Source organism: Coturnix japonica, chromosome Z (genome assembly GCF_001577835.2).
Source record: "Coturnix japonica isolate 7356 chromosome Z, Coturnix japonica 2.1, whole genome shotgun sequence".
Taxonomy (NCBI): domain Eukaryota; kingdom Metazoa; phylum Chordata; class Aves; order Galliformes; family Phasianidae; genus Coturnix; species Coturnix japonica.
Window position 1 is genome coordinate 44,906,171 of NC_029547.1, and position 144,179 is coordinate 45,050,349.

A 144,179-nucleotide genomic window follows, 5' to 3' on the forward strand; every position below is an offset into this window, starting at 1 on the left:
TTTAGCATCTTGAACTGATATGTGCACTGCAATGCTTGTTTGCTGGAAATAAGCGCAAATTAAAGAGCTGAAGAAATCAGACACTATCCATATAAGTCCAGGTGTGTGTGGATTAATTACTGCAGACAAATGATTTTAGAAAATCTGATTAAACAAATATTTTATTTTCATCTTCATTGGAAAAATGCAATTTAATAACATGCTATTTTCTGAACACATTTTATTAATAGGTCAGTTCCATCCTATTGCACCATTATGCAGCTCTTGATTAATTAAATTTTGTCTCAGAATTTTAAAAAGGGTTAAGATAATGCATTAAATATACTGTAGTCTTGAAATAAATCTATTTTATATCTAAATGTGAAGACAAACCAGGGGGTTCACAAAAATGTAAAAGCTGTATACATCTTAATGGATGTAGTCTCCTGCTTTTTGGTGTGTTGTTTTTTGTTTGTTTCTTTTTGTTTTGTTTGTTTGCTTGCTTGCTTTTTGCATTTGGGAGAGTTTCCTTGAAGTGCCTCAGCATCCACCGCTACACCATGAGCAGATGGCAGGTCCGACACAGCTGCACTTGACTGCAGTCCTAATAAATGCAAACTTAGAGGTGGTCTTAGAGTACTGCTGTACCACAATGGACTTTTACTACTTCTTGGCAATTCTATATCTCAGTGAAGATACTAAAGTTTTTTTTAAATTAAATCATATTAGTTAGGATTTAGTGAGCAGGAGTGTTTCAGTCAGTGCTGCTGGCCAGATTGTACATCATTCAGGGGCAGTTTACTCCACTTAAATTTTCACTTCCTACAGAATTATCTGAGTGTTCCATGGCTCATATTGTCTTGGGGGAAATTCAGGAAAGGCTGCCAGAAACCACACTGTTCAGTGATGTAAAACAGTATCTGTTGAGTAAGTGGAATGGACACAGTGGATAGATAGCAATCTCTATTTGAAAGCATCTGTTCTACCAGAAACATACAAGTCAAGGTCCCCAGCCCTAATACACTCACAGCAGAACAGATAAAGCCCAGACCTTTCACATATATCTTCCCTGTAATTGCCTCTGCTTCTTTTGGGTTTCCAGAAGGTACCAGATTTAGGTGATGAGAAGAGCAAAGAGACATAATTGAAATCTCCCTTCTAAGCAATACATTTTAGTAGACTTTACCGTGGGACAAAAATGTAAAAGCTTGGTTATATCTGCAGCTTTCCTCTTAATACCCACATCTGTTATTTCTTTTCATGTTCATTGACTCTTCATTTCTTTCAGGTAAGCTTCTATATTCTTATCTAAAGCAGATAAAATATTTTTCTCCAAAATTGCTTTATCAAGAAAGCAATGCCTTATGATCAATAGTAGGAGGTGAGGAAAGAGATAAAAGTCAGCTGGGAAAAAGCATTGTAAAGGTCTTGAGACTTTAAATCTGAAGACAATTCCCTTTCTTATTCTGAATTCTCAACTTCTACTGCTTTCAAAAGGAGGGCTGTCTTTGTTATCAGAGACATGAGAATCACATTTCAAGCAGGAGTCAAAAGGGAATGTTAAGGGTTTACCTGAGTTCATGTCGACCTATTGTTGCTACTGTGGTTAAGTACCTCAGTTAACACAGCCCATGGAGCACAGAAAAGCCATACAGCTAGACCTGGATCACTATCATTGTTGACTCCTTAAGTCTGGTAATGGTTATCTGTCAATAGATAATACAGATGGGGAGATTCTTTGGCTGATGCTGTCAATGCAGCCCAGGTTGGCAAGGCAGGAGCCACCTCAAGGTGTCTCAGTTTCACCAGCAACATAGTTCTCTACATCAGTAATTCCAGAACAATAAAATAATAAAGATCCTTCAGTAATTTCAACTGTCAGTGTACAGGTGAGGCAATGAGAGTAAGTTCTTAGTTTCATCCAGGTGTGTTATACTTCATCTTGACTAGAAATAAAAGCAGGTCAGCAGAATCTTTAGAGCTATAAAAGCTGCCCTAAATGTTCTGATGGTCTTTGAAGGCTCCTTTGTGGAAAAACAAGGTCACAGTTGCTGTGTCTGTAGTGAGGAATGGTTCTAACAGGATAAATCAAAGAGTTTGGACAAGTCTTTCTCTTCTCATTTGTCTCTACAGTGATCCTGTGGGACACTTCTACTTCTCAGTTCTGTCTTTCATAGGAAAATATATCTTTGTTTTTCAGCTAAGAATTATTCAGTGACAGTGGTAAGAGATTCAGACAAGCTTTTGTAGTAGAGACAATATTCACTGAGAATTCCAGCAAAACAGTGGAAAAGAGCATAAACTTGGTAAATAAAAGTAATTAATAGTAATCATGTGGCACTGGTGATTTACATTAAAAAAAAACATTTTTTTATTCCTAGTGGTGATAGTACGCTGGGAGTTTGGACCTAGTGGAAAAGATTTTTTTCTGCATTGGTAGCTATGATATATTCCAGGAATTTGTTATTGCTTAAGACAGGAAGGAAAGGAAAATTAAGTAAAGATATAAGAGAATAATCCTGAGATACAGTCTGACTGAAGGACAAATGAAGTAATTTTACCATTTCAATACTCTTTTTTTAAATTTATTTATTTATTTATTTATTTGGCTGTTGAAACAAACAAACAAACAAGCAAAAAAGGTGGCAGAAGTCAAAATTTGTGTTGGAATATTTTCAACATATTGTCAGATTATGTCCTTGTCTCCCTCCAATTTGTGTGTGTGTGTATTAATATAATCTGTGTTTTATTTAAACTGGGAAAATAACTTTTTATAGCAATATACGACTTTTCCCCATTTCCAATCTTAAGATTAAGATTTGTGTACCTTGGGCTGGGCACTCTCATTGTTTTGCTCACAAATATCAGCGTACCTCCTTTCTCTTTGTCCTTATCTAACTTTTGTCTTTGCTGTGTTTACTTTTGATGATTTTATGCTAAAAGTTGTGTGCCACATCTTACTTATATTTTAGACACCTAGTTTGGCTACATTTTCTTGTTATTTGTTATTATAAGCAATTATTGCAATTATTTCATAAAGCATATTTCCAGTATTAACTCAGATCTTCTCTAGAGGAGAACTGCTGATAGATTCAGTACTAACAGAAACATTTCTCTCTGGATAGTGTTTTATACGAGATTTATTATAAGGCACATCAGTGAAGTTTGACATCAAGATGGTGCTCAGATAGTGCACCAAATATAGTCAGTATTCAAAGCCAATCACGGTAAATGTAAAAATGCAATTACAAAAGGCAATTCTGATGGATAGTTCTATGACAGGAAAGTAAAAGTCATCTATGGGAACTTCCAACAAAGTGCAACTGTAATTAAGATGAATAATTTGTTGTTTCCAAAACAACAAAGAGCTGTAGAAATATTACCCGTAGAGACAGTGTCAGCTGCACGCAGAGTATAAAGCTAATGCAACCTGACTGTTACCATAGGACCAAACAGTGGATCTGTAAGGAATGTTACATGTTGTGATAGTCAAACAGGAAGCAAAATATCTTGATTCATACTGACACCTAGCCTGACAGAGATTAAAATAATATTGCCATTATCCAGTGCTCCAAAGAAGCAGGCCACAAGTTCAGTTTTCTCTTTCAGCTTCTGGAAGCTCTGAAATGCACAGTAAAGAAAGATTTGAAGGATCAGAAAGAGACAAATCCAACACACACTGATTCTGCCTTGGGACAATGACAGTGATTTTCTTCCTGGTTTCTCAAGGTTTTTTTACTTCTAGTGCAGAAGCAATACATGTGTATAACATGCAGGTTCTAGAGAAGCCCTGTTCTGTATCCCTCTCAGATATCTGGTATCAACACTATAGCTAAGCAAAGCCTTCTGCCTCCATTTTCAAAATCCTAAAGCTTTGCCTTCCACAGATAGATAAAGAGGAAGGGGTTGTGTTCAGACAGAATTTCTCCAGCCAGGTGTGGGTAGGTGTAAGCCCAGGCTTGGGCAATTCCCTATAGTGTGAGAGTTATTAGTCTGGTCTCCTTGAATGAGGCTCAGCCCTGAGATATTCAAAAGAAAGCATTCTGTGCGTGGCATGCTGTATTCCTCATAATATTGCTTGTATTTATTTCATTTGGCATGAAATAGTGTTAGCAGGCTGATATGGTTAAAACTGACAAGTCACTGATTCTCATCCAAGAAGACAATTAACACAATGGTTTTTCTTCCAGTCTGCTGTGGTGATAAATTAATTAACATCTTTCATGTCACAGGCCAGTAAAATTCTGACTACGATGTATCTGGCATTTAAAGTGATTTGTTCATCCAAATTACACTGCTTTTTATTTCTGGATTTCTAACATCATTTTAATAACACATAGCCACATCTTTTTAATGAACTTCTTTGTGCTGCAAGTATAAGTATTCTTGATAACGAAAGCCAGATTGGACTGAAAAGTAAACCTTGCAATTTTAATTCATATTATCTAATACCACTCCCCTCCTTCCTTTCTTTTTTGTATCTGTTTCTGCATAAAACTACGATCAATATTAAAGTTACAATAAAGAAACAAAATAAAAATCAAAGATTACTCAAAGAAGAGAAAATAAGCAGAAGATGCATTTAGTAGGTTAAAAAAAACAACACAGAAACAACAACAACAACAACAAAATCAAAGAAAACTAAACAAAAAGGAAAAAAGGACGGTGACCCTGTGTCATTGTGTCTGCCAGGCATTATGGACCTCATATTTAAGATATTTGTACCTTATATTCAGTAGGCATAATATGACTCCATAGAGGTGTGATAATTAAAGGCCAGTGGGATAAGTAAGTTAACTAGTGTCAGTATGTCAACACTGACATATATCCTGCCATTCCAAAGGATGTGTTATTTGATGAAGAAGAATTAATTTTTCCTCAGGTTTTTAGTTGTGTTCCATAAGCATTCTCTGCTCTACATTAAAAATTAAATTAAATTAAATTAAATTAAATTAAATTTAAATAAAATAAAATAAAATAAAAATAAAACTTTGGATATCTTCAGGTTATTTAAATGAAAGTTGATCAAAAGTAGCTACTAGGGGAAAATGTCCCTGAGGCTCTTTCTCCTAAAGTCATGATCATGTTTGGTTAAAGCATGACTGGAAGGAAAATTTAGAAATTAAGCTGATGGTTAAGTATTGTATATACATTTGGGATATATTCAGTGGGAGCAACGAGTACATATTAAAAGCATAGCATATACAAATTCATTGCATTCTATGGAAACAAGCTGAAATTCAGAGGAATCATTAACATACTGTCCCACCCTCCTGACCATACATTCTGAATGGTGGGGGTCCATCGTGGTCATGGGATGACTTATGGGTGGTCAACTAGTAATCACCCTCTCTGTGAATTTCCAGCCTTTTCCAACCTTTTAAGGGAAGAACAGCCCAAACCATCTCTCACTGACATTGCCTTGAACTGAGGTGTCTGTTTTGTTGTCTTATCTTCAACAACAGGACATCTATTCTAATTTCTTACCTTAATTTGCCAACAAGCTCCACAGTTTCCTCCTCAGTCTATTCTTGAGCTTACAATTATGCAAGACTCCTGTCCTTCAGGGTGTATCCACTCAAATTATGCAAAATATTTGCATAAATAAAATAAATAAGTAAATAAAATATGCAGTATAGAAAAGTTGTTCTCATGATTCAGGGTGCTCCTATAATAAGTAAGCTTGGTGCTGTTGGATGGCCGCTTCTGCTTTATAGTATGCTTCTAGCAGCAGATGCAGTGGTTTTAATATTTAAACAGACATATCCTTAAGGCTAGAAATGGTCAGCTGCTTAACCTAAGGACTAATATATGATCCGCTTCCCAAATACAAACAGCTTTCCTCTGCAGTAACCAAGGAAAGTCAAGAAGAGGTACTAGTACTGCATCATAAGGAAAATATGTAATAAGTTAGCCAGTGTAATAATGCATAACTTGTCCGAATTTTAGTTTTCTCCTTTCAAGAGCTGTGAGTTTGCTGAGGCTTGGGTATGTTTTGCATAACTATAAGCAATCTATGTTTCTTACTGAGGATGCATAACATAATATTGCAATGTTTTTTGTTTTTTTCTTTTTATTTATTTATTTATTTTGAGATCTGCAATTTCAATGGATCTGAAGGCAGAAAACTGTAACCTTATGTGAGTGTCATCTGGACAAGTGATACAGACACTTCCCAGTATGAGCTATAGATGTAGTTCAGTGATGTGCTGGCTTTTCACAGTAGGTGTTGCTATACAGACCAAAAAGCATCCAAAATAAATGAATAAATGAAAAAAATAACATAACATAACATAACATAACATAACATAACATAACATAACATAACATAACATAACATAACATAACATAACATAACATAAAAAGCACAGAAATAACTGGGCTACTCTATCCAAAAGCAAGTAAGGACCCTAAATATGTAAAAACTGAGAAATCTACAATCTCAGTCCTATACCATGGGAATAAGCAATTTATTTTCTGAAAGTACCTCAGAAAATACCCTGCCCCTATTATCTGATGACAGATATACTCTGATCTTTGAATTTAAACATTACAAGGAGATATACTGAACTAATTCTCAGTTATAATGTTTATCTGTGTTTCTTGGTTCCTTCGATTGACCTGCAATAGGAAGGTTAACTGAATATTGAATATTTTAATGCTAAATGGTGAGCTAAATGCTAGATATTTTATCACTGAAATACATGTTTTTCTTCTAACCAAATGAATATCTGAATAAACATCCCCTGCCTTGATGGAAAGAAAAGCTAAAGAGTTGAACAAAACTCTGTAAGATAACTGCTTGCTATGAAGCTAACATCCAGAGCATCCTGGGTGCTCTAAGTGATTGTAGTTATTGATAACAGAGCCATCTCAATGCCTGAAGATAAAAAGTATTTTTTCTTTATCAGAACAAACCTCAAGTTTTAGCATAGTCGTGAATTAGATTTTGAGAGGATATAAATCAAAGGGATCTTTATGATTCTATGCTTCTTTACAATGCTAAACTAGTACATCATAGGACTAAGCTATACAAAATGAACTTTGGAATCTGATTTTTTTCCCCCCTACCTAGGTTTCTTGCAGTGGCAAGAGCTGCACACTATTCAAACTGAGTTTTTCATCATGACTTAAACTGGAAGTTTTGTATTGACAAAGGGTGAAGGACTGAACAAGTCACTTCAGTATTGCTGGGCTTCTTGCTTCATGTTTGTTTTGTATTTCTTTCCCACCTTTTGTCCAGCCCTCAGTGCATTACAGAAATGAATGATTCTAATGATTATCTTTCATTTGATAAAGTAAAACCACAGATGTATAATTTGACAGTTTTTATCAGGAGTGGCAAGAGATTTATCAGGATTCCTTGGAATTTAGTGAAACATGAAAGATTGTGGCAACAGTATTTGAGGCTGATAATTAGAATAAAAGAAAGCTGGACTTTAGAAATGCAATCTGGACAAAACACATTGATGGAAGCTGGAAGAGTACTCTTGTGACTGTGCCATAGCTCTGTAATATAAAAGTAGTACAATACCATTCAGATGACTTTGAATTATTTATTTTTTGTTTATAAGTTGCAAATGTTTTTCATTTTTTTTCTATCATTTTTTGGCAGATGTGCATAAAATATTAATAGTACTTTACCTAGACTTGGAAATCTATAGTTACCTATTTGTTAGATGGTGATGTAGACTCCCTTTCAATGTAATTGGGCTCAGCTTACACAGAAAAATATTTTAAAAGATAAAACTTAAGGTGCTACAGGAAAAGAAGGAAATTTGACAACATAAAACATGGGTTTTTGTTGTTGTTGTTGTTGTTGTTTTGTGGGTTTTTTTTTGGTCTTTCTGTTTAGGTAATTACATCTTTTTGAGTGGTATCTATTTGTGGAGTGTATCTTAGAAACATAGTGGTAGGTATTCATGTTAGTGTTAATTATGACTTGGACACTTAAATGTCTATAAGAAATATCAATTCTTTATCACAAAACACAGAGTGTGTACAATGAAAGGCAGAAGTGAGCTAGACACAGGAGAATATAGGGCCATGAATCCCAGAGGCAAGTTATTTCCCTCATATTTACTTCTCTTCCTTTAATTTTTTTTTTTTTTCCCCCCCTTTTTTTACTATTGGCTTGGATTGGCTTCAAGGATTTTCAAGTTCCAACCTCCTACTACAAAGAGGGTTGTCAGGCCCTAGATCAAGTACTAGAGTACTAGATTGGATTGCTCATGGCCCCATCCAACCCAGCCTCAAACACCTCTAGGGAAGGGGCAGCCTGTTTCAGCACCTCACCACTCTTAGTAAAAAGCTTCCCCCAACATCTAATCTAAATCTCCCTTCTGTCAGTTTAAAACTATTCCTCCTTGTCTTATCACTATCTACCCGAGTAAAAAAAAAACAGTTTCCCTCAGGTTTATAAACTCCCTTGAAATACTGAAAGGCTGCAGTGAGGTCTCCTCTTAGCCTTCTCTTTTCCAGGCTGAACAAGGCCAGTTCCTTTATCCTATCTTCATAGAAGATGTGCTCCACATCTTAGATTATCTCTGCTGCCCTCCTCTGGATCCTCTCCAAAAGCTCCATATATATTTGGTTTGGGGGCCCCAGACCTGGACTCCAGATGGGCTCTCACAAGGGCATAATGGAGGGGAACAATTACCTGTCTTGCCCTGAAGGTCACTCCTCTTCTGACGGAACCCAGGACACCACTGACCTTCCAGGCTGCAAGTGCACATTGCTGGCTCATGTTAATTATTTTTTTTTAATCAACCAAAAACCCTAAGTCCTTCTCAGAAGGGTTATTCTCAAGGAGTTCTTCCCCCAGTCTGTATACATATCTAAGATTACCTTCCCCCAAGCACAAAACCTCGTTCTTTGCTTCGTTGAACCTCATTAGGTTCACAAGGGCACACCTGTGAGTTAATCAAGGTCCCTCTGGATGACATCCCTTCCTTCTTCTATATCGACTGCATCTCTAAACTTACTGTCATCAAAAAGCTTGCTGAGGGTGCATTCAATCCCATCATCTCTATCAATGATCAAGTTGTTGAAGAGTACCAGATACTGGCATTCACCTGGACATAGAGTCATTAACCACAACTTTCTGGTTGTGACTTTCCAGCCAATTCTTTATTCACTGAAGAGTTCACCCTTCAAATCCATATTTTTCCAATTTATAGGTATGGATGTGATGTGGGACCATGTTAAAGATCTTGCAGAAATCCAGGTAGATGATATCAACTGCCTTCCTTTTGTCCACTGATGTAATTACTTCATCGTAGTAGGCCAGCAGATTGATCAGAAATGACCTTCCCTTAGAGAAGCCACACTGACTGACTTGGATCATCTGCTCATCCTTCATGTGCCTTAATGTGTCTTCCAGAAGGATCTGTTTTGTGATCTTCCCAGGCCCAGAGGTAAGATTCACTGGCCTGTGGTTCTCCACCTTCCTCCCTTTCTTGTAAATGGGAGTAATGTTTCCCTTTTTCCAGTCCCCAGGGACTTCACCTGACAGCCACAACTTTTCAAATATGATGGAGAGTGGCTCAGTAATCACCTCAGACAGTTCTCTAAGGACGTTGGGAAAAAACTGGGAGGGTGGTTGGAACATTTATTCAGGTATTTCCTTTGTTTAATTAACTTAATGTTCTCCAACTATATTTTGTTTGTGATGTCAAGTAACCCACGTTGCTTTTGAACTTAATTTCTTATCTCATCCTGTTAAGAAGGGGAAGTGGGAGACTGGCTGGACAGACCTATTGCAGCTAGCCAGTACTAACCTGCCACATCCGATAATATCAAATTTCACTTGGTTTATTTCTAGATCTTTGCATGTATTCCCTGACTGAGGAAAAAGTTTGCATAACTTAGCATTAAAATGATAGGTTTTCAAAAGAATGTGTGCCAATCACTGTACATTTAAGGATGTACAATATTATGCAGTATTTGTACAGTCTGTGTATATACTGAGACTTGACAGTATTTAAGGCATGGATGGGGACATAAGAAGATAAGACAGTTACTAACCCACAAAATATTCAAATGAGTATTTGTTCGTAATGTTGATACAGCAGAAGAGAGTTTTTCCTCATTTTACAAAAGTATTGTTTCAATGTTTAATGCTATGCTGTCACATCTTTTGTTATGTAAAGAAACCTGTGCTTTCTTCTGGAGCAGAATTACCAAAAATAAAGGGTTTTGAATCATACTTGAATCGTCTCTTGCACCAATGGAAGCCAATTACATCAAATGATTTCACTGAGTCTGCAGAAAAGTCACTGATTAGTCTTTGTTGTGCAAATAATATTGTTACACAGGAAATTTGGCATGCTTTTTTTCTAAGTGTCTTACACTGACTGTGGTAGGTCCCAGGTGTAAAAGCAAGGACAAACTAAACTAATTCTAAGGAGTTGAAATCACTTCAATATATAGAAGTAAAAACTACACAAGCACTCTGTTTTTACAAGGTAATTCTCAGCACTATGTTGGAACTCCTGTGTTATCAGAGACGATGGCTACAACTTGTAGGTCCTCATGGAAAGTTAACCCTACCATTGTCCGTGAGCAATTATTTTATGATCATTACTAATAATTCTCTGCTGTGACGGACATTCCCTTTCTCTTTATTCACATGCTGCAACAGTGACTGAGTGGGAGGACACTTTGCAGAGAAGTGGAATGGGTCCTGCTTGTAGGTGGACATATTTCTTCTAATTTTAATCTTTTCAGCCGTGTATGTGTATGAGCAAATCGGTATGCATGAAAACAAGTAGGGTAAGCAGATGCCAGAACTGAGAAATACATCTATTAACATTCAAATGGAGAGGATGGGAGGAAGATCTAATTGCAAATTCATATGAATTTTAAATATAACAAGTGCATATTCCCTGTTTATGAAAGAAAAAGCAAAAGGTATTTGAACTTGAACTCAAGACACCAGTTTTTACCAGAGAAAATAGTATCGTTCAATATGAGGAGACATTCACTCCCCAAGCTCCCAATTCCCCAGTTGTGGCCTGCTGAGTTTTAAAATATCATGGTAAAAAATACTGTCAAACTTTCAGACATTCTTCTTTATTTCTCCCTCCATATTTTATGTCAGTCTTTGTGCCTTGTCTTGTTGTGTGCTCAAGGAACTTAGATTCTGATATAATTGTCAGTTTTGAAAGTAGTGTTGAGTCTTCAAAGCCTCTTACAGACATGTCTTCAAATATCTTTAGACACTTGAGGGGCTAAGCAAGTAATTAGTTGTTGTGACTTAATTGGGGTGGGAACCAGAGAAGATTGGTGCCTCCAGGTACAAATGCTGACACTGTGGTGGATGGGAAGCAGCTTGTCACTCGGAGGCAGTGATGGCAGCCCATACCACTCTCTCTGTCATTGTGAAGGACTGTAAAGTGATCTATTAGAACATACCATGCTACAGGTTATTTTGTAGAAAAATTATAGAAATTAATCCAAGCATCTCACGGACTTGAAAAAGTCCACTAAAACATTTAGTGATCAATTTATATGGTGATTTTTACTTTTTAAAAAAGGGAATTTACTTTTTTCATTTCTGTTCAAAATTCATTTCTAGGGTATGCTGGCTGTGCTAAAGTATGACAGCACTAAAAATGCTTTACTTTTGAGATACAACACCAGAAAAATATAATGGCAATGCAGGTGAGCTAAGAATCTACAGATTTTCTTTTTTCATCCATAACTGCCTGATTTTGTGGCCTTACTCAGGAATAATCATGAGTTAATGTATCCTTTTTCTTATTATTCTGTCCTGTTATTATTGTCAGTTTCAATAAGATAAATGTATATATGTGGATATTGACCTTTATGTATACATGAGTCTGAAATAAACTGTATAAGTGAACAGACCTAAAACAATGAGAAAGACAGAGAGTATTATCCAGCATTTTTCCACCTTCCATGGAATGCAAGAACATCTGATGGAACACAAAGGGAAAGTGTAGGAATTATGTAAATAAATGCTGCTTTTTCTAATGAATAGTTTCATTTTATTTATTCATTTTCTGTGGAGTAGATGGAGTCAAAGAAGAGGTAAATATTTATAATATTTATAAGGTAATTAGGATATCAAAAATTTTATTGGGTAGGCAAAATAACAGGGATTCTGGTAGAGAAGGGGAAGAAAACATCAGATGACTGGAGAAAACTGTCATAGAAATGCACATTATGCTGTAATTTCAAAGGTCGCTCTACAGGAACCTTGTAGTTTGCTCAGTAAAGCTGACAGCAGCAGAACCAAGTCTAAACAGATCCCATGTTGAGACTGTGACCGTGTTTTTATCTTTTGTGTCTGTTTCTTTTTTTTTTATTTTTTTATTTATTTTTTTTTTTTTTTAGCAGATTCATCACATCATAATCAAACTCCTGAATCTTAAAATGATTGGATTTGTTACAGCTGTCTGTGTTGCCCACAATATTTGGGTTATACTTGTAAGAAGCACTTCGATAGAGAGAACATGCAGCCTATTTGTAGGAGCCTTGTATTGTGATTTCCCTTTGCTGTGAGAAAATAAAGTTATTTCTCTGAGTCTGAACAACGTCTTTGCCAGTTTTTGTGTTGTTTTTTCTTTTTAAAGAAACTATGTAATAAAGACAATAAAAAGTGTCAGGTGATTTTCAGATTGTCTGATATTTTTTCTTAATGAAATATAGCACTTCCTTTTTATCCAGGAGAAATAGAAATTAAAACTACTTCTATTACTACTACTTCTACTACTAGTAATAATAATCAAACCGTGGAGTTTGAATATTTAGTAACAACTCACTAAATAATCCACTAAATACTTCTTTTTTTAAAGAAAAGAAACCAGAGCAGTATTGATGTCAGCATCTCAGAACTATATCACTGACTGTGAAGTTTGCAGCCACATAGGAACTGTCTTATTTTCCTTTATCTAGCAGAGGTATTCAACTGAGTTTTCTTCTCTTTTTCCCCTACCTGCTCCCAAAAAGCACAAAACAGTGTAAAACCAACACAATTCTGCATTTTCAAGATGCCTGGAGTAATGTGGCAAATTGATACGTAGTTCATTTAACTACACTTGCATTTTATCCCGTCCGTGCATGAACAATCTAAGTCAAAATGCCAAAGATTCAGACTAATGCTTTTTTTTTTTTTTTTTTTTTTTTTCCTGTGAGATGATGTAAAGCTCTGGTCTTGGTGAGCCCTGCGTATTCCCTTTGCATTGCAACTTGAATTACCAGCTTCAGAATAGATTTCAGCAGCAAGTTATGCTTTTCTGTTTGTTGTATGTTATCCTGTAATGTTATATGGATGTGAAATGCCACCCAAAGTAAGGCCTTGTAGTTAACTTTTGGCAGCAAAGCTGCAGAGGCCATGCATCAAGCTGCAAACCAACAGATCTGTGGTGATTAAAATTCTACACGCCCTCGTCTCAAAAACAGATGAGCTCTCTAAATGCAATATCTGGTTCACAGTTCTTTAAATCAAAGAGAATGTAGAGCATATTCTTTCATTAGAATGAAGCAAAATGAAAAAAAAAAATAAAGTATTTTTAGTCATTGATTTATATTATGACACAAAATTATTTTTCTATCAAAGCGAATATCAAAATTAAGCTTTAGCATTTCATACTGTGATTTTGCTAAGCACTTCTGCCCTCTGCTGATTAAATAGTCATACCCGATAAAAGACAGCTATTTAGCCAGGGAAAAATGATCCATCACAGGTTATAGTACCACTCAGTTATGCTGCCTGGACTAGGACATGTGTTCATCAGAGGACTGCACAGGTAGAGCTGGTTAGAAAACGCTCAGCTCTGTAGGTTGGCCGGTTCTGGCAGTTTAAGTAGAGAAGCTCCTACAGAATTCTGAAGAGGGGGGTGAAATGAGAATTATTACGGAAGCCCCCTACGGGCTGATGAGGAGGAGAGCTTTACCCTGCGCTGCGCTGCAGTCTCCTGCACTCCCTATGGCACGTCAGCAGAGGGCAGAGCTGGTATGTGGGGTGTCAATACACTCCTATAAAAATCTGTTCCTTGTGCTTTATCTCTTAAGCATACTTGATTTAGAATCCTTTTTGTTAAGATTCTATCTTTTTGTTTGTTTGTTTTTCTTGCTTGCTTTGCTTTTTTTCACTGTTTTACCCCCTTTACTTGTCAGCTATGTTCCTGGCAATTTACAACTGCTGGTCATTGTGGAGTAATAATATGATGACTTTTCCTGTTGTCATGAGGGCCAGAGATTCCATTTAAAGTGCCAGTGATAAGTAATTCAGTTCAATCAAACTCTGATCACATGAAATTCAGCATTTAGACATCAGCATGGTGTTGGTAGAATCCAGGAAGTGGAGTTTAATTAGGTCCACAGTATAACCAAGGCCAAACTGCAACTGATTGAGTGCAGAGACTAAAGTACAAATCAAATATTTCAAAATTTCCCTCCCTAACTGGAAAAAAAAAAAAAAAAAAAAAAAAAAAAAAAAAAAAAAGGTGTATTCTGAGAAATTTGGGCATTTATGAATATTGTCCTGTGTAGCTCAGTTCCACAGTTGTTCTGTGTACCGAATATCTGCCTTAATCAGATACAAAACATTTATTGTCTGATATTTGCTCTAAAAGGTTCGGGGAATGTGCAGATGATTCATTTTACTGTTTTTATTAACTGACAGCAGAAACATCAAGCAGCCTTTCTGTTCAGGTTTAGAGCTACAGCTTAGTTACATAAATTTATTGCACAGTACAGCACGGATTTGGTAGCTTGCTTTCTCACCTGTGACTTTTACAGTTTTTAAATATCAAGAAACATCCAGTATATGTTACAGTTCTCATTGATATTATACTTCTCACATCTTGCAATGATACCTGTATCAAATCTACATCTTAACATGGTTGGCTTAGTTTGTATTCAGTGACAGGTTATGATTACTTTTATGTTCCATCTCTCTTCTTTGACAGGTATTGAAAATCAGTTATTGTAATCTTTGGATAGGGTTGGCCTGCTCCATACTGCATTTGTGACAGACGGTGGTTATTGCTGCTGAATGAGAGTCCAGAATAAAATATATCTTGCTTCAGTTCTTTCAGTAGGACTGTTAAAACTGTTTATTATTGGAGTTTAGAGACACGCTCTTGAATGAAGTCAAGAAGAGGAATAGTGAAGCAAAACTAAGATTTTCCTGTCATTCTAGTTCGGTATTTGTTGGCTGTGTTTCTGAGAGGTTACTGGTCTGTTTTCTTTTTTGGATAGACAACTGTGTAACATCTCACAGAAAATAATGAACAGGGTTTTTGAACTAATTATCTTCCCTTCTGGTTCTTCACTTTTGACTACAAACACTGTCCTGTTCGATAGCAGTTAGGATTGTTTTCATTTTCAAGATTTCCTTTCTTCTTTCCTTCATTAGCAATTGCTTTTACTCTATATGAACCCTGATACAGCCCATAGACTACTAGATCTGTTCCCACAGATCAATTTGTATCCCCTCTGGGGCTGAAATGAAGATTTTTCATAGGGCAGAGCTTCTAAATGGAGGTGGTTTGCTTTGGTGGTGTTTGTTTGTTTGTTTGTTTTTGAGTTGTATAGGAAATATCCACATATCCACAGTGTTTTACAATAATGAGATTGTGTAAACTAGGGGAAAAAAACAGTTTCCTTCCAACTCTTTCTGCTATTCAATGGCTGTAGTTATCACTGATTGTAGCTGACAGTATTCTACAGGGGTGATCACTATAGGTAACATATGTTCACTTTAACTTTCCACTGAAACAAAGATCAGTATTTTCACCCATTTTTTTTCTCTTCTCTGTTGTCTCCCAAGAAGTACTGATACAATTCATGTCTATAGGAGTCACAATGCACTCCTGGACAGCACTCTTTTAAATCACAGGTGTAACACTGATGCGCTAGCTCTCCAGGTAGTGATGGGCTTCTGGGTGATAGGAAACAGTTGCTAAAACTGAAGAAAGCATTTGTCTTAGTGTATGCAGGCAATTAGTTGAGGTAAAATCCTGAATGCCACATGCATGTAGTACACAAAGACTCAGCCTTGGTTCAGTTTAATGCAGAGATATCCCAAGTAGATCAAACAGATTAGCGCATTTTCCAGCAGCCTTCCAGCTGCTCAGTGTCATCCTATCTCCAGATTATCCCCATCTTAAGTTTGCTTTTCTTCTGGAACCTAAGGAGTGCTTTTGAATTCAGTTCAAATATTCCTTGCAATTAGACAGCATGCAATGTAGGCATCCTCATTTAAATTATATTCAAGTGCTGCTTTTGCTTATAAGGCTACCAGCAGCAGCATTAAATTCTCTTCTTCTTTTTCCCTTCTACTATCTTTGTTTTGTTTTCTTTTGTTTTTCCAGCCTTTGGAGACTTCTCACAGGTATTTCTACAAATCTTTCAAAGGATCTGCAAGCTTCCTGTTGGAACTGGTAGCTTTTTTCCACTACCAGTAGTGCTACAGCTCCAGCTATTTCTGTTCAAGTCCCACCTCCAGAGATTGAGAAATTCTGGATGACAAAAATGACCTCTATTTCAAAATTTGTTTAAGAAACAGACTTTGAACTGCTTACTGAGACAGAAACGTTGGTGACAGCTACCAGACTTTATCCTAGAAGATTGCTGCAAAAGCATTTCTTAGAGGTTTTGTAATCTCCTTTGCCTCTGCAAAGCATAAAAGAATTAATAAGTCTTTCAGAACTTAAAGGATAGCATAAAGGTATTTAAAGCATTACTTCTGGTCCAGGAATAAATCTGGCTTAGATGCTGCCAAGTGGGCATTTAAGGGCCTGACTGATATAAAAAAAAAAAAACTGGTAATGTATTACAATTTCTACAGTATAGAATTTGTCACTGTATCCTCACAAAGGCAGGTAGACCTGCTTGGGAGGACAGAATAGAGACGAAGGTACTCGAGAAATTAAGGCTACATTTATGTACTTGAATTAGTACAACTCCATTTACAGACAATGGAATTGAAGTTCATCTACTTTCAAACTGCTATTATTATTATTACTATTATTATTATCCTTGTATTATTTATACTTTTTTTTTTCTTCTGAGCCTGTGTCAATTATGGCATTGCTCTCGTCTTCCTAAGAGAGCCTTGGAAGTTAGTGTGGGATAGGAGGCCATTCCTACTAGGCAACCTTATTAAAAAAAGTTTAGTGACACAGACACAGGTTGTTCAATGCAAAACTTTGTCACAACCACAAGGAATTGTTCACAGTAGAATTAGACTAATCTTTCTACACTGACAACAGGGTTGTAGACAGGGCAAAGAATGAGACATATTTTATTTGATTACACTTGAACGTTCAAATGTGGCCAAGCCCTTTGAGAGAGATGAGGTCAGGAATGGAAGCTTGAAGATTCCTGTGAGGAACTGGACTATCTCACTGTAAATTGCCAAGCAAAGTGGTAGACTGTTAGTGGATGGTGCTGGAAATTTAAGCTCAAAATTTGAACTTGGTAGAAGGGAATGCGCATATCTAGGTTTGATAAAGGTTATCTTTGTTAATAAGAGAAAGCTACACCTTAACCATCTGAGGAATGCTGCTAGTGCTGATGAAATAGCAGTAAGGAGGCCACTGAAAGTACATCCTAGAAAAAAAACTGTACCTATATTTTTTGTAATTTGATAGAGGACTTAATTAACTGAAGGAAAACTTGTTCTCATCTTTTCATTGGAAAGCCACACTCCTTCCAGAATTTTGGTTTGAGAACCTGGCAATCTTTATATTGAATTTATGTTATCATGTGGGGAAACTGAGTATGGGTGGATCATCACAGTTCCCAGGGTCCCTGCAATAGCTACAGGTGAGTCCTTCAAACTGCCGTTGGGTTTTGTTACCACCCTCTAACTCCAGCATCACTATCCATTTCTGTATCCAGTTCTTGCCCGTGTACTTGAAAATGTATGCTAAAATTTGTGCACGTCCTTTTTAGATTAGAAATTAAGTTTTCTTTAGATGATTGAAGTTTGTTCACAGGAACTGAAGTTGCATTTTTGCATATGTATTTCTCAGTGTGTTTTCCAGTAATGGAAAGCATGCCCTGCTGTACTGCAGGGAATGCAATTATTTTCTCCTGTTTCTGATCTTGTAATTGAGTTCAGCAGTGTAGAGCTATATTACTCCTTACGTGCACTAGTTAAACTGTGGTATAAAAACAAAACAAAACAAAACAAAACAAAACAAAACAAAACAAAATCTCTGAGACATTTGTACGTGCTTAAAAGATACTATATTGGCCTTCAGTTATGCACCTTCTGATTTGCAGTGAGTTTAACATTACTATCCACTAACACTCTGGTGTTTCTTTCTATTTGTTGCTATTTTTTGTAAAGATGAGATTCTCAGTTTGTGATTGGCGACAGGCAAGTAGGCTGTAGCCTCTGTAGGGTCTGGGCATAATTAACGCTCCTGAAGCCATGCAAAACTTTGTGACACAGCAAAGAAATGAGCATTCCCAGAGTCTTATCTATCTTGAAATACACTTAGATACCACAGCTTAGCTTTTTATAAGGCTCTGAGGTAAAAGGCTTTCTAATTCTTACTTTGTATTCTCAGAGTTTCTTTCACTTGTATCATTCTAGCTTAATTCTTGCTTACCCATTTTTTTACTGAAATTAACAGAACACTGTCAATACCTATTAGCAAGAAAATTGGCTTTCTGAAAAGCTAGGAGAATGCAATTGCTTCACTATTCTTTTTCTTAATGGTTCTGCAATGCTATCAGCATTTACAGTACCGTTTTGGGTCAATAGATGGGGAGACGTGAGTTGTGCTGAATACGAAGTTAACATTTGTTTACATAAACACTTTTCTTATAATTACTGTTCCTACAGATGCTTCTCAGAAAAGATGGAACACACAAAATTGAGGATGCCAAGTGGAAAAATGGTTCTGCTTCCTACAGTTAAAGGTTTCAGCTAGTAAATTAAAAAAAAAAAAAAAAAAAAAAAAAAAGATGCCTTTCATAGAATCACATAATTCCTCAGGTTGGAAAAGTCCTCAAGGATCATCAAGCATCAAGTCCAACTGCATCCTAACCATAGTACCCTAACGCTAACAACCCTCTGCTAAATCATATGTCTGAGCATATAATCCAAACGGCTCTTAAACACAACCAGAGATGGTGACTCAGCCAACTCAAGAGATTAATAGCACAGGTTTTCCCTAAACTAGGTAGAAAATACTAACCAAAGCAACTATTGTTTTATTTAGAGAGTCTGTTTATTTAACTTGAACATATTTTCACTTTTGTGAAATTGTCTCAATTTTAACCAAAAATTTCCCGAATGAACAGATCTAAAAGTACCTGGTGTTACTTGTAGATTACATTTGGCATTGGTATCTTTTCAAATTTTGTATTAATGGGTGGATTTGGATTTAATTGCATTTTAAGCTATTTTGCTTTTAACCTTACACTAGTTCATTAAGTCACATTAAATCACTCAGTTATCACAAAGAATTCTGAAATGAAACAAATTGCCACATGAAAATTGAAGTTTGTCAAATTAACATTTATGAGATATTCTTAACTACTTACAAGCTCCATAATGAAAAAGCTGAAATGCTGTCTGGTACAAGATGGAAATTCTGCATTTTGAACAATTTTTTTTAAATTTTTTTTTTAATTTAAAAAAAAATCTATTTTTGAAATAGCTTTTGTCAGTTGTGAAGCAAAAACTTTAAGACAGCATGAAAAGTGCTGTGAAAACATCTTGAAGTATTTGTAATGACTAAGACTTTTACATGTAAAAAGAACAGGGAAGATAATTGTGTTATTATTATGCTTTTTTTTCTTACAAGTTATGATTTTCTGCTATATATTTGATCCTTTCTGTGACACAATAACCTTTCCCTATCAAGGTCTCTTTGGCTGTGATTCAGCACTGAATTTTAATGAATCTTTACTAAAATTACTTTTGAAATAGAAAGTAGGCAATGACCTCACATTTTAAAGGGAACTCCAGCAGAGCATAGTTTGATATGCAGTGAGTTGACATGGCCAAACACTTTTCTTGTTGAGGCTTTCAGGTATGAAACCAATGGCAGAGAATTTATTTATTGTTGTTTAAATATTGTGCCTTGAAATAGTTTTATGAAAGGCATCGTGAGAGAATTTCTAAATCTGCATTGTTTCTTGTTTACCAGATATTTTTTTCTATTTTAATCTAAGGCAAATTATTAACTTTCTCTTCTTTCTGCCACTGTTAAATATTTTTAACTATGTTTCTAAGTAAAAAATCTTTCATATAAATAACAATAGATTTTATTTGTGAACAAGAAGGCTTAACTTCCACAGCTTTCTTTGACTGAGTCAGTATAGATTTAAATATAAAAGCATGAGTTCTATTACCAGTGCAGTCTAATATTATGAAAAAATCAAAAGAAAAGCATTTTTATTGGAACTAAGTATTCAGTAAAATAGGTAATTTGAATCCCAATTATCAAGTGCGAATATGTTTGATCAAATGCTTCTCTTCAAGCTGGCATGTCTTCACTGAAATTAGTGTTTTAGTTGTGTTAAGCTAACTTACTAAGGAAACAGAATTATTAAAAGAAAATTAATGGCATTTCTAAATAAACCACTTCTGAGTTAGGAAATAGCAGAATGAATATTGACTATGGGAACGAAGGTTTCCTGATTGAGTGCACATATTATATTTTCCTCAGGACTTCGCATTTCCTTCAGTGTTTAACATAGGATAATGTTCACTTTACGATCTCCAGTTCAAACTGTGCTATGTGGACAGTGTGAATAGCCTTCTTTTGAAATTGTTGTGGCTTTTTTCTTTATGATTTAAAGCTAATTAAATACTTTTATAGCATAAATTTGAGGTGAGAGATTGATATTAATCCTATTTTGCAGAGATATCAGAACTTGGACACTAAATCTAACTACTCAGGTTCAGGGGCTTGTTTATTACATATAATGGTGTTCATATATTTGGAGTAAAACTCCTGGTGACGTTAGCTCTGTTCATAAGAGGCTGCACTCTATAGTTAACAATCTGTTTGTATTAGGTTTAAAATTCTGTATTAGCAGACATCAGCCACCTTCCAGTTTTTCTCACCTTCTAAGAAAACAAAACAAAAAAACACAAATTACAGAAGCCATGAGCGTGCCTCCTCCCCTGACCTGTGCTTTGTTTTTGGCACTGAGCCTATTCCAAAATCCTCAAGAGTGATGATGATATCATGCATGATATCATGTATGTATATCATGTGATGTAACACAGGACAGTTCATGACATGAACCTGGAAATTTGCCCATATTTTACACTGAAAGATTCACAGGATCTTCACAGAAGCTGCCAGGAAATAACTATGGTTGCATGAAGGAATCTAAGGACAAAGAGAAAGGTAGGATCTGAATTTCCAGAGTTGTTATTTTAACCAGATCTTAGGCTTTTTCTTACATTCTTACATAATATTCTGGTCTACATTTATTTCATTGTTCTGTGAGACCACGACACAAATAAGGAAATAAACAGCAATATTAATGGCCTGTCTTAATAAATGGGAATTAAGTAAAGCTGTAAGTTGAATCTTAGAATCATAGAATCACCAGGGTTGGAAAAGACCTGCAAGATCATCCAGTCCAGTCACCCACCTTTCACTAATATCTCCCACTAAACCATGTCCCTCAGCACAACATCTAAATGTTTCTTGAACACAGTGACTTGCTATTGATATTTCCTAGTATTAGAGAGCTTATCTCTACAAAAACAAAACATACCTCAAAATAATGATAATTTTATTTCAACATGTCCTTTTGTGATGAGGGAAAATGTCTCCTATGACCATGGTGCATTGGTAAGAGCAGCTGTGCTGGATGCGAGCAACTCTGCCATTTTTCTGATGGGGTTTGGAATTACTTCAGTGGTAGTTAATATAACACTTGAGCATCATAAGCTCTAGTGCCTTTGCCATTCAATTAATTTTCTTTCAGAACATAGCTATATTCTAGTGGATATAATAATATTCTAGTGGATATAAAAGATAACTTACCTTGCACTGTCCAAGAAGCAGCTAAAGCAAGCAAACAAACAAAAAAAACTCGGGCAACTGTCAAAAAATGGTTCAGATGACATTTTACAATATATTTTGAGATGTGAAACTTAGATTTACATTCATAAAATGAAAAGTGAAAGGAACGATATTCAATTTTTTTAAAATGTCATACAAAATGTCAGAAAATGTCATAAATCATTAATATTTTCAGGTTTCTTGCTAGTAAACTGGAATTATTGAAGGAGCTTGTGTTAAAAAAAAAATATCTTTGCTATGTAGTCAACATTGCAGGCTTTGATTTCTTTATCAAAAGAGAGATTTGGGTTGAATGGAAATTAAATTTAACAAATTTTTAAAAATATTTTTTTCTCATCTCAAATACATTGTACATCAGCACTGTAGGGGATAATTCTCATAGCTGATGCCTCTGTTTCTTTGTCTTTTTCTCAAAGGAAAATTCATTACAAGCTCTTTGCATCCCATAAGCAATGAACTCTGCAGCTCAATTTTTAACTTGAAAATATGTGAGAACCAGAAAGAAAATAATGACATAAAGAGAAAGTGAGACACCCTGCTACTCTCTGCGTAGGAATGGAATCCAGCCTGAGTACAGACTGTGAGACTGGAGTCTGTTTTAAAACAAAACAAAACAAAACAACAAAAACACTGAATTAAACTATAAATGGGTATCAGCATAAAAATTGTGTTAATATCTAACTAGAGGGGAAATGTATGTTCCTGATATTGTACTTATATTAAAAAATTCCCTCATACATTATGAAACTGCAAATAATTCCAGCCTTATCTGCCCTGTTTTGGAAACTGCAAGCTTCACTACATCCTCATTATGGAGTTTTGCTGTATCACAGAATTACAGAATCATGGGCTCACTAAATAGTTGAGTTTGGAAGTAAACTCTGGATGTCATCTGGTGCAACTCCCTGCTCCATCAGGAGTACAGACTATGTTGCTTGAGACCATGGCCAAGCAGCTTTTGAGTATCTCTCCAAGAAGGGAGTCTCCACGGCCCCCGTGGGCAGCCTGTGATAGTGCTGAGGCACCAGCACAGTACAGACATGTTTCCTGATCTTCAGAGAAAAGCCCCCATCTTTCAGCATGTGCCCACTGTGTCTTCTCTTATCACTGCACAACTCTGAGGAGTCTTGATCCATCCTCCTAGTATCTTCTCTTCAGGCTTTTGTAAATATTTATGAGGTCCTCCGGAGACTTCTGCTTGCTGAACAGGTGCAGCTCTCACGTCTTTCCTCATAGAAGAGATGCTTCATTCCCTTTGTCATATTTGTGACCTTTCACTGGACTATATCCAGTGAGTCCATGTCTCTTTTGTACTATTTTCCTGCTACACCAGTCTGCATTACAGCTGGGCAGACCCCAGATCCCTGGAGTTACTCAAGTTTAAGATAATCACATAAATTTTCAATGAAAGTAGTAGTACTTTTTTGCATAGAAAAGAATATATTTACATGCTGTATTTCATATGCTTAGACTCAAACAGAAAGAGGGAAGCATTCTCTTGAAATCTCTGTAGCTCAACAAATGTTTGTACCTGTTTGGCTTTTTTTATTCACCATAGGTCATCAAAAGGTATGTGTGTGTATATAACTACATCTGCTTGAATTTTTAGCATTGAACAAAATGCCAGATGCAAAATAGGAAATAGATATAGTTATACACACATATAAGAGTCCATGTATGTATTTACATACGAAATATTATACATGCAAGTGTACATATATATAGCATTCAAATTTCAGGATTTGTCTGGAAATAGGAACAAATCCTGCATTATAGTGAGCTGAAAATGCAAAACAACAAGTATTTCATGAAAAATGATGATACTCCAATGTCCTGCTTTGGAACATAGAACCAGGCCTAGATGTAACTGCAAATGGGGAAAAGAGATGTATTTATGATGTTTGAAAGTTTGTTTTGAAGTATCAACCTTGTAATTTTTATAAAGCAAACTATAGATGTTTTTCCCTTGTGTAGACTTATCCCTAGTGAGGATAATTCTTCATTTGAGAACATAAGCTTATTTATCTTCTTATATTTTGCATTGTCATAGCTTTCTGTAGTGTCCACAGCAGGGCTGGTAATTTATTTTATTGCTTCATGCTGAACTGTACATTAACATTATCAGTTTATTTTTAGAATAATTCTTGCACATAGTTTCTTGTGCAGGTAGTCAAATGAATGGTTGGAGTAGTTTTGCTGCAAATAAAATCATCATACTAAAACTTGTACAAAGTATATTAAACAAATGTATGTATATAATCCACAGGGAGGATCAGGTGCTCCCTGTCCTTTCTTTGGGAATACAGGAACTCCTAGTGAGGAATCCACATTTGAAGTAGTAGTAATTGCTAAATTACTATTGATGTTACTCAATAAAGCTGCCCTATAAATTGAATATAAAGCTCCATGGGAGGCTTACTCATGCCTCTCATGCCCCTCTCTTTGCATTTCTTGTTTTGAGCTGTTCTGTAAACTGTGTATGTTTAGAGATATCTAAACTAAGTGAGACATTGTTCCAGTGTTCTTTGATAAAAAAGTCCTTCTGGAAATGGTCCTTAATGAGGCTCTTGTTAGGCCTATCTGACTTCTTTCAGCCTGAAGTAAAGAACGAGAGAACAAGTTTAGGTTCATTTTAAAATAGCAAGTATACTCCAATACTGACTCTGTAAAGCTTGAGCTCAGCCTGGAGCACCATTTTATTTTAAGCTTCTCTGTTATCAATGGGGTTACAATGTTGGCTGCTGTTGACTCCACTAAGCTCTGTGCTTATCAGCTTTTGAAGACTTACAGTATCTTCAGTATTTCATTGCTCTCTTGTGGAGCCACAAGGACCAGGATTTTTATTTCTGTCTTGCACATGATGCTAGGCTACATTTCTTCCCTCACAGGATGTTTTAAACCTTAAAGACACAGAGGAATGAGGGGAATCTAACATGTTCTCTCTGCTTTACAGCAAACAAAAGAATCGACTAACCTAACAACCCAGGCTGAGCTGTGTTTTGCAGAAGTATACTGGAAAAAGTCTTCATATTTGTGGATATTCCAGGCTGCAATGTCTAACAAAGTGTTTCTCTACAGCCATAGTGCATTAAAGAGAGGGCTGATGAAAAAAGGAGCAGTGAAGACATCAGAGTGAGGGGATGAGGTATTTAAAATCTCTTAAGCACCAGAACAGAAACAAAGCTGTATTCACCAACCTTAAAAGGGGTTGTAGAAGGATCAAGGGATCTATTCATCATTGAGTCTAGTTTCAATACCTGAAAATTTACTGAAATAAAGGAAAAAAAAAAAAATAGAGACACAAATTGACATAAAAATACAATTGGTTAGCTCTTTTGTAAGTTAAAATTATGCTCTATAAATCTATGACCAGGCTTTTGAAGGAGACAGTGATTATGCAATTAAGGATGATCCGGACAACTTACTGCTCCTATATTAAAGCAAATTTTATTATATTTAGCACTAAAGACACTTATGAAAATCCTTACCTGTCATAGGATGAAAAGATGATCATATATATTAGCAAGAGATTAAGAGTCATTATAAATGACATGTCTGCACATTATAAGATATGCACAGCATTTACAAAAGAAGCTTCCCTGTGGTCTGTATCATTCATTGTCTATGACATTTCAACCCACTCTTTGATGCATGTAAGATCTTCAGAGGAAAAGTAGAGCCAGGTGTGGTTGGTTGACCTCGCCTGGCTGCAAAACACCCACAGAGCCACCAGTCCACTATGCATTCCTGCTCCAAAACACAGAGACATGACTGAAAAACTTGTCTGTCAAAATATAGACAAGGAGATTACTTACTAATTTCTGTAGATAGAAGAAAAAAAAATAAATAAAGCTAGATTTTAAGGAAGTTTATTTCCAATTCACATATGTAATTACTGATTTTGGTACTGGGACACAAAAAGGCAATCCTTAAAACACAAAGGGAGAAAAACACCACCCAGGTTCCAAGGCTCATTACAGGAAAGCTAGGCAGCCTCCAACCAGTGCTGGGGCACCAGCAACAAGGAGGTGGATTAAACTTTCTGCTGCTTTAAAATTATTCAGAGCAGTCAAAAAACAAAGATTAACTAAAAATAGTTGCTGATACCATCTAACTACATGATAGCATGGCAGATGAAATAGAGAGTTCATACCTGCACAATAATGAACACAAGGAAAAGTGGTTTGCGCAACTGTTTGACAATGAAGATCTCTAGATATAAGGACATTCTTTGTCAGCCACAAAGACACTATGGGAAGTTTGTGGGCAGCCTGAATCTAAGTCCCGAAACCCATGGAAGAGATAAATCAGAAAACTCCACTATTTCACATCTTGAATTGCATATAAAGGCAGGCTTTGTAACCTTATTTCTAAATACTGAAGTACAAAAATAGAGGGGATAGTAAAAAGGATGACTGAAGATAGGGGATGATTTTTACAGGAAAAGAAACTAATTAGGCTAGGACTCTTCAACCTGGAACAGCAAAGACAAAAGCAGGGGATGACAGGTCCCTGAAAAAAAAAAAAAAAAAAAAAAGACACGATGAGGAGAAGGTAAATACAGACTATTCATCACTCCTTTTAGCACAGAAACTGGCAGGCATCCATTGAAATTAACAGGCAGAATTTTTTTTTCTCTGAGCTTTTTTGAAGAGAAATGCTTCTTTGCAGTCTGCTTAATACAAAGCTCTGTAGAACTAATTTCCACAGAAGCCTGTAAAGACTAAAAGGGTAAATGAATAAATAATAATAATAATAATAATAATAACAATAATAATAATAATAATAATAATAATAATAATAATAATAATAATAATAATAATAATAATAATAAAAAAAAATAAATTAATGTAAGGTCTATTGGAGATGGTTATTTGACTCAGTATATCATGAAACCACTGACTCCCTAGAAAGCATGCTGCAGGGCATATCACCCTACATCTACCTTAGACAATGCATATCGTTGGCCACTGAGAAAGGCAAGGTGTTGCCAGTAGTCTGAACAAATATGACAGTCCTGAACCTGATAGGTAGGGAGTGACCTGACCTGGCCTAATTCCACCGAAATATACATGTTCTAAAATGATTGTTCAATTTTAACTCTTTTTCTTTGATCCTTCTCCTAGTGGGAAGTTATAGGCCTTAGTCATACATTTTATTTGCACTATATTTTCACCCAGAGAATGCAAGAGAAGGAAGAATGAAAATAAAATTCCATGACTACCTCTACAATTACTCTAGATCACACGGCCCTTGAAATCACCCAGCTGATGAAACTTGCCAAGGAGCCAGTTATACTTAAGGAATATTTCAAAGCATTTATGCTTCTCTGCAAATAATCTGACTCAGCACGTTAGTTCCAGTTCGGATGCATTTGCAGAAGCAGTATTAACTGCAACAGTATGCTTCCATTTATTTTCCATTATACAGTCTGATGTTTGATGAACATATATTGTATGAACATAATAATAAAAGAGAATCTGAATCCTTTTTGCACATCAGTTTTGTCATTTATTACAAAAACAAAGCTCAGGTCACTCTATCTACTTTGGCCTTTTCTTATTTCACAATTGTTTACTCATTACCAGTATAACAACCTTTTCAAGCCTGTTCATTCAGAGTTGTATTGCAGGCACTCAAATTTTATTCTTAAATGCCAATTGTATCCACAGTTTCATTTTCTAGGTAATTTTAGAGCTGATGAACTGCTGAGCCCTCTAATAATCTTAGTATATTTTGAAAACATGTTCCTTGTAAGATGTAGTACTTCTCTTCGACAGTTGATGTCTTCTGAATTCAGAAATTTCATTTCCACAAGATAATCTCAAATCTGTAACTAAATTGAGAATGCATGCCTTTACTTTCATCTTTAACATTCATTCCTTTTCTCAACTAAACATGTTATGGAATAAGTAAGCTGAAAATAGTTGCCATTTTGGTACATTATTTAATTATGCATTGCCCATCTAGTGTTCAGATACAGTTGAGAATATGAATTGATTGAGCTGTTTTATTTATTTGATATGCAAGCATACAATTTCCATTGGAAGACACTAAAATTATTATTAATAAATATACAGTTTCAAGGTGACGACCAACATGCTTGAATTTTACTAGCACTACCATACAGAGTTATGACAGCAGTGAAATTTAAATTTTGATTTATAATTCAAGGTTGCATTCTTTCAGCTCTAAAGGTTGACAGAGATATTAACTTCAGTGCTGTGAGAAAGTGTGGGCATGTATAATGTGTATGTAATGGAACAAAACCTCTAGTCTTAAAGAATAAGAAGGACATGCATTCTTTTCAGCCACTTCATGTTTGTTTCATAACCGTCAGTTTTCTCCTTCAGTAAATGGGAAGCAAAAAGCATAAAAGTGTCATGCTGCAGTTATCACCAATATTCTTTTGAATCTGCTTACTTTCCTCTACCCATACTTCAGTTATATAAGCTGTATAGTTAAGATACATAAATATATACCTGTACATATGTACATTTTTTTTCTTAATATTACAGAGCTGTTCCACCCTGCTCCAGAGTGAATGGGATGTTTTTCTCAATGCTGATAAAATTCTATGATTGTAGAACATTATATTTGAAAAATCATGATTGTCGGGTGAAATGCCTGGTGACTGGAAAAGGGGAAATATTACTCACATTTTTCAAGAAAGGGAGAAAGAATGGCCTGAAGAACTACATGCCAGTGAGCCTCACCTCTCTGCCTGGGAACATCATACAGCAGATCTTCTTAGAAGCTATGTTAAGGCACACAGGAGATGAAGAGGTGATCTGAAACAGCCAGAATGGCTTCAACAAGGGCAGATCTTGCCTGATCAAACTGAGGGCCTTCTGTGTTGGTGACAGCATCAGAGGATGGGGGAAAGGCAATCATGTCATCTACTTGGATTTCTGCAGATCATTTGAAATGGTCCCTCACCATATCCTTCTCTCTAAACTAGAGAGGTAGGAATTTGAAAGATGGACTGTTTGGTGGATTAAGAACTGGTTGGATGGTCACAGCCAAAGGGTTGTGATCAATGGTTCTATGTCTGGGTGGAGGCTGGTCACAAGTGGTGTTCCCCAAGGGTCAGTCTTGAGATTGGTGCTCTTCAACCATTATTTATTAATGACACAGAAGATGGAATTGAGGCACCCTCAGCAAATTAACAGATGACACCAAGTTGAGTGGTGCAATCGATACACTGGAGGAAAGAGAAAGCCATCCAGAGGGACCTGGACAGGCTGGAGTGGGCCCATGAGAAACTAATGAGGTTCAACAACGCCAAGTTCAGGGTGCTGCACTTGGGCTGGGGCAATTCCCGGTACTTATACAAACTGGGGGAAGATCTCCTTGAGAACAGCCCTGCAGAGAAAGACTTGGAGGTCTTGGTGAATAAGAAGCTGGACATGAGCCAGCAGTGTGCACTTGCAGCCGAGAAGGCCCAGCTCAACCCGTGATTCTACAATACTATGAACATCCACATACATGTTTTCCCCCGAACTTACATGAGGTTTAGTAGTGAGATGAACAGTGAACATCCATTCATCCTTACAAGGGCAGCTCTATTCTGGGACAAACCCCATCATCAGATGTATTGTTGCCACATCTCCCTTATCCTTGCTATAGCAGCTTATGGTACACTTTCCCATTTTGATTACCACAGGTCTGTTCCCCAGCATTTCAATTGATGCTTGCCATTTTTATAGATAAAATAGTTGGCTTGAGTTTGGAAGGCTTTTTAAAAGTTTATAATTGATCACATAATTATATGAAGCTGTTCAGTTTATGCTGTCATCGATTTTATGGCTTAGTCTCAGCTTAAAACCATTAAGTTCCTAGACCATGGTAAATTTTGCTGCTTTGGAAATGATAATAAATGTTATCTCTGGGAGAAAACTATCTTATCTAGAACCACATAAAGATTTTTTTTTTTTTTCATTTTTTATTTCCTATCTCTCTGAATTCATTTATTCCAAGAACTTGGCATTATATTCCTTCATTTATTCTCACTGCCTGCATGCCTGCATGTTTTCTGTTTCTGTACTTATTGATTTTGTGTTCCCAAAATCTATTTGTAGAGTTTATTTCTCCTTTAGTAACTAATTTCTTGATAGCCTTTTGTTATTAAGTTTCATCAGCCTAGCAAATAAATTAGTGTTTAAAATAAAGTTAAAATAAAGTGTTTTGTTTTGTTTTGTTTTTTTCTTTAATTTCTCCATAATCAAGCACTTGACCTTTCACTCAATTTTCTATCTGAGAAATCACTAAAATTACATATTTCTCCTTCCCTTCTACCCAATCATTTGTGTTCCTTTACCTATCTTTATATTATGAGATTATATTTTGATATTTAGAAACTTAATTTGTAGGATTTTTAATTAGCCTGCTCTTAATAACAGGTAACACTGTTCTATCTTGACACAATTGAATGGTTTCCATCAAAGCTTTTGTTTATTTGTTTGCTAGCTTGTTTGTTTTAACCCCTGAAATGATTTTCATCTACTGGGACTCCCTCTTGAAAACTGCTTTCTAAAGCAGATGATGCCAGCTCTCTGGCAACAAAATGATCATTTTTGGCCTAGCACTGAAGAAACTTCTTTTTTGTAATTACTGTCACTGAAAATACCTATGCATGATCTTTTTCAAATATTATATATTTTTTTAAATGAGACTATGTCTCTAACAGAATAGTAGGAACAGACTTTAAAACTGCAACACAACGATTTGAAAGACAGAATGTAGTATGATATAGAAGCAGCCATCCACGTCAGCACAGTTTGACCACATAGGACAGTAACAGCAAGAACAAATAAAGATTCCATCAGACCAACAACATTTCCAAAGTGGGATTTTCTCAATTTGTTCTAAAACATTTATTTGGCGGTGCAGTGTCTGGCTGGAGGCCTGTAACTAGCAGCATCCCCCGGGGGTCTGTACTGGGACCAGTCTTGTTCAACACCTTCATCAATGACCTTGATGAGGGGATAGTGACCACCCTCAGCAAGTTTGCTGATGACACGAAGTTGGGAGGATTGGCTGACACGCCTGAAGGCTGTGCTGCCATTCAGTGAGACCTGGACAGGCTGGAGAGCTGGGCAGTAAGAAACTGGATGAGGTTTAACAAAAGCAAGTGTAGAGTCTTGCACCTGGGTAGAAATAATTGCATTCACCAGTACAGGCTGGGGGAAGACCTGCTGGAGAGGAGCTTTGCTGAGAGGGACCTGGGCGTCCTGGTGGATGACAGATTGACCATGAGCCAGCAGTGTGCCCTTGTAGCCATAAAAGCCAATGGCATACTGGGGTGTATTAAAAAGAGCGTGTCCAGCAGGTCGAAGGAGGTGATCCTCCCCCTCTACTCTGCCCTGGTGAGGCCTCATCTGGAATATTGTGTCCAGTTCTGGGCTCCCCAGTACAAAAAAGACAGGGATCTCTTGGAAAGAGTCCAGCGGAGGGCCACAAAGATGGTGAAGGGCCTGGAGCATCTCCCCTTTGAGGAGAGACTTAGGGAACTGGGTCTGTTTAGCCTTGAGAAGAGAAGGCTGAGAGGGGACTTGATTCAGGTTTATAAATACCTGAGGTGTGGGAGCCATAGTGGTGAGTCTGGTCTCTTTTCAGTAGCGTGTGGGGATAGGACTAGGGGTAATGGGATGAAAGTACAGCATAGGAAGTTCCGCACGAATGCATGGAAGAACTTCTTTTTGGTGAGGGTGACAGAGCACTGGAACAGGCTGCCCAGGGAGGTGGTGAAGTCTCCTTCTTTGGAGATATTTAAGATTGCAGGGGGGTTGGACTTGATGATCTCTAGAGGTCCCTTCCAATCCCCAAAATTCTGTGATTCTGCGATTTATTTATTTATTTATTTATTTACTTTTCCTATATACTATTAAACAGAACAAATAAAAAGGGGGGGTGTGGGAGGGGAGAAGGAAAAAAAAAAAAAAGAAAAACAAAAACAAATTGAAAAAAAGGAAAAACAACCAAGAAAGTGAAAACTGCATGGAATATACCTTTTTCCCAACAGCATTTTTCATTCGTTATGGTAGTTATCATTCATATGGCCCTGAGCACCAGTCATGAATATCTTTAATGTTCAAAATGCATGTCAAGCTCCTATTGTAGTAACTTTCAATGAGAGTGTAAAGAGAATATTAACAAGAATGCATTAACTTTATGACATATTGTTACACGAAAGTAAAGCAATTGAATTGTTTCATGACTGTGCATCCTATCCAGCTGCAACTCTCAAGCAGATGTTTTACTGCACTCAATCTGCTTATACTTCATTGTCATGGAAATAAATGAAGTTTTTAAAATGTGACTTGTTGGATAGTTAACTTGGTAAGCGACAACATAATAATGATAGATCTCAATTTTTGTAGAGTGCCCGTCTATTGCAATACTCTACAAATCTCACTATACCTGCCATAAAAACACCAGCAAAACAAAACAAAACAAAATAAAGCAAACAAACAACAAAGGACAGCCTTTCTGAGGCTGATATATATCTGTTTTATCTCAAGGCAAATACTCAAACGAATACTTATTGACCTGTGCTACTGGCAATACAATACTGCACAAGGATTAACATGTTTTTAATACAACCTAGTTCCAAAGATGTGTGAAGACTGTGTTTCCATTCTCAAAATGTGTGCAAGTGGATAGACCAAACTGCACTGGCAACCAAGTGAGAATTCTTCTGAGAATAGGATTCTATTCCTGGAAGAGGAAAAGGAGATCGAAAAGACTATCTGGGGCAAGGTAGATGCATTCAGATTGGTGGAGGCTGACATTTAAAGACTTGACTACATCTTGAATTCAGAGTAGGCCAGAGAAAAGCTTTGTAACAGTAGGGATAGTAATATACCCCTGGCTGGCTCCAGGGGCTGAATCAGTCTGGTTGTAAGCCTTTATTGTTTGCATTATGATGTACCTCCTCTGGTAGCAACACTGTGTCACTCCCTTAATTCTTCAGTAATGTTACAATTCCAAAAATAAATTCAGAAACTTTAAAATTATTTTCACAGAAATGAAAGGCAAACTAGTTCCCAAAATAGATATTATTCTGTCTTTATAAGGTATGTTACTTCAAAGCTTTTTATAATAACAACTAAGAATAATTGAGGCCCTGACAAATTATAAAACAATTGGCCTGCTTCACATATGTTTCAGACAAAGTAATATCTTCAGTTTAGAGCAAGAATAAATCTACTTTTCTTTTTCCCATTCACTGAAAATAGACTTCATGCCACTGCTAATAGTATTTCTGATGCTCATCTAAGGTTTCTAACAGCTCTTTGTTTTGTCATTGTGCGTACATATTGTCATGTTTCCAGATTTACATGGAGGGAAGTAAAAACTTACAGCATTTTTAGCAAATAAAGGAGCGACTTACAGAACATATGGTATTAGAGATCATTTTTATCCAAACAGAGAATGTGTATTTAATTTTAGATTTACATGTAAGTTGAAGTCTGTTAGTGAAGTCAAATACATATGCTTCACTTTTTGTCGTTTCTTCCTCTGTTTCATCTGAAGGTGTCCATAAAATTTTTGTGCATTAGTAAAAAGCTGATATTCATTGACATGCAAATTCATCATTATTAGTCTAAAAATTAATAATATATAGATAGAAATCATTTACAATGGGGAGGGTTAATATTAAATAATATAGCTATTCAGTAAGTAGATTTTTATTTTCTATTTTTCTTTGCAAAAAGCATCAGTGTTCATCATCAATGCAAGTAACCAATTCTAAAATATTGAACAAAATACAATATAAAATATAAAAATAAATCAAAAGGCTTTAGAAATAGTTTGAAAAAAATGATGCACGGAGTAGAAATACAATAGGATTTAGATGCTATTTTGGCAAAATAATAAGAGCATTTAAGTTTTCAAACATTGTTTAAACTCAAAATTGGGGTTATTAAACACACTTCAAAATTCACTCAGATGTACACTTTTTGAGAAGATATGTTATAACTTAAAGCTTAGGTATGCTTAGTGCCCAGGGATGCAGTTCATTCACAAACTAAAAAGTAAGCTGTTTCTCTTGATATTTAGGGTCTGACACATCAGAAATTGTTAGAGCATGCTGTCTTGGAAATTGTCTATATGAAATGAAGTATTGAATCTTGTTAGTAACATTCCACATGCACTTCTGTGTTTGTTTGATTGATTATTTGTTTGTTTGTTTGTCTTTGAAGCTATAGTTATATAATGGGATTAAAAATATATGTATGTGGTCATATAAAAAAAAGTTGTATATCTATATTGCATTCCCTTATTTGCAGAAGTTTTGTTTTCTGAAATTAGAATGCAATACCATAGCTTCAGAGTACTGTTCATCCTTCAGTCTCTAATATAAGCCACAGCATGGACCAACAAAGTGTCCAAAACTGATCTGTAGGTACTTCAGATGAAGTCCAAATAGGAAATGAATTGATTCTGCCCTTTGAAAGCCACATTCTAGGAAGGGGTGCAGACAATTTTCTGTAGTGCTGGCTCTGTGCTGCTCTGCTCTCAAGATTGTCTTTTCAATAGATTAACTGAAGAGCTTGTTAAAACTTCTGTGGTAAACAATATAAGGTATCACGTGTCTGCATCCTGAGACTGAATGTTGTCCTTAAGTGCAGTATATGAAAATATTATTCTATAACTATAGTCTACTGTATACTTCAGAGTATTCATCAGATGCAATTTTCCTTTTTTCAGGCACAAAACTTGATTACGGATTTTCTCAGATTCAAAGAACTTTCAAGATCGGGCACTTTTTCTTAATCTGTACTAATTTCTATAAATATCAGTCAACATACGAACTCTATTAGTAACATTAGATTGTGAATAGAAATACACAATGTTAGAAACATCTCCATCTATTCTTGAATGTATCCCAAAAATAGAATGAATCTGAAGGAAACACAGAAACATAGAAATAATAACCGTAAGAACTAGACAGTAACCTAGACATGGGTAGACAGAAATTCTTCCAAAACATCTGTGATTAAGAAAATCCCCCTATCCAAAACAGAGACAAGTTATTATGAATGTTATTTCTGAAGTAATATAAAAGGTAAATGTAGTCTTGCAGCACATACTGCACTGCAGTGCTTTGTGTAGTCTCCCTGAATGCCTTTGCTAGTTCTACAGATCTAGCCTTAAGTTCTCAGAAATTCTTGAGCAAGATATTCTCTACTGAAGATCATTTTATTCTGTTTTTCTTTTCTTCCTCTACAAAGTAGTGGAGCCCTTTCCAGGGAAGTACTTCATGCATCACTTTGAATTGCAAGAGAAGACATCTGCTACCATACTGATCATAGTCCAACAATAAACATGAGAAAATAATTTATATTGACATCAAATCAATCCAGAAAGCAAGCTTGCATGTACTGGTCAATATAAAAAAAGAAAAAAAATCTAACTATAGTGTTTTATAAATGTTCTTATGTCCATAAATATGCTGTTAATCTAATTCCTAGGGATAGGCAAGTGCTTCCATAAAGTCATCAGGAAATATCTTAAAAAAAAAAAAAAAAAAAAAGGAAGAAAGAAAGAAAGAAAAAAAAAAAAAAGAAAGAAAAGAAAAAAGAATAGGTATTGCGTGTGTGCAGGAGTGCAGTGGATTTTTTGCTCTCCAGTTTAATAAATCCAATTGCCAGAGTCTAAAAACCCTTCTGATTCTTCTCCAAGAATCCCAACAAAAAGGTAATAAAACTGAGTTAATCAGAGTAATATTCCAGGCAGTTTGATTCAGTTACAGCTCAGATTAAAAATAAATTTGAATAAATATTGAGTAAAAGTTAGTCTGTGTTTTACTATATAGAAAAATATTATTTAGTGGGAGAGTAGATTAAATTTGTCAGATGGGACAGATATAATAGTTACATCAATTTAGCACAAGGCATTTTTGTAAACAGAACTCTTCTAATTGTGCATTGTCTTCAGTTCTTTGTGTGGCAAACTGATTTGCTACTGTAAAGTTATTTGACTGGGTTCTGGCCTAGAAAGCAAAGTTTGTTTTGCCCAAAATGTTAAATGACTGTGAAACACAGTATAATAAAACAGCTCAATATACTACCAAAAAGAAAAACACATCCAGGTGAAAGAGAACTTTAAGTCTTGATGCTGTTCAAAATCCTAAGAACCCAGAATGACTTCAGAAGGTCTTAAAATGGACTCATGTACATGCAGAGTATGCACACATTTTAAATTAAGGAGAATAGACTTCTCTCTCTCTCTCATTTTTCTTTCTTTTCCTTTTTTTTCCTCTCTTTTAAATATTTTGCAAAAACAAGATCTCTCATTTTCTCTTTTTGATAGAGTGTCAAAAGATATTTTCAATTAAGGTTTTATTTATTTATTTATTTATTTTCTCTTATTATTTAGTCTGTAAATACAGACTAAAGTCCGTAATACAGAAGTTAGCTGTCAAATGTCCACATATACACATAATGAATCTGACAAACAACAGCCTGTATCACGACCGACTTCAGATTCTTTATTTCATCAACAGGGTTTTTTTTAAGATTACATTATCAATGTCGCTGTTACTGTCTGTGTTATCTAGTACCTCTTGTCCTTCACACCTTGGCATTTTGCTTTAAGAAAACATTTACTGCACTGACAGCTTATTTCAGTCAGTGATTTCCCCTTTTATGTTTCTTTCTGTGTTATCTGCCTTTAATTGAATCGAGCTTCTTTCTTCTGATTGCTAACAAAAACATTTATGAAACACAGTTTCCACTGGCCCTGAAGATTTTCTTTGGACTTTGCAGGGTAAGCCTCCTTTCTCGTAATAACTGTGAATATGGCTTTTTATCTCAGGTGGACTGTGAACACTTATTAGCTCCTGACTGGAATATTCACATACACATGAGCTAGCTTTATTAGAGGTATGTAATAACATGGCCCTGCAGTTTCACACGATATCCTGTAATCTCCTCAAAATCAGCCCTTCAGGTAAGAATTCGTTGCTTAAGTAGTCCAGCAGTTTTTCCTGATCCTGCTGAATGCATCATAGCTTCCTGAAATTTTCAAATGTGGAGAATTTTATAGACCTGATTTCTTTGTCCTCAGGTTTGTTTAAAGAAGAAAACAAAAGCTTTACACAGATACAGAACAACAGACAGGAGAGACAGAAGAGGCTTTTCTTCACTTTTCGTACATTATTAATTTAGTTCTAAATTTCTCAGACTACATAATAGCAATGTGATGTACATAAGTGATGGTAAGAGGAAAAAAAATGTTTTATTTCTCAGATATCTTGTGAATTAAGATGTTAATTAAAACTACTGGTTTTATCATCTACTCCTACAGACCTCCAGAGCTGACAAATCTAAAGTCTTAGTGAGAAGGGCATCATACATTTTGCGTTATTTGGATATACTCAAGTGCATCACTGGGCAGTTGAAGTACACTTTAAATATTAAGGTACTATATTTTCATATTCAGCTTCCATTTCTTTTTAGAATAAATCAGGAGAAGCCCAGACATTTACTTTGGCTTCTGCTGTGAAACCTCTCCTACAATTTAAACCTCATTTTAACAGCTGGGAAGACTAATAGCTAGCAGACAGGTACAGCTTCATCAGAGAACTCTGATTTTAAGTTGTTGCACATATCAGATACAGAACCTCTGAGGAAAGATGTCATCAACATACATGGTGCATTACATAGAGACAGGTACATTTAGGTCATTGCCTGAAAAAAGTCAGACAAGCCTGGACCACAAGTGAGGACTGACTGCCCATGGAAGATCATTTCATAAGTGTACATAGAAATAAAGTGTTAGGAAAGAGGGGTCAGGTATTCATCCCAGTTGAGATAAAATGGAGTGATCGCAGGGAACTTACTGAAGTGGTGGCTTCAGTTGATGTTCACTTAAGACTTGAGACAAAAATCAGTGGTCAGCAGGAGTTAATATGAAAATAGAACATACAAAAGTAATAGAATTCAGCTGTAAAGTCAAGAAGTACAACTAGAAAATAGTAAGTCTTACAGTCTTGATTAAACTGAGTCCTTCCTCAGTGAGATAATAGTAGTTGGATTATAGAGCAAAACATTACAATTGATTAAAACCCTGAAGACTTACTGGACCAAGAACAAACCTGGAGATAAGAATGAAGAGTAGTTTGATATAGCGATTGCAAATTCAAATTGCCTTAGATAATAAAACCTTGATCTAGAAATGTAAATGTCAGAATCAAGAATATGAAGCTACATGCTGTGAAAACTAGAAGAAGCCAAGGCATTACCTGGCATTTGGTGAAAAAATGCAAGAAATGCAGCAGGGCTTGCATGAGCTGATGAGCACCCATAAAGGACGTATAATGTGGGTAGAGAGGATAGCTGAGGAGTAAGATCTAGTGCAAGATTTTAGTTCTATTTTCATCTCCCTTTTACAACGTAAGAGGAAGATGTGCTTAAATAAAGGAATATACTTAACAGTAGGCGGTCAAATTCATTTTACAGGAGTTTTAAGTCATTTCCCAGCACTTGGGAAGCACTCAGTACGAAAAAGTCTGAAGCCAAAAGTAAGTGACACATAACTTAATTGTTAGAAAAACTTCCAGTGCCATAAAGCAGACAAAGCAAAACAAACAGACAATGCTTTGGGTAATTGACTGGACTGTGGTGGCAGGAGAAATGTGAGGGGAGGGAAGAACAGTGGGGAAGTGGCACGAAACCAACACAAAATCAAACAGAAAAATGTTCTCTACACAAAATCAAAAGAATTGTTGACCTGCAGGAAAAGATGTATCTACTGAGTGAATAAATAAATAAACAAATAAATAAGGATCATTGTGTGGCAAAGGGTTTGTCAGCTGAGACAGTCTATGAACATGTAGCAATGAGAAGTTCCAATTCCTCAGATTGCTTTTTGAGTCACCCTATGGAAAGACTTTCACAGGTAAATAAAACAGAATAGCACAGCTGGGATAAAAATTAATCTTACAAGGAAGAAGGAATATTTGCAGTAAGCCTGAGCTCATTCGTCACCAACTTGCTTGCTTCCACAGACTGTCAAAGTACAAAGCTCCCTGCCAATAAGCACACACTTTTCTTGACAATCATCCACCTCAATTCTAAAATTGTCACTCTAGCAATGCTACACTTCCAGTTGCACACCTCAAAACTTGATGATCTGAGATACTGACAAAAATGCTTGGAGGAGTCCTAAAATTTGAACTAGGTCCAGCACTAAGTTATCCAAACTCTGAGAAAGGTGCTACTAAACTCATTTGCAATGGCGTGATCAAAATCTGCTAATGCATCACAGCTGCTTACACAAGCTGAAGGTCAATACTGTCAAATGAAGAAAGACTCTCATATTGTACTATGAAATCCACAAGCCATTTATTTTTGGAAAGATGCTGCCACCTGGAACTCATCAGAAGTGGTATAGTATTATTGCCAAAAGTACTTCCCATGCTCCTCCTCTATCCTGAGAACAGAATATGCCTGCATTCTGTACTGGAAATTGAGTTGCAGAATTGTAGAATGGCTTGGGTTGAAAGGAACCTTAAAGATCACCCAGTTCCAACCCCCTACCACGGCAGGGTGTCCACTCACTAAATCAGGCTGTCCAGGGTCCCATACAACCCAGCTTTGACTGTCTCCAGGGACACCACCAGCTTCTCTTGGCAGTCTGTGCTCAGTGCCTTACTGCCCTCTGAGTAAAGAACTTTGCCCTAACATTCAATCTAAATCCCTTCACCTTCAGTTTAAAGCCATTTCCCCTTGAACTATTACCATCTGCCCATGTAAAAAGTTGGTCCTCATCCTGCTTGTAAGCTCTCCTCAAGTACTGGAAGCACACAATGTGGTCTTTCCAGAGCCTTCTCTAAAGGTTGGTGTGAACCAGCCAGAGAGCAATTTTAGCCCCTGCCAAGGAAGGACTGACATTGTGCACATCACCAGAGATCTTCTGCCTCATCTTCTCTCTTCTTGGCATGCTTTTTGTTTTGGTTTTGGGGGTAAGGAGCTGGAAAAGAGAGAAGATGCACAGATCTTGATATGGTTCATCTGTGCTTTGCACTGTGGGTGTTCTCAGCCAGGAGCACATCAGTTGAGCGCAGCACTTTACAGCAACTCAGCAAAACAATTTAGAACGACCAGTTTATGGTCACAAATCTATATTAATCATGTACTTTTGTCTAGCGTAGGATCAAGAAAGATTTTTGCATTCTTCAGCTGAAATAGATATATTTTGCCTAAATTCTGCTCAGATAGGTGCTGATTCCCTGTTTAAGCACTTCAAACTCACATTTGTCACTACTTCCATAAATAGAGTGTTATCATACCTTCTAATTTATAGCATCTCATGTATGTACTTATGTGAATTTATATACACTTATCTATCATCTTTCACACAATGTTATGTTTCAGAAAGAGTTAAAACTTATTTAAAATTGAATATCTCTTTCACTTTAACATTAATGTTCACAGTTGCTTATAAGCTGGGTAAATCAAATTTGCATTCAAGCAACATATTATCTACATTATAAAAATATTTATAGTGCTATTCCTTTTCATCAAAAATAGCTACGTTTGATTTTGTGATATAATTTGCTTTAAAGAGCACTAAAATTCAAAGCATGCTAAGCAAAAATAAAAAAGTTATCTGCATTTTATTTTATGCAAATCGTATTTTTAAAAGGCAAAAGCAGAAGTCTCTGAAGTTGATACAGAGCTTACATTTCTTCAGATGAAAATGTCTTAGAATTGAGAAGCTTTTAAAAGACTTCTATAACTGTGACCAGTTAAGATTTTGTATGCTCTTCCTGAGTCATCAAAATATGGAAAAAATTATTTTCCTCTATACTGTCTTTGTATTGACCATGAGTAATACTATTAGGTTATTAATGCAATTCCTACTATATATGTTTTTACATTTTGACATTAATAAATAAACAAATCTCCTAAGAGATAATATTTAATGAAATGTACTTTAGATGCTCTGGAAGTAATGTCTCCCATTTATTTCCACTGAAACTATAACAGACACAAAAAGGACAATAACATGGTTAGATAGAAGCATATTCTCAGCTACAAAACACATATATTTCAATGCAGTCACCTCCATTTGCTATGAATTTTCACTAGTGATGAACAAGACCCTGCACACTGTGCTTGTTTCAACCTGCACCAGCAGAGATGGCACTGCTGCTTTTTCCCCTGTTGCAAAGCATTACCCACAGACTCGCTGTGCTCAGATTCACTGTTTGGTCTTCAGAAACATTCAGCATGTGCTGATGAATATTTGTCACTGGTTGCCATTGTTTTTCACAAGGAGGAATTCAATGACACACCTTTGCTTTGTCTGCACTTACATGTCAAATGCCATTCTGTCTGATTGTCCTCTGCTGCCACCTGTAACATAAAATGGTATATTAGTGGGAAGATTCAACTTCTACTGCCGTATCACCAGCATCCACCTCTGACATACATAAAATGACTATACAGTAAATGAACAGGTACTCTTATCAGCAGCAAACAGAAGAGCATTTCAAGGTAGCTCAGCAGTCAAGAAATAGGGGTGACCTGTTCATCTGTACATACGAGACCTATAAGCTGCTCATTAAACAGGTGGAGAATCTTCTCAAACAGGAGATATCTGTCCAAACCCTTTGTATGCCAGGTGAGTGTAAAACAGACTTAATTACTTGTTGGAGTAACCTCTCCCATCAACCAGAAATTCAAGTTTGGGTATAGCAAGCATTTCCTTTTGCTAAAGTACAAAGACATCAAATTTTTTTTTCCAATTAGGAAAAAAAAATGTAAAAATAGTTCACAACAAGCTGTAGTCTTGATCTCAGCACATTCCTCAAAGTATTGCTGTCAAACAGAGATAAGTAAGAAAATACAGCTTAAGGCATATAGGAAACATTTTGTGTTGTTTTAATTTTTTTTTTTCCTATCACAGAGAAAGAAAAGTCAGGGGGTTTGTAGTATCTTTTTATATACAGTTTAGCTACCATTAAATTAAGGAAAATTAAAAATAGCAATAATAAAAATGGGAATTAATTCCCCAAAAGTGAATTCAGACTAAGCTTCCTTTTGTTCCTCCAAATCTATAGTGCCCAGCTGGAAATCCTGCTGGAAACTATTAGAAAAATGATGGTTCTCACTGGGAGGTCATTCACAGTTGTTAAAATATAGTAGAACCTTACAAACCCGCATACCTCATAGCCTCTCATAAACAGAAAATAAAATAAAATAAAATTATTTCCAGTCATCAGACATGGAAAATTCATGCAGTAATCTCTCATATTATGTTTCCTCCATGTTGTGTAGGGGATATACTACAGCTCTGCATGTTGTAATGAGTTAAGAAATGTTATAAATTAATGAAACTGAAGTATAGAATTTCAAATTTATGAAAAAGTCATGTAAGCTTTTGTAATTGTGATTACTTACTTCAGAATAAAGAAAAAAAAATCACCACGCAAACTCTACATTACTGGATGCACTATCATGTCTTTCAGATGCTTCCTTAAACACCATTTCTGCTGTCACAACCAAAAAGTATTCTAATAGCTGGTGTTCTGACTACATGCCTTATTAACAGCTAGGACAACTGAGCTCTTCCTGTCCCACATGGGTCTGAACTGGGATCCATGAGCTAAGGCTACTGCTGCTGAGTTAGAGAGGTTTTGGAACTAGTTTGGACTTAAGCTTTATTTGCATGCATGAGTCCAACGAAGGATCAGGACTACATCAACACTGATATTGGTCTCCTTCCCTTCTGCAATATGAGTAGGTCAATTAGCAGCTTAAGAAGGTGCTCACTGTCTCTTCACCCTGTCAGGAAATTCCTATGACTCATAAGGAAATTCTCTGAAGAGCTGTACCGTAATGAAGGTTTTCTTAACTCCTACAGTCTTCCTCGTGGGATACTTAAACTATAGGCCTGGGTTTAGAGTTAATAGAAAAGATGTTTTGTTCCCTTTACTGTCAAAAGAGTTGGACATTTGTTGTAATTAGAAAGAGGACTTCTAATGTAGTTGTAATTGTTTTAATTGTATATGCAATACACATATTGCTAAACTACAAGGATGGACATACAACCAGACATTTTCTTGTCTTTCATGCATCTGATCAAAAAGGTTTTTTTGTTTTGTTTTGTTTTTTTTTTTTTAAGTAAACAGCAGTATCCTAGCTGAACATAAGCAGAACTGTATCTAAGCAGTTAAGAGAGCCTGGGGCTAGAGCACAGGCTTAAGTGCATTCAAGCAAAGGAGATAACTGTTTTGTTCTCTCCTTTAAAAAACAGCTTTTCCTTTGGCTAGCACAGGAAAGGCAAAACAAGGAAATAGACACAAGTCTATGTATTTCTTACCTCAGTTTCTTCAGTGCACATTAATTGGTTGTGCTCTTGCATTCAAGAGATTTCATGATATTTCTCTAGACTTTCTCCTCCCTTCTCTTTTATTGAACTATATACATGGCTGTTTCTTTCTTTGCCAGTTCCCAAAACACTAATCTCTTCATCCTCAGCCTCCTTCTCTATTTCTTTTTCTCTTTTGTTTTTTCCTATTACATTCCTACTGTTCTCAAATCCTTATTTCTGCTTCCTGATTTTTTTCTTTTCACCCCAATCATAAAAAATATAGGATGATCACTTTCCCTGAAGGCAGTCTGTCCTGAGTCTCACTGAGAACAAAATATGGGAGGTGGTGTTCATCATTATTGAATTTCATGCACACAGCCTCTAGGAATATGATAGCCATTTTGATTTAAAGCAGTGTGGTTTTAGCTTTTCTGAAAGGTACAGTAGCTGATAGGCATTTTGAATTATCAGAAATTTGCATATATATACCAAGGTCTATGGGACATTAGCAATATCACATGTCACAAAGGTAATGAAGTAATGAAAACTGAAAATGTCCTGTTTTAGGTTGGCAGGTTGGCCACTCTCTGAATGATCACTCTACTTGAAATGTTAATCTGATTTACTCTACAACCATAAAAAAACTGTGCCTGGATCAGGGAAGTCTGCACACAATAGTGCGTGCCCCTAAATTAAAGACTCTTCCTTGCTGGTACACTGCAACTTCAGCTGGGGACTTCTGCACTGGAGGAATACCTGACTGCACAAAAAAAATAATAAATGTAAAACAGAGAACATGACCTCATTGGGATTTAGTTCTCACATGTCTAAGGAGCTGCTGTGGCATTTCTTCTAAAAATTAAGTTCTCTCCCTATCACGCACACAAAGAAACTTCACAGAGATTCATGCAAGTTTATTGCAGCTGTCTCCATATTATTGATCCTGAGGTTGTTCTGTAGAACATCTGCAAACAATAAGTCACCATTGCATATTAGTCACAAAAACAAAAGGGGAGGTGAATTTGAATACAGATTTTGACCTGCTTTTTATGTCTCTGAACATTAACAAAAATTTAAGCATCACTAACCCAAACCCTGAATCTTATACAATTGAATAAATGCACTTGACAGTGTAAAAATGTAATTTATTGGATCATCTTCAATCCTGCTGCACATAGAAAAGCAATTGCTTTATAAGGCTGATGCATTTGAAATGATGCTATTTGCAATGCTAGTAATGCTAAAGATGTAATACAGAACTGTTTCCAGTACAATAGTATGTAGATTACATTTCAAAGAGAAAGACATCTTAACAAAAGTATGCACGGATAATGACAAATAGAATCACAGAAGATATTCAGATTTTGACTGTAAGAGTATTTCTTTTGCAAAGTATTAGTGATTTGTGAACATTAAACAAACAGTGGAGATGTCTGGTATCTTTGCTTAAGCCATCAATGAAAATATTAAAAGATACTGATGTCTGGAAGAAACAGATCTAAGTAACAGATCTACAGAAATATGTTTCATAGAGTCACTCACTTTTTTACCTGGGGTTTCTTTACTACAACAAAGCTTGAACAGTTAATACTAATAAACATGTTGCAAAAGGTGGGGTTTAAAACTTAGCAAAAACAACAACAAAAAAACACTTGACAAGCCTATTCCTGAATCAGAAGATGAACAGATGACATTGCCAGCAGAGTATTCAGTATTCTGGTATAAGTTATTCTCTATGAATTCGAAAACTATACTGTAAATTGAGATATTTGCATTATAATCATAGGAAAATATATATATATATATGTATATATAAGGGACAGGAAAAAGATGCCTCACCTATCCTTTCAACATGGGTTAAGAATCCAGAGATTCATTTAGCCTCATCCTAAAGACACCCACTGATGGAAATGCTATCGCTTCTCCAGGCAATCTCTTCTAGTATATCTCTGTTCTCACTGTTAATGAGGACAGAATTAACGCAGAAGATATTTTCTGGGCACCGACACTCAACATGAAAAACCCTTAATGCAAAAAGGGCTTTATATGGTAATATGTTTCAATGAATGTAAATGTTTCAAGTCTTGAGCTGCTTTCTTCAGCATGAAATGAAGCCTTTTCAAGAACTCTTTGCCGTAGGAACTAATTAGCACTCTGAAATTTGAAATGCTTAAATGCATGATTATTTGTATTATTCACATTTTCACTTCTCTAGTAGTCTTCATGAAAGAAATTTTACTGTCATCACCAGCTGCCATGAAATAGGATTTACTGAACATGTTTCTAGGTCCACAAAGCTAAAACCAATTCTTTAATTCATATAAAATAAACCACACTGTTTGATATAAACTCTATTCATTATTTAAATACCATCAGATTGTATGAGAAAGAGGAAAGTATTTCAAGGCATAATTTAGGTAGCTTGTTAAAGTTATGAAGTGCTGTTGATGATACATTAAAGAAAGGTAATTAAAAGAATTGCTGAAGTGCTAGACATGAATGTTTAAATTCTTTATATGGTAAACTCATTTTGTGTTGTAATAAACTTTGTCATTGCAAATGAAATGCACCACCTGGCTCATTTATGTTAAATATATTATATATATGTATACTATATGCCCCAGATGCCTCTGCCTGTTACTTAAGTACCTCAGAGAGCTGCAGGAGAGAGGTGCGTTAGGAGAGAATTGCAGAATCACAGAATATACTGGGTTGGAAAGAACGCACAAGGATCATCTAGTTCCACTCCTGGCTCCACATAGGACCACCCAAAACTCAACCCTATGTTTGTAACCATTGTCCAGATGCTCCATTACCTCTCTCAGCTCAGGGTGTGCTCTTGGGGGCCTATTCCATACCCACTGCTCTCTGGTCTAGAACCTTTCCCTAACCACTACCAACCCCCTGACACAGCTCCATTCTGTGCCTCTAGGCCTTGTTGCTGCCACCAGAGAGAAGAGCTCAGTGCTGCCCTGTGAGGGCTGCAGCCGCCATGAGGTCTCCCCTCATGGTGCTCCTCTTATGTCTTAGAAAATCTGTAATAGCTTTATGTCTTTCTTGTACTGTGGCACCCACCCTGCATGCAGTGGTGGAGGTGAGGCTGCGCAGTGCAGAGTGGAGGTGGCGGTGCTGGGCCTGCTGCACCACAGGCTACAGATGGCCCTTTGGCCTCTAGGGCACACTGCTGCTTCATGTTTAACTCGCTGTCCCCCAGATTCCATTCCACAGCAGTTTTTCATTCTGTTAGTTCCCAGTACAAAAACATATACAGGGCTGCCACATCACAGGTGTAAAATCTGGCATTTGCTCTTCTAAAAATTAATGTGGCTTGTGATTTCCCAGCTCTTTAATTTGTTCAGATCTTTCTGCAAGGTCCGCTAGCCCTCAAGGGAGTAATCTCTCTACCCTCAGTTTAGTGTCATCTACAAACTTACTTAGTATGCATTTGAGTCCTGTGTCCAGATCATTTATAAAAACATTGAAGAGAACTGGCCCTAAAATGGAGCCCTGGGGAACCCCACCAGCAACTGGCTGCCAGTCTGATTCAACTGCATTTACTATAATTTTTAAGCCTGACCTATCAGCCAATTGTTTACCCATCGTATTATGTTTTTGCCAAGCTGTATGCTGGACATTTTATTCAGAAGGAGAAAAATGATACAGAAAGCTTTTCTGAAATACACAAAAAATTACATCAACTGTTTTCCTTTTGTCACCTAGGTGGGTAACCTTCTTATAAAAGGAAATTAAGTTCATTAAACTGGACTTTCTCCTCATTAATCCGTGTTCACTATGACCAACAACCATGTTGCCTCTGAAGCATTTTTCAGCAATTTTCAAGATAATCTTCATAATTTTACCAGACAGTGAGTCTGACAGGCCTATAATTACCAGGGTCTTCTTTCTTACTCTCTTGAAAATCAGAACAGCATTTGCCAGCTTCCATTTCACCTCTTCCAAATCACAAAACTATTGAAAAACAATATAGAGAGGTCTCACAATGACATCAGCCAGCTCTTTGAGTACCCTGGGATGAATCCCATCGGGCCCCATCAGTGTACATGCATTCAGCTGAAACAGCAAATCCCACACAAATTCACTATACTGAGAGTTAGTTTTTGAAATTGTAGTCCTCCAGTTATGGGCTCCGGAGTTTCCAGAGCCCATCATATTACAGACAGAAGTTTAGCTTGCATTAAATATCTTTCCTTTGCATCCCTGTTTGTGAAATGACTACCCTCATCAAATAATGGAACAATGTTATCTTTGGTTCTCCTGATGCTGTTAACAAACTTGGAAAAAAAAAACCAAAAACACAAAAAACCAACATTTTTCCCCCACAGTAACGGGCAGCTTCAACTCTAATTGATTTTTGTCTGCATTAATTTTCTCTCTGCAGTGAAGAACAGCATCTTTGCAGTCCTACCATGTTCCCTGACCTAGATTCCGATGTTCCTAGACATTACTGTTCCACTGGAATGGAAAAGAAAATCACAGCTCAGTCAAATTAGCCTTTTGCCACATATGCTTACTTCTAATATGTTGGAACTGCCTACTTATTTACTTTCAGGTGATACTCCAAAAGTGGCCAGCAGTGACGGACAGCAATACTCTTGAAAGCAGATTCCCATGCAACATTACTAACTAGTTCTTTAAGCCTGAAATTTGCTCTCCCAAAAACCAGGGTAGTAGCTTTGCTGACTGTTTTTCTCATATTATCAAAAATTTCATTCAACCATTTTATGATCACTGTGGCCAAGACAGCTGCCAATCTTCCACTGACCCATGAGATCATCTCTATTTACCTGTGCTGCTTAATGCATCTCAGGTCTGCCAGTGCACACTGTTAACTCAAATGTCTTCATAATCAACTGAAGCCACCAGATCCCTTTTTGTAGGCCTGTGCTACAGCTGCTCATCACAGACTATAAGGAGTTCCAGGATTGGACCATTCCAGGTACACAATCTGGTGTCTGCTTGTGCTAAATATCACACAACCAATGACTGACCAGCACTCTCGTCTATAAAGATTTCTCTTCAGGGCCTATCTACTCTCAAGGGAATTGGCAACTTCTTCCAAATAAATGTTGCTGAGAAACTTATTTAATATAGACCTAACTCAAGCTGCCAGGTCAATGATGAAAACATTGGAAAAAACAACAACAAAACAACAGGCCCTAAGATTAAGTTATAGGTGTCATGGTTTAACTCTAACCTAGACAAAACCAGGACACTAAGGAACCCCACGAGTGGTTGTCTACCACTCAGATGGTATTCTACGTTTTTCAGTTCAACCCTTCAGCTAATCGTGCACATATACCCAGCAGTATGCTGGACATTTTGTCCAGAAAGATGCTGTGACAGACAGTACCAAAGCTTTGTTAAAATCCAAAAACTACATCCACTGCATTCCTTTGGTCAACTAGAGGTGTAACCTTGTCTTAAAAAAATATTAAGTTAGTAAGACATGACTTTCCCTTCATGAAGCCATATCAGCTTTCTCTGACTGCTGCACTGTTTATCAGGTGTTCTTCAATAACTCCAGAAATTATCTTGTCCATATATTTACCAGGCACTGAAGTGAGACTGACAGGCCTGTAATTACCAGGGTCTTCTTTCTTGCCCTTCTTGAAAACTGGAATAACATTTGCCAGCTTCCAGTCGACTGGAACTTTTCCACATTCCCAATACTGTTGATAAATAATGGAGAGAGGTCTTACAGTAACGTCACCCAGTTCTGTCAGTAGCCTAGGATGAATCCCATTGGGCCCCACAGATTTATGTGCATTCAGTTGCAGCAGGAAATCCACATTCAGTATCAGCAAGGAGCTTGTCAGTCCTCCACTCGTGGTCCACCAACCGAGGCCCCACAGGTCCCAGGCCTGTCAACAGTGTTAAAGACAGAGATGGGGAAGGCCCTAAATGCCAGCTTTATCTTTCATCTCTTTTTTTTTGAGTGACCATCATCATTAAATAAAAAAACAATATTTTGTTTAGATCTCCTCTTATTGTTAATATACTTGAAAATAAAAACAAACTGTAATCACAGTTGTAATTGCGCTTGGTTTTAAACTCAACCATTTCATGATCACTGTGTCCAAGACAGCATCCAAACCATTGGTTCACCCATGAGACCATCTCTATTTACAAACAACCACAACCAAGAAGGGCACCTTTTCTGGTTAGCTCCCTGAGTACCTGCATCAAAAATTTCAGTGCATTCCCTGGACACAGAGACTGTCTGAAGCCAAATTCTTGCCCTCTCTAGGTGACAGAAGTAGTTTTTAGACAGACTGGTTGAATGCAGGTCAAGCACAGACAAAAAAAAAGTGCTCTGCTGAGCAGGGATCTCCCTCATTGTATCCATCCCCCTTAGTTCTTCAGTCTCTTTGATGTGAGCAGGTCAGACTTTGTATAGGGTGAAGATCAGCCTGCCCCTAGGAAGCTGCATCTTGAGCTTCACGGAAAGAAAGCATATCTGCAGATGAGGAAGAGGAAGAAGGCAGCAGCACACTACTTTCTGAACGTACACATGGCCTGGTATGAAACCAGGAGCTGCTGCTGTCATAAAGCTGTGCTGCTGCAGTGATCCTGTGAACTACCATCGTTTGTTATGGCTGGAGCCTCACCACCCATAATCACCACTGAGGATACAAGAATTGATTTTGAAATCCTCTGTATGCTTTTCAATATCTGTTGCTGATGAGCCCATATAGCTAGAAAAAATAATACAATAAGGTAATGTATAAAGAAGAGCATTACAGATGCTCAGCAGGGCTAACAGGACTGATGGAACCTTGACTTTCTTTGAACAAATGATATAGTTTGTACACTGGTATTAAAATGGGTGTTTGCTTTGTGTTATTTGTTTGTTTTTTTGTTTGTTTGTTTTTCAAAAAATAACCTGTCTGATACAAATTATATCAAATGAAATTTGCAGTTTTCACACACACACACACACACACAAATAGAATGAGTTTTTCTGCATTTGCTGGTGATGCTGTTTGGAGGTCACTTTCTGAGACAAGCTTTTTGGAGCTGCAGAAGTGCAGAGCGTGGAAAACAGAGCACTATCTGGCTTGTGTGAAAGGAAATTGCTAAGCTTCCATTCTTTCCCACTGAGGCTGAATTAAACCTTTCTCGCTAAATAAAATTGATTTTTAGAGCAACACAACTATTAGACACTCTGGCATCCTCAAGGATTTTTCGAAACCTTACTTTACTTACAGTGCCTGCGAGTGAATATTCTCTTTTGTAAGAAAAAAAACCAAAACCTACTCATCTCCCAGTTTCCTTGCATGTGAAATATCTGATACTGAACAATTCTGGAGACAGCCCATTAAACTAACGAGACACCGGCAAGGTTCTGTCGTCCTGTACTATCTCCCAGAACGTGGTGGAGTCACAAAATCTTCACGGCTTTCCGTGGGAGAAGAGCGGCGCTGATGCTGCAGCTTTGCTCCGTCAATGTGAACCTGTGTGAGCAGATCCCTGTCGCACAGAATGGGGACAGCGCGGGACAGCCCGGCCACACAGCAAAGGGCAAAACAACGCAGAGGGAAGCGAGCACAGCTCGTGATTTCTTCCTCATGTTGCATCATGTATTTGAGTTTCAGGTTTGTTTGTTGGGATTGGTTTGCGAGGAAGGGCCGTCTGGGGCATTTCATGCAAATCGTGCCCGCACAAGTTGACAACACAGAGTCGGTGTCGATGAAACGAGCGCCGGACAGCGGATGAACCCGCTCCTACAGCACCTTCCGAGGCGCTTCCGCCCTGACACCCCCGGGGACGGATCACCACCCCGAGACAGCGGCCACGTCCCCCCCGGTACCCCGTCCCGGCCGCCCATCCACCTCAAGACACGGTCCGTCCGCGGTATCAGCTGCACCCCCCCCTCGCGGCCCGCCGGACGCGCTGGGTGCCCGCCCCCGCACGGAGCCCATTGGCCGCGCTCCGCCCGCCACCGCCCCGCCGCGGGGAGGGAGGCGCCAGCGTCGCCCTCGGGCCGCCGCCGCCGCCGCCGCTAACGGAGCGAGGTCGGCGCGGAGCGGGAGCGGCTCAGAGCGGGGCGGCGGCGGGAGGAGCGGAGCGGAGTTGTGCCCCGGGCCGAGGGGAGCGAGGAGCTGCCTGCGGGCCCAGCAACCGGGCAGGGCAGGGCAGGGGGCAGGAGAGCCAAACTAAACGCCCAACAGCCTCCGGCATCCGCGGCTGCCCGCTTTCTTTCTTTTTCTTTTTCTTTTTTTTTTTTTTTTTTTTATTCTTAATTTTTTTTTCTCCTTAAAATCATTCCGAAAGAGAAACATCACTGTGTTTTTTGGCACACTGCTCCGCGTGCGGAGTTGATTTCCGCGCACCGCTGACAAACAAAGGAAAAGGGGGAGGGGGACCGCGCTTCGCAGAAGACATGCGTTCCGTCAGGAAGAGGTGGACTGTGTGCACCATAAGTCTCCTCCTCATCTTTTACAAGACCAAGGAGATCGCGCGCACTGAGGAGCGCCAGGAGGCTCCGCTCGCCGGGTAAATGCGGCGCCGCGCCGGGAAGGTCCCCGCGGGGACGGCGACGCTGTCCTGGGGGCTCCCCGGTTCGGCATCCCTGAACCCCGCGGTGTGCTCGCGGCCGCGGCTCTACCGAGGGCCGGGAGGGTCCGCCCAGAGCAGAGTGTGGCCCCGGCCCCCGCCCCGAAGTTTGTCCGAGCGCTGTGCGTAACTCGGGGCATTCCGTCTGCTCCGGGCACTGCTCTGCTGGAGAGCCGCCTCTGCCCGCTGCCAGCCTGTGGAAATAACAGGCGAAAAGTCCCTTCCCGCTTTGTGCTGCGCCTCAGCTTTCTCTTTCTTTGTTGGTCACCTTGGCCATGTACTCGCTGCCGACGTTACTCTTCTCCCTCATAGCATGCACCCATCCTGTGCAGGAGTTGGGTGTTCCTCCCGGGCTGCCTCTTTCCCGGCAGGGGTAACCGGCACCGTTCGGTGGAAGGATGCGTGAATCCCGCGGGCACGGTCAGCCCGGTGAGGGTGGGGAGAGGGCTCGTTCCTCGTGTTCCCCCGTGCGCGTCTGCTGCGGTGATATGCGCTCACCATCGGTTCTCTTTGGGTGTAAGCCCTTAGAGGGGAAGGTGTAAAGTTACTGAAAGTGCCCATAGGAGCCCGGAGGGAGCGAGGGCAACTGCAGGCTCCGTGCGTTCCTGCACACCCCTCTGTCACCTCGGGAATCGGGGCAGAAAGCACGTCTTTCCCCAGCTGCTGCTCGGGCGCAGCGCGGCACAGTGATGCAGGACGCATCTGGGGCAGCTCTGCGGTGCAGCGGGGCAGTGGTGTGGTGCCTCGTAGGATCAGCAGGTCGTAGAATGAGAGAATCACGGAATATCCGGAGTTGGAAGGGACCTGCCAAGATCATTGAGTACAACTCCTGTCTCCACACAGCACCACCCAAAAATCAGGCTGTATGAATAGGGCTGGTCATGCCTCTCTGCGCCTCTGGTGTTGTGTTTGGTACTCGAGGCATTAAGGGTTTTCATAACTTGCTGTAACTTTCCCTGTTGTCCAGTTTGGGTGTGATGCTTCTGCTGCAGTGCTGTGGCACCCATGGATTTGGAGATGTATGGAAGTGTAAAGTGTTTAGGTTGTGGGGTGCACCGAGGTTGGTGTGAAAACAGAGCTGTGAGGGACAGTCAGCCTCAAGCAGAGGTAGTGTGTTTCTTAGCAGACAGTTCTTCTTGTCAAAGTAGGGGAAGGTAAATGATTCAGGAATTAGTCACTAGGTAAAGCCCGTATGTGCCAGAAAAGTCCCCTACATGTTATGATGCATTCTATTTGGCATTATTTAAGAGGGACTAAAGAGAACCAGTGCATTAACAAAAGTGTGTTTAGTCATAGGTATGTATGTCTTCAGCAGTGCTTCAAAGCAGAGCCATAAGGCACCAGTCCCAGGTCACTGAGATGCTTGCTTTGGTGGCAGCGGGACCTCCTGTGCAGGGTGGAAGGTGATGGAATGAGGGCCCTTCACACCCACTGTCCTGTGCTTTGCTGGAGGACCACAGCTGGGTGCACTGTGACCATCTCCCACCACTGCTGGCATGAGGCTCCCTTCCTCTCTGGTCTCTCTGGTATTCATGGATTGTTCCTGGCTGCCACACAGGAGATCCAACTTGTTTTTCTGTGGGATGTGTTACTTCCAGAAGCGCCAGGAACAGAACTGTGAAGGTGGGAGGTGGTCTGTTAGGGGTTTTTGGTAGCACCACAGTTAGATCCTAGGTGTTTGAAAACTGGCTGTTTGAGTGATTCCCAGGCATGTGCTGGTGTCATCTGCTGTGTTTTCATAGATAAGTTTTCACAGACAGTCTTTGCAAAAGTGTGCCTGGTGTCCTCTTAAAGGTTATGCTAGTAATGAAATATTCATTACATGGAAGGGCTGTTTCCTACACATCATTGTCTTGGTGTGAAATATACCTCTTAAAGCTGTAAGGCAGTTACTCATATTTGGTGAACCATGAATAGGAGAAGAGACCGTTGTCCTGTGTTGTCTGGGTCAGATTGGTCACCAGAGGAAGCTGGGTTGGGGCTGGGGCTGAAAACATCAAAAGTAAATGAAGGGGAGCATGAAGTGAACGCCTTTGTGTTCGTGCTACAACCTTAGTGCGCAGGACCTTATTTTAGTTCTTGAGAACATAATTCAACATTGTTCTGCTCCACTGTATAAAAATCTGTGCAGTTCAGTGCATGTCTAAATCACGAGTGCAGAAGACAACCACATTTGGAATGCAAGGGCACCGTAGGTGGTGTCAGCATCATTTCTCCCTGAGTTGTGTCACCTGTGCCACTGTTAAGGTGCCTCAGGACTCAGTGGTGCTATCTGTGAGGTGCTTTCAGGCTGGGTGCTTTCCCCAGATGCATTTTGGTATTTATTTTGTTAGATGTATACAGTTGATCTCACCACAATAAAATATATGTGGTTATCCACAGCCATTATGGGAATTTTTAAGGAGTAATATAATAATAATAAAAAAGGATAGCGAAAATATTAATTACATTCTGACTATTGAATTCAGAGTGTTCAGCAACATCCTTCCAAATTAGAGTGGGGAGGATGGTTTGCAAGCACATCGTGTACATACATAATTGCTTACAGTGGTAGGTTTTTCAGTAGGTGGCACTCTTACCTATGAGTCAGTGCAGTCAGTGCTGGTGCTGCAGTGTGCTGGCATAGGAGAGGGAGGGAGAGTGCTGTCGGTGATGCTGGGCTGCTTTTGGCTTTGTTGGTTTGTTGGTTACAGGGACTCTGCAGTCGTAGCAGCTTTTGCAAATGACCACCTGCTACAAGATAAGACAGCTTAATTAATGTCCCACTGAAGGATAGTTCAAATTTAGCCTGGTGTATAATTTACAAAGTCATTGAATCACAGAATCCTTAGAGTTGGAAGGGACCTTTGGAGGTCAACTAGTCCAGCTCCCCTACAATGAACAGGTCAGGTTGCCCAGGGCTTGATCCAGCCTTGGTTCAAACGTTAATGCTGAGCTTAGTGCAGCTGTATACTGTAATAGTTCTCATTAAGGGCCAGGATCCAGGTGCTTTGTGTACTTACAGCCACAGGAGAATAAAAGCCAGCCATCCCCTGGATGACCTTCAGCCACACATCTTTAATCTTACGTCCTGGTGGTAGAAGGGCTGGTGGTCATGAGTTCTGTTGGCAAGCCAAGTGGTTCTTTATTGTTGGTTGTATTTCAGACCATGCTTATTAAACTCATAAAGACACTTCTGTACATTACTGTGATGCATGTTCTTTCTTTGTTACATTCTGCATGGTAAAATGTTAAATCTGATTTTGATATATTTGTATATATGCGCATTTATTTGTACATACATATATGCATATGTGTATGTATATATGATATATTTGTGATTAACAGCTTTGATTGAACTGAGCTTAATGTCGCTTAGGGGGAAACAGTGTAGAAGATAATGAAAGCATACAGTGATAAAACACAATTTAGGCTTTATGCTGTGCTTGCAGTGTTCTATCATTTGTTTTATCTGTGTGACCCTGTTGATGAATATAATTATAACTGATAAGATTTATGATTCTTCATCAGGTACTCTGTGGTTGTCAGCCACAGCTTACTACAGTTCTTTCTTTACTCGCATAGCTACCAGAATTTCAGTATGAGGTAGATGAAGAGGTTTAAAACAACTGAAATTGTTTGGATACATGCATGCAAAAGTTTCGTGGATGGAAATTTTGTGTGGTTAAAGCCATTAATGTCCAAAATTCCTCTCATGAAAGTGCTAGTGGGAGGGAGAGTCTGTGAGGCAGTTACTGTGTGCAGTGCGGCCAATTGCTGGGGGAAAGATTGAAAGTTACCATTTAGTTCTTAGTTTAATGCTGGAAATTTGTAACACAGAATTGCAGAATCTGCTTGTACACCTGGAATTTGGTGTAGATTCACATTTTAGAGTTTATTGTCTTTATTTTTTTAAATATGTTTCATTAAAAACAAAAACATACTAGAGCTCTTAAGTGGAACATTAAAGTATTAGATATAGACGTCTCAAAGGATACTCATAGGGAGAGCTTATTTTCTGTAGAGAGAAGGGAAGATAACGGCTTCTTTTTGTGAAGAAAAGGCAATAGTGCCTGTGAAGTAAGGTGCTTAAAAACAGAGCTAGCCATTCTGTGACTGTCTTTTCTATGTTACATTGCAGAGATGGTGAGCTGAGTTTGAGTCGATCAATGATCAATAGCTCTGATAAAATAATCCGAAAGGGCGGCTCCGCTATCTTCCAGCATTCTGTAGAAGGTTGGAAAATCAATTCTACTTTGGTACTGGAGATAAGGTGAGTGTCTTACACAGTTCATTTCATATTACTACTGCCTACAGTTCTTCTGGTTCGGAACAAAGTCATTTGATTTACTGTTGCAGGTGTATGTTTTATAACTGTACTCTCTAAAGGTGCAGTGTTAAATGCAACTAAATGCCATTAGGCTGCAACGTAAAGTCAACCTTTGTAAGAATGAATAAAATGTTTTCACCTGGCTATGTCAGTCAGACCTTGAGGACAGTATCTGCATTATGCATGTTGTCAAGAGCCCACTTGGAGTCAGTAATGAGAAACTGGTACTTGCAGGATACGGTTTCCTCTCATCCTAGAGGCCTAGAATAGGACAGATGTAGCCTGAAAGTACCTATTTTTCTTCCTAACTACAAAGGTGTCTCAGGCAGGTGACTTAGATGTAGGAGTCAAGAGCTGGGACATGAGGTGCTGACCTCCCTGAGGCTGGTCCGAGTCAGAAGGTCAGACACCAGTGATGCTGACAGTCTCATACAGTTTTCTTTTTTTTTTTTATTTTCAGAAACAGAGTGGCCAGAAAGAGCCTTAGGCTCATATTGAATGTGGGAGCACAGTAGAAGAATAAAAGCAAATGGTAGCTCTGATGTGTCTTAACAGAGTGGGCCTGCCCATGCTAGGGCCTGAGGGAAGAGCAAGTGAAAGCTTCTGAGTACTATATTGCCATCATATTTTCCTTGTCTCAGTTAGTGAGGTGGGCAGACAGCAGGAGGGAAATGTGGGGCAGGGCTTAGCAGTGTGGGGCTTAGGAGAGAAACATGAAAGTGAACAACCAATTTTAGATGCAGTTGTTTATCAGAGTAGCCTTAACTTTTGGAATATTAGGATGCTGAATTGGAATTTGATCGAATTAAACTGGATTTTCAATGTGATTGTTCTTTCTGCCTTTTTTCTTCTTTCTTTTCCTTTTTAAAACAAACACAAACAAACTAACTAAGAGAACATGTAAGGCCAGCCTAACAAAACCCCTAAACTAGCAGTCTTTCAACTTACGAAAGCGTGGCTTTTCTCAATGAGGAACTCTGGAATTTTTTTTAATGACTACAGTTCTGTGTTTTTAATTCTAAAACACATAGAGAAACAAAGAACTGTAGGACCACTAAATGATATGTGTTGGAAGAGACCTCAAAGATCATCTCGTTCCGTCCCCATTGCCTTGGGCAGGGCTGCTACCCACCAGGTCAAGCTTCCCAGGAACTCATCCAACATGGCCTTGAATGCCTCTTGAGCACATGGTTACCTCAAAAACGATTTATATGTTCACAGTGGTAGTAAAAGCAGTGAGCACCGTATTTGTCACCCCATTCTGGAGCTCCTCTAATGTGACAGGTGAAGTGCGTTCTCACTGCAGCAGCAGAGAATGAGGTCAGGGATGAAAAGCATATCAAGAATTGAGGTAGGCAGTGAACTACGCTGCTCTTTATACTTTGGATCCTGTAGATGTGCCTCAGTTCTGTGGTGCACTGTGGTATTCTGTCCCCTGTCTGGGCTCTGCGCTGCTTCCCAGGCTAATATCAGTGAGCACCTGGTAGTCAGCCACCACAGATGCACTGCCAGGCCTCAGCACTGGAGTTTTTCCCAGGAATGTCTGTCTTTTGTCACCTGTCTGGTCAGTGTGCTGGCCAGTTGCTCCGAAGGTAGGCTAGGAAAGATACGCAATGTCCTGTACTGATATCTAAAATTCATATGCATGTAACAGACAGTTCAAGTTGTACAAATAGGAAGCAACTTCAGAAGAATACTGTAGAATTTTCAAATAATATATTATAGTTTTGAAGAAAACAGCACACTGTCTTACTTGTGAAGTAAACAAACTTGGAAGCCACTGAGAGACTGTAAGTAGAAAAAGGTAATTATCCTTCTTAGTCATCCAGTTTTTTGGAACAATCAATTATCCTATTTCAGAACCCTCTACAACCAATACACCTTTACTGCTCAAGCCAAACAACAAGCTAGTAAAAAATGTTAAAATAGATTTTTGATTAAAGTTAAAAGAGAAAGTGAAACTTGAGTTATGCACATTTCTCTCCTGCTTCAGAAGCAGCATACATCATTCAGACGGGGTAAAACAGTGGTTGAATGCCTTTGAGTTTTTTTGTTTTTTTGGTTTTTTTTGTTTTGTTTTTGAAGTCTGTAACTACAAGAGTATAATCTCAATCTACCCCCAAAAAATGAGTTTCGAAATCAATACCTTTTCCTTATTGTTGGAGGTGGGGGAGTTCTGCCATTTTAAAAATAATTAATGTGCTCTGAGGAAGCGTATGGTGTGAACATGTGGTGTTTCTTAAAAATGGTAGGGTGAAGAATGATTTTTGTCTCAGTAGCGCAGGTAGGAAAAATAATTATCCTGAGCACGGTATATGAAAGGAGTTCATGAACCTGCTAGTCTTACCCTCTCCAGAAACTTCTCTGCTAATATGTGTAGCATATTCAGTTATGGTATTCAGCAATGAGGAAGGGAACTTTGCAGTACTTTCTCCTGAGGATCCCCTTGTGAAATGTGTTCTGTTCCTGATGCTGACTGAACAATACACATTATTCTTCCATTTTTGCATGAGGGTTGCCATAACCTTTCTTCCCCATTTCAGCAGCAAGAAGCACCTTAACCTTAAACATTTTTACACTAACAGGGTTAACTTCAAATGTAACTAGCAATCTCCTGTAGTGCTTTCATGGGTAAACTAACTCTTCAGCCCTCCAAAGAGCATTACACTCACTGTGAAGACCATGAGGATGATTCATGCTATTACTGCAACTGTTAATGTGAGCAGCGATACTCTTGTGGTTGAGTGTCATCCTAACAAGTAACGGTAGGAAAGAAACATTTAAAAAAAGCTAGCACCTTTTCAATGATGTGTAAAAAAAACTTAGCACTTCTAAGGAGTGGAGAAATAATTTGTTTAACTATTAGCATACAGCCTAGAGACATTTCATAAAACTTTTCATCACTCATAAACTGCAGCTACCTTTATGTGTTACATCAGCTTGACACCCACAGTGACTATTTTAAAGCATGGAAAATATTTGTCAGTGAGTTTTGCTGTGTGCAAGGACTGTTCTTTAGTGGTATGTCTGGACGCTGCTGTCTGGCAGCTGGAGTGTTACGCTTTGTTATTATACTGTGCTGCTTTCCCTGTACGGTCGTGTGTTTGGTTTTATTAGCTCAGGATAGTGACCAGTTTCTGTCAAGCATAAAGGCCATATGGGTTCTTGGCCAGGTCAGGCCTTAGTGGGTTGGTGAGTGAAAAGCTTAATTATCTGGACCCATAAAGGTTTCACAGGGTGTCTTGTGTAATAGAATGCTCTCTCTCTGGGACCTTGCAGCCAGAAGAGATGGGGGAATGTAGCAGCTGTTTTGGGAGGCCAAAGCCCTTTTAGGAGATGCTAGGCAAGCATTAAAATAAAGTACTAGGCTTTCTGTGATTGAGGAAGGAATGATGATGTCATTAATTACAAGAGACTCTAGCAAATTTGCTCTTTTGCCGGTCACAGTTGCTCTAGCGGGAGAGTGATTTTTCCAACTGATGTTACCTACTGATTGCTGACAACTTCTTTGAAAAATAATAAGTAATTCCTGTGCCTGAGGGAAGAAGACTGCTTGTTTGACTCCCTCTCTGTCAGAATGATTTCAGCCCTGTGTAAGGACAACACACCTTCTGCAAAATTGTGCATTTTAAGTCCTTCTTATTCTTAGTAGAAATGTCAAGGTTTTCCTGGTACAGGAACTGGGAAATTTCAGTTGCATAAGGGGCTGTACCTTCAAACAGGAGAGGTGTGGCTGAGATGATACAGACCTCACTGATGGGGGGGACTGATGCTAGCACTTCTGTAGCCTGTGTGAAATCATATAATTGCGTTGTGAGGTTTCAGGATGGGACTTTATTCTTCCACTTATTTTTGTTTAAATGTGGGCATGTGTTTTTGTTGAAGGAAGCAGATAGAAGCTTTGAGTTTTGGGAAAACAAAATGAAAAACATGATGCGTGTCTAGGCTGTATTCATCTCTTTACAATGTGAGAGAGTGGAAATTTCCCTTCAGAAAAGTGTGAGAACTTCTAAGATGTTAACAGCATCATTTAAAAAAAGTACAAAAAAATAAAACAAACAACATTGTGACTTCCCTCTGAAGAGTTTTGATTGTTATCATTGTTTATCTTTCAAGTTAATGTGAAACAGCTATGATAAGACACTGAACAGCAAGTGATAGACACTAAGCTGGCACTGGAACAGTGAAATTGCTCTGAAGCTTTTGTAGGAGCTTTCGGAGGTTTTAGAGCCAGCCATTCTGTTTCTTCCAGATTCTGAGGCCTGCGAACTGGGGCTTTCCAGTATGGTTTAGTCACAATAAGCTTTAGAGGTTTTTTCCTCCTCCTTCCTTAAACATAAACTGGAAATTCAGTGTTCTCTATAATTTGAGGCGGTTAACTCCTTTGACCCTTTTTCTTTGATTCTAGCTTTCTCGAGTGCATGGAAAGCTGAGGTATTTCTAGCCTTTGTATGTTAAGCAGCAGTGAGGTCATGCTGTGTTTAAAAGTCCACTCTTCCTTTTGCTTGTAAGCTCTGAAGATTTGTAGCTCAATTATGATAGCTCAGTTATTGTAGCTGGCTTAGTGTATGCTTCAGCTGCTGAAGTGACCTTTTGTGGTCAAGGAGGAGTGTGGTGCCCTGAAAGTGGTGAGGGGGTGCTAGCATGGAAACAGTGAGCAACTGCCTGTTAGCCAGCACTTGTGTTGGTCGTCTGTGGGCTGGTGATTGCCATGAACCTCTCTTTCCCTTGTTAGATGCAGTATGGATAGTTTTAACGAATCATGTCTCCACAAGTGAGAGTCTACAATGACTTAAGTGGAGCAGGAACTTCCTGAGAGTGAGATGTTACTGGGCATATGCTAATTATGTATCAAAAGAATTGCTTACATGGTTTTGTGAAAAAAAAAAACAACAAAACATCAAATGAATCCCAAAATATCTAAAACTTGAAAAGCCTAAGTTCATTTTAAGAGAGATCTAAGACAGCAAATTAGCTAACTCTTAAATTATAAGTGTGATCAAGACAATATTTAGAAATCTAAATAACTACTTCTGGTTCATTTCTTTATGGAGAAAAAGAAAAACAAAGCAAAAAAAAAAATAATCAACCAACCTCTATATGTTTGTAGATAAGTAGCCACTGGCCTTTCAGTAATAAGTAGCTCTTTAGAAAAACAACTACAAAAAACTGTAGTTTTCTTAGCATGTGAAAAACAGTCCAAGTAGTTGGATGAAATGCACATGCAGAAAACTAACAAACCAGTCTTAATTTAGGAGGAATCTCCATGTGATCGGTACACGCAGAGACAGCATTGAAAGCATGTCCTGGAAAGGAACGATAGTTAATCAAACATACACTGTAAGTATCTCTTTCAGTGCTGAAGGCAAGCAAAGAGGTGGAGAGCACTGCTCCTTTGGAACAGTATTTTTAGTGTTCTTAAATAATAACAACAGAACAAGAGAGAACTGCAGTAACATGAGGTCACAGCCTGCCCTTCTTGACAGCTGCAACTCCTCTTTGCCATCAGAGGAAGCAGGGATGTTTGCACCTAAGTTGGTTTTGGTCAATGGGATTTCTGTGTTTCTCTTTGACTGAAAAAGAACTTTTTTAAAAAAGCTCTTCAAGGAAAGAAGCAATTAATTGGCAAAAAAGGTATGTGTTGCCTTGTCCATTGTACTTGGGGGTGTCAACAACTGAGAGCCACCTTCTGTCTTCCACATGGGAAGGGTGAAGCAGTGTCATTACTTGCAGGACTTATTATCAAATTGTTTAAAGGCCTGAGTAAATCAGTTGGAAAAAGTCTGCAGGAGAGCAACAAGAAGTGTCAGTGACCTCAAACACATGACCTGTATTTAAAAATAAATAAATAAATAAATAAATAAATAAATAAATTCAATTGGATGTCTTCCAATGAAGGTTCTTGCCAAGACTTAGCAGTTATCTGTCCTCCACATGCAAGGTAAATGAAAAAACAGGCTTCAGTTGCTGTGAGAAAGGACCACACCAGCAGTAGGAATACTGTGCTCCAGTAAGGGTAGGAAAGCACTGAAATTAATTAAGGTTGTGAAAGAGTTTCTTGAGTCTACACTATTGGGGAGGTTGCTAGGACTAAGTTGGAGAAATGTGCAGGGTGATCTTGAAGAAGATGTATCTTCAGAGGGGCAGGGTGTGGACTAGGTAATCACTCAGTCCTTCTATTTCCATAAGGTAGTAGCTGGTGACTTAAACTCAGCTAGCTACCTCAGTACTGAGGATACCAGTCAGGCACTTCTACAAGTCATGGGAGTTCCCAGCCAGAAAAGCCAGAGCACTCTGATGACAAGGTTTTCCAGCAGTGCCATGCACATAAAGGAGAATTTTCCCTGGAAAGGTATTTCAGATGGAGTTGTTGCCTAATTTGGCTTTCATTGGCAGAACATATATTAGTGTTCTTGACCACTGTTTAGAAATTTATTTGCAATCTTAAAAGCCAAGTATTTAAATGGTTTCTTTTTCTTAATAATCCACAGAGTCTGGAGGCAAATGAGGAAGAGTTAACCACTGTGTAATTGTAAGTGTAGTTGTGTAGTTCAAAGTAAAACCAGAAAATGCGTGTAAGTAGAAAAATGTCACCACATTGCTCTGAAATAATACACGTCATATTGTTTGGAAAGCTGTTTGAAGACAGTGCTATCTGTTACATATCTCTTGTCAGATAACCAGGAGTTGTACTCAGTGTTTAGATATTGTGAACATCTGGTTTTGGTCACTGAAGAAAAGCCCCAGGTCAACTACATGTTGTGACACCATGTTTATGTAAGTCATGTAAACAGGTTGTGGACAGTTGCTTGGCTCCAGATAAGCCTGAGCCCTGTCTACCTCACCCGCCCACAAAGGGCTCAATTGCAGTTTTATTCATCCAAACAAAACTTGTAGACCACCTCAAATGAAACAGTTCTGCTCCATGTTCTATCTTAAGGTAGCAGAAGCTCCATCTATTTAACACATTTACTAAAAGGTTCACTAAAAGTTATGCTGTTTTTTTTCCTTCCTCTAACTGAATATGCTTTTGAATTTTGTGTTCATCAAGATGTGAATTAGCATTTACTGAAAATTAGAAAATTATTCTTCAAGTCCATTTATTCAGCCTTTTTGTGGCTTTTTGTGGGAGTTTTTCTTTTTTTTTTTTTTTTTTTTTTTTTTTTGCCTTGGGACAGAATAGAGATTTAAAAATGCTCTTATTATTAAACAGCATCAAGACTGAGACACCCATATGTGTTTCATGGTTCGTAGTTATCATATCCTTTAGCATATCTTTTTATCTCAACCCTTATGTGAAAGCGGGAAGTTCTGCTGTCTCTATGGTACAGATGAGTCAACAGCAGAGAGGAACTTAAAACAATAATATGAACATCTGCATTCCTAATCATATTTCCTTTAATATTAAAAATACATATTTTAATGCTGACATTATTACACATTTCTTATCAGCACAGGGATTCTTATACATAATTTGTATCTGTGCGCACAATAGAATTTTCTAATGAAAAATTCAGACTTAAAAATTCCAGCTGTTTAATATGTGGCTGGCTGTATTGATCTGATTTAGGTCCTCTTGAGGTTTTCTGGAGAAATTTCCAGAGTATATGTAAGACCAGTGACAGGTAAAAAAGATTTGACTGTGAATTATTAAATAAGTAATGGAAGCTAAGGCACTTTTTTGCTTTTATTTTTTGGCAGTGTTTGTATAACTTAACTGCCTACCTCTTATATTTTGGAATAATGCAACAACATAGCAACATTTGTGCATCAGAGTACTTGTTACACAAACATTCAGGTCTGTTAATTCCAGATATCAGGTATGGGTGCCTGAAATAATTAAAGCAAAGGTGGTAGAGATCATGTGTGACTCTTTTTTTTTTTTAGACAGAGCCCTAGATTTCATGTAATTTATGTTGTGTTTTCTGGTTTAGTTGTGGTCACCCCACTGCATTATGCATTATGAAATAAGTCTCTGGATACTTTGGCTGATGCTGTTGGTAACTTTCAGTGCATTCATCATCCCTTACAGCCAGTGGTCTGGTGGTGGATCTTAGATAATAAATAATAATTCTGTTCTAATAATTCTAGTCACTTATAGTGCTGCTAGATCAGACAAGTCATTCTTTCGTGCTCTTATTTATTTATTTATTTGTTTGTTTATTTTCCTTATAATTTTATAGCAGTTTTTGTATTTGTTGTGGAGTATTCACAAAATGAATCCATCAGCCTGTTAGGATTAAAGTTCATCAGACTTACAGGCTGATGTGAAGCCTTTGCCGTGTGTTACAGAAATACTTTATCTGGCCCTTTACACCAGATGCTGAAAGTTTTCCGTACTCTGAATTTTAATATTCTCCACCAATCTCCCTTATTCTGAGACACTCAGTGCAAGCTGTCTTTGCCCCAGTGCTCCTTCATTTATACCTGACAACTGTAAAAGACACCCCAGAACATTCTTTTTTCCCCTTTGTCCTGGTGTATCAAGTGAGAGGAAGCACTCAAAAAAAATATTTTTATCCTGTTTCCCTTCCCCTATGGCTTTTAAAGTCAATTCCAGGCTGAGTGCTTTGTGTAATGGCAAGGTTTAGACTTGCTCTTTCCTCTTAAGGCGGTGACAGAAGAGCTGTCTGGTCATGGTTTTCCTCTAGTTCATTCCTTTTTACTTGAGATTATTTCTCCTTCATGTTTCTCAGCGGGTGTTGCAGCTGCTGGAGCAGCATCTCTGGTTATCTTTTCCTGTTTTGTTCTGCTTTAAGGAAGTTCTGCTCTAAATGTTGGTTACGCAAAAATAGCGTTCTCTTACTCAAGAAATAGTCTATTTTAAATCCTATTTTATCTGCTGACAGCAGTGGAAAATGTGAAGTTACTGCTTTTCTTCTTGTCTTGTTAGTATTACAGAACTAGAAAAAAGAAGTATGTTTATATTAACAGCTATGGGGATGACCTACCTCAGCTCGGCAAGTCCTATCTGTTCCATATTGGACTTCAGCATGAGCTTAAATTCAGGCATGGTATTCACACCTGCTCACAAACATTCACACTTTACAGTGCAGGCATGGGCATGGGTGCATGGCACAGTGGCCATCCTGAGGTAGCAGCGCCTCCTGCAGCTCTGACCTTCTATAGCTTTTTATCCCAGAGAAGGATGTGTACTACAGACTTCTTGAGACTACTAGTGCAGGATTCAGTCCGTACTTTAGTCCTTAAAAGAGTTTTAAAATGCTTGCTTACATACTTAAGAGTGCTTTAGCATTTGCCACCTCACCATCAGGTGTAGGTTATCATGATTTAACTTTTGCAGCTGACTTTGAAGCAGATGCACTTTACCTGTTATTTTCTGGGCACTGTGGGTATACGGATGCGTAATTATCTTAGTGCCTTGATCTGTGGTAGCTTGTTAAGCCCTGATCTTGATCATGGATATCTGAACTCTGTGAACAGTTCGAACATTTAGTGGCAGAGAAATGAGCTACAGGACTGAATTAAACTGATTCAAAGTAACGATTGTGTTCTAGGAAGTGCTTCTCTGAGTTCAGGGAACAGTTTAACTAGACCTTGGGCAGAAGTACTTTAATTTGCAGCATGTTTTTAAGTTGATTTTGCTTAGATCAGATAGTGGGTGTTCTTATTGCAAGCTAATTAGAATAACTTAAGCTGAGCTTCTGTTAATTACTACTAAGTTTATGCTAAACTGAATGTGTTGCAGTGAAATAAGGAGCTGTATGAAAACAGCTTTTCTCAAACCAAGCTGGGTTGTGAGACATGACAATGAAGTGAAACACTTATTTCTTAGACCATAAATACTTCATGTTTTAAACTGTCATGTTTCTATGAAAACAAACAGTTCCTGTCCTCTTTGAAGCACGTGAACATTCTGAAGCTTTGTAAAACATTACAGTAGTATACGCTGTGTAATTTCTCTCTTTCTATATATATATATTTATATACTGTAAATCATTTTCCCTTGGGATTAAGATCTACTGCTGTAGTACTTTACTTGTGTACTATCGTAATTAAGATTTGAATTCTGTTGTAACAGCTTTCGTCTAACTCCATCCTAGAACATGGGAAGTGACTTCTGTCTGTCTAATGCTAACTGCCTTTGGTAGTATGCGACATGCTCTGCATGGTCTCCATTACTCTTAGATAATTCCATGCATCAGTGAATACTGGTTCTTATCTGTGCATCTTTCTTTTTTCTTTCCACACAGAAAGAGTATTCTTCGATTCTTGGATGCGGAAAGAGACGTCTCAGTGGTCAAAAGCAGCTTCAAGCCAGGAGATGTAATCCATTATGTACTAGACAGACGTCGCACCCTAAATATTTCTCAGGATTTGCACAGCCTTCTCCCTGAGGTTTCCCCAATGAAGAATCGCCGATTTAAAACCTGTGCTGTAGTTGGAAATTCTGGCATCCTTCTGGACAGTGGCTGTGGAAAAGAGATAGATACCCATGACTTTGTTATAAGGTGAGTGTTGTTCTGCTTTTGAACACGCTACCTGCTGTGCTTCTTGGACAAAAGCTGGGAGAAGTGCTTTCATATCACCTACAGATTTCAGGGGTTATCTGAAATTGCAGAACAGTTAATGTGAAACTGTGTTCCTCAGTATGGGTTTTTCCAAATTTGAATATGGTCCTGTATTATTTACAAGAGATTTTTTTTTTTTTCTAAAGTGAAAGTAAAACAAGAAGCACACTTGGTGAGAGATTTGAGCTACTTATTTTTCCTGTTGCTTCTTTTCCAAACAAAATAATTATTGTTACAGAGCCCATAGTAGAAAAAATACAAAATATTATCTTTTTCAAAAATATTCTTTTTTTCAGTAGTGATGGCCTTATCTCTCTTTAGCCAGTGGTGATGGCCTGTTGTAAATTACTACATTACTTCTGTGCACTGTGGGGTAAAATTTCAGTGTGATGTGTTGATGCTGAACCAGATGGTTGCCATTAAGGTAATTGGAAGTCACACACGTAAATCTTTTCACATTGCTTTCGAAGTGTATCCATGCAGTTTGGGAAAAAATGCCGACAGGCTTCGCTTTTTATTCATTCATCTGTCAAGTGCATACAATAGAATACCACTGGCCTTCATAAATCAATAGAATCTATGCAGGAATCATAGCTAGCTTCATCTGAGAGCCTGGCATTATATGGATATAGAGAAGGTTAGGCAGAAGATAGGTAGGTCACTTTGATTTTTAACAAAAATTTGTAATTGGTTTGCTATTAGAAGTGTGAAAATGCAGTGTTAAAATGCAATATAGAAATCTTTGTTGTTGCAGGTTACTTTTCTTTTCCTTACCTTGAGAAAAGATGTTGGCAAAAATCCAAAGAATGGAAAAGAAAGATACTTTTTCAATCCTTAATTCAAAATTGGGTGTAAGCATGAAAGTGGCATTTTATTTGATGGGTATATTAGCAAGGGGCCCTTGGAACAATTACACATCACTCTTACATTTTTTCCTGTCTGTTTTGCTTGTATCAGGGTTAGTCTTTGAAGTTAGCATCCTTAATGCAGAGGGAATCCACAAATAAATATCAGTTTTTTGAATAGCTTTTAGTTATGCCATAGTTTTATACTGTCTCATTGATTAAATGTGATTTATCCAACAGAAATACAGTAAAACTAAGATGCTAGGGAAAAGTCTGCTTTTCAGAAAGCAAATGGGAGCGTGATTCAGAAAGTTTCAAGTCAACAAAGTGTGTTCTTTGTTCACATGTTTAATTTAATTGAAGTTACATCCATAGCCTTCCTCCCATTCAACTGAAATCTAAGTTTTGACATCTAATGAGATTTTAACAAGTTGAAGCTACATGGCATAAAGATAAAATTTTTACATCAAAAAGTTACAACTGCTGATCAGTTTTTCAGGCTGGAAAGACATTTCCTTTGGTGTATGGATAGGTAAAGCAATCTTAATAACAAATAGTCTTCTGGATAAAAGCACATCTTTGACCCTGCAGTCTACAGACCATTTTAATACAGAGAAGTTTTTGGTGTAGAAATCAGACTTAAAACTTGTCAGAAGTTCACAGATTCTCCATGGTTAACTTAATGTATTGTAATGTGTTGTAATGTAGGTGATGTATGCCATGTGTCTGTTTAAAGTAGAGAATGGAAAACTCCTTTTATTTCAAACTAAAGTCAAAGCATACTTCAGGGTTATAATTTCCTACATTCCTGTCCTTAATTTAAAATAAATAAATAAATAAATAAATAAAATTATACACGATGTATGTGGTTGCATGATCTAATACTACTGTCCATTTGGTAACCACTCAACTCTGGCTGTTGGGAATCTGGTGTTTGTAGCATGGCAGCCTGTTGCTGTGTTTTTCTTCAGCTCATTTTTCTACAGGTAGTATGTACTAATTCTACTCACTGCCTAGCACTGTTTTGAAAAGCAGTTCATGTATGTATATAGAAAATCATGAGTGCAGATAGGTATGTTGACTGATGAACAAAACTGTTGCAGAATCTTATGATGATGAGTGCATTATTATCTAGGGGCTGCAAAAAGTGATTTAAATTGCTGGAGTTAAATTTATGATCCAGATGGTTTTGATAGTAATGTATGCTTTGTTTTAGAGAGAGTTGTTTTGTAGAACAGTTTTAATGGTAGATTCAACACCAACAATGCCACTAATTTTATGATTAAACTGGTGGTGAAAGTCTGTGAAATTGAAAAGGATACAATACCCTAAATTTTAATATTTCTATTAAGGTGATTTGAATATCTTGGTAATAACTAATGAGAACAAAGAATAAGAGAAGATATGCCTTATCAAGAGTAAAGATGTAGTCAATACCTAGTGCTTTGCCAGATGCTATCAGGTGTAAATTAGTTAGTATCTTTGAAAGTCATCCAAAGTTGCTAATAACTGGCCATCTTTCTTCAAGACAATCCAGCCTTCTGTTTAACAGTGCCTCTCAAAGAACATTTATCCAACAAAGATACAAGGTAATTAGAATACTTAAATTTAGACGGATGCTTAAAAATAGACATCTTTACTAGAGGTAAATAATAACCATTCTTGCAATCCTACAAATTTTACAAGTAAAACAATGCAATTTTTCTTGAGGCAAGGGCATAAATAGGAGTCATTCTTGTAAGCAATGTAATATCAGTATAAGCGGATTTACTGTATTTACTGGACATTTTAAAGTGTTCTGTTTTTTTAGTTACTTGATCACATGGGGACTTCCTTTGTTTTTGTAATGTCAGAAATGAAGAGTCTAGGGACATGTCTTCTGCCAGGATAAAATGGATTAGTTCCACAAGTTTAGCAAAGTCATGCTTGCTTTGACAGCAGAAAATGTGACACATCTAGTTAAAATGGTAAGCACAGGGGCTCTTCTCTAGTAATAATGATAAAAAACCTATGATGTCTATACTACTACTACACTAATTTCCTGTTTCTTATATCCCTTCTGTTTTTAGTTTGTTTGTTTACACCCTATTGATCCTTGCACCTCCAAATCTTATGTAATGGAAAGCTAAAGCGAAGTACATATTACTGCCATGCCTAGAAAAGGCTCTGAATCCTTCCCAAATCACTGATTCCATAAAATAAATAAGAACAGAAATATTACACAATTCATCCAATTGCATTTTAAATGTTCAAATGGTGCAGTTCTGTTTCAGGAGCTATTTTTCATGTGGTGCTCTTTTCAGCTGTTTCTATAGCTGTTGGGTCAGATGCTGTTCACATCTGAGAGTTAAATGTGATACATTTTACTTTCCTTTTGTCTACACTTTTTCGTACTGGAGGTCAGAGACCAGAGCTCTGTTAGGTGTACTACCTATCTCAAGTGATGTTATTGTAGCCTTTGTTTGTGTTGTAGCTTCCATGTAAATAAATGCATTACTTTAAGAGCAAACTGCATATGTTATAATGATACCCTCTCTTCATTCTGCCTTTCCTATCTTCTCACCTCTCCTCCTGTTCTTTAATGGACTTTATTGTGGAATCTTTTCAAACGTAGGTGCCAACTAGAGTTTTGCAGTTTTTTTGTTAAATAAACTATGGAAATAAGTTGCAAAATCTTGTGGGTTTACACCTGGTGATGCCACTTCTAGACAAATCCCTTTCATTTTAGTTTGTGTATGTGGAGAACAAACCTGAAATAGTTAAGACATGTTACATGAAGCTGCTTGACTGCCATAGACCTGCACTGGCAAGGAGCAACCATGACAGGATATCAGTATTTAATTGCTTCTTTTGGATTGGGGTACACAGTTTATATATTACAAATCCTTTTACCCAGCAGAGAATCATCCTTCTAGTTTAACTATCAGTATCTAGGAATGAAGCTGAAATTTTTTGCATTGTCACTAATGATATTTTAGTAGATGAACCTAGGTCTTCTTTTTCCAGTGCAACTCCTACTTTTGTTTCTTGCCTTGTCCAGTCTCATGCTTAGTGAATTTGAGATGGAAAAAGCTTGTAGTCATTTAATAGATTTGCTGTTTGATCCTGTGTTAGGAGGAAGATAATCTGTCCCACTTCCTCCCTGATGTCCTAGTTTTGTGGACAATTGTGATGTGAGCAGCAGACAATTAGCATCTCTGTCCAGAAAGAAGAAAATGACAGAACTTCCAACCATATGTGATTTCTCATTTCAGGAGCATAGCTGACATTTCTCTGTGTCTCCTCTAATCTTAATCTGAGGAGACAGTGGTAGTATCTTTTTTCTTCTGTTTTGTTCCTTACATTGATAGGAAAAAAACAGTTATAAATTTGTCAGAAGCATAAGTTTGAGAGTAGTAATTTACGTATATCTTGTAACTATTTTTTTGTTTGTTTGTTTTTAAACATTAGCTTTTGTGTTTCAATACTCATTTGATTTGCCTTGCTTGGAGCACAGCCATTGTGCCAGTGGAGCTGGATGCACAAGAAATTAGATCTGTTGAAAGAGAAGTTGCCAGTTAAACAGACCTTACTTCAAAACAAAACACTTCCTTTGAATGTGTCATCACTAGCTCATTAGACTATTTTCAGCTTTTAAATGTGGCACTCTTTTTTTTCCTTCTCTCTCTTCCTTCTTTAGCGTCAAAATTCTTAACAACTGCAATCTACAAATACACTTCCTCAGTAATTTGGATGGTCTCCCGTAGACGGAGTAGCCTCTACCTCAGGAGTACTACCTTGAAGTAGGTCTGATTTCTTGTGGCCACATTTCCTTTTTGGCTTCACCTAATAATAACGTCAAGTGCTGGAAGGGGCTGTGCATGACCACAGTGTCAGTCAGCCTGTTCTAGGAACAGAACTGAAACAGATATTTCCATATGAAGCTGAACTTGTTCTGTCAATAAGTAACACCTGTGCCACAAATGCTGGTGGGCCACAGTACTGAATACCTTACATAAGCAATTAAAGTTTAACACTGGAGCATTTCCTTGGAGCATTTTTAGAAAACAAACAAACAAACAAAGTAATTTAATTCTTAATATAAGAGTTGAATTAAGGACCTAAATTTAGAAAACTAATGGATCTGCAATAAGAAATGACCTCTGTAAACTCATATTCACATAGTTCCATTTTATCCTGGTGCATCTTGAACACTGACGAGCATGGAGATCAACCACCACTTTAGGATTTCCATTCCAGATTTGACCACTCTTACAATAAATACATTTTTCCTAATATCCAGTCTGAACCTTCCTTGGTGCTTTGTGCTTTTGTCTCACATTCTATCATAATGAGCCTTGTCCCTCTTTGGTTTTGTTTGAACTCCCTCTCCCAGCTTTATTTTGTCTCATTAGACCAGCTTCTGAACACTTGTACTGTAAAAAAAGTGCTTAGAAGAATTACAAGAATAAGTGAATAGTCATTATCTTCGTGCAAGGGAAGAAATAAGTAGCACTGGTGTTTACAGCTACTATTGTAATTGACCAGCTTGATTTTCTGTGCTGCACGTGACTATTATTTCCAGCCTGTTCTTACCATCCCAATATTAGTAACCTTGTTGTAAAGTTCGTCCTACCCAACTCTGATCTGCAGTCCACTTAGTTGGATTGTCTAAGGTGAAGGCAACAAAGAAGTACTTCTAGAATGAAAATGTGTATATGTAGTGGAAGATATGTTGCAGAAAAATGTTTCCGAGGGCTCAAATTTTAAACAATGGCACTGCTGCAAGGTATCAGTAATGCAGCATGTGAGAAAGAGGGAGCTCAGTAAAGATAGTATTCTATTTATTCTAATAGATTTGGTATAGCAGTGGTAACATAGTGAAAAAGAAAAAGAGACGAAGGAAGGGAAGGAAGGGAAGGAAGGGGAGGAAGAGGAAGGGAGGGAGGGAGGGAGGAGGGAGCGAAGGAAGGAAAGAAGAAGAAGGAAGAAGAGAGAAGGAAGGAAGGAAGGAAGGAAGGAAGGAAGGAAGGAAGGAAGGAAGGAAGGAAGGAAGGAAGGAAGGAAGGAAGGATTAGAATCATTATTTGCAGGATGCGACCTCTGATAAATGAGAAGTGGCTTAGCATGAGCAATCATATAAACTGTTGAGCTACAACTAATGCAGTGGTTTTTGTTTCTTTAACTGAGAGAGAAATATTGTAAGCTTGTCTTGTATTTATTTATGTTCTACTAAAATAACAGCAGAGAAGGGGTAACAGCATCTAGTTACTTCTTCTTTGCAAACAGTCTTGCAAAGTTCAGATGTATTTTGTTACTGCATTATTTTAAATGTCAGCACTTCTACTTATACATATTTATATACTTGAGTTTTTTGAAAGATCAAATGCTAAAGGTTGCTCAGCATTTGAAAAACAAAATGTCTTACCTGCCTCTAGTCTTACAATAGGTGCCTAATTTGAAACCTTAAAGTTTAGAGCATATGACTAAGATTTGAAAAGAACTACTTTTAGGCAACAAATTGTTACTAAGTACATTTGGGTTGCTCGTTGCTTTCTGAAGTTGTACTTGAAATGTCTGAATATAAAAGTTAAGAATTTATGCTGCTAGATATGTTATGTTTCATACCTTTCTAAAATACAGACATGACGTATATGACCGATAAAGGAGTTTTAAAGTGAAGTGTAGGTAGACCTTCTATTTGGTAGGCATGTGTTGACTTTCTGTTGTTAGGCTTTGGGTGGCATTGTGCTGAGATGCTGCTCTCGGGCCACATGCACTTCTAAACGGGAAAAATGTTGTAGGCTCTGATTTTGTTGACAAGTAAGAGTAAGAGTTGTCAAAAGAAACGAAGAATTGTATTAGAACCATTTGGCCTATGTTATTCATGCACACTTTTAGTACAACATACTGCTTTTTAAACAAGGTAAGTTCCTTAAGTTGAACAGAGAGAATAGGATTTGCAATGCCAGGCTTTGTCTCATGTTTGTCAGTAATAGATTCTGTCCTTTGTATGTAGCTGAGACTGTGCCGAAAAAAAAGTACTGCTGGGCAAGAATCCTTTTTATGTTCAGCAGTGCATCCTTAGAAGAGATATATTTTCGAGCAGAGGAGATTCAGTGGATCTCATTGGTTGATATTTTTATGCAACACAGTTTTTGACAACTGCAGGTTACAGGTTTATACACTGATGGTTTTAGAGACATTAGAAATTCTCAAAGCTATCGATGTAAGTGGGAGAAAATGTATATCCTGAATAAAATTTTCTAAAAGATATTTCTCTTCGCCTGTAATACATGAAGAAAGTTTGTCAAGAAGATGTGTAGAGTTACCGAAAAATGTAAATCCATTTTCCAGGAAAGTTTACATCTGCCTCCATGTCATGAGATACTTGTACAACTGAATCCCTTCAGAATATGTAGGGCTTATAGCTTTATGAACATTTATTTCTGAAGACGATTGCAACTTCATTTGATTACAGAATAAAGTGTTGTTCTGGGGAATTAGTATTGTTATTAAGGCCTAGATCATGGGGGTTAATCTTTATCACCATGCTGAGTTGAGTTATTTTTATATCACGTGAGTATCTGACCATTAGAAGGTGCTAAAGGATTAAGCTTAAGTAATAAGTTCATTGTGTCAGAAGATAATTGCAGAACTAGTGGAATGACATTATGCTTGGAATATAATAACATGGAAATGTTTCAAAAGACTTAGGTCTGACATCACTTAGCATTCTTTCACTCAGCTAAAAAGTTTGCCAGATCATGAAAATACTGTGTCATGGTGCTGCAGTGGTACGTACCAACTAGAGATGAATTCACAGAAGATGTTCTGGAGGTGATTTGTCTTACACAGGTCTAACTCATCACGGAAATCATAGGTAGCTTCTGAAGTACAGACACAAGGCTCTCATGCTGCTGCACATGGAGAAGGGCTTCCTGCTTATGATGCACATATTTATATGATAGAGTTGAAAAGATTTGATGAGTAAAGGCCTGATGAGAGCGACAGTTACTGCAGGTTGGACAAGGTTCGAATATAAGACATCTTGGCAGAATGGAAATGTGATTTTTTTTTTTAATTTTTTATTTTTTCAAAAAAAGTTTAATTTCAAAATGAAATAAAAATACAAAATTTCAAAACATCTGATCAACTGCAGTGATATTCTGAAACAACAAAAATATTTTTATCATGAGCTAAATTTAATTTGTCAATTGTACTTAAATACTGTACTGAACAAAAAGGCAGTGAGAATATAAACTGTACCTAAATTGGCTGACATGATTTCCTGTAAGTTTGTGAGTTGCTGGTAACAAGATGAGAAATGAGCACTAATGAAAGGTAGTAGGTGTTACAAGGCATACTCCGAGCTATGTTTTTTAAAGCATGATGACACTGTTTTCAAATGTACAAAAAAGTCTTTTCTCGCTGACCTAGTTGCATTCAATGTTGTGGGTTTCTTTTTTTCTAAGTCTGAAAATGTTGGCAAAATGCTATGTACAATCACACTGTCACTGGTATTTTTTCCTCATGTCAATTGAAATGGGCTTGCATGTTCATTTTTAGCTTTTCCTTCATGCATACATTTCTGAGTTAATGTTTCATATTTATTTTCATTTTTCCATTAATTTCTTCCTCTTCAGGTGCAATCTAGCTCCCGTGGTGGAGTTTGCTGCAGATGTGGGAAATAAGTCTGATTTTATTACCATGAACCCATCAGTTGTACAAAGAGCATTTGGAGGCTTTCGGAATGAGAGTGACAGAGAAAAATTTGTGCATAGACTATCCATGCTGAATGACAGTGTCCTTTGGATCCCTGCTTTCATGGTCAAAGGCGGAGAGAAGCATGTGGAGTGGGTTAATGCATTAATCCTTAAGAATAAATTGAAAGTGCGAACCGCCTATCCATCACTGAGACTTATTCATGCTGTCAGAGGGTAAGTGTCTGGAAAAGACTGGTCTGTCCTTGGCACAATGAAACTCATAACTAGAATTTCTAACAGCCAGAAAAAAAGACCACGTAAATTGTTAAAACGATTAGCATATTTCCCCTATTGTTGTAATGGATTGCATTTATGATGAAATAAGCTTGTTTGGCAATAAATGTCATCCACTCATTTAGCCTACTGTAATGCAAACAATTGAAATGCAATAGCACAATATCATTTCTGTTCTGCTTTTATATGCAAAGTATTTTTATGCTCATTATAGTTGGAAATTGGTGAAAAACAGACGGGATTCAAAGAATATTTGTATTCTTAACAAATCAGAGGATAATAAAATTGGGGCAAGATTATGGAGCAAAAAATAAATTTATGTAACATGTTGGCAGTAGGGAAACAACCATGTAGATAATGAAGTCTGACAGATCTGAAAGTATTGAGCTCCTTCCCAGAACGCCTAAGATTTTGTAGCAGTCTTTCTCCTTTTAAATTCAGCCAAGTGTTTGGTCAATTCAATAGTACTGACCAAAAAGTTGCATGTTCACGCTTTGTGCAGTGGCTTGGTTCTTTCTAGCCTCATAATCAAACAAAACTCTTAGTTGAAGGCTCCATTGCAAGTAAGAGTATATAGGGCTATGTATGAAAAACACTCAGAATACTGTAGTGCAATATCTATTTGTTATGCAAATTACAATAGTGTGATAATATTTAGCTTCTGTTCCTTGACCTATCTGATTCAAGGAGTTTTGGAAGATGTCTTAAAGCTCGCACAGCAATTAATTATCATGTATCTGCCTAAAAAGTTTGTTGTGTTACAGCAGTGAAGATAGGAGCAGAGGGGATGTCTCACCTGATAGCCTAATGTAGTATGAGAACATGAGAATAAAGCTTAGAAATATGTTGTTCTTTGGGGTATTAGAGCTTTTGAGTGTGTTTTTCCTCATCTGCCATGTCCCAGATAGACTGACTGCTCTGTTCTTAATATGGTATAATTCTGGCACTGAAAGAAATCACTGTCCCTTTTGGGATTTCACTGATTTTTCACTGTGTTGCTCAGTTTTTTGGTGGATAGTTCTTTTATAGTACAGTTACAGTTTAGTTACTTTTGGGCCTTGATTGTGTTGAATTTGCAAGTGTTCAAAGTGCCTGTAGTGCATAGATAAGTGCAGTGGTCTTTGCATGTGTGTATAAATCTAAACAAATAAGTTCACTTTCAAATTACAAGCAGCTGTTCTCATTCCCATGTGCCAAGTCTAGGCAAAATTATCAAGTATGAATTGTAATTCAGAGCACTGTCTGTCAGTTGCCCATCCTAAGGCCCCTCTAGATAGCCTGGGTTCCAAGCTTTTGTACTTTTGTTGTCTCTCTGAAGTAAAAATAACTTAAACTCTGCCATCACAATTGCTGATGAAAATTTAGGCTGTACTGTATTTCTGGCTCTAGCTATTGGTGTCATCTGATGTGATGACACAAACCCATTGAATCTGTGCTCTAACCACTAGGCCCTCCACTTTCAGGCTTTGTTGTTTTATCAGGTTGCTTTTGCTGTTTTGTTGTTCTTCTTGTAGGTAGCTCAATATCATAATGTATTAATATTCTTTCTTGTAATTAAAATAAGAACAGAATAAGAAGACTAAAATTAGAAGATAAATTTGTCCTTGATTTCACCCTTGATTTTACGTAAAATGCAATGCATGACATGAATGTGTCTTCATGAGTCAAATTTGGAAGCGATGCAGCTAGCAATAACACATTTAGTATGCTCTTTAGATTTTACAGAAGGCAGACTAACAACACCAGTCCATAATAATACGGGTTGTATTACAACAAGGTTAAATTTAAGGAGTGAGTGTCATCTCCTTATAGGTTGCATTAAACCCTTCTAAGTTGTGTTTGGTTTCTGTTTTAAATGGAATGTCATGACAGTATGGGAAACATGAGCAAAAATAATGTTTTTAAATTGAAGAGTGCTTGAGCTAAAAATTATTATTTTCTGCAAGTGAACCGACTGTTAAATCAGTTCACTTTGAACAGTAAGACGTAGGGGAATTTAAGGAAGCTGTGAGTGTTAAGTTCAGTTTGAAACTAAAGGACAGACAACCCCATTGCCATTTAAAGCAGCATGTGCAATTTAGCTACATATTTTTAAGTAAAATATTCATATTACTGTATTCTGTGATGCTCATAACTATTTCAATTCTACAGTAAGCTAGAAAGACAGTAAGTAAGAAGAGACAGTTCCTAAAACATATGCATCTGAAACAGTCCTTGTTTTATGAATCTGAACTATTTTTGTCTGTTTTTGATAGTTTTGCAAGCTTTGTGTTTGCAAGTGTAAGTCTTTGTGACCACACAAAGTAAACAGAGATGACCTGTGGAGGGCCCATGGTGCTGCAAAACAGAAAAGATAAAATAAACACAACCTGAGAACAGCTTTTAGTTGGATGAGAAAACAGGAAATCTACCCACAAGAACTGCATTAAAGCACTGCAAGGGCTATGCAGACTGTTCTTAACAGGGTGTTTGAGCACACATGTAAGGCTTATGCTTTTGTCTTTCAGTGTGTTAAGCTATAAGAGGGAAATGAAGTTTAAGTTATTGGTAAAAGAATGATAAGGAAATACAAATTCTGTTGATTGTCATAAGGAAATGACTTGCAAGTATGTTTGCAACTTCTGTTGTGTAGAGTGCAAGTGCTCTCAAATATTTGCATCTTTGTTCCAGTGTAGTGTAATGATCTTTTAATTTACAAATGCTTGGAGCAGTCATTGTCCTCTGTTTCTATTCATAACATCCTCAATCTCCTTTTCACTTTCATGCAAATAAAAATTTGCTTATTTTCCTTCTCTTGTCTTTTGGATACCAAAGCATTCTGGCTTTGAGTATCCATATTTTGGATTAAATAATAATTGATATGAAGGTAGTTAGAACTACTTTAATTTAGACTACAGTGATAAGAGAATCACTCAGGAAAGTCGGTATGGCTCAAATAGTGCTTCCTACATTTTTAAATCATCCAAATGGCGTAACTAAAGCACAGTGAGAATTTTTTTAAACTGTGCCGAAGACATAATACCAGGAGGATGTACTGAACTAGCATATTAGTTTGAAAGTATGTGCTTATGGAGATGAATAAAAGGTGCAGTTTTATCTTTAATAAGCTAAAATAGTCCCTTAGCTGTTTTTGAGAACTTAAGTAGCCATGCTCATTTTGGTTTCAAGGGCTACACCACATCCTTATAATTCAGCTGGGTGAAATGAGGCTTGTATTTTAAACATATTACACTGAAACTACAGGTCTGTATAATCCAAAAATACACAATTCTGTACTACAGGCCTGAAAACTGACTAAAAAGAGCATATGTCTACTATAACAGGTTTCAGTTCTTTTTTTTTTTCCTTGAAGAACAGGTTGCTTGTGTAAATATAAATTGATACTGACTTATTTAACCCACCTACAATTTTATGAAAAACACACAAATGTAGTATATTGTGTGCTGAAGAATTTAATAACTAATGCTTATAAATTCAGTCTGACATACTAAGTAGCAATAGAGATCTTTAATGCTGAAGGATGCAGGCTGATGGCCATAAGGCTTGGAAAGGATTGTCTCTATTCTTCTTGTATGTATCACACTGCCACATTGTTCAAGCAAATTAGATTCTTCCTTCATTAGTCGTTAAAGCATAAGGCATAGTCAGTTTCCAAAGACAGGACAGTAGTTTCCTTGGACTTCTGTTCTAATCCTGTGTCACTTAACTCTGTGTGCTCTTATAAATAATAACAGGAGTTTTGCTGCTGTCTCATATATCACTAAGATTCTGTCCTTTATTCCCCCCCCCCCACCCTTTTATTTTAATAAGAGCAATTTTCTGAGCAGTGCTTAGTGTTTGGGAGTTGGTTTTGGTTGCATACTAGCATAAAGTCTGTATTCCCAGAACATTCTGAAAACTTTTTTCTGTCCATTCTTGCATGTTTTGGGTCATAAAACAGGTAATGTGGTGTTCAGAAAAGAAATTGCTTTATATATATATATATATTGGGTTTTTTGTGGATTCCACGCCTTATTAAACTCAGGTGAATGATGTCTTCTCCTCTAAAATCTCAGAGGGGCTCAAAGTTTTGAGAACAGATTATATAAACACTAAGTCCAGCATGGCAGCTGGTACCTTAACCAGTAGTATGAATATTAAATGGCTGATGTATACATTTATCTAACTTCAGCAGTTTTATACCAAGATCAATTGGTAGTTCCATGTGATAATTTGTTTGTTCGTACTTTAGAAGTTTATTTATCAAGTTAAAAAATGGGATTTAGAAACTGTTTGGGGGGCAGTTGCATGATTTCCTTTTGAAGTGTTTCTAAAAGCTTTTTTAATGGAATTTTTAATGTAACTGTGCGCACATTATTGACAAAATAATTGAGGTACTTTGTACCAAACTGAGTTCAAGATGAAGGTAGAATCTATAAATGAGGAGCTTAATTGATTAAAAGGATTCTTTGCTATCTAATGCCAGTGCTAGGAAGGTTAATTATAAAGTAATTAAGATGAATAAACAGCATTAGTTGTTTGTTGTTGTTGTTTTTTTAATCGAATTTAGCAACAAATTTCAGAAACTTTGATTTATTAATAGATTTGAGATTTCATACTGAACACTTTCATTATTAGGATTATTTTTAATGATCTACTCCAGGTGTGTGATACTCTTTGAAGCGTGGAGTGTGTCTGTATGACCTAGTCTCAGTAGCAGAGTTCCACTGGAAGGCATGCTAAACTACAGGGTAGGGAAACAGGAACTGAGCTTACAGGGATCAGAGTCCAGATGCTCTTGTTTATTTCTGGCAGCGGCAGACAACTAAACCTGGAAAGAGGACGAGCAGATGCTTTTTGCCATTGGTGCTGTCTTTCATTTCCCTGGGGGGAGCAGGGAGAGCTGCTGAGGCTAGGCACATTGTTGATGCACTGGAGGCCAGAGTTAACTATCAGAGCCCGCATCTGCTGGTGCGTATTGGAAGACATGGGCTGAAGATGTGGAAACACCCTCACTCCTGCCAACGCTGTCCTTTTATCTTCTGTAGCTTTCTGAGAACTTTTTTTTCATGTTTCCTCCCTGTCTCCATGAAACAAAATTCTCACATTTATCTTAACGTGTGAGAATGTTTTCTTGGCTTTTTTCCTGTTGGAGTCATCCCATGAACTATGAGTCACTCAAGAGCGGTAAATCGTCACAACTGCTTCACAGAAGATTCCTTCAGCCTTAGGGGTACGCAACAGCTGTGTGGGCATCCTGTGGGATTAGCTTGGGCTCCGCTAACTTCCTCCTTGCTACTGCCTTTACGAGAGTGGTATTAGACTTCATCCTACGCTAAACACAGCAGAATTCCCACTGAAATCTCTGTGTTGTGCCTGTGTAAAGAGTATGCCACGTCTATTTATGGGCATTTCAGTGCAGAGTCTTTTTCTCTTTGTTAGTGAAAGCAAACAGCTGTTGTTTGAGTGGAGTGACCTTTTGCACAGCTTCAGCACAGCTCTGGCGTCCTTAACTGTGGGAAATACAGGAGAAGTACTCTGAGAAACTGAAACATGCAGAAATCAAATATTTCTCCAGCAGCTCTCTGCTAATAAAGAAACAATTGCTGGTAGCAGTTGATACTGTAAACAGTTTAGTTCCTTTCTTTACTGCTACCATATTTGTTTCTTGCTGCTAAAATATGTTCCTAAAGAAAGGATATTTGGAACCGCATGGATTGCAATCACTACAGAAATCAAAGAATGAAAAAGTCAGCTGACAATAAAAAAATAGATTTAATATAAAATGAGAAAGGTTTCCATCATGTCAGAAAAAAATACTCAAAATATGTGGGGGGAGAGAAAAAATAATCAGATTTCCCTGCTTTCCAGTGAACTATGCTCCCGTTTTCCATAAATGTGAGTGTAGGAATAGTGTTTTTGTGTCACAAGTATCCTTCTGGCTTGGTCTAACCTAGTAGTGGAGCTTTGCCTGTCATTTGCTTTTCAAACAAATGGTACACCAGTCAGTTTGGATTTTCAGTACTTGCATCGTGTGAAGTCATTCTTCATGTCTCAAGATCCTTCCCTAATGTGAGAAAAGCATGTGGCACTCCTTTTCCTGAGCCTGAGACACCACCAAAGCACCCAAACTAATCTCAACCCAGCAGCTGATGGCCAGGGCTGCGAGAGACATGCATGCCATTAAAGTTACCAGTCTGCTTAACTGGCTTAGAGCTCCTCAGCGTATCCTGCTGTTTGCTTTGCACAAAATCCACTCTGTTCTTTTGTTTTGGGGAAGTTTAGCAAAGATGAGATGTGATTCTTTCTGAGATAAATAAGTCTTCAGAGGGAGAAAATAGAGTTGAAGTAGGGGAGAACACAAAGGGGAAACAGAACATAGGAGGGCTGCTCTGAAAGTAACACTTCCTATTTTATTATGTTGAACTACAATATCAGAGGCAGACACTGGTGGTATGAAAGTAGAAGTTGAACCTACCCACCAATGTTCTGTTAAATGTTGTTACCATGTGGCAGATGGCATCAGAGCAGCAGCCTGACAGAATGTCATCTGACATGCAACTGCATATGAAGCAAAGGTGTGTCACTAAGTTCCTTCACGTGGAAAAAATGACACCCACCGAACATTCATTGATGTTTGATGAACATTACTGGAAACCAAACAGTGGATGTGAGCACAGCAAAAGCTGGACTGTGTGTGAGTGTGGCATGCGAGCTTATGTTTGTAGTTGGCAATAATGCATGGCTAGTGGTGGTGACTATGTTGAAAGAAGAGTGCTTTGTAGCTGAGAACTTTCTCCAACAAATAATGTTATTGTGCTTTTTGTATCTGTTCTAGTTTCCATGGAAATAAATAGGAGGCATGACTTTTTTGAAGTGACCTATGTGTATGCTTTTTATAAATCTATTTTCCATAGTCTAGTCCATTCAGCAAAGTAGAACTTGAAAAGTCAGGTCATGATTGTAGGGAGAAAACCCTTGTCCTTATTTATTTGTTGACAGTAAAGCTCTGAGTTGCTTTGTGTGTGTGTGTGTGTGTGTGTGTGTGTGTGTGTGTGTGTGTTCCTTTTGCTGTGGCTACTGCTCTGATCCTGAACACGAGCAATAACTGCACTTAGGAATTGTAAAAATTTACTCTCCTAAGGTTGAATTTTAGCTTTCAAGCAGATAAGAGCAGCGGTCTTGGTTACATGAAAAATAAAGAAATTGCTTATATTCAAGTTTTTGAAGCTTAGTTTGTGGCTGTTAGCATGACTGTTAGCAACTAAGGAAGGGATAAACTACATATAGTTTATTCATGCATTGTATTTGCATGTTTACATTTGATAGCAATTTTGGTACTGATTTGTTATTTTTCAATTGTTTTATATGCTCTTGCATAGCATCTTTTAATTTCTGCATTTTCAAAAAGTGTAAAAAAAATGTGGAATTAATTAACTCCCATTTTTCTGCATCTTGCTCCTGTAACAATAATTGTTGCTGTACAGCAGAAGAGCAAATCAGAAAGTTTTCATAGGTTGTAAAGGGGATCCACAGAGTCCATAAAGAGCTGTGTTTGGCAGACAGTGCTAATAGGATGGAGAGGAGTTTCTCAATGCTTTTGATGCATGAAGCGAGCTGTCTGTTTATTCTGTGTGATATGTGTCTGAATGAGGAAGTCAGGTTTACTTTTAGTTCTTTAAAGGAAGGTGAAACTCACAGTTCTGCTATTTTCTGTTTTGTCTGAAATGGTTTGGTAGATTTTTCAAAAATCTGTGTATTTAGCTTTCATCTTAATAAACTTATGTGATGAGTAGCAGTTATGTTGAGTATCTAGGCAGTAATCTGTTTCTTCATATGATTAGTTAATTTCTGAAGTAGAGTGGAAATTAGTGAACAGGTATGGTTTTAAAAGATGTGACTAAAAATGACTAACATGTTCCCTCCACTTTGTGAAGTGTACTGCTAGATCTGGCTGGAGTGACGTTAACGTTCTTCACAGTAGCCTTTTGCCTGTTCTGGTGGCTAAATCACTGTTGGTAGCACACCACTGCTTTGGCATCAAGGCCTTCTCCTTGTCTTGCTCTTCCCCCACAGTGAGCTGGCTTGGGTGGAGAAGAGGCTGGGAAGAGGCACAGCTGGGATATCTGACCTGAGCTGACCAAACACATGTTCCCACATAAAGCTAATAATGAAAAACCTGCAGTAGTGAAATACGTTTGTTGTTGTCTTTTTGTCTTCCAGAACAGCCACTGCTGAAAGACTGAGTGGCTGAGCCTTTAGACTATGTGTGGAAGGTGCTGAGTTACTACCCATGCATAACTTCAGATTTTTTATTTTTTTTTTCCATTTCCTTTGCCTAGTAAGCTGTCTTTTATCTCAGTGCCTGAGTTATCACACACTTTTGCTCTTCCTGTCATCTCCCCCATCCCACTGGGGAGCAGTGAGCAGCTGTGTGGGTGATTACTTGTGAAATCAAGCAAGACTGAGTTTTTCAGTGGCTGGAAAAGCCTTCTAGTCTGCTTGGTTTGCATCAGAGAATTAAGAGATTTGGTGAGTTACAAGATGAGGAAATGGGTGAACGTTATTTATTCAATGTACTTGTGAAAGTAAAAGGCAAGGTGGTTAGGTCAGTGCTGTAATGTGAACAGAGTTTTTAAGCACTGAGCATGTTTGGAAAGAAAATAGTTGACCAGTTGGGCTACAGTTCCGTATTGTGGTTCTTTGGTGTTAGAATTCTGACACACCACAGTTCAGTTAGAAGCTTGCCACACAGGGGGTAGGGTTTAAATCTCTTGACAGTCCCTTGCCTCCACCTTGCTGTACACTGTCTTGTGCACCTCCTTCAGCTGACTCCTGGGAATGCTGTTCTCAGGTGTCCTGCTGTCCTAATGCTCCTGTACAGACAATGAAGACATGTTTGTTATGTATGGGAGGTTAAGTTGTATGTGAGTTCATATTCACTGAGAGATTGAGTTTGCTGCTCTGAAGTAATGATTTTGAGATTTGTACTTTAATCTTCAGCAGGTGAATTTATGGGCCACAAAAAAGTTAAGAAAATAAACTTGTATTTGTAAATGTAAAAGAAAATGCTTTTATTTTTACATTGCTTTTCAGTATTTTTTTTTTTTTTTGAAATAACACTTGATATACCTCAGAAGCATTGCAAACATGTTACTTACATTTCCCATTCTGTTTTTAGTAGGCACAAGTGTAATTGTTTGTGTTCTTTGGAGTGTGTGTTTAGTGAAGTAGTCAAAGAGAATTGACTTAGGGAAAGCTATTGCTAGAGCTTGTGTTTCTGTTTAATCTTAGTTGTGCTCTATTAACCAGCAGAGAGATACAGGAGAATTTCCAACCAGAATGAGCAATCGTTTTCTCTTACAACTTGCGAACAAAGACATGGAAAAGGATCCTAGAGAAGATCCTACTGAGAGTAAGAGCAGCTACTGTTTTCAGAACATCTAGGAGGCTGATGGGGTTTTGTGTTGTTTTGTTGTTGTTGTTGTTTGTTTTCCTGTCTTCATTTCAGTATAAAAGAGGGCACAGTTACCAGACGTGCTAGAAGGAGAGGAAGTAGTAGGTATGCTGGAGTCATACTGAAACCAACAGGCATCACGTCTTAATCTTATGTCAGAATCTTTATCTTCAGATGAAGCCTGTAGCATGCAGAAGGCCTAAAAGGGTAGGATAATACTCTTCATGTTCCAGACAGCTCCTACAGTCTAAAATTCATCTGCAGAGTTTGTGAACTTTAAATAGCGTGTGCTGGCAAGAACTTTCCAGATGAGGCCCTTCTCATGGTTAGTCTGTAAGGGACAAAGAAGAAGATGCAAGAAAGAGAATGTAGACTGTGACATATTGCTCTTCAAGTCAAGAAGCTTTTAGAAAATAAACCTGAGTGTTCTAGGTGTATTTTAGGGTGGGTGTTTTTTTGGTTTTTGTTTGTTTGTTTTTTGTTGTTCCTTTTACAAAGCTAGAAATCATTTAAAAATCACAAATGTGAGATCCCGAAAGGCTGTTAAAGACAGGGTCCAGGAAGGAGCACTTTTGATGCTGCAGTGTGTTCTCCCTTTAGAACAGTGAGGTGTACTTACTGGCAGCAGATGGGAAGCTGGATGGTTATGTGAATCCTCACAGACGTTGCTGTGAACATTGCTGTAGACTTTGGGGCTGATGTAAGGGATGGGTGTAAGCTGGTGCCATGAAGAGTGCAGGTCTTGACTTACAGACCCACTGATGACCACTGGGATTTCCACTGCCAGCAAAGGATTTATCTTGTGATTTTTGTAGAGGACATGAGACCCGAGGGATGCTTCAAACATCTGAACAGATCTGAAGGGTCACTGGAGAGGCTGAGTCAGTTAAGAGGTGGAGTGCATGAATTCTGGTGATGGAGAAGAACTAATTTGAGATTATGTGGTTAGGGGAAAATTTGGCCGAAGCATTTGTAAATCTCAGCTCTGTGATGTTGTTAGTAGTGAATCCCTTTACAGAGCAGTAGGCTGCTCACTCACAAGGGTAATGCAGAAGGGGCTGTTTTAAAGCATAGGATTTGTCTGACCATCTCCTGCTTTTACCTCATCAGTCTGCTAAGCTGTTTTGGTACCGTGATTGTTCTCTGAAGCAGAGGTGAAAAAGAGGAAATCTGTCTTTCTGTTTTTGTTTTCAATGTATATAACTTGTTTGTAATGTGTAAAGCAAGTTACAGGCACAAAGTATCTGGGAAATGTGCCAAGAAATAAACACACTTTAATTCTATAATGCTAATGACTGGAAGTTGAATAGCTTGACCTCAGACAGAAGATCTTACTTCAAATTGTTGATAATTATATGGCTGATGGTGACTTAGTAGAGCCACTGGCACTGTACTATATCTAAAATTAGATTAGTGTCTGCTTAACCAGTGCTTTAACCAAGAAAGTGACAAGTACTTTTTTTCCTCTTCAAAATAATTGTTAATTGTTAATTTCATCCACAAATCTTTTTTTTATTATATTTTTAATATAATTTTACAGTTACCTGCCTGACTGATTTGTGTTTCATCTTTTTTAACAATATTAATAAAAATAGACACGTATCTTGCATACCTTATACATGCGTTTAAAAACAGATTAAACCCAATGAAAGAAAATAAAATAAATTACAAAAAAGAGAGAGGACGCATATGTATTTTTTTTAATATTTTTTTTTTCAAATACTGGCCAATTGTGACAAAATGTTGGGCTTGGGGCTTGTTTTTTGTTTTTTTTTTTCATAGTTTTCTACACTAGTTTTTGAAATATGTAGTATAAAAGACAAATGGATGCAGGAAGCTGTCATGTTGGCAGATCTGGGAGGACAGCAATGCAAATACAGGAAGTCTTTCTGGAAGAAAATCAAACACTAATCTCCTTGTTCAAAAACCATGGGAATTTGTGTTGCAAATCGCTTGGAAAAATTAATCAGTGCAATCTGCAGCCTTTCTCATAGTTATCACATGTTAATTTATGACCCAGTGTAGTAGTGACTCAAACCGTTTTTTTCTCAGTCTGTTGCATGTCCTTGTGAAAGCAGTTGGTGGGCTTGGCAGAGCTCTGATCACATTTTATTGCTGATAATTGGCATTATGGTTGGCATTGTTTGCCATGAAGCAAAAGCTTAACAGAATGTGAAAAATGAACATTTGCTCTTCAAATACACCGACTCTTTGGCACAGAATCGTAGAATGTCTTGGGTTGGAAGGGATCTCAAGGATCATCCAGCTCCAAGCTCCCTGCGACACTCAGGACTGCCAGCTACTAGCTAAGTACTAGATAGATTGCCCGGGGCCCCATCCAACCTGGCCTTGAACACCTCCAGGGATGGCACATCCACAGTGACTCTGGGCAACATGTTCTCATACTTATCAGTAAAAACTTTACTCTAAATCTTCCCTTTTTTAGTTTAAAACCATTCCCCCTTGTCCTATCACTGTCTACTCATGTGAGAAGTTATTTTTCTCCCTTTAAATATTGAAAAGCCACTATGTGGACTCCGGTGTATTGTTTAAAAGTGTTTTTCATGTTTGATGGACTTCATAAGGCAATGTCTCACTTCTGATCTGTATATTAAGTTGCAATGGAAGAAATTATTTCTGTTCAATCATGTTCTTCAAAACAGGCTTTAAACAATGTTTTTTTACCTGTCTGAAATCTTGTGGAATCTTTATCTTAGGGAGTAACTTCTACCTCCTTATTATATTGAAGTAGTTTACTTTTATTAGTATGAAGACTGGTTCTTCTGCTTGATTAATTCATAGCAGCTGTGGGATATATTGTGGTAAAATCAATAGCTTTTATATGTATTTGATTAGTCTGCTCTATCTCATTGTACTGTTAAAATCTAAATGCCTGTAATGGGCATTTTATGTAGTAATTTCTAAAAGAGAGACTTCAAATGTTATTGATTAAATCAAGAGGTTGGATTTTCTTCTATATAACTGAGTGTAGTTTAACAAATAATGTAGAACTGCACATGTTGATATACTGTATCAATTGGGAGCTGATGTTAGTCTTTGACTTCAGGCTTCAAGGGGAGTTGAGCACAAAATGGTTTTACGCTATCAATCCAATGAGCAAAATGCATCCTGGAGCACTCTAATTTATATTCTAATTTCTCTTCTTTTATATATATATAGAGAGAGGGAGAGAGACAGATATGCAGGTTATTTTTTTGTTGTTTTTTTGTTGTTTTTGTTCTTTTATGGCCTTAACTAAAAGATAGAAAATTGTTTGCTTATTATTTTTAATTATTGTTTTGCTGCGCTGTTTTTTTTGGTTTTTTTTTTCTTCTGTTAGACCTTATTATTGGAATCTAGATCTTATTTTTTGTACTTGATATGAATATTTGCTCTCCTGGTGGAAGGCAGAATTATTAGTGCAAGTTGTACCCCAGTAACATGCTGTTGCAATTTTTCAGAGGAAAGAAAAATATTAATCAATTTGAAGCTATAGAAGACTTTGATTAAAATATTAAGAATTCTGTATTTAAAACAAACAAACAAACAAAGCAACCTCTTCATGACTGAACTGCCCCGAACTTTCCAAAGTGTTTCAAGGTGACAGCAGGAGGAAGATATGTGTTGGGGCAAGCTCAGTGCTTGCGGGAGTAGGGAATTCTGACTGGTGGTGGACAGGTATGTAGATACAATCACAGAATTGCTCAGGTTGGAAAAGACCTTAAGGATCATCAATTCTAGCCACAACCTAACTGTACAACCCTAACTCTAACAACCCTCCACTAAATTATGTACCCGAGCAGGTAAATACCTTGTTGGGGAAACAGCAAGTACAGTGAGTGCCTTCTGCATCTCGAAAGTCACAATGAAAACAGAATTGATTGAGATAACTTCTCAAAGTGCATACACTTTGATAAAGAAGAGGTTAAAAGGAACTGTGCAGACTGAGAAGACCCGTTCAGAATTTTCTGTGAAAATGCTACACAATTTAGCACAATGTGAAGACTAAAGTGTACCACAGATGGAACAAAATGTTGTCCCATCAGCAAAACATTTGCTCAGATGTATTTTAAAAGTTTTGAATGAGAGTTGCTCAATGAGGAGAGTATGAAAGTTAAGGGAAGACACATATTCCCTTAGAGCTGAAAACATGTGATATGGATAATGATAGATGAAAGTGAATAAATGATTGGAAGATCAGTGGCTAGCAGGAAAAATATTCTGTTCTACTGCAAATAATAAACAAAACTAACTATGTCTCCTAGATTCTAACAAGGGAATGCAAAACAGGCCAGGGCTTAGAACCTGAGGATTCCTAAAACAGATTTTTAGATTAACAAAATAACTTGTTTAAGGAAGTCTTAACAAAACATTACAGGATGTGTATGCATGCCAGCCAACACAGTAAGGCTATGAGAAGACAGTTATTATAAGAGAATATGAAGAAATAACTGATAAGGTGATCCTTCTCGTGGTATTTAGCTAGAAGTACCTCAAGCCCAGTTTGCTAATATCACTGAATTATAAACTGTTTCATTCTTCAGTAGGGATCAACTTTTTACATTTAAAATGCCCTTCTTGCATTAGGTTTGGATCTCAATTGTTCAGAAAATAAGGACATTTCTAGATTATGTTTTGATTCAAAACTGCTATTTCACTCTTACATGCAAGTACACATGCACACAATTACTTCTTTTTCTGTTGTTGTTTTTTTTTTTCCTGTTACTTGCTTACTTTTGAATATAGTAGTCTAGTTTTTGTGAGAAACCTCAAAGTACATTTCAAACATGCTAGTTAGAATCATTAGGAGATGTCTTAGAGACTTTTACTGATGCCCTGACTGCAAAAGGGCTCTCAGTGTGTGTTGCCAGGTGGGAAAAGATCTTCATATGATGTGGACATCCTACACTCAGCACCAGATCTCCTGCCCCACAGAGCAAATTCAGACTGTCCTCAGTGCTTGTGAATTTCCAATTCCAGGGGAGCAGAAATCCAAATAACTTAGTATAGAATCATAGAATGGCTTGGGTTGGAAGGTTCCTTAAAGATCAAGCAGTTCCAACCCCCTGCTGTGGACAGGTTGTCCAAGGTTGTGTTGATCAGTTGATAACTGAAAACTCCGGTTGAGCCTGCTCTTTTAGAGTGATGGCTTCTGGCTTTGGGATCTCAACAGGAATTTGTTGTTCCTTATCAGCTGCACCTCTTTGCATCAGCAAACTTGCTGAGGGTACACTCAGTCCTAGTGCCTGTATTTTCTGTATAGATGCTGAAGAGCACTGGTCTAAGATGAACCCAAGGGGAACACCACTCAAGAACAGCCTCCACCTGGATATAGAACTGTTCACCAAAACACTGTTTGTAACCATCCAACCAGCCCTTTATCCACCAAATATCCATATTTCAAATCCATGTTTCTCCAACTTAGTGATAAGGATGTGGTATGGGACCATGTCAAAGGCCTTGCAAAGGTGCAGGCAGACAGCATCAGTTGACCTTGCGTTTTCTACCCATGCCATCACTCCATCACAGAATGCCACCAGACTGATCAGGCAAGGAAGTATTTATACTTCTGTTAGTATCTGATTTCAGTGATGTTGTCTGTATGTCACATGCATAACTCATATAAGAGTTTAAACTATTTTATCAAGAAATCTCTTCTGGCATGTTAGCTGCTAGGAGATTTTCAAGTCAGTTCAAAACAACTGACAGGCCAGTAGCATGTAAATAAAACTCAGATTTAATGCAGGCCATTGTTCTCATATGTAATCTCCTTTGCAGCCCTTATCTATGAACACAGTCCTGTGTCTTTGCTAGTAACCTGACAAATTGTTGTGAAAGTTATTTCTGTGAAGGTAGGCATTCACTGTTAATGACTCTTAAGAGAAATGCATCTGTATTTTTCAAAAGGGCAATTGATGTATATGCAAAATATACTTGGAAATCTGTTTTATGTTCTCAGAGTACTTGTGCTCATCTGGTGTCTAAATCATGTGAATTATAGTTCCTGTGAGAATAGCCATTACAGGTTTTTTTGCCTGTTTGGTCATTAATATATTGTTCACAGAATGAAAGTGAAACCTCAGTTTTCATTTTCAGTCACACCATAGCTGTCTTGAAAAAAGACATCACTTTCCTACTATGACATGTTTAATGTTTTAGAAGCTGCATCAATTCTCTTTTCACAGAAGCTCTTGGAGACATCTCTTGTTAGTGCTACGAATAACTTACAATTTTGAAAGTAAAGTTATACAAGCATGGGCTAGTATCTCTGCACTCCTGTCATTTTCAGTTAGCCCAGCAATTGAAATTTAGGGTGAGCCTTTATACTACAGTTTGGTTCTCTATGAACGTGCTAGAGCAGGATAGCGCACTGTTACTTTCTAGAGGAATGCCAACAATTTCATTAGTGAAATCTAATGCGGAACAGCTGCTAAATCACATTTTTCTTTCTTGTATAAAGCCTATTTAAAGATAATTGCAGTTGCTTTTTAAAAATATACATAGATAAGTACTCCAGCAACTTCTGTAGATTAAGTGCAGAATTGTAATAAATATGTATTGTTTATTGCTTAAATTGCACATTCACTTTGCTTTCTTTTTTTATTCCGTAAGCTTTCTATCTCCTATTTCTCCTTTCTTCCAGAGTTTGCTATTTGCAGATGGAAAATATAAGTAACAACCAACTTCTTCAAAAAGGAGGATTTTCCTAGTAGAAAACTTGACATTTCATTGAAATTATTTCTAATAAAAGTATAATAGTGCACACTTTCATTCCTACTGTTTCTTCCTTAGATCTTAAAGATCAACAATTTCATAGACCCACTGTACCCATAATAGTGTGAAAATAAGAGCATTTACCAAAGCTTCATAGCTAAGTGAAGAAATTATCTGTCTTCAGTTGAGTTATGTTTTGTACAAGCAGTTTTGTTTTGAGGCACAGGTGTTTAGAAGAACAACTTTATCTATTTATTTATTTTTAATTTCTGATATAAAGTTCAGCTTTTGCTCACATTCTGGAATACCTAACCATGACAGATATGAGCAGGGTGTCAAGTGTCTCAGTGCTAAGCTTTGCAGGGGTATGACAACGTGATGCTCTTCCAGCCTAATAAGATCCTGGCTTGGTAGATGTGCTTTGTGGTGGCCCTTGCCTTTTAAAAATTAGGCCCCACAGACATACACTTCTATTTTCTTTCAGAAGTTATTGAAGCAGATGGAAGATACTGTTATTCATTCTCATGTTTTAGTACAGTATTTGGCACAGAGTGCTTGCAGAGGACCTGAAAACTTAAACTTATTTCTTCTAGAGGTGACAAACTGAGTCCCATATTTTTCTGCAGTCATGGTTTGTCATATATTTTTTAGTGAGCATTTCTGAGGAAACAGTTGTCTCTCTGTCCTGCTGGAGTGCTTCTGCATTATAATAAAAAACATAATCTTACTGTTTAACACAACAAGCTGCAGTCACTGATTCATCAGTGACCAAAAGAGGGGTCTTTCTTTGCTTTGGCTGAATTTTCTTATCAAATATCTTAAGAGGCTTTTTCGTCTTTCAGTCTTCTAAACCAAGCTCAATATTTACTTTTTGGATATGAAATGTGAAGGAGATCATTTGGTTTCAAATGAGAGTGTTCTAATGGCTTGAAAATACTGCTTAAATGAGTCAGTGGTTGAGACAGTCTTATAAGTATTCCGTACAGTGGCTGAGAAGACCCTCTTCTTTGTTTATAAAAATTACTGCCTTATAATTCCAAATAATATGTGGTTTATGTGGCTTATGGCTGTGGAGGATTCCAGCTGTGATCCCAAAATCTTTTTATGTATGAGCAAAGAGTTCATATGCTTACATGGTTTTAACAGGCAAGTGATTCTTAATTCAGAGGCAAAAGAAATGCAGTGCTATACAGTAACTTGATACTTCTTTATCCTTAGCAGATCCTTTTCTTATTGAGGTGGTTTGCCATAAGTTGATAAGGCTGCCTTGGGAGCACAGCATTCGACAATAGTTCAAAGCAGAATATATATTCCCCCTATACCAGGGAAGTTGGGCTTTTTTTGTTTGTTTGTTTGTTTGGGTTGGGTTTTGGTTGGTTGGTTGGTTTGGTTGGTTGTTTTTTTTTTCAAGACAGGAAATAGTAAGCTTCAATATGTTTTGCCATATCCAGAAAAGACTGTGTACACAGCGGTTAAATATATGTAGAAAGATGGTAACACTTAATGGCAGCCTGCTGGCCATGCCCACTGATAGCTGGGGCAAAGTAATGTGTGTTCCATGATCATATTCACCATTGATGTCATTAATTTTTTTCATTCTCTTTCACAGCAAGGTTTCCATGCAGAGTTTCTTGAGTGGCGTTTTAAGTCTTCTTCATAAGCAAAAATTTAAATGTGGAACTTAGCAATGGGAGATGATGAGATAATGGGGAAAAAAGTAAAAGCAGTCCTTAATATTGATGTAATTAGCTAAGCTTAGTTGAAAGTGAATGACAATTTGCTGAATGTTTCGTCTCTTCATTAAGCAGTGATTTCTGTTGCTGAGGTAATTGTACATACTGTTTCAAAATACTGTACATTGAAAGATGTAAAGCAGTCTCATGCAAACCCTCATCAGTGACTCCATGGTGGCTGTTTAACTCTCAGTGTTATTTGTATTTGAATCCTTTCATGCTTTCTTTATGGAGTATTCTACCTAATACATTTTTAATTATCACATTAATGTATTTAATTAATACAGTTGAGAGGGTCAGATGAAGGGCTGTTTATATCACCGACGCCATTAATCCCACTGAAGATATGAAAGTTCAAATATAAGGAGCCGAGAAATAGTAGAGGCCTTATTCCTTCAGAGTTTGTTATTTTAACTAACGTTTTCTAGAAAATAACCTAAATAAATTGAGTTGCTTCACTAAAGACAGTGGAAGTTTCAGCTTTGCCTATGGGAAAGTTAAAGTCAGACAAGTGATTCAACTTTCGTATTTGGGAATAATTACTTAAAATGACTACAGGTAAAAACATAGATAAGTACTGTGCGATGCTTCTGTGACAGGATACCTCTTTCTTCAGTATAAGTTGCTATTCGTAATATGCCATCCAGCATGCCATCCAACCAAATTCTGGGCCTAAGACCCAGTCTTCTGTCTGCTAAAATGTCTGGTGAAGTAGGTCCTTCCCTTGCCTGCTGTCGTGCAGATACTGGATGCCAAGTGGATGGAAATGTTAAACAGAGAGGAGGTGCCAGGCTATGCTCCTCTGGCCAACAGTTTAGCTTTAGAAGGAGATTGGTCTGCAACACTGTGTTTGTCAGCTTGTGGGTTTCACTCATTTTAGTAGGCTTGATGTTGTCATCCAAAACATCCTAGAACAGTGAATTTAAAAGTTCAGTAGTACATTCTGTGGAAAAGTACTTTCATCTGTTTGATCTAGACATACTAATTAATTTATCTATTGGGTACATAGCTTCTATACTGCAGTCCTTCTGTTTAAGTCATTAAAACCCTCTTTGCCCTCTTTACACACTACAGAAGTTTCATTACTTTTTTCTTCTGGTTTTTGCCTTTTTTTTTTTTGTTTTGGAGTAAAGAATGTAATTGAGACAATGTGCAAGCTCTAGCTTCTTCTTGTACTACATCTTTTCACACTATCTTTTCCCCTATGTTACTTCTTAATTTTATGTTTTCAAATACCATATAAAATTTAAAGCTCAATTAAAAGTACTCTCTCAATTTAGTGACTGTAGAAGGAAAAGAATTTCACTGCCAGGCAAGCATACATAAATAGATTCACACTGAAAATGACCTACCTCTCTGTTAACAGAGCTTGATGTGTAATCTTTAAGAGCTATTTGGAATTATAAACTTTTGTGTTTCCTCCTATTCAAACAAGATCAGAGAAAACAATTAAAAATACACTGAAATACTCACAGTCTGATTCTGATCTACCATACTGGGCAACATTATTGACTTTGATACACAGATACAGCAAGTAAAAGCATTAAATATGCTAAATTAGGAGGTAGTTCAATGTAGCCCATCAGTTCAGATTTTCCTTGTTAATGCCAGGATAGCCTTGAGAAAGCACATTATGTGTTCTAATCTAGTCAGTATTTATCTATTCCACAGTAGCAGAAAAAATAATTGTCATCGGAATTCTCCACTTAGAGTTATGAAGATTGACAGAAGTTGTTTAATGTATTTGTTATTGTGAAATATCATTTATCCACTGTCTTTTAAACAGATGTCTTTATTTTATCTTATTTTGATAGCTTATTTGAATTGCATTTTTGTCAGTAGCTGCAAGGAGTCATAACCAGGTAGCAGTATGTTATTCAATTAACATTTTGTCTGAAATCATGCTTTTAATAGTGCATTCCAGTTTTATAAATGCAAAGGTATTTTGCTAGGTGTAAATGGAAATCTGGGCGTTTTGACTGCAGATTAAACTATAGGTGATATTTTCAACTGGCAGAAATAAGTTCAGTATTTTTATAGGCCAAAATACTGTCATTTCATGAGCACATAAGACAAGCATGTCTTTTACCAATGATTATTAGGTTATTATACATATTGATGTATCTCACATTCATTCAGGCAGGCTTATTTCTTTATTTGGTTTTTGTTTGTTTCTTCGTTTGTTTTACAGCTTTCTGCTATAGAAGGAGGTTTGGAGCTCATACTAATTTCCCTCAAAATTCCATTCATTTTATCAGATAGTTACAAATTACAATAGTATGCTGCTGATACAAGGCTTAAGACCAGTGAAGCGAACACCTAATTTGTAACTTGTACTGCGTGTTACCTGGTCTGTTCCCAGTATCAAACGATCGATTATAGCAATTGGAGATTTGTGCTGGTGACTGGGGACAATCATTTTGATGGAAACTTTACTGCCTAATCAAAGAAGGAAGGTTTTATATTATATTCTACTCACATTCTGTTTTTCATTTTCTTTCACTTTCTTTCAATTTCTTTCATGCAAGGTTGAGTTAAACCATTTCAGCTCAGCTGACGTTAAGAAAAGATGAATGTTTGTAAGGATGTAAAAGCATTGTGAAATGTTATAAAGAAATAGAAATATGCTCAAAAGTAGATTTAGAATGTCCAGATCTCAAGAACTTTGAGAATTTGTTGGCTGCAGTGGTAACAAATGCTTAAGTTCTTATTTTCTAATATAATTTTATTGATTCTGATGGAGAAACAGCAAGTATGGCATAGGAACTTCTACATAAAGTTTTCCTACCTCTACTTCCCTGTATGTAGTTGAAAACCTTCTTGCAGTTCTTGAAATAGCAAGAATTGACCTGCAAATATCTCAGATTACAAAGGTATCTTAAACTACAGATAAGGTATCAGTAGTTTGCCATGTTGACTTACAGATAGTTTATGACCAGTTCTGAACTCTGCATGCAGTACAGGAATTGTTGGTTTCCATCTAGTCCCCTACTTTTGCCCATGCTATCTGCATTCAATTCAGCCGTGTTCTACCTATTCTGTAATGTCAGACAATTGTGTTACCTTCTTGATAGTAAGTGCAATCAGTAACACATTTGGACTGCAGTGCTTGGATATCTTTTTTCATTTTTAAGAGCAACCAAAGAGATAAATTTACTTTTTCTATGACAAACAGAAGATGTGCTTTTAAGTTCTGAAATTGTGAGATGCTCTTCATTATGCCTTTAATACTTATTCCTGTACAGAAGCTCTCAGTAAGAAGTTGTGGCCCTCTCAGGTACACCCATTTACTGTTAACTTTCTTCTCTGCAGTAATCATCTCATAAGGTTGGATAAGTTTGACTTTCAGTCTGCTGTGCCTATGATACAAACTGCCAAAAGTGTTGAGATTAGTTTTTTCAAAACCTTTTTTACAAGCAAGTTTTCAAAAGTAACAGTAATTAAAAAATCATGGGATCAAAAAAAAAAAAAGCCAACAACTTTTAAAGTCATCTGGTCAAACCATCAACGTAACTGGGTCCACCATTAAACGTTGTCCCTAAATGTCACAGGACACAAGTGACAGTTCTAGCACTTCCCTGGTCAGCCCATTTCAATGCCTAAATACCCTTTCCATTCTTCTTAATATCCAGTCTAAACCTCCTCTGGTGCAACTTGAGTGGTTCTTCTTATACTGTCATGTGTCTCCTGTGTAAAAACATGGATATCCTTCTTGCTACAGCCTCTTCTAAGGTGGTTAGAAAGAGTGTTGAGGTCTTCCCTCAGTCTCCTCCATACTGAACAACCTCGTGTCCCTCTGCCACTCCTCATAAGTCTTTTTCTAGTCCATTCACCAGTTCTGTTGCACTTCTCTAAATATATTCCAGCCACTCAATATGCATCTTGTAATAAGAAGCCCAAAACTGAGCTCCATATTCAAGGTGTGGCCCCTGTAGGGCCTGTGTTTTGGAAAAGGGAAACTGAAGAGGCCAGGTGCAATGAGAAGATTGTTACTAATATTACATAGCATCTGATGCTTTTGAGACTGTTCGTTGTTTGACTGAAAGCACATTTTTATTGTCTTTTCTCATTTGGGTGAGTAGATGTTAACAGAGAGTCATTTTTCTTTACCTCTAAATGCCTTTAATATAATCAGGTTGTATACTCTAGGCCTCAACCTTACTGTAACTGTTTAACACAAGGATAACTCTGTTCTTGTAAGGCTAATCTCCCTTGACCCCCTCTAGGAGTGTAGTCATACAGTGCAATGGTTTAGATTTGTGTGGCAATGCTGTGTAAGGAGTTGATTATTTTACCAGTTTACAGCTTCTTGTTGCCATAGCTTGACCGGTACAGCTGTGAATATGGCTGATGTTTATCTGGACCAGAAGAATGACCAGGTTTAAATTTCTAAATGCACTTGTTTTTATGTAATGCTACTGGATCAAGGCTGGGAAAATTACTGTAGCAGCAATAATAGGATGGCCCTCTGAGTAAAGAATTTCATCCTAACATCTAACCTCAGTCTTCCCTTGTTTAGTTTAAAGCCATTACCTCCTGTCCTATCACTATAGGCCCTAGAAAAAATGTGTCCATATATTTCTTAATGGGTGCCTGTAAGTAGAGTACTGAAAGGCTGTAATGAGACCTCTCCAAAGCCTTCTCTTGTCTAGGCTGAACAAACCCAGCTTCCTCAACATTTCTTCACAGGGGATGTGCTCCAGCCATATGATTGCTTCCATGGCCCTCCTCTGGACCCAGTCTTGACAGTCCATGTCTTTCTTGTGTTGATAAACCAACCTGTTAATTGCACTTCTTTTGCTGCAGCCAAGAATACAGTTTGCTTTCTGTGCTGCAAGCTCAACTTGTTGATTTTAGTACTTCACAGCATGATGCAGTGCAGTGCAGAATACTGCTCCTCCAAGTTCTTCCCCTCAGAACTGCTGTCAGTTCATATTTGTGCTTTGGATTGCCCCAGTTCATGTGCAGGACCTTGCACTTGGCTTTGTTATACTTCAGGATGTTTATCTGGGCACACATCTCAAACTTGCTCTAGATGGTATCCCTTTCATCCAGTATTTCAACTGCACCACCAGTTTGGCTTTGTCTCTGAGCACTTTCTCATGATCTACATGATTTATTTACTAGTAGTTGTATGAGAAGATTTTAATGTACTTTTTTTTTATCTTTACAGCTACTGGCTGACAAACAAGGTGCACATCAAACGACCCAGCACTGGTCTCCTCATGTACACGCTTGCCACCAGATTTTGTGATGAAATTCACCTGTATGGATTTTGGCCATTCCCAAAGGATTTACATGGAAAACCAGTCAAATATCATTATTATGATGATCTGAAATATCGGTACTTTTCTAATGCCAGCCCACACAGGATGCCATTAGAGTTTAAAACATTATATGTACTACATAACAGAGGAGCACTTAAGTTAACAACAGGGAAATGTGTACAGCAATAAAGCACATGTAAAGTACAGTAAGAAGGACAGAATATGCTCTTCATCATAAAGATGCTGTGGAATGGCAGTGGGATCCCAGTGAGGATATGTTTCAATACCCTTTCAGCCATTGGAAAAAAGAATTTTATCAGAAGTACATAACCAGCTATTATACCTGCAAAGTGCTATAAAACTAAGCTATCTTGACTGCAAGGGTTCAAGTAAGTGCCACTTTCACTAAGAACAAAGTTTGAATGTATACTCAGTAGTGTTTACAGTATCCAATGATACATTCATCATGAATTAAAGAAGAAAAATATAGCCTGCTTACTGCTGACTTACCACTGTGGTCAGAGAGGAAACATCACCTGGGGACAATGTATTTTCTTCTGTAAAGAAACTAGGCTTTGGAAGGAAAAAAATATATATATATATATCATGATGGAATTGAGTAGAGAAAGTGAAATCCATAAGGTCAAACAAGTAAATGAATTCAGTCAGGGGACTGTTTCTGATTCTGTATTATAACCAGAGCTTTTGTTGCTGTTTTTCTTATGGCTGTTGGTTGGGTTTTGTTGCTTTTGAGTATTTGAGTCCTTAAAGGATTTTGAGGATGTAATGAGTAATTAAAAATACATATTTTATGGAATTCTCTTAGGGGGAAAAAAAACAAAAACACAAAAAACTACAAAAAATAAACACAAAAAAAACAAAAGGGTAGGAGGGTGGAGGGAAACATAAAATACTTTGTCAGTTGTTATTGTGTTGTAACCTACTGTCACACAACTCTTAACCTCCCAATTGTTTTTCTAGCTTCAGTTGTTGATACATGGAAGCACTCAGAGATAGGTCATTTTGAGCCATTTTTTCAAGAGTGTTGCTGTTGTGTTCAGATTTGAAGACATTTACAAAAAGGTGCCCTTATTTTTGGTACCAAAGATTACTCTTACAGTGTGTATACAGCTTTTTCCTTGAAGAAGTAGATGTAGTATGATGTTTCTTTGCTGCTGAGGGAACCATGTTTAAGTTTTTGAACTGAACATCTCAGAAGTGAAGACTCTGTACTTTGCCTATATTATTTCATTCTTCAGAAAAATCTGCAAGGGTAAAGAAATTATTTCATACATTCAAAAATATATGTGATTTTTATTCCTAATTGAATGGAAAACACAGAGTCTAAAGAAACTCAGGTGACGTAGTGGAATATGATTCAAGATGAAGAAGTCCAATTAAATGGAAAACAGATGAACTGTAGATCAATGAGTTCTTTTGAAACTTACATTTCTAATGGTGTTGGATGATAACTCCATCTAATATACCTCTTTTCTATCAGCTTGATGTTCTGATGTGTAATTCACTGAAATAACACAGAGCTGCATTATTTTACACTGATTCTTCTGAGCATCAACTTTGTTTATCCGTGAAACTGAGAATTCTTTCCCTCTCTTCGTTCAGAAATAAATGAAGAAGATATAGGAGGGCAAGGAAGGGTCAGTAGAACATATAATAGTATACAGTACGCGTGTGCATACAGTATATTTTAGCTTTTCAGGAGCAGGTGAAGTGAAAACACTGTAAGGAGATGGCATGCAGATACCAGGAGTATTTTCTTCTTACATTTTCAGCTCTAGGTTAGATTTTCATCTCTGGTGATGTTTAGTATATTCATCTTAGTTTGAGCAGTTAATACATAGCAAGGCACTAACAAATGCCAGTCTAACAGAAGGTCAGAAGAGCACCTTAGTGAGCTTTATCTGTTCCTCTGGGAATGGTTTTTCTTCAAAGTGGTGTCAGGCAATCAACAAAAAGAGAATTCAAGTAAACTAAAATACAAACTGTGCTGCAAGCTGTCCATTTTGAGGTAGTTTGTGACAGTGGGTTACCAGTTGCTCTAGGTTGATATGAATTGTAATGTGCCCTGGAGTTTCCTGGTTGGTTTAATTGCCTTGGTTGTTAGCGCTATTACTGCTAGGGAGCCATAGCAATGGACTCACTGCAAACATCCTTTCTCACCTTTCCTTTACACCTGCCTCTGTATGGCTGTGGGATCTATGTATGTGTCTCTCCAGGCATCCCAGGTCCCCTGTATGACTTTTTCCCTACAGCTGACCTAGTGGAGAAGCGAAGGTACCCCAAATGCTTAGCAGCTGTATAGGGACTTTGTAGTGGAATATATTTCATCTAGTGGTTCTCAGTGCAGCAGTGAACAGCTCAAACCTCCATACTTGCCTGGGATCATTTCTGGTTTTTTTTATAAATGTTCGTACCTCCTGTGTTGCCTCTCAGATAACAGGCTTTATTAAAATTACTACTTTTATCATCCAACACTATCCACAACTAATATGGAGTACATACAAGAAGAAGAAAGATCCCTAATATTGTGATGAGATCTGCCCCATTGAAGATCAACTGTGGAATATCCACTTACTCAAATTTATCCTCCCATAGGCCATGGTAATTAATTACCAGCCATGTTTTCTAAATACATGTTAAAAATAAGAACCAAGAGCTACATCTGGACAGCCGTGAATATTTTTCCAATTCTCATTGCAGCTCTACATTAAAGAACTCAGTTTCATACATATAAATTTATTATAAATGTTTTAACATCATGTATATTAATGTTTTTGTGGCAGACAGTCTTTCATATTTCATAAAGATAATAGATAAATACCTTTGATTGTTAAGTATTCAGCTTTGGGAAAATTCTTTCTCCCACATCTCTGAGCCACTCTCCACTGAACCTTTCAGAGTTTGGCTTGTTTACATAATCTGATGTCTAGTAAAAACTGTATCACTGTTTTGTTAAACAATAAAATCAATACATGACTGAGGTCAGCACCTTTTTATTTTTTTTTTCTTTTAACTTTCTTTTTTTTTCCAATTGATTGCAATCTGAAGAAAAATAGGTGTGGGTTCAGAACATTTTATTAGTGTTTGATCTGGAAAAGTGCTGTGCACTCTTTACAGTGACTTTCCTGGAGAGATGTGTCCAGGATTTAGATGGGGATCTAGATTAGCATATTTCAGGATATTAATCTGAAATTGCACGTTATTTATTTTTAAGAGCACTGTTACTTTGTGTTGGGAAAAGCACAATTGTTCTAAATGTAGATAAAATAAAGGAAGAGTGTTTACAGAGAGCATCATTCCTGCACAGTACTACTGCTACTGAGCATATGTAACACAATTTCTGTGGTTTGAAGTATTGATATGTATTCTGTCAGAATTGTCATGTTTGACACTTTAATATTATTCCAAGTACGGCTATTGGGGATTGTTTTCTTATTTGTACAACTGTAAAATAAAGAATTTTTTTTCATTTTTCTGCTATATTCTACTCCATATTCCTTTCTAATACAGTGTTGATAGTTATTTTTCAAGTACATGCAAGTTATGAAGATGTGTGGGTGAATGTCTGCTCCCTTAAGGGTGTCAGATTGAGGACTTTCTCAGCACAAAAGGGGATATTAAGACAAGGAGGAAGCCATAAACAAGAATACAGACACAAACCCAGTCAACAGATGGTAACAGAGGCAGTAGCTGGTAAGTCACGCTGCTTGTTAATGTGGAGTGTGAGAATCTCTCTTCCAGTACCATTATCTGATTGAGGACCTTGTCAAGTGGGATACTAGGGAAATAGGGGAAGCAATAAAATACATAGAGGCACAAACCTGGTAGACAAGTGTAATAGAGACCAGAGCAAGAAAACAGCTTGGTAACTCACGTTAATTGATGGACTGACAAGAAACTGCACACAGAGTGGGCCTTTGCTGCTGATAAGGATGCAGACACAAGGGTCTGGGATGTCAGGGGGAGTCAGTGGGACTGTGTCAACTGGTAAGATGACCTGTAAGGGAAGGAAACAGGGGTCAGCAAAATGTTGAACAGATAGAAGAGGTAGGTGGGAAAGGGGCTGGTTGCATGTGAGTAGTTGCCAGTCAGCATGTTTGTCTGACTGAGGTTTGCACCTGGTCGCCACAGCCTGTCCTGTCTCTATTAAATCCTCTCTCTGTCATCTCTCTGTGTGATCTCAGTCTGTTTCATGTTGGATTATTGGGGTCTGGGTGCTGGCTCCTGGGAAGCGGTGAATGGACTGGGTGCCAGAGCCCAGTGTCAAACTGGGGGCATCAGACAGCTGGTTGTGCACAGGCAGGTGAGAGGCCCGGGGTGTGGGCAGAGGGGCTGTGCTGTGCTGTGCTGTGCTGTGCTGGGAGTGGTGGGTGTGTGAGTGCCGGTGTTGTCCCATGGATGTTGCATGTGGGCCTGCAGCAGGGCCTGCTGGCTCTGTCAGCCCCAGGGTGGGAGGATGAGCCCCTCATGTGTGGGGTCCTCTGCGTGGGGCTGCTGTGGGCAGCACCTGGGCTGGGGCCTGCTGGGTAGCAGCCATGCAGCAGTAGCTGAGCCAGAGCAGGTGGAGGAGGCTGCCTTGCCCCTCATCACATATAAGTGCAGTAAGTTACTTGCACCCTGCAGTATCTGAACCATGCCACAGCTTAAAATGAGAAAGTGGGGTCATGGTTTATACTTGGTATCCATCTGCTAGTATCGCTGGGGTGATGTTGATCATTGCTGCCAGCAGCCCAATTCAGTGGTTCCAGGCCTGGTCACCAGCTATCCCCATGTGTGTGATAAAAAATCTGGCACAGTTAGACTGCTTTGAGATAAGACAATCCAGGTACATCCATGGATTTGTTTTATAGCCAAATTCTATAACTTAATGCAGAGACGAAGTGCACAGAAAGCAGCTGGACTGCAAAGCTTCAAAGCCCAGACAGTTTGTTTTTAAAGGCTTAAAGTGGGAAAAAAGTGACTACTGTCAGGCCTGTTGCTTCTGGGTGCTGCAGCATAGCTGGATTTACCATCTTGCAGGAGCAATCAGTCCCTTCAACCCGTACCCCAGTGAGACAGTTTCAGAATGGGACTTCCAAAATCCAGAAGAGGAAAAGTGGTTTCAGCATTGTAATGAGGGGTTAGCAACCCTGTGCTGGAGAAACAACACAAAGATTTGAGGGATTAACAGCTCAAAGTGTAGACAGAGGCTTAGCAATGGCTACTGATTATAGGATAAGAGAAGCTGTTAAAAGCAGGGGATTGCTTCATGCAGCTGAGCCTGTGTACTGACAGGATCAAAAACTCGTCCAGGTGCAGTGTGGAGTCCATTGGCCACAACAACAGTACAAAGCAAGTAGGAAGGACTGTTGCATCAGCATAGCCAAGGTGTACTAAATACCAGGAGAGGGCAAACAGGAGAGGCTGGTGATTTTCTCACAGATAGAAACTGGAGGAACCCAAGTTGATCTCAATCATTCTCATACTTTCAAACTCTCAAGCACTCAACACCTGTCTGTGATACACAAGAAGTCTGTTCCGCTGCCAGGCATACACCAGGGCACTGGCTAAAGCTTCAAACCCTGTCCTGGGCCCCAACCATGCTTAGCAACAGGACCAAAAGATTGATCAATCTTTTCAACACTCCCATCAGAGTTCTTAAATTCCCTAAATGATAGACATACAGACATACACTCAAGACATAAATTTAGGTTTCGGTTGGTTGACTCCAAATCTTTTTTTACAAGTCTCCATGCCTTTTTCCTTGGGAGGCTGCTGCAGGACATGGCTTCAGAAGTGTTTAGAAAACACAGTGTCATCTTTGGCAGTTTCCTCTGGACCCGGGGAAATTTAGAGGAACAGAAGCCACAAGAGGTGCCGTGAAAGGCACTCAGACTAGGGCTGTTAAAATTGGCTGGACACCCCAAGAGGGGCAGGTCATGAGCTAAAGAGCCTTGATCTCTTAGAGTCATCCAGAGAGGCTGCTCTACCTGCAGCAATTAGTCTCCAGCTGGGGTAGGAGTCAAATAGACTGCTCCCCAAACAGTCCTCCCCACCTGAGGGCGGTAAGTGGGCCCCATGGGCATCCCACCCTGAATGTGGCATTTTTCCTTTCCCACTTGAACATGACTCTTCTCAGCATGAGTGTTCTCATATAGTGAGGGACACCAGGAGCTGCTAGCTTTGGCAACAAAAGCTGCACCTGGGCTCTGAAAAGAACACCCTTTTAGGGAGGTTTCACATTTCATTTTCCTCTGGGTACTCTTTTCTCTTTTTATGTTTTGTTTTTCGTTTTCCTTCCAGTTTGTGTGGGAAAGATGAAGCTAACCCCAGCCATAGACTTAATTACGCCAAAATTCAACCTGAATTGCTTTTGTAAATGTTACCACTTATCCTCAACTGCATCAAAGCACTCCACCAAATATTCCACTGCAGGAATTTCTTTTGTGAGCAAAACAGAACAAACAAGTAGTCAATCTCTCACCTGATCCCTCAGATTCTGAAATATCCTCTTGGAGACTGATGAACTACATGAAGAAGGAGGTGGATTTCTCATATTGCAATTTCTAGATGTTGGTGCAATTGGGAATCTAATTGCTGCTTTCTATACTGGCAGTGCTTTCTCTTCCTGGACTCGACTGTGTGTAAATGAATTTACAACAGTTCTTACTGGGTTGCGCCCACTCAGCTCTTCAAAATCTCCAGACTTCCAGATTCCACATATTGCGGATGTTTAATGTGCTTCACCATGACCTTTGTCTCCAGCCTGAAACTCAGAACTCCACTTTAACTCCCCCTTTTCTGCTGTGTGCTGAACCAGTCCTGGTCACACAGGCTTTTCTCACAGGCCAAGTGTTCCAGTGTCTCAGTAGCCTACAATGAGCCCCTCTGACTTGCTGGTGTCACTCTTGTCTGTGGCCCCAGAAAGGAGGCAGACGAAGTGTCCATCGTGACACACCAGCCATAGGGTGCTTCTTACCATGTTTTGTCTATGCTGATGATGTTGTAGCTCTAAGACCAAGCTCAGATTTCTAGCTCCTCTTCCTTCTTCCTCACAAGTGAGAATGAGGAGAGGGACAGCAGGTACCACTGCTAACAAAGCCTTTGCCCCAGCTGTCTTTATTCTTTCTGCCTTCTCTGTCGCTGTGCCCACTGCATCCTGATGTGCCTGTGGGGTCCTGAGGTACATGGGGCTGTCTTATAGGAGCAGGACATTGCAATCCTACCCTTTGGTGAGCAGGGTATCATTTCTCTACAGGTTGATTCATGACAAAGTAATCTGATATACCTACTCAGTGCCATTCTGCTTAGACCAGGTGTTTTTGAGGTTGTTTTGGAAATAAATCCTGTGCCTGGCTCAGTTCTTTCTGGGGTGCAATGTTACCATAAGACTTGTCCTTTATTCCCCAGGATAGTGTTCTGTGCAGTGGCATGGATTATGGATTTGTGGATTTGCTGAATCATGTTTGTAACTGTGTACTGCTGATTGGATTAATTTAATTAATTTACATGACTGTATTTATTGGGTAAGTGCTGTCTTTTGATTACCTACTACAGCAAAAATTTAAGCGTATAACTGATAATCGGTAACCATGACCATAAAAAATTCTTGAACTGTAGTCAAGATCTGCTTACAGCAGCAGCAGAGGCTCTGAAGCATGTCCAGAGAAAGGCACTGAAGTTGTGAAGGGTCTGGAGCACAAGTCTTATGGTGAGGAGTTGAAGGAAATGGGATTGTTCAGTCTAGGGAATAGAAGGCTCAGGGAAGACCTTGTTGCTCCCTACAGTGTCCTGAAAGGAGGTTCTGGTGAGATGGGAGCTGGCTTCTTCTCACAGATAACAGTGGTGGGATGAGAGAGAACAGCATTAAATTACACCAGGGGAGTTTCAGGTAGGATACTGCAAAAGCATTTGTTTTCTGAAAGAGTGATAAGGCGTTAGAACAGCCTTCAAAGGAGGAGGTGGAGTCACTGTGCCTGGTGGTTTGCAAGGAAAGTGTAGATGTGGCACTGATAGACATGGTCTTGAGTGGTGACAGACACGGGTTAATGATTGGACTAGATGATCTTATTGGTCTTTCCAACCTTAATGATTCTATGATTCTTTTCAGATGCCCTTTCTCTTGTAGTCTTTAGCAGTGGCTTGTCAAGCCTGAACTTTCTGTAATTGGTTTAAGCTTTCTTAACCTCCTTATGTCTTTTCTGTCCCAAAACAAATACATAATTCAAGGAGATGTTCCCACCATTTTCTCATAGCAGAACTTGAAAGATATGTGAACTGTGTTTACTGTGGCTGACCAGTATCTGAGAGTTACTCAGATATAGTGTGCAGATGTGCTGGCTGATATAGTAGTATCCTATGGGCATTCCCAGAAATCTTCCTGCCATTCTGTTAATATGCTAGGATGCTATCCAGGATTAAAGCCCCAGATCAGTGCATAGGTGAGAAAGTAATTAGTTCCAGAGTCAGGCTGGGCATGGGGGAGCAGCCAGAATCCCAACTAGCTGAAAATACACACTATGCATTAAAATAATCTTGAAATAATTGCCATCATTTATATCTCACAAATGCAAACGTCTGTGCTTTTTTTAAGCTGGCCTTTTTTTTTTGCTTCAAGTTGTTGAGCAGTCAGTCAATTTATGAATCCCAGCAAAGCAAAATCAGACTCACAGAATGTTGCACCAAAACAAAAAGGCGGAAAACAGAAAATGTGCTGTTTCCCTGGATGGTACCAAATAGGCAGGTACAGGCTCTGTTTACGCTGGTGCCCACCTCTTTTCAGATAGTACCTAAAAAAAAAACCAAAAATAGGTGCTGCCCAGGTAATGTTTCTCAGCCTTTATTCTATTCCTTACTACTTCCTAAATATTGTTCTTAGGTGCTTTTGTTTAGATGCTGACAGCTGCTGTTAAGTTCAACTCAACTGCTTTCCTTTGCTATCAAGTATTTCAGACTCAGCTTCATGGCTCAGCAGCTGTTCTGACACGTTCATAACCTTCTATCCATCAATTGCTTTGCTAGGCTAGCCAAAAACACCCTTTGGTCCAAAAACTTCAAGAGTGATGCCTAAGCAGGTGATAGTTCTCACATTTTCTTTCATAATTCTCACAGTTCTCTTTCACAATTCCCCGATAAAAGACAAAAAATGTCAGAGCAAAGGTTAATAACATTATAGTAGCAACACCACCAACAAATAAGAACAACCAACAAACCAAACTCAGAAAGCAAGTAACAAAATAAGAGTAGATGACTTCAGCTCTCCTCCTCTTTCACTCCTGATAAATTCACAGGAGTGAATTTCCTCTCCAGGGTTGCCCATTTTCTCTCCAAATTCTCTGATCATACTCCTGCTGCACCTTTGGCAAGTACAAGCTGATTCCTTAATCTATGTGCAAAGAGAGAATATTGGAAGTATGAGGCAGTGTTATGTAGTGATACAACCACATGGCAGAAAAAAAGCTACTGTTGTATGGTACCATTTTTGGATTCACTGCTTATTTTTCGAAGAATGATGAAGTAGCCTGGATGCTGCATCTTGGTAATGTTCTCTGACCTGCTTCTACAGGATGGAGAATAGTGCTCTGTAATATACAAACAGCAATGAGTACTATAATAGCTCCAACTCTCTTCATTAAACAAGAATGTCTGAAGCCCTATTTTTACATCAAGTGATGTCCTGAAGTAACCTCAGATGAGGATTGTGCCAGCTGTGCCAGCTGTATCACTGCTTGTCCACCTTTCATCCTTTCTAGTGTCTTCCAGAGTCCCCTCACTGAGCTGCTTGCATCTTCAATAATCACACCAATATCCACCACTGCCGCATGAGGCAGAGGATCTATTTTCTGAAGGCAGGAGAAACTCATAACTCAGACCGGCAAAGGTGCCTGTAATGCCTATTTCAGCTTTGCGAGGACTGATTAATTTCTCCTAATAAATCTGTACACCAATTAGGGATCAGGCTGATACATCTGGGGAATTATAGTGTACCTTGTCTTCCCTATAGTAGCAAAATAAGTATGTTTAGTCCTTCATCATTTTCTTCGCCCCGTGCTGGTCCCTCCAGGTAAGTTACTAGGATGAACTGACAGACAGGCAGTTCTGTCATACAAGTTATCACTGACTTAGCAAATTGGAAGTGAGCTGTAAGCAAGGACAAAGCTATGTGGTTTTATCAGTTGTAAAAGAATGGCAAGTGAATAGAAATCCACTCCATATTCTCTCTATTACATTTATTAGTATTTTGTTATCGGGAGCATATAAAGAACTTTGGAAAGATGATGATAATTCCTAATAAGAAAATTCTTAGATCCTTGGGATTCCCTAGAATGAGATTATGGTTTTACAACCCCAGCACATCCAGCTCATCTTTAGCTGACTACGCTGACACAGGTACTGGTTACTTCCTTAATTTGAATGGTGTTAATTAATAAAAGATTATTATGTAGGTTGCTCCAAAGTTATTTCTCTTATTTATTTCCATCCAAACTGCAGCAGATACAAAGAGCAACAAATAACACTGTTTCATATAAGCATTTTCTTCCACAGAGTGTTCTTGCTTCCTTGGTTTCTTGATATTTTCTAAAAAAAACCTATAATGCCATATGTGTACCCACCATCACCAAGAGGAAAATCAGAAGAAATCTGGCCAACTGGGGACACACTTGTGTACATGCAACCTTTTCTCACAGTGCAGTCGCTCCATTTTCACTACGTCATTCAGGGAGATTCTCAGTTCCACCTTGCTAGAGGAGAGAGCTCAGTAAAAAGAAAAGTAACTTGAAGGCAAGATATCAGTAACAGTAAGAAAGGCTCAGTTCCTATACAGTTTCCTATTTCTAGATCAAAGCCTTGGAAAGAAAAGTCGGACATGCAGCTGAGGTGAAAGAAATCAGAAAGAATCATTGGGAAATGACCCTGATGTTATTTCTATCAGTCTTTGGACTGCACAGGAGATGACAGCAGCTTCTGACAGAGCACGGTAAATCAGAATTGTGGCTCTGAAATCTTTCTGATTAATGGTAGGGCTCTTCTGATTACCTGATGAAGATAAGCATGCAGATTCCAATTTAAGACAATACTTGAGTTGACTCAACAAACTATTATTATGGAGAGTAGAATAAATAAAACATACAGATACATACTTAATCTGTTTACAAATTGTAGACATTTTGTTGACTATCTAAATTATTTAAATGCAGTTGAAGCAGTAAAGATGATCAATATGAATTTTAAGCAAACTTCCAAATTGCAAAAGGCAAGAACTTGCTTATGAATGCAGAATGCATTCTAAATCAAGAAGGAGCCATGATGCATGTGGCTTCAGACTGAGTTCACTAATAGGGTATCTTTCAGAACTGTGGATTTTTCTGTTGCTCATGAACGGTCTCAAAGTTGAAGTGGCCGAGGATGCAGCTGGCAGTGAATTCACATGAATGCTTTTCTGTGCCTTTCTATATGAGGGAGATGCAATCTAAAAGGAAAAGAGGTAGAAAATAAGTGTGTACTATACAGACAGCAAAGCAAAATCTCCTTGGATTACTTTCAATTATCAACCTATGTATAAAGCCATTTTGCTTTCTGGCAATGCTGTAGGTCAAGGAGGAAGTCTGTTGCCGCCCTTAGGTGAATTCCTCAGGTGGCAGTGTCATTGTGCTGGCTAACACTGTAGTACACTGTAATTGTACTATATGCTAGGCAGGGGGGTTGGAACTACATGATCCTTGAGGTCTCTTTCAATCCGGGTCATTCTGTGATTCTGTAATGTATAAAATATGAATATAGAAGTAGATTTTAGCTGGGGAGTCTACACTGTGTTTGCTGAAAGCACGCTTTCCTCAGTAGTTAAGCAAAGCTTTCAGCGGATCACATGAACAAAACCCCAAACATTTAATGCAGACATTTAAAAAACACATACTTTGTTTTTAAATTTGATTTGAGCCAACAGTATGTTTACAGCTTCTCTCTGCTGCTCTGTAGGATAAACTGAGATGTTTCCTGCCAGCAAAAATGAATAGTCCACAGACAGCAAAATTAGAGTACATTTTGATGCAGTCAGCCTAGACTGTGGATGGGAAACAGATGCAGCAAGAGTAAAATGACTGAATAGTGATATTTAACGTGTCCTGAGTAGCAAACATGCTTATAAATCTGTGCTATTGAGAGATTTCCTCACCTTAAAAAAAGGCATTGTGGAATAAAGATTGAAACCATAGGCAGAATTAAGCAAATGGTAGGAAGCTTAGTTCACAAAAGCTAATAACAGTGAGGAGGTAAGTGAAAAACTATTAGGACTGTAAAAATAATGAGATAGAGACAGCATGTGTTCAGAAGGCTGGTGTTAATGGGATGACCTGTAGCTAGAATGGTTTTAGTAGCACTGTGGTCAGCTGTGCAAATATGGCCTTCTAGCAGCTGGGGTAGCCCTGAAGCTGCCTCTTGGCAGCTGTGAGGAAAGGGACAGAGCTGGGGCTGCTGATGGCCAGACAGTTTGTTTGTAAGTGATTCCAGCAAATATGGTCTGGATTAGGTCATTTTTGAAGGAGTGGTGTGCTACAGTAAATCATGTTATTTATGAGAATGGGTCCTTGTGCTCTTGGCTCCTGACTGCAGATGTGTCTCCACAACAAATACTGAGGAGGAAAAATGTACCTGACCTCCTAAGAACTGCCAGTTACAGATGATGACTTTGAGTATTACAGACCAATATTTTCTCATTTAGGTGCTTACATGAAGCATCTGCAGTCTGATAATTAGTCAAATTTAGTTTTACTTTCTTGGCATTGACTACCACTTCTACTTCATTGATTCATTGATTTGAATCTGAGCTTAAGTACACGGGCTGTTTGAATCATAAGCTACTTAAATGAGGCTCATCAGTGCAAAAGCTTTATAAACATTCCTGCTAATGCCTTCAGTTTACTCATCCTTTAACATACTGTTTTCAGCTTGTAAAGTTATGCACGTGTATTGAAAGTGTATGGAGACAACTCTTTTCTGTGCACTACCCAATGTGGACAAAGTACAACCATGATTCTGTTTATATATTACCACATGCCTTCCTTTCTTTAAAACAAAACAAAACAAGATAAACACCTTACCTTTTATTCTTAAGCAACAGCTAGGACTAATACTAATGAGTGAGTTCTGTGGCAGACAACCCTGTGTCACTGCTGATTGCCACCAGATTTTCAGCTTGCCTTAAAAATCATTCTTCAGCAAGCCAGGATTTAGAGATAGCTGGAAAGTAGGTGGTTTTTGGATGCTACATGCACTTCATAGAGAATGAGGAAAGGATTATTTTTGTTGCTTTTTTTTGTTGTTGTTATTGTAGTTCCTACTGCTATGAAAACCCAGCAGGATGTAAAAGTAATCAAGAGCAGATATAACATTTTCTATGTACGGTTATGTAGGGAAAGTATCAGGAGCTAAAGGTGAAAAACAGTATCTGAAAAGAATTGGTGGCTAGAACAGACAAATTCAAGGAGGAAAGAAGTGATAACATTTTGGCTGGAAGTGTTTTGACATACACTGAAGACATATATTTTCTATACCAGGAATTTGAGTTCATTTTTCCCAGGACTCTGGACAAAGGTATAATCAAAAGAGAAACTTAAGGAATTTAAGTGCCGTTGTCTTTGTCAAGTTCTAGCAAAAGACGTAGGTAAGAATGCGATAGCATATCCCTTTATTGTGTCCCTTTCTGGAATATGAAGAGCTATTGATTTCATTATAGAAATAATTCTGAAAACTCCAGTAACCAAAAGCCCCTCTAGTGTTGTATACCCTGTGAAACAGTCCACTGCTTATAGAAAAAAAAATAAATAAACGTTTCTTACATGGACTTGAGGCACCGGAGATGAAGCTGAAGCAGTTTCATGTTACTGTAGCACTGCAAGAATCTTTGAGGCAGAAAGGAGATAAATGATTTTTTCTTGAGGGTGGGTCAGATGCCAATAGCAGTGGCATATAAATATATGCCACTATAAATGTGGGTGAAAATACATCTTCCTTCTCTAGAAAATTTTGTAAATGATCCTAAAGGCCTTTAAATACTGAATCTGATAGGTTCGGTGAAGATCTTTTGCTGCATGGCTTTCACTGCAAACATTTTAAAACAAAACAAAACAAAAACCTGATTCGGTAGCCTGGGAACTTGAAGGTAACCTAAAAGGGAAGGAGCAGTTCCAAGTAGTAGTCATTAAAATATAATTCAGTCCACATTAACTTCGTTTAGCAGATGGTGTCAGCATGTTTAATCTCACATTTATTAGCCAGGCAACTTGCCAACTCTTTACAAAAAAACACTGAAATATGTTGTGATTGCTGCTTGATCAGCTCTCCATTCTGCTTGTCTGCCTTACCCCTACAAAAACTGGCCTACTTCATTGGTCGAAGTAATCAGCTCATGTGTGTAAAGAGAAAGTAAACCACTGTTAGTGATTATAATTAGGAGGTGTAACAGTAATAATAATTTTGGCTTCTCATCTCTAAGAAGATCCTTTTCAGCATTAGCTGATGTTTCTTGATAGTCAGAACAAGAAAAAATAATAACAGGATGTATGTAAATGAGTAATTTTATATTTAAAATAAAGTCTTAACCATAGTTAAATCTTCCTTTGAGATACTTTTTTCCTTGGTTCTTCAGTGTCTAGACTCCTGGGAACACTTCTACTGCTGTCTGAATTGTCTGGTTGTCTGATCCAGCTGAGAATTGTGATGGTACAAATGTCAGTTCAGTACATACTTCACTTTCAAAGTTTTATTTATGGACCAAGAGGAAGTACACTTTACATATCACTCCAAGAGTTCATTGTTAGCACCACTGAAATCCAAGCAGTCTGATTCAAGAAAGATTAGTAAATCTTATCTCATTATAACAGGAAAAAGAGTAATTATATTGTTAGTCCTGAAGACTTGTTGTGAAGCTTATGGTATGTGGCTAACAATGGCAATAATGTTTTGCTAAACTGTGCATTTATACACAGGACTGGTAGCAAGTGTGGATATGAGTTTAATGATAACCTAAAGAATTCCATCATCCAATTACAACTGACCAAACATTTGCAGTGTAATTTGTCTTCCTCTTTTTTTTCTCCTTTCCCCCTCCTCCCACTCCCTCCCCGCCCCCCCCCTCCCCCCAAATTAGACCCCTATCTTAGAATAGAAAAAAACAAAGCCTCACTTTTTTTTGCTGTTTTTGCTTAAATCAGTCTGAGGTGGGGAAGGGAAGGAAGTATGACATTTTAATTTAGTGGCTGATTTCCAATAAGTCTTCCTTTGGAAAAAATTCCAGACCAAAGATATTACAGAATTAATAATTATTTTTTGTACACATAATACATTTTTAAGGTTGTATTTATCTCTGGTTAGACTTTGTATGATATTTGTATAAAACAGCAGTTTTTGGTTGAATAACCACTTTAAAGTGACTACTGAAATTAAATGCAGGCTGAAGATTAAGAAGAGAAAATACATTCACACTTAACTGTGGAAACTGCAACTTTGACACGCTCACACTAGTTCTAAAACTGTTCTCACTCAAAAAAAGTCTTGGGCATCATTTGAGCATCAAGGAGGTGCACTTATTCACTTCCTTCTGAATTAATATATGTATATTTGAGAGTACATCATGGTTGTTTGGCTTTTTTTTTTTTTAATTATTATTATGGTGGGGTTTTTTTGTTTGTTTGTTTTTTTTTGTTGTTGTTGTTTTTTCTCTTCTAATATCAATCAGTTTTGATATGTATAAAAAAATGTTGATTTTTCTGTGGCCAGAGCCTTTCCTTTTCTTTTAAACCAAGTGCCTAACTTCTTCTAAATTCTTCCTTGTGAACATATACATTGGTATAAGCTAGATATACTAGACAGCACCGGTTATTATTTAATTACTATTGTATAGAGGTTACTAGAAACTAGGGAATAATATTTCAAAGTGCCTGTCTACTCCTCTAGAGCTTTGAAATAACTCACGTTGCATAACATGACATTGCTTGAATGGCTCTCTGGTCTGATCAACAATGCAATTCCAGGTGTTTATATACAATAATGGTTGATCCAGAGAGGTAAATCAGAGGTTTAGATGTCAGTCATCCTTTAAAGATGAGCTCTGACAAATCTGGAACAACAGAAGCTCTTCAAGATGTCTCTCCTAATAGCTACATTTTTACAAAGTATCACTATGAAGATTACTAGATTGCTTGAAAAATGGCAGAACATTTCTTGAAAGGTAATATTTGATGCCGATGATTTTCAATTTTCCAACTTCCTTAATGGCAATATAATGTAAGGCTACCTAAAAGATTTGCTTGGTGAATGGGTAATATATGGAGCTGTTTGAGAAAAAAAAGACATTAGCGTAGCCTTTCTAGCTCGCTCCAGATATATGTTTCAGCCCAGGTTTTTGGGGGTACCTCTTGCTTATAAAACAAATTCTCTCTTGAAAGTGGCCAGATGGCAAAAGAATAAAAACAAAGTTTTACTATCTCTTGCTGAGAATGAATGTCTGTATTGTAAGGCCTATTTCTTTATTCAAGTGTCAATCTGCAGTCACTACAATGCCTAAGGTTCAAGATTTTTCTTTTCTTTCTTCTTTTCCCTCAGGTGATATTGCTTCATATGTATAGTTGCTTAGAACAGTAAATAGCCATTCTCAGATCTCCAGAAAAATATGCCAATCATAAAAAGACTTCCACGAGGCCCTTAACAAAAACTATTTCATTTCATTAATATAGAATGAAGTGAATGTTTTTGCTAAATTAATATTAAGAATCAATATTAAGAAACTTTTAAAACATTGGAGGAAGTGGTATACTCCAGATATTCAGAATAAAATATTCTCAAGCTGACCAACCACACAAGTATAATATTTAAGATAAGAGTTTCAAAAGCTGTGTTTTTCAGCATTTCATAGGTAACACATTTTGAATTAAAAACATGTGATATGCTGAACTTTGGTGTCTTACAAGATCTTCCGTAAGAGGTAAAATCTTTCATCAGTAAACTCAGTTGAGCTGCAAAATGATAAAGCTTCACAGAGACTGAGCTGCAATAATACACGGGCAGCAAGTATGAGGCAGACAAGAAATGCCTAAGCTGAAGACACTAGGCCACTTTCTGAGTGTGCTGAATATGACAGCTTTGATACTGAACTTGGTTTATTGCATTACCTTGAATACATGGCTACATCTTTTGCCTCTCAGCACAATCTATTAACTTAGTTTCAAGGTTTTCTAAAAGAAATACACAGCTTTGGATTTTTCTGAAGGGTCCTTTTGTTTAATGCAAAATATGGCCAAAACTGTGTTCTGTAGAATTATATCCCCAGATGATGTTTCACAGAAGAAAGCTAACAAAAGCTTTGGTTCAAAGGGACTGATGGCTGAAAGGAACTCAGAAGAGTCTGCATATTCATTTTTCTTTCCCTATATTATGAAATTATTATCTGCTGAGTAGGATTCTGTTGCTGAGAGCCCTACTTTACAGGTGGAAATGCAGAAATATATGTAGAGACACATATTCTGTAATGCATCTGTGCAAAAAATAAACAAATATAGTTGTAAAGGTAATTGGTAGTTGGAAGCCATGCGTACTGAAGGGATGGTGGTAATAGTCTTAAAAATGACAGGAAAGAGGAAGGAAAGAAATATTTTTCCTTAACTGATGTAATCAGTGCTATGATACCTTATCTTCACTTTAGTCATCTGATGTAAGACTTTGAATTATCTTTACATAGCTTTCGAGGCTTAAAACCCCGTTTGGATCATTGCTCTTATTTTTATCTTCTGTAATATTTCTATCCATGTAGTAAAGTACAATCTCAGATGCCAATGACAGCAGCAGTAAACAAACAAAAAAACCCCACAGACTTTGCATAGAGAATTTTGTTATCATCTGGACTATCACTGTGCTTAATAATTTACCATTTTAATTTAGGATAATATTATTGAAAGTATTTGGATATCTCAACAAGGGGCAAGTATGTGTGACACATTTCATATGTATGTTTTCATATTTAATAATATGCCTTTAACTGCCTGCAGCCCCTAACCCCATCACAAATGTTCAGCCTGTTTAAGGACTACTGAGATATAGAGTCAATACTCACCCTGAGTGGAGAAGTTTAAGGTAAGAATATTGACAAAACTAAGAATAATACAATGGCCTAAACAAGCCAATAGAGCGCAAAATTTGGTGTTGGTGGAAAAGGAAAGACAGAGATCTGACCAGTGTTTAATAGAGGGAGCTGGAGAATTTTCACAGATCCTGTGGTTTTTTGTAAGTTGTCTAAAGGAAGAAAGAATCTGTTCTACTTACGCTCATCACAGATGACTTAATATCAGATTTCCTGTAACTGCCTCTCCTTGCAGAAGGAAATAAACTGAGCCCAAAAACACTGAATTTTACAGCACTGATGAGTACATTAAAGACAACCAGAAAGCAACCACTACTCAGCATCAACCAACACATTCATAAGCCATTAACACTGTCTCATCTGAAACCAGGTCACAATTGGAGACAAACTGTAGCTTCTTGATCTGCAAGCACTAAAGACATCTGTAATTTCTAAAGACTGCTGAAGCAAAGAAGCTGAAAAGCAGTTGTAAGAGAGCAAAGACAGAAATTGGAGGATATGTCAAAACAGTTGGAACAATGTTGGGGGGAATAAAAAAGAGGGATAAAGTGAGAAATTAGTAAATGAAAGGGGTTTTGAGAGATATGTGTGAGACAAAAAACAGCATGAAAAAAATACAAGATAAAGCAAAAGTTAGCACAGAAAGAGAGTGAAAGAAAAATGCAATTATTTTCACCATTCTAGGTTAGAGAAATGGGATGGTACCTTGCTCTAAAATTGAAAAGTAAATAGTTCTTTTTATATTATAATTAATTTGAAATAGATCAAATTAAAGAAATCAAATGATTTGATTCATCAATCAAATGATACACAGTTTAAAGGATAGTTGTCATTTAATTTTAAGCATAATTATTCAAGTTCATGGCTCTTTTATCATGATTTTATCATTATATTATTACATGAAAGAGAAAATTAAGATTATAAAATGCAAAACAGTTTCTCTTTCTGAGAGAGAGGAGTGCAGAAAATCATAGAATGGTTTGGGTTGGAAGGGACATTTAAGATCATCTTTTTCCAACCCCCTGCTACAGGCAAGGACACCTCTCTCTATACTAGGTTTGCTCAAAGCCTGGCATTTAATGCTTCCAGGGAGCAACATTCACAGCCTCTGAGCAACGTGCTCCTGTGTCTTAATTCACAGTAAAGAATTTCTTCTTAATACCCAGTTTAAATCTACCATCTCCCAGCTTAAAACCATTTCTCCCTGTCCCTACATACCTGTAAAAAAAGTTTCTCCCCAGCTTTCCTGTAGGCTCCCTTCAGGTACTGGAAGGTTGCTGTAAGATCTTCCGAGAGCCTTCTCTTTTCTAGGCTGAAAGACCCCAGGTGTCTCTTCCTGTCCTTGTAGGGGAGGTGCTCCAGCCTTCTGATCATCACTGTGGCTCTCCTCTGGACCTGCTCCAACAACTCTGTGTCCTTCTGGTGTTGTGGGCTTCAGAACTGGACACAGCATTCCAGATGGGGAATGTACTGAGGGTAGAGTAAAGGGGTGGAATCACCTCCCTCAATCTGCTGGTCACACCTCTCTTGATGCAGCCCAGGATACATCTGGCCTTCTGGGCTACAAGAACACATTGCTGGCTCATGTAGCCATGAGTAGATCTTGTCATGTCTCATGGACTTGTGCACCTTCAGATTCTTCAGATGGTCTCAAACTTTCTCTTTACTTACACCATGCAGACCAAGTTTATCCAATTCCTTACCACTGTTTTCTGCAAATTTGGCAGTGTAGCTAGAGCCCTTGCCAGAGAAGGCTGAGCAAAAGAAGTCATTGAGCACCTCAGCTTTCTCCATATCCCTTGTGACCAGGTCTCCAGTTTCCTTCCAGAGAGGGCCCACATCTTCCCTGACCTTCTTTTTATCACTGATATACCTGTAGAATTTCTTCTTGTTCCCCTTTATGTGCCTTGCTAGATTTAATTCTGCCTGGGTTTTAGTTTTCCTAACTTGACCCCTGGCTGCCTGGACAGTTTCCTTGTAGTCCTCCCAGGTAACCTGTTCCCACTTCTACTCCATGTAGACTTTCTTTTTGAGCTTAAGTCCAGCTCCTTGCTGATCCATGGAGGCCTCCTGGTATTCTTGCCCACCTTCTTTTTTCTCAGGAAGTACAGTTTCTGGGCTTGGAGGAGACAGCCCTTGAATACTGAAAAGGCCTCTTGGGCATCTCTTCCTTCCAGGGCATTCTTCTTTGTCACCCTCACAAGCACTTCCCTGGAGAGTTCAAAGTCTGCTCTCCTGAAGTCCACAGTAGCCTGTTGCACACCCTCTTTGGCACCGTAAGGATTCTGAACTCCCCAGTTTTGTGGTCACTGCAACCAAGGCTGCCCTTGAGCTTCACATTACTCACCAGCCCCTCCTTGTTGGTGAGGACAAGGTCCAGCATAGCACCTTTTCTTGTGGGTTCCTGTACTACTTGGAAGAGGAAGTTATTAGCACATTACATAAACACCTTTGCTTTCTGGTGCACCTCTGTGTTGTCCTTCCAACAGATACTGGGGTAGTCTCCCACAAGGTCTGTGTTTTGTGAATGTGTAGCTGCTTCTCTTATTCTGCAGAGGGCTTCATTCACTTGGTCTTCCTGATCAGGTGGCCTGTAGCAGACCCCCACTATAATGTCTCCTTCCCCTGCCTTCCCTTTAACCCTAACCCATAAGCTCTCTGTCAACTCCTCATCTATCCCCAGGTGGATCTCCAGGTGGTAGAGGGCAATATCCCCTCCCCTACTATGCTGCCTGTCTTTCCTAAAGATGTTTACACACATCTATTCCTACATCCCAGTCATGAGAGTCCTCCTACCACATTCAGTGTGACTCTTGGCAGGTACATGCCTGCAACTCCTACTGCTTGATCCTCATGATCCATGAACTGGTGTACAGGCTCTTGAGTAAAATCCCTCTACTGTACTACGCAACCTTCTCTGAAAGTTTGCTGCATATATACAAAAATTCCCATGTTGAACCATGATTTTTTGGAGATGTTTTTCTCTTTTCCCCTCAGTTTTTTTTCATCTACAGGCTACAAATCTGCGTCTTTGTTTTTTTAAAAAAAGCATTCAAAGGCTGTAAGTGCAAATATTACTGATGTAATTAGTTTCAAAGATACAGCTTGTTTCAAACTTTTCAAAGAAACGTAACAGAGAATGGCTTGAACTGGAATCCTAGTTACTAAGAAAGCTCATAGAATTCTCCTTTTATGTATTTGACATCTGTAACAGTGAAAGCCTAACATATCATCATAGAGGAAGACCTAGAATGAAGTACCTGGATGTTTATTTCTTCAGTGGTCAAACTCCACTTATCTGAAGAGAGATATACTGAGAGTATGAAATGATTGTCAGCAAAATATTGAGCACATCTATAGTTTGCAATCTGTGCACTAAAATGCCTAAAACTGACATGCTTGATCTAACACACAAACATTAACTGCTCACCTCTGAATCATGCCAACAAGAATAAGATGCCTCTAAGGGAAAACTCAAGATTGACTGTGTTGCAATCTCAAAGTATCTCAAAGATGTCTTTTGATCCAGCCTGTTGCTCTTCTTTCTTTTCAAGTTTTGAGTATCTTTCACTGACTCAAATCATACTTCCCACAGAGAAAAATGGCCAAAAGAGTTTATTTAAGCTAATGTAATTTCCCAATATGTTTAGCACAACTGCAAAGATACCTAAGCAGTGTGCCTTTATTTGTTTAGTCAGTGTGACAACAATGTAAAGAAAGTAGTAAATATCCAAAAGGTTATTTACAGGAAAAACTTACCTGCATGGAAGCCTTCAGTCTGCTGGGAAACACTGAGGCAATCCCCACCAAGGAGCAACCTCCAAGAGATGCTGCCTTGGTGGTGGTCAGCCCTTAAATGAGGTCTAGAGGAGGTGGAGTCAAGCTCCACCCCGTCTGGGAGCACAGCTAAATTACTCTCACCTGTGCTCCCACAGCTGACCCGACACTTGCCTCAGCTGATTAATCAGAGGTTCAGGCTGTGATTACCTATTTCCCATACAGTAGGATACATCTGTAGCCAGTATGAGGGAAGGATGCATTAGGTTGGTTTTGGCTGGGCAATGGCTTGGATAGTCCTACATTTCTGTCTGCTTTCTGGGAGTACTTTAACAGATCTTTCTAGCAGAGACACATGTATAGTTATTGAGAAGTGACTGCTGTAGCAATGTTTACAGTAAGATATGTCTATGCAGTTACATGTAGTGTCCTTCCTGTTGTTGTAATAAGTCACTCATAGAGCAATGAGGCTACTCCAGCACTGTAAATTTACATTCCAGTATTTAATGTTAAATCTATGTAGTTTGTACATATGTATGGTTTTTTTCACCTATATTTTAAGGTAGAACCAACTTTTAACAAAAGTTTTCTAAAAAGCAGTTGACAAATATATTTAGAAGATTCGCATCTACCAGAAATGGACCACCTTACTGCATTGTTATTGGAAGCAGAGATTGGTTTTAAAGGACTGTAAAACACTCGATTCTCCTGCATGCTTCTCATTCATCTGAGTATTTAAAGAGCAAAGCAACAATGTACAAGTACTTAAATAAATACTAAAGAGTACATGTATGTGTCTGTATGCGTTATAAAAAATGTGATGGTGAAAACTCACTGAGCAAGAGTAATGGGGGAAGAAAGAAATGCACATTTGACTGTTCTTCAAGGAACAGTGCAAGTCTACATATATGAGGCAAAAATATAGTCTTGATTTGTTACATATATTTAAAATTTATCATTGAGTAAACTGTAACTTCTCGTTTTATTCTGAAGATCTTAAAAAAGAGAACTGCTTCTTAATGACTCTATTTTCTAAAAGGATGTTTTGTTTTAGTTCCACCAGCTTTGTCCTTGAAAAAACAGATAACATTCGTACCATCATTTTTCTAACTCATTATCTTTTATCACTAAGTGAATGGTGGTCATAATTGGGCTGCATATTTTTTTCCCCAAAACTATTCAGCTGTTTCATACCACTTTTCTGTAAATCTGTTTTGTCTTTTTTTTTTTTTTTTTCTATAAAATATGCATTGAATGCTTATGCAAATTTTCAGAGGGCAATAACTTTCAAGTATATGTAATTTAATGGGATGGCTGCAAATCTGGCATATTAAGTGTGACTGATAAAATACATAAACTGCAAGGTTGGATTTGTGTGCCTTGATCCATGGAGTAGCCCCTCAGCAATATCAAAGTAGTCTTGAGTTCAGTTGAAGTATTCCTGAGAGACCTGTCAGCCACTAACCTATTAAAAATTAAAATCCTGTAATCTGTGATCATTCTGCCTTTCTGTAAGAAAGATACTGGACCACTATGAGCCACTCAGCACTTGAAAATGTGTTGCAGCAAAACACTGGAGAAAGCTCTACTTTCTCTTTCTGTAGAGGTGACTCCAGGGACAGAGGACTGGCAAAGTTCTTGATCCCTGTAGACATAGTGTGAATTACTTCATGTTGATCTTTTAGCTGTCTTAAAATACTTGACTGTGTTTGCGGATGGTGGAGAGATAGCTACAGCAGAGGTTCTGTGAGCATTTCTAAACTACAATTTATAATAAAATCACCGTGTGCACAGTTTGTTTTGTTAACTGGAGCAAGCTTTTCCTCGTGTTTCAAAAGATATCACAGAATCATAGAATTGTTTTTGTTGGAAAGAACCTCAATAATCATAAAGATCCAATCCCCTGACAAAAAGTATTAGACCAGGCTGTCCAGGACACCGTCCTATCTGGCCTTGAATACCTCCAGGGACAGGGCATTCACAACTTCTCTGAGCAACCTGTTTCATCACCTCACCACTTTCTTAGTAAAAACATTCCCCAGTATCTAAACTAAATCTTCCATCCCCTAGTTTTAAGTTTCCCCCTTGCTCTATCACTATCTGTGTAAAATGTTGACTTATCTCCTGTTTATAATGTCCTTTTAAATACTGGCAGGCAGTGATGAGGTCTGCCTGCAGCCCTCTCTTCTCCAGAGTAAACAAGCTCAGCTCCTTCAGCCTGTCTTCACAGGAGAGGTGCTCCAGCCTCCTAATCATCTTCATGGCCCTTCTCTGGACCCTCTCCAAAACCTCCACACCATTCCTGTGTTGGAGGCCCCAGATCTGGATGCCATACTCCAAATGGGCACTCAGTGTGAGGGCTCTGGTAGAGAGGAACAATTCCTTCCTTTTCCCTGCTACCACTGATTTCTTCATGCAGCCCAGGATACTGTTGTCCTTCTGGGCTACAAGCTGGATGAGACTGCTGGGTCATGTCCAGTATTTCACAGCCCTTAAGTCCTTCTCAGCAGGGCTGCTACCAAGGAGTTGTTCTGCCAGTCTGTAAACATGATGAGATTTCATGAACCAAATGCAGCACCTTTCTCCTGGCCACACTAAAGTTCATCAGGTTTTCAGATGCCAGTAGAAAACAAATTAATACATAACTTCTTGAAGCTTCTTACTTCTAAACTGAAAATAATTAATTCTTAGAAATGGGCTTTGTTCCCATTTTACTGGGAATTTCGGAATCCACAGCCATGAAAGGTCAATAGCATACTGAGTTATTTTGTACTTTAATTTGCTCTAGTCAGCATGATGCAAGATCCAAGTGATAAGATGCAATCATAGCCCCTATCATACCACCACACACTTTTCTTGTCCCCTGACAGTAACAGCAAGAAGAGGAAGTTAAAGACATACTGTGCTGGTAAGCTAGAGTCAGCAAAATGAGTATTACTGCCAAAACAATGCATGCCTCCTGCATCCTGGACATTCAGCACACATAATTGTGCTGTACAGAAGCTTCTTATTATCGTTTTTTATTTTGCTTGCTACTTACTTGTTTCTGTACTCCAGTTAAAATTATCATTAAATTGCTGATTCTTCTCATCTCAGTTTTACACAGAATGACCCTCAAGCACAGTGTGACAAAAATGTGGCTTTTTAGCTTGCTGCATCACAGTGCCTGAACAGAGCCTAAGTAACTATTCACCATTGCAGAGCTGAATGTGTGGCAAAGAGATTAATCTCCATGTCTGTTTCATCTGGACTCACTGACATGCTTACTGACAGATGGACATACTTGGAAGCAGCTATGGCTTTGCAGCACTGAAGTCCAAACGCAGCAGCCTCCAACACGGCAGATGAGTTCAGTCAGTGTGTTGAGGTTATGGCAGGCTGGCACTGACAGCAAAAAGGGAAAAAAGTTCTGTTTTTGAATGAGTTTTAGAAAAATGAAGATGGAAATTGATTTAGCACAAAAGGAAAAAAAAAAATATGGCAGGAAAAGAAAGTTTGCTTTTCTTGTGAATATGTTTACTTCTCGTAAGAAAGTTGCTGATTAGATGTCTGGTATAATTTTCCATCTGGCTGTTCATCTTTCCTTCCCTCTTTCTCCTTCATACACTTTCCCTTCCCTTTTCCCCTTCTCCTCTCCCAACCTCATTCTCCCCCTTTTCTCTCTTTTGTACCTTCTCACTGAAATTCTCACTTGACTTTCTCCCCTCCTGTCTTCTCATCCTCCCTTTTCTCCATCACTTCTCACCAACTGTCCATTCCCCCTCTTTCCCTCCCCCTGAAAAATGTTCTCTGTACACCATAAAATTCTAAATTCATGAATTTACAGTAAGACAGTATACTTTTATTTTAATCCGCCTTAGCCCTTTGAAAATTGAAATAGGGGACTTCGTTAAGGAAACCATAAGCATAGTAAATGTGTAGCCATAATCGTGATAAAACAAAACAAAATATCCTGAGATGTTGAAGATGAATGCAATACAATTTTAAAACATATTGCACTCTTTTCCCTAATTTTCCACTCCAGTATGCATTATTCTCTTTTACTTGCCTACAAGAAATTCAGATTTGCAGACAAACATGGTCCTTTCAAACTGAGTGTCTCAGATGAAACTGGGCTGTACAAATATCAGTTAATTTGGATGTTCAGTCCTTGACTTCTGATGATTTGATTTCTGCTTCTTGAAGTTTAGTCAATTAAGAATGTAGAAAACACTCTCTTGGGTCTCCTTGACACATTCCTGATCTCATGGCGTTGATTAAGTCTACTTGATAAGAAGCTTCTGAATGCATATACACATGATTTAGTATGAAACTTAATATTTACTAGCAAAACTTCAAAAAGCCCTTATTTTAGTAATGACACTTGTATTTCTTATGTCTTGATATCAAACACATGTCAGTGGAAGACATTTTAAGTAAACTTGCACAAAAGTATCACCTAATATGGATAATACGGACAAGCAATATTTGCAAAGTAAGCTGTTTGGACTTGGCTTGATGCTGTTAGGACAAATTAATCTCTTTCTGTTGGATAACTGCAAATCAGACTATATTAAAATGATAGTAAATCAGACTGTATTAAAATGATAGTGTGAACATAGGGGAAAAAAAAAAAGAAAAAAAAAAAAGCAGAGTTCCAGTCTTCTAACAAATTTTAGTCTTTTTTTTATTGTCATCCACAGGGTGTCAGGAATTAAAAACTTGTGTTATGCCAGGGTACGTAGAAATGATTTTACTATTTGCAGGCAGTTTATTTAATTGATGATTCATTTGATGAATCTACAGTTGAATCTTGTTTAGTTAAACATGGTGATATCTTGTAGGAAGAGTCTATATAGAGTTCTTGCGCTCCTTTACCTTGCAAATCTCTCTGTTATTTTCTTTCTTTTTTCCCCATTAGTCTGTTTTATTCCCCTTATTTATTTATTTTTTTTTCTTAAATATATCTTCCTAAAGTAACAGTTTAAAGGGGAAAATGAATGTATTCAGATTTTATCTAATTCTTTCATAATTAAAGAATGTGTAAAATAGTATAAAGCATTATTCAGCCCAATTTTAATTACTAACTACAATTATAAAGAGGCAAGAATAACATAAAATATGTCTTGAATAGACATTTTCTTGCAGATGATATATTAAAACTTCACTTGTGCCTGAAATGTAAAAATTTATTCTACTCTTCTTGCTCCCAGTGGTTCATCTTCACAGCCAAATACAATGCTTTCTCAGCTGGGTATTTAGCTGTGGGATTATTCCTTCCATGGCATGTGTGGAGATTGGCAATATGCATTTCCAGATACTCCAAAAGTCTTCCCCCAAGGAAAACAAGTATTTCTTGACTAAGATGGAAGATGTTTGATTATAATATTGTTGAAATAGAGTTTCAACTGTTGGAGGGAAGGTGAGAAAAAGCATAGAGGCTTGAGTCAGGCAGGAGCACCATGAAGATGTGCCCCGGTGGCGCAGTGGTAGGAATGCTGCGTTGCAACACCGGGACCCAGGTTCGAATCCCCCCTGTGGCGCAAGTGGTAGAAGTGCCGCTCTGCTACACAGAGGCTCGAATCCCGGGGGCTGGACTCGATGATCTCTAAGGTCCCTTCCAACCCACACGAGATTATTATAATTATAATTATTATAAGTAGCAATATAATAATTGAAGCTGCGTCCTTCCCTCTTCTGTGAATTTAGCGTGTGCATAATCTGAAATGGGTGGAAGTAAGAAGAAAACACATTTTTTTCAGATGCACAATAACACTGCAAGATGAGTACATGAGAAGAGAAATATCATCCTCATTATGCTAAGAACCTATCTAATATCTCCAAAGCCTAATAACACCTGCAGCAAAACTAAAAGAAATCATTATGTTGACCTCACTTTGTATGCACAAAAACAAAAACAAAAAAACAAAAAAAAAAAAAACAAAAAAACAACAAAAAAAAAAAAACAAAAAAAAACCCAAAGCTTTGAAAAAGTTTAACAAATGCATATAACCCATGTTTTTTCACAGATTGTGGTATTCTATTCATACAAGTATAGGCAGCGAATGTGTTCCAAAGCAAACAGTACAAACAGAAATTTAAAAACAATGTAAATTGCTTTCATTCCAATAAAACAATCTTCCATGTCTGATTATATAAATTAATGTCACTCAGTTGCACTCAGTTATGAGGTAGATGACAGAAAAATTAAGAATCAGGGAGTAAGGTCTCAAGCTGAGCTAGGGAAGATTTAGAATGAACATTAGGAAGATTTTTCATGTGGAAACTACAGCAAAGTATTGGAATAGCAGCCCAGGGAAGGGCTAGAATCCTGAAGGTATTTAAGAGGCATGGATGTGGCACTATGGAACACGGTTTAGTGACAGGACAGGCTGGTGGCTGGACTTAATGATCTTGGAGGTCTTATGGTATACTCTATAATCTCCCTGATGTGTTCGCACTAGAGCTTATGTTTGAATGTGGAGAGCACATATAACTTTTAAAACACAAATAAACTGGAACAGAATAAATTTTGACAGACCTGTAAAATATTGCTAACCCAATAAAAATGGGAACTCTGGGGAGATAGCAAAATGTCTTAAATTTTTGTTTGTTTGTTTGTTATCTTTATCCTTAATATGGCAAAAAGAGCCTGCATGCTTTTATCATAGAATCATAGAATGATAAAATCACAGAACGGCCCAGTTCGGAAGGAGTCACCAGGATCATTGAATCCAACTGCTAGTTTTATACAGGACCACCTGAAATTTAAACCTGAGGGCATTGTCCAAATGATCCTTGAACTATAGCAAACTTGGTGACATGACCACTGCCCTGGAGAACCTATACTGATGCTTGACTTTCATTCTTTTACCAATGACTCCTAGACTGGGTTCCTATGGTTTGATGCCTTTTTCTTTTCTTTCTCAGCTTCCAGAGAATCTCAGGACTCCTTGGCAGAACACATAGGAAGACTAACAAGATATTTAGTATTCTTTAACTTAAGGAAACTGAGATACCAGGAGATTTGTCTTACTGCTGAAGTCAGTCTGTTTCAGTTCAGATTCTCTGCAGAAGTCTTCTAAATCTGTTTCTATTTTGAGCTGGAAAGTTCTTCGCTTTGCTAATTCCCAAGCGACATTAAGTTAGTTTCTTGTCTTGTGAACTGTGAATATGCATTTGAACAATCCTTCTCTTTTTTTTCTTTTTTTTTTCTTTTTTCCATAATTTTAGAGCGCATATATATGTTGTGCACAGATACATACAAATATAACACTGTATCAAATAAACACATATGTACAGCGTAGTGAAATTGCATGCAATATTTTCTTTCTGCAAGATTTTTAGTTATTTGTGATGCTGTGTCATTTTATTATTCCTTTATAAGTGTTACATGTTATCTTCTAATTATTCCCATTTTTTGTCTTGCAAGTTTTATCACTTCTTGACGGGTGTAAAAGCCCCTGCTGTGTAGACTGAGATGAAAAAGGAAGGTTTCTGTGATATTGGCTGTTAGACAGCAAATGTTTCATTAGGTATGCATTGTCTTCATCACTGATAATCATTACTGGGGCAATTAATTTTGGCAAACATGTCCCATCTTAGTTGAGAAGACACTTTTCTTTGGCATTTTAATCAACACAGTCCTTCAACTTGGGTATGTTCCCAGACTGTTGCAAACTTTGCTGGAAAATGGATGATTTACCCCAGCTGAAGTTAATGCCTCTGTTTTGTACCTTCCGACTGATATACTTCATTTCATTTCTATCGTGTGTGACTTTCCTTCAAAAGAAAACAAAATGTGAGGAAAGGGAGTGGCCAGTTCTCAAGTCAGTGGTTTCAGATTAGACAGCAAAAACTTTTTTATACTGATACAAAGGAGAAGTGAAGGTCTCATTCCTTCTTTCGCTTCCCTGATCAGAGCTTATTTGAATGATGAAACAGCACTGTGAGGGAAGCGTGGTTTCATACAGTGCAACTCTTTTTGCATTTGGAAATTTCATCTCACAGTGAAATCATTGGTGTGAGATCACTTCATTGTTGTTTTTTTAAATCTTGACCTTCTGAAAGTTATTTGTGGGACTGTGCCTTAACATCAGCAGAATTTCTGCAGGGCTCTGATTGGCATTTATTAAGATTCTGAAAATCTGCTCAGTTTGCCTTTACACTAAGATCAGTTGTATTTCTAACTGTAAATTTCATCATAAGTTCAAATAAATAACCATCGCAATACCATCTTGTCAGCTGAAAATTCTTCAGCATATTTGAAACAAAATTCCCATAATTCCTTTATTTATTTATTTTTTCCTTCAGAATTCTTGATTTTTTTCCCTAAATTTAGAAGGTGAAATCCAAGGAGAGTGAACCCTACTTTGAAAATTGGATACAATATTTTTATGCAGTCTGTCTTGCAGAGTAAAGCATTAATCCAAACAGTAGCCATAGGTCCAGCAAATAAATCTCACCTTATAAAGTACACATTTAAGTTTTTTGCCTCCTAAATAATGACAAAAATTAATAACAATGAATACATCTTATGATCTTGTCAGAGAAAGAACATGCTCTACGCTGTAAAGTACTGATTGCAGCTATAAAAAAAAACCAACAAGTTATTAGGAAGAAAAGATGTATAGAAGCACTACAGCAATTAACATGAAAGAGAAATATCCTGTAAAAACACTGTAATACCGTTTTCACATATACTGAAAGCTGTAAAATAAATAAATGTCGTATACAGAAATTATCTCTCACCGTATTTTGCAAACTGTGCAACTGCAGCTGTTCTGGCTTAGCTGAGCTGGGTTTTCTGACTGTAAAGTGAAAGCATGCATTTCCTTATTCTATTCATTAACTGATACCTAAGAAACTTATATTGATATAAGTGAAAGAGATTGTAAATGATTGCTTTTATTTGATCAATTATTTCCTTAAAGAGACCAAAGGGAATAATGAGTACTTTTAAATTTGTTTAAGCAATGAAAATGCAGATGAAAACAGGGACACAAAAGAAAAAGATTGACCTATTCTGCTGCAGTAAAATTAGGATAAGACTCTGGGCAAGGTATACTGGCATTGTTTGAAGAGATTACCCAGAGAAAGTACTGAGAAGGAGAGAGAAAGATACTGAAGAGTACTTGGGTCAAGCAGTGCATGACAAGTAAATTACAGAAGTTATAGAGAAGTTTGGAGGTTGCAAATCCACTGTATCTGTTTTGCAAGAAGTAAAAGGATAAGTGAAGGATACATATTACCAAAGACCATAAAAGAAACAAACTCTCAAAGATCATAAAATAACAACCAAATGTTCTAAACACAAACACAAAAAATGTTGTCTCCTCTTTATGTAGGCTAAATTCCTTCCAAATCCTCTTTCCTACTGTTTCCTTTTGAGATCTCCACTGCCTTCTACCAACAAGAAACACAGAGAACAAAGAATTTCAGTAACTGAGACCATTGCTGCGAGCATAACAAATTATAAATGGATAGGGCAAGATGAAAACAATCACTGTATTAGGCATTAGCAGTACTTGTAATATCCCCCCAAATCAATGCAATGTTATAACTATATAGTAAAAGTTTACTATTTGCATCCTTGGAAGTTGAAAAGAATCTTGTTTTTCTGTCATTTGTAGAGCTTAGTGAAAAAATGGTAACTAGGGAAGGTGAACATACCTCCACGAATATAGCCATTAATGCATTTGTTAGCTCTTATATTACAAGAAAGCCCAGTTCCAAAGCACTATTGCAACCCACTAAGCTTGCAAAATCTGTAGTAAACTTGCCTAGTATTAACAGCTTTTTACATAAGATTAAGTAATAATAGTTAGTAGTGCTAAATGCTATGAGCACGTTGTTTCTATCGTTGCTTTTGCACATATACTTGAATGCCTAGATACGAGAAAAACAAGCAAAACTGAGTAAACTAACAGAGATGTACTTCAGATCTTGGTCTGCAGCCCATAAAGATAATGCCTTAAAATCAAGAAAATAAACAATTTTTCCACATTTTTCCCATGTGAAAGGAAAATAGATGAAGTCTTAACATGTTACAATGAATAAATAAATAGGAATTTTATTTATTTTTCCTGTAACTGAAAACTGATGAATCTTAAAGAGCTAACCTGTTATGAGCACTGGAAAACAAAGTTAAACGTATCCAAGCTATGGACAGTAAGAGGCATCATTTAACCTAATTCACTTTCTGTTGTAAATTTGGATACAAAAAATTAACTGAGAGTATCTACTGAGGCTTGTTGCTGCTTTGCACGTATGCAACCAAGGGTAAAATTGCACTATGTGCAATGAACCAACTTAACACCTTTTCCAGCAGCAGTGATCTGCTAGACGAGCTCAGGTATTGTGGGTAATTTCCTCCTGTCATAAGTGATTTTCTAGGGTGCAGTCCTTGTTTCTTAAAGGTGCAGTAAAGAAGTATTGCTCTGATCTGTTTTTGGTAGACTGTGAGAGAGCAACTGCCCCTTCTCAAAACACATTTCCTTTGTAAAATGTACAGTTCAACCCACAGCGTACTGCTTACCATGCAGTATGGTCACAGGGGCAACCAGCTGACAACTTTGGTTAATTCCATAAAAAGACGTAACTTCTTTACTCTAGATGGTAAATAGAAGAGACAGATTATGACAGAAATATTTTCTGCCTAAAATATCCTGTCTTCCCTTAACATGAGTGAAAGATGGAGTAATTTCTGTGTTCACAGTCCCAGATTTCAGCTCTTATATAAGATGTCCACCGGATACTCTCTTCTATGCCCGGTAGAGTAAGTCTCAAGCATACACCTTTGAGCTCACATCAACACAGTCAGTAATGTTAGGAGAAAATTATTTCATTACCCATCTGACAGCTTCAGAAAGCTTCAGTTGCTGTGGCTCCACACCCAAGTTATGGTCAATCATGTTCACTGGAGGCAAATGCATAAAAAGCACATTTATACACTATATTGACTGGCTAGTGATCACAGCCAGATGCACTGAGCATGCATATGAACACATGCATCACTAACATCATCATCTACCTCCTTCTCTCTGCCTGAATAGACAGAAGTCACTTAATGAGAACATATATATACTTATGTACAGTGTGGACTCCTCCAACTGATAGGGTCACTCTATCCAGTATCTGCTTCTGGATCCCAGCCCCTGCTGTTGCTTGCACCTGGATTTACATGCACAGTCTTCCAAGGCCACAGTCCTAATCCAGTTGCTGCTACAGGCCTTTTCACACATACAAAACCTGTCTTCCCTCGTATGTCTGCCAAGGCTGACCAACGCTTCCTTAGTTCCCGGTAGCCCCCAGTAAACAATTTTCCCACATTCTCAGAGAGATCTTGGTAGACTGAAGTTCTCACAATTTTGAAATTAACAAGGAAAAATGTCTAATTCTGCACCTGAGATGGTGCAATCCAGGACACATTTATACTTTAGGGGACAAGCAGCTGTAGTACAGTTAGGGATACAGAGGTTTTTGCTGATAAGTTCTTATGGGTCAACAGTGTGCCCTGGTGGTTGAAAGGGTCCATATCCTGTGGTGCATTAAGCACAAACAGCTGACTGCTCAAAAGGAGTGACTGTTCTACTATACCCAGCACCACTGTGGCATCATCTTAAGCACTGCATTCAGTTTCGAATTCCAAAGAATAAGAATAACATAAAAGTAATTGAATGTGTCCAGAGGAAGGCAAAAAATTACAGTGAGAGATCTAGAGGGAAAGATGTATGAGAAACAGCTGAGGATAGTGTCAAGCATTTTAGACTGTCCTGCACAACACCTTGGTCTCCAAATTGGAAAAAAAAAAATGCATTGCTGAATGGACCACTCACTGCATAAGGAACTGACTGCATGGCTGCACTCAGAGTTGTAATCAGCAGCTCAGTGTCCAAGTGGAGAATGGTGAAAAGTGGCATTCTTCAGGGATCAGTGCTGGGATGTGTGCTTTTTAGCATCTTTGTAGGTGATACACTGAGAGACTGAGTGCACTCCCAGCAAGCTTGCAGATGACACCAAGCTGAGTGCAGCAAACATTCTAGAAGGAAGGAATTTCATCCAGAGGGAACTAAACAGGCTTCACAGATGGGCATATGCCAGCCTCTTGAAGTTTAGCAAGACCAGGTGGCTGGTCCCACACCTGGGTGGGGCAATCCCAAACACAAATAAAAGTTGAGCATACAATAGTTTAAGAGTAGCCCTGCGGAGAAGGATTTGGGGCTGTCTGTTTGGTGAAAGACTCAACATGATCCTGCAACATGTGCTCATAGACCAGAAGGCCAACTGTATCCTGGGCTACATCAAGAGAAGTGTGACCAGAAAGTCAAGGGAGATGATTCTGCCCTTCTATTCTGCTCTCATGAGACTTCATCTGGAGTACTGCATCGAGTTCTGGAGATGTCAACACAAGAAGGACACGGAGCTGTTAGCGTGGGTCCAGAGGAGGGTGACAAAAATTATCCTTCCCTATGAAGACAGGAGAAGGGAAGGCCCTTAGCATTCTCTCCAGTCACTGTCACCACAAATACATGTGCCTCTGGCCCCTGATTTCTGTCTGCATACTGACACTGAAGTCCACTTACTTTGTTCTCTCCATTTGCTGGCATGACAAACACATGGTGCCTCCAAACCATGGTTTGGCTCCAGGCAGCAACTCACCTGTTACACACATATACACAAATAGAGAATCTCTCACACAGTATAAGAATTAGAAAGCAATTCAATGAGAAGGTATGAATGACTTCATTAACCAGATCCAATGCAAAGCTAAACCACCGTACTGATGATCCAATTATTTACATGTGATTAGTCTTTTTTTAAAATCCATTTATTCTTCTGTTTTACCACCCTTATTCCTCTCCAGTCACTTAATTTCTTACCTTGCATAGTTGGAAAAGACCTCCAAGATCATGCAGTCCAACTATCCACCTACCACCAACATTTCCCCACTAAACCATGTCCCTTAGCACCACATCTAAACGTTTCTTGAACATCTCCAGGGATGATGACTCAACCACCTCCCTGGGCAGCCTGTTCCAGCACCCAACCAGGCTTTTGGAGAAGAAATTATTCCTAATGTCCAACCTGGATCTCCCCTGGCTCAACCTGGGGCCATTCCATCTCATCTTATTTCTAGTTACGCTGGAAAAGTGTCCAACCCCCACCTCACCACATGGTAGTTATAGAGAGCTGTAAGGTCATCCCTGAGTCTCCTTTTCTCCATACTGAACAATCTCAGTTCCCTCAGCTGCTTGTTAGATGATATATGCTCCACACCCTTCTCAGACTGGAAGGTGCACTGGTGTTGAGACCATAATCACCATACGTTTCTCAATCCAAAGATGCCCTATTAATCACAAGAAAAATCTAATCAAATCAAAATGTTAGCACACTAGTTCTGTGACTTTGACAGTCAGCTATATGTTGAGTTTAAGAAATTAAAGGAAAATGATAATACATAGGATTCTCACCTGGTTGTTTTGATGTTATTTCAATTATATGAATATTCATTTTCCAGAGAACTGGGTAATAAAAGCTTTCATCTAGAAGAAAGATAGATATTAAATAAAAAAAAAAAAAAAAAAAAAAAAAAGACTCCAAATTATTACAGTTAATTTGAAGGGCCTTTTAAAACAAAACTCCCTTTGTTGCTGTTCCCAAGGCTTATTGCTATAACGTTCTGTGTTTCTGACTGTAATTGTATCAACTAATGGTAATCAAGGAAGACTAAAACACCCTTAGGCCACATTGCTTCTACTTGCATCTAGGAAAAACATAATAAAGTCTAAAAAGACTCTTTGGATGGATTGTAACAAAACTTATTCTGATAATCTGGGCAAAAAAATATAATGTTTAAATATGATATATTTTTTTTCATTTTTGTTACTGTAGCCAAGGGTTTATGGACAAAATCTACCTTGGCAAAGACTCCAGCCTGTTTATTTGAGTACTGTGTTCAGTTTTGGGCTCCTCACTGCAAGAAAGACATTGAGTTCCTGGAACATCTCCAGAGAAGGGCAACAAAACTGGTTAGGAGCACAATCTTATGAGGAGCGGCTCAGGGAGCTGGGATTGTTTAGCCTGGAGAAGAGGAAGCTCAGGGGAGACCTCACTGCACTCTACAACTTCCTGAAGGGAGGCTGTGATGAGGAGGTGATTAGCCTCTTCTCCTAAGCAACAAACAGGACCTGAGGAAATGGCCACAAGTTGTATCAGAAGAGGTCTAGACTGGACATAAGGGAGAATTTTTTTTCTCAGAGAGTGGTCAGGCACTGGAATGTCTGCCCAGGGAGGTGGTGGAGTCGCCATCCCTGTCAGTGTTCAAGAAGTGTCTGGATAGGGAGCTAGGAGATATGGTTTAGTGGTTTTCTGTAGGTATGGTAGAGGAAGGATGGTTGGACCAGATGATCTTGTAGGTCCTTTCCAACCCTGTTATTCTATGATTCTACAATTTAAGTGTTGTACTATGAGTTTCTGGAACACAACTTTATTATCAAGGCAGATCATGAAATAAACATCAGATTCAGGGATGGGATTGTTGTTGTTGTTTGTTTTGTTTGTTTTTTGAGATACCCTTTGAACTAGACAAATGAAAAACAAGCACACGGTAAAAATAGAAATGTAGAAAATTGAGTCAGCAAGGTTTTGTGAAGAGCCCAGTCAATGCTTTTAGCACCTACAAATCAGCCCAGCTCTAATCCTGCAATCTTCTGCTCTAACCTCTCAGAACATTTTGTTATTCAGGATGGCAGCGTTGCATGTCATGTTATTTGCAATGCTACTGATTACGCAGAAATAAAGTGTGGTACTTGTGGAGCTAAAATGGCATGAAATGGCTTCTATCAATTATAGCTGTTGTGCTATTTTTGTAATTATGTGGACTGGGGCCATTTTAGCCTCTTTGGCCAGCTCACAAGCTTCTTTGTACCAGGGCGGCAAATCCACCCCACTGTAAGGGCAGAGCAAGTTCGAAACCACCTCATGACACTGAATACACAAGTCTATGGGGCTGGATGGTGTGCATCTCAGGGTTCTGAAGGAGCTGTCTGAGGTGTCTGCTGAGCTGCTCTCCATCATATTTGAAAGGTCATGGCTGTCAGGTGAAGTCCTAGATGACTGGAGGGAGGGTCACATCACTCCCATTTACAAGAAAGGGAGCAAGGAGGGCTTGGGGAACTGCAGGCCGATGAGTCTCACCTCTGTGCCTGGGAAGATCATAGAACAGATCCTTCTGGATGACATACTTGATCACATGAGGAATGAGTGCCTGATCTAAGACATCTATCACAGCTTCACCAGGGGAATGTCATGCTTAACCAATTGTCAACGGTTTATGGGCTGGTTCGGCCCGGTTCTGTGACTTGTGGGGCGGAGGGATTTTGCAAAATCCACACCTCAGAAGAAGAGAAACAGGGGACCCTAAAATAATTAGAGTAAAAAACAATGACAACAATCTGAGGAGAAACAAACTAATTTACTAAATATGATACTGGAATGCAAGATAATTAGAATTGAAGCAAATAAATCGGATATATACTCAGTTATGGAGCCCCCAGTACAGGAAAGACAGAGAGCTATTGGAGAGGGTCCAGAGGAGGGCCACAAAATTGATTGGGGGCTGAAGGACCTCCCCTATGAAGATAGACTGAAGGAGCTGGGCTTGTTCAGCCTGGAGAAAAGAAAGAAGTGGGGTGACTTCATTGCAGCCTTTAAACAGGAGGGGAGTCAACTCTTTGAAAGGGTGGATAACAGCAGGACAAGGGGAAATTGTTTTAAGTTGAAGGAGGGAAGAGGGAAGATTTAGGATGGATGTCAAGGGGAAGATCTGTAGTAAGAGTGGAGAGATGCTGGAACAGGCTGCCCAGAGAGGTTGTGGATGTCCTGCGTTCAAGGTCAGGTTAAATGGGGCCCTGGGCAGCCTGGTCTAGCAAATGGGGAGGTTGATGGCCCTGCCTGGCAGGGGGGTTGAAGATTCATGATCCTTGAGGTCCCTTTCAACACAAACCATTCTGTAATTCTGTGACTGGTAGGAAAGGAATGGAGGTGAAAGCAAAATATACCAAAGAAAACTGAGACAGAGACTTGCAGTTTGATTGCAGTTTGAAGTATATGCTTCAGAACTAGACAAAGAAAGTTCTAGGGTGTATTTTCAGTATTAGTTAATTTCTGTTTATTTCTGTGTTTTATGAAATATATATATACACACACATATATATATATATATAAGGTAGAACACACAAAGTGTCACAGAAAAAGGGTGAGAAGCTACCTGACTCTCTTTATGATGTATTTCATAGCAACATTAATTCTTACAATCTTATCACGGTCCTACATCTGTCTATAATTGTCTCTAGATACGTAGATTCTACTTGGATCACTGTCTTAGGAAATGAAGAAATCTCACTCCTACAAGAGCACTATAGTAGTCTTTTTTCTTCTACGTCAGTGCATTAGTAGGCAGAAGACAAGCAAGCCCTACTCCTCTGCATAGGTTTTAAATAAAAATATCAAATACTTTCTGCAGTGTGAAAACCAAAATGTATTAATTACCAGACATATCTAATGGGCAGTGATTTTAATGGCTTATCAAGATGGTAAGATAACATTCCTTGTGAAGCTCAGACAACTTCAGCAGAGACAAATGTCTTAGAGGCTTGCCATCTTTGGGGATGCTCAAAACAGAATTATCAGCATCTAAGCCACTTCTAGCATGCACTTTTGAATTGATAGGCAAATACCGAAGGCATTTATGTGTCTGCCTGTAAGCTTGAGAACTTGGTAGACATTCTTCCACTTTAATCCCCTCATAATTTTAAATACATATGGTTTGTACTGTGTCTGTGTTTAATGTTTGTCATTGACATTGGTTTAGATTTTGCCACAGGATTTAAACTACAAACTAATTTAAAAAAATAGATAAAATCCCTAAATCTAAGAAAATTACTTTAGTAAGTGAGGCTACATTTTTTTCCCAAAGTGCCACCTACAGTTCTGACTGGCTTATACTCCTATGACTCTACTTGTGTTCCACCCAACACTGCATTTTTGTTTAGCTGGGCAGAAGACCTTACGACACAGCAAAGTTGCTCTATAAACTATTTAATTATAGGCAGTATTTCTTTCTAGGATGTGCTGGAGATATTAGGACCATTTGGAGTCCTTTGGGAATGCACTAGAATTTTACTGTTGATCTCAGTGACACTGGATAAATCAGATCTACTGTCCCTGAAGTCCACTTTGGATTTACAAACAGGTAACTATGTCTTCCTGTGATCCATCTTGTTCTAACAGCGGAATCACCATAAACCAGTAGTGCCAAATGCTGAAACAGGCCTGCTTTGCAATGCACATTCTCACTAAGATTCTCACAGATCATTTTTAAAATGTTCTAACATTCATTGAGTATGCCTTTCCTTTGAAGTGCAGAAAATCTGAGGGAGATGCAGACTGGAAGGTGTTAGAAAAACATGAATTACAATCACATGAAGAATTTTACTGAGCAATGAATAATGTGCAAGTCAGCCACAACAAATTTGTCTGTGTCATAGAAGTTTTCATGGATATAATTAGATATTATTAGATATTAAGATTTCACATTGTTGACCTCTCCTAAGATATTAACTCATAAGCTCTCTAAAGTTTTCAGGAAGGTGGAGTATCAACATATACTTTTTTTGTATTCTGAAGACAGATAAATGAGAAATACTGGCCCTGTAAAAGAGGTTCTTCAGGTTTATTATCTGTTCAGACAATATGGTAAGGGGAAAAAGTAAGAATTTTTTTTTAAGTTTGTCTATTGAAAAAAAAATATTTGACTTGCTTCTCAGTTTCTAGGGGAAAAAAATAATTTGAAGATAATATAAAACTGTTATAAAAGCTTATTAAGCACGAAAGATAAAAGAACTAGTGAAGCTTTAAGAATGGCAATTAAAATAGCTGATGTGTGTCTAATGCATTTCTCTCAATGTCTTCTAGCAGGAGATCACAATAGTGTATGTTTAACTTTTTCATCCATGTTATTGAAATGATTACTGCTAAAACTCCTATCTCAATAGACTGTCAAGATGCTAATATGATCACTGTACTTGGAACATAAGAGCAGCATTATATTTTCTGCTGAATATTCAGTGTGTGAGTGTACAATAACTGAGTCATCAGCCTTTGTTTTAGTGTTCTGCCTCATTAGGAACCAATGCGCAAACCATGATCTGACATGAATGAACACTGTCTCTGTAGCATATCACACACATTTCAGGGTAAAAGCAATAAATAGGCTATAGAGGAAGTAGAAATGACTCAGTGATTGATGGTATTTTCTTGTTTCCCTGTGAACTCTACTTGTCACATTTCTGTGCTTCCACATTCTGTGATCTATATGGTAGGATATTACAAACATCTGAGCATCTGCTGAGTCTTATACATTTACTAGTATGTTGGTAAGCCAGCAAAACAGTGCAAGAACATTTGGTGTGTCTGACTGAAAATAAAAAAAAATAAAAAAAATAATAAAAAAAAAGATTTGGATATTTGACTTTCTTGGAATTATACCTGCAAAACCATGTATGGTTTATGTAAATGTCTCAGAATGGTTTCTGTAACAGTTTGCACATATGGTAATCTAATCCATACATTCTAAAAACTGAATGAAACCTTCATAGCCCATAGAGACTTCATCATCTCTATTGTCTCCCTCTGAAATGCAATGCTAATATGCTCCACAATTTGCTCTCTGTCTGGGGTGTGTTACATTTCCAGTATGAAATGCTCTCTGCTGGAGAAATGTGTTATCCAAAGTTTTATTCGGGCACTTAAGCTGCTTTCCCACATAATGGAAGGACCCGCGTTTGGTCTTTAAGATCACAGAGCCACAGAATCATAGAATCATGAAGGTTGGAAAAGGCCTCCAAGATCATGCAGTCCAACCATTCACCCACTACCAACATTTCCCCACTAAACCATGTCCCTTAGCACCACATCTAAACATTTCTTGAACATCTCCAAGGATGGTGACTCAGCCACCTCCCTGGGCAGCCTGTTCCAGCACCCAACCATGCTTTTGGAGAAGAAATTATTCCTAATGTCCAACCTGGATCTCCCCTGGCTCAACTTGAGGCCATTCCATACCATCCTATTGCTAGTTACACTGGAGAAGAGTCTGATTCCCTCCTTGCTACAAATTGTGATCAGGTAGTTGTAGAGAGCAATGAGATCTCCTCTGAGCCTCCTGTTCTCCTGACTAAAACAATCTTAGTTCCCTCAGCTGCTCCCCATAATACTTGTGCTTCAGACCTCTTACCAGCTTTGTTGCCCTTCTCTGCACTTGCTCTTGAGCTTTGCTGTCTTTCCTGTAGTGAGGGGCCCAAAACTGAATACAGTAGTTGAGCTGCAATCTCACCATTCTTTTCTTACAACAATGATCATGCCTAAGCAGCCATTTAAAATCCTGTTTGTACATCTGCATGCAAATATTTGTGAAAGTAGTGACTTCTTTTCCCTCAGGATATTCTTCTGACCCATCAAGAGACAGAAACCAGAAACTGCCACATTTACTTTTAGTGACTGTGAAACTCTTTGACAATTTCAGTCTGCTTATCTATCCAGAAAGGAGAGGTTTTAGCAAAAGTCAGCATGTGACAGGAATGCAAGGGGACTGTTACAGGCAAACACTTTAACTTTTCCATTTAATTTGTTCTATTTCTCTCTTTTTCTTTTTTTTTTTCTTTTTTTTCTTTTTTCTTTTTTCTTTTTTCTTTTTTTTTCTTTTTTTTCTTTTTTCTTTTTTTTTCTTTTTTCTTTTTTCTTTTTTCTTTTTTCTTTTTTCTTTTTTCTTTTTTCTTTTCTTTTTAAGTTAATAAATCTTCATGAGCTTATGTTGGTAGCAAATCTGATACCAATCTTTGAGATGCAGCAACTACAGCCCTCCACCACCCCAGCATGAGTTTGCAAACTGAAAATATTTTACATGGAATTGATCTCCACTGTTTCTCTAAGGTTATCAGGAAGATTTGTCAGCAATTTACTGTTAACACAGAAAGCATAAGAAGGGATTATTATTGCTATTATATTACCTGCCACCTATAGAGGCTTTATAGAAGATAAGGTATAAAACTTGGGAATGCAGTTGTGGTACCAGTTTCCTTGCCAGATCAGAGCTCACAAAAGTGGCTATGACACAATTCTGTGAAGAGCTAGCCTGGGAGGATCTGATCACATTTCCAGCTGACTTATCTGCACAGAAACTGTGACATTTACTGCAGTAAAAAAACATTCTTTCCATTAACCCCCTCCCAGGAAATTCCTCAAGATAAGAAGCAATACAGAATATTCATGAATTATTTACTGCATAGCTATATTGAAGGCCAAAATATGTTATTAAATTTATATTATTCTTAGAGAGAAAGAAACAAAAATCAAGTTGCAAATGAAAGTACTAAAGTACTAAATATGTAGCATTACCCAAAATAATGATTGTCAGTTTGTGAGCAAGAGACAGCTGAGAGATTCTTAAGACTGCTTGAAAATTCCTACTCTACAAATTTGCAGATCACTTGGATCAAATACCAAGAGGAGATTAGATGTTGTGGTGATCTTTAATACTATGCCTTCAAGTTAGATTTATTTCTTAGTAGTTAAATTCATGATGCTGTGTTAAAGTGAGTAAATGCCCTATGGCAATTTGAGCAGATTTAGATACTCAAAAAAGGTATTCACAGGAGCCAGCATACTGAGCTCCAAAAAATTTAATATGACTAAAAAGTAGTAATGAAGAGGTGAATAGATGCCTAAGGAAACTTAGGCATCTATTCCTAGATCTATTCCTTCCTAGATGCCTTCCTAGATGCCTAAGGAAACTTCCTCTATAAGGCTGGGGCTCAGTGGCAAAACAGTGTCCAGTATGAGATATCCATCTCAAATCTCATTGAGCATGGACAACTACATCACTGTTTGCTTTTAAAGATGAACAAACTGGCTGTAGATTAAAAACACCCCCTACCCCTCCAAACCCCCCTCCCCCCTTTTATTTCCTTCCTTTTCATTTTTTTTTCTCTCTTTTTAATGCTTTTTCAGCTTTGTCTCCTATTCTGTGCAGAAAGATGAGTGCCCGAGACTACAGGTCTCAGCATGCTGCACCTTTTTGCAGATTTTGTCCCAGGCTAACGCTCAACAGTGAGCACGAGAGAGCTTTTGTGTTTCTGTATATGTAATGATTTTCCCTTTGCAGTCATATATTTGTGAGTTGCTATGTATGTGTACATATTCAGTATAAGTTGAAAAGCCCACTAAAATATATCCAAGTTATGCATCCTTTCCCAGGAGGAAAACATCGTGTGTAACAGGGTATGCCACCCCTGCAGGGAAAAGGTCTTCAAGAAAGAAGAATCATGATTTTAAAACCCTACTGTGCTCTGCTTGGAAGATGAAATCCAGAAGTAATCCTGAGAATGAGCCTTGTGGACTCTGCATTCTTGTGAGGACTATTAAGCCTGTACATTGGGATGTTCAGGATATTACTTCTGTTTTACCGCAATCTCACTTCTTCCTCTCTAGTGTAAATCAAGGCTGATAATCATTCTGTACTGTAGAAGAAAGTCTGGTTTCACACACATCAATTTCAAGTTTAGCAGAATAAAGCAGACACTTAATTTATAATCCCAAAGCTTCCTCTCAGTTTCTATGTATTCTGCTTCCTTTGTATTTTCATACTGCAATCAAGGAATAGCAATACTTTTCTGAATTATAAATCAGACTTTTATTCAGTCTAGCCAGCTGTAACAGCTTATCTATATTACTGTAATTAAGGAACATTATTATCATTGCTTTGTGGAGGCCACCAGGTGCTCTGCTCTCTGTCCTTTGCATGACAAAGGATGCATCCAAAAAGATTTCTATAAACATTTATTTAAAGAGGTATCACCTATTTTTTCTCTTGTTTTCTTCTTTTCTTCAAGCAGGTCAGGCTGACAGATTGTTCCTTGTATTTTCATTTTCTAATCTGTCTACAGTCAGTCTCTATTTTCTATTTTCTATTCAAAGACTTCAGTTTAGGATGGAAATTCTCTTTATCAGAGAATACATACAAACATTACTTCATTTAAGTTTCATTGACCCATTATATTAACTTCATCAATTGAGGTATAGAGATCATCAATTTGGTTAGTAATTCCATTTTTCCTTTAAGTATCATTTAAATACAGAATACTGTGCCTATGTATAAACATAACCTATGCATAAAATGAAGCCAGCCGTATATATTCCTGGGGAGGCTTCCTCCAGCTGTTTCACCAACTCTTTTGCATTTTTTGCATTAATTACTCCATCAGCTCATAATGTCTTCTCCAAAAATAAACTCAACTAATACTTCGTAGTTTTCTGCATTCTTAAGAGAACAGTGTAAAGAAAAAATGCCTGCTGAAAACACTTGCAAGGTATGCTTAAGTCCATTTACTCACTCACAGAATCAGGAAACTTTGGTGATAAATCACCTCTGGCCAGTTGTGAAGTGAAATAATAGAAATTTAAAAGCAATGTTATACAACATATCACAATTTAACTTGTAATAAATGGGATATAGGTAATGAAGAAAACAGTTGCTAAACGGCTACATGTACATATGGTATTTTTTTGAAGAAAGAAAGTTACTAAGGGAGATAAAGATCATCTAAACAGACGAAGCTTACAATATCCAAGAAGAAGAAATCTGATATTTATTAGGCTTGAATGGGAATATATATAGTATTATTATTATTATTTTATATATAGATCTGCCCAGCAAGTATTAATGAATAAGAAAAATGTTATCATGCCACAGTCATAAGAAGCCCAGTAACTACTGGGAGTGATCTACATGAAATCCATTAAGAAAAAAAGATTTTGAATTTATAGGACACTAAATTCTGGCAGCTCGTAGCTCTAAAAATGTAGCATAAAAGCTCTAATAACAGGGAAGTTTGACAAAGTTAGGGTGATTTTACAGGGGGAAAAAAAACACAAAACAAAAGTAACAAAGGGAGACTCACACAAATAATGAAAGTCTGTTGCAAGGATCCTTTGATAAACAGGTTGTAGGATATGAATTTAGTTCAGTTGACACTCATATATGGGAAACTGGTTTTCTTAAATATCTACTTTTGTTCTCTGCTGAAAAAAACATATCTACCTAAGAAAGATAAAGTGGAAGATATATTTGGACATGGTACATTATTTAGACATGTAACATAGTGACTAAAGCATACAAAACCAATTAAGTAAAACCAGCATAGCAGATAGTTTTTTAAAAAAGCTACTTTATGGATTTTTTTTTATATTTACGAATTAATAATTAGGCTACACAATTAAATGATTAGTTTTTCTATGACATGGCATGAAAGAAAAAAAACGAGAAAGAAATGAATTACAACACTGAGCTGATGAGTCTGTTCAGTTTCAACATGTAGCCTTTAGAGAAGATAATGAAAAACTGGGTAGAGTATGGAAGAGAGACAAAAAACAGCTCTGAGAACTAAGAAAGCACTGCAACATGAACATGATAGATTCTTAACTGTTTT

At 37.9% G+C, this 144,179-nt stretch overlaps 1 protein-coding gene and 1 long non-coding RNA gene across 3 annotated transcripts; one reads left to right on the forward strand and one right to left on the reverse strand.

Annotated features, from left to right (window-relative positions):
- The first annotated feature begins 51,384 nt into the window (after nt 1–51,384).
- Nucleotides 51,385–102,248, forward strand: ST8SIA4 (ST8 alpha-N-acetyl-neuraminide alpha-2,8-sialyltransferase 4). 2 transcript variants are annotated; one of them, XM_015849477.2, is made up of 5 exons: nt 51,386–51,872; nt 56,053–56,184; nt 66,456–66,713; nt 75,244–75,537; nt 98,654–102,248. In XM_015849477.2, exons 1-5 carry the CDS (start codon nt 51,760–51,762, stop codon nt 98,934–98,936), a joined length of 1,080 nt encoding a protein of 359 aa, XP_015704963.1. In that variant the 5' UTR covers nt 51,386–51,759; the 3' UTR covers nt 98,937–102,248. The 2 variants fall into 2 exon arrangements, with proteins under 2 accessions (XP_032297202.1, XP_015704963.1); XM_032441311.1 differs by lacking the exon at nt 56,053–56,184 and having other exon boundaries at nt 51,385–51,872.
- A 6,941-nt stretch (nt 102,249–109,189) lies between these two features.
- Nucleotides 109,190–118,693, reverse strand: LOC107306369. The gene is made up of 2 exons (XR_001552098.1): nt 118,096–118,693; nt 109,190–110,217 (listed from the first exon to the last, which is right to left on the reverse strand). It is a non-coding gene; the product is annotated as an uncharacterized LOC107306369 (long non-coding RNA).
- Between the last annotated feature and the right edge of the window lie 25,486 nt (nt 118,694–144,179).

What these genes read in the sequence shown, in the direction of transcription:
- ST8SIA4 (XM_015849477.2), top strand. Translation starts at nt 51,760, where the DNA reads ATGCGTTCCGTCAGGAAGAGGTGGACTGTGTGCACCATAAGTCTCCTC. An exon ending in ACTTTGGTACTGGAGATAAG is followed by an intron (nt 56,185 to 66,455) that starts GTGAGTGTCTTA and finishes CTTTCCACACAG; the next exon opens with AAAGAGTATTCTTCGATTCT. An exon ending in ACCCATGACTTTGTTATAAG is followed by an intron (nt 66,714 to 75,243) that starts GTGAGTGTTGTT and finishes CTTCCTCTTCAG; the next exon opens with GTGCAATCTAGCTCCCGTGG.